At 43.9% G+C, this 126,325-nt stretch overlaps 7 protein-coding genes, 1 long non-coding RNA gene and 1 pseudogene across 13 annotated transcripts; 5 read left to right on the top strand and 4 right to left on the bottom strand.

The window, feature by feature from the left end:
• The first annotated feature begins 8,345 nt into the window (after nt 1-8,345).
• LOC113010130 (H-2 class II histocompatibility antigen, A-U alpha chain-like) lies at nt 8,346-15,412 on the top strand (annotated as a pseudogene).
• A 65-nt stretch (nt 15,413-15,477) lies between these two features.
• LOC113009959 (H-2 class II histocompatibility antigen, E-S beta chain-like) lies at nt 15,478-23,327 on the top strand. 2 transcript variants are annotated; one of them, XM_026148676.1, is made up of 6 exons: nt 15,582-16,344; nt 16,431-16,703; nt 21,992-22,205; nt 22,286-22,353; nt 22,438-22,563; nt 23,002-23,327. In XM_026148676.1, the coding sequence occupies exons 1-6, from the start codon at nt 16,296-16,298 to the stop codon at nt 23,025-23,027; spliced, it is 756 nt and encodes a 251-aa protein (XP_026004461.1). In that variant the 5' UTR covers nt 15,582-16,295; the 3' UTR covers nt 23,028-23,327. The 2 variants fall into 2 exon arrangements, with proteins under 2 accessions (XP_026004454.1, XP_026004461.1); XM_026148669.1 differs by lacking the exon at nt 23,002-23,327 and having other exon boundaries at nt 15,478-16,344; nt 22,438-22,695.
• A 1,243-nt stretch (nt 23,328-24,570) lies between these two features.
• Nucleotides 24,571-38,680, top strand: LOC113009895 (putative C-type lectin domain family 20 member A). Of its 2 annotated transcripts, XM_026148499.1 has the most exons (5): nt 24,571-24,691; nt 24,832-24,993; nt 25,182-25,553; nt 25,714-26,052; nt 37,760-38,680. In XM_026148499.1, the coding sequence occupies exons 2-5, from the start codon at nt 24,924-24,926 to the stop codon at nt 38,104-38,106; spliced, it is 1,128 nt and encodes a 375-aa protein (XP_026004284.1). In that variant the 5' UTR covers nt 24,571-24,691; nt 24,832-24,923; the 3' UTR covers nt 38,107-38,680. The 2 variants fall into 2 exon arrangements, with proteins under 2 accessions (XP_026004284.1, XP_026004295.1); XM_026148510.1 differs by lacking the exon at nt 24,571-24,691 and having other exon boundaries at nt 24,825-24,993.
• A 103-nt stretch (nt 38,681-38,783) lies between these two features.
• Nucleotides 38,784-51,153, bottom strand: LOC113014904 (E3 ubiquitin-protein ligase TRIM39-like). Its single transcript, XM_026156718.1, has 7 exons — nt 50,836-51,153; nt 50,557-50,751; nt 47,339-48,987; nt 39,759-39,925; nt 39,503-39,525; nt 39,225-39,408; nt 38,784-39,058 (listed from the first exon to the last, which is right to left on the bottom strand). Exons 3-7 carry the CDS (start codon nt 48,976-48,978, stop codon nt 38,784-38,786), a joined length of 2,289 nt encoding a protein of 762 aa, XP_026012503.1. The 5' UTR covers nt 48,979-48,987; nt 50,557-50,751; nt 50,836-51,153.
• Nucleotides 51,154-51,232: 79 nt separating this feature from the next.
• Nucleotides 51,233-53,836, top strand: LOC113009825 (zinc finger BED domain-containing protein 1-like). Its single transcript, XM_026148406.1, has 2 exons — nt 51,233-52,344; nt 52,905-53,836. Exons 1-2 carry the CDS (start codon nt 51,317-51,319, stop codon nt 53,578-53,580), a joined length of 1,704 nt encoding a protein of 567 aa, XP_026004191.1. The 5' UTR covers nt 51,233-51,316; the 3' UTR covers nt 53,581-53,836.
• Nucleotides 53,837-59,142: 5,306 nt separating this feature from the next.
• On the top strand, nt 59,143-63,797 carry LOC113009942 (uncharacterized). Its single transcript, XM_026148645.1, has 7 exons — nt 59,143-59,195; nt 59,302-59,399; nt 60,009-60,050; nt 60,125-60,376; nt 61,490-61,729; nt 62,037-62,273; nt 63,060-63,797. Exons 2-7 carry the CDS (start codon nt 59,369-59,371, stop codon nt 63,173-63,175), a joined length of 918 nt encoding a protein of 305 aa, XP_026004430.1. The 5' UTR covers nt 59,143-59,195; nt 59,302-59,368; the 3' UTR covers nt 63,176-63,797.
• Nucleotides 63,798-68,874: 5,077 nt separating this feature from the next.
• LOC113009885 (uncharacterized) lies at nt 68,875-74,746 on the bottom strand. Of its 4 annotated transcripts, XM_026148463.1 has the most exons (7): nt 74,543-74,746; nt 74,166-74,400; nt 71,862-72,205; nt 71,637-71,774; nt 71,205-71,528; nt 69,797-70,123; nt 68,875-69,469 (listed from the first exon to the last, which is right to left on the bottom strand). In XM_026148463.1, the coding sequence occupies exons 2-7, from the start codon at nt 74,237-74,239 to the stop codon at nt 69,390-69,392; spliced, it is 1,287 nt and encodes a 428-aa protein (XP_026004248.1). In that variant the 5' UTR covers nt 74,240-74,400; nt 74,543-74,746; the 3' UTR covers nt 68,875-69,389. The 4 variants fall into 4 exon arrangements, with proteins under 4 accessions (XP_026004248.1, XP_026004242.1, XP_026004269.1 ...); XM_026148457.1 differs by having other exon boundaries at nt 74,166-74,746; XM_026148484.1 differs by lacking the exons at nt 74,166-74,400; nt 74,543-74,746 and adding an exon at nt 74,099-74,119.
• A 1,007-nt stretch (nt 74,747-75,753) lies between these two features.
• On the bottom strand, nt 75,754-96,409 carry LOC113010151 (NACHT, LRR and PYD domains-containing protein 12-like). The gene is made up of 8 exons (XM_026149066.1): nt 96,266-96,409; nt 92,524-92,802; nt 92,394-92,441; nt 89,490-91,335; nt 89,023-89,196; nt 78,213-78,386; nt 77,155-77,201; nt 75,754-76,991 (listed from the first exon to the last, which is right to left on the bottom strand). Exons 2-8 carry the CDS (start codon nt 92,795-92,797, stop codon nt 76,450-76,452), a joined length of 3,105 nt encoding a protein of 1,034 aa, XP_026004851.1. The 5' UTR covers nt 92,798-92,802; nt 96,266-96,409; the 3' UTR covers nt 75,754-76,449.
• A 5,431-nt stretch (nt 96,410-101,840) lies between these two features.
• LOC113010213 (uncharacterized) lies at nt 101,841-102,907 on the bottom strand. The gene is made up of 3 exons (XR_003270301.1): nt 102,818-102,907; nt 102,488-102,548; nt 101,841-102,133 (listed from the first exon to the last, which is right to left on the bottom strand). It is a non-coding gene; the product is annotated as an uncharacterized LOC113010213 (long non-coding RNA).
• Between the last annotated feature and the right edge of the window lie 23,418 nt (nt 102,908-126,325).

Genomic DNA, 126,325 nt, shown 5'->3' with positions numbered 1-126,325 from the left:
AGGACGAGGCTTGAGTTATGCTGGAGGTCCAACCCCAAGCCTGGGGACCCGACAGTTTCTTGTCGAAGGGTCAACTCTGGTCTTTGCCCGCTGCAAGAAGTTCTCAGGAGAAGACTCCCCAGAAGTGCCGGTCGATCATCGATAACGCCCCCCGCCCACCCTCCTTGCCCTCGAGGACGATATCCTGAGGAGGTTTCGTTCCATCAATGTTCTCATCCTCCCTCCAACACGGACCCTCTCCTCCACCCTATGGACCAGCAAGTGACCTCTAATTAAAGAGACTGTACACGAAAACACATGTTCAAAACATGTGTTCGGGACATAACAGAGAGTACGCAGCTCAGCCTCAGGAGTTTGGGAAAAATCATTTCGACATCGTTGCATGCTCAAGTTAGATTCTTGCATGCGGGAGTGAGTCGTCGAACGCTAAATTCTGCTTGAGGAAGCTGTGTCTGATGCTGTTTGCCCCGAGATTTGAAGGCTTGTTGAGGCGGAACCTCACCTGAAGTCAAGGTTAGGAGATCGTAAATCTTGCACTGCCCTGGGACGCAGGGATATAAACACCTGTGGCAATGAACATTAGAGGAGCTGTCAACGCAGAGCAGCCAAGAGTTGGAGGCGACTGCACTCTCTCAGTACGCCAAAACAATTCAGCGAGCAGGAGGCGCATACCATCGGCCGATCAAGGACAATCACCTGAAAAGAACTTACCGCTCAATAGCTATAGAGGCATTTATGGTGACTTGCTCTCCCACTTCAGATCCATTTTGAAAAGTAGACAAGACAGACGTCGTTGGATAGATTTTTCACAAAAAGGCCATCAACAATCCAAACCTTCAGCGGTGAAAGGTGCCTTAAGGGGCGGAAAGCGATGTGAGAAGAGCCATATGATTAGTCAAAAAACATAAAAAGCACAAGTAAAAAATAAATGATGATAAATAGATTTTTTAAAATATCTAAGAATTAAAAAAGTTTAGTTATGTTTGAACGTCATGTACATGCAGCATATGTATGCATGCATACAGCTGACACATTGATATACACTTATTCCTCTAATTTTGATTATTTAGTATTTACCCAAATCAGATTACTTCTTAAAATACAAGCAGACATACAAAGAAAGCGAAGTTTAACTAAATTGGTAAAAATGTCTGAATGTTTTTGTTGCCGTTTCGTTTTTACTGTAGTTTTTAGAGTCAGGTGTTGGTGGGATTAAAACTTTTTGTTAATAAAAAAAGTTCTCTCTTGTCTTTAATGGCACTCCAGTGTGCGTTGCACTACCTCCTGATGTCTTAAAGCCTGATTAATCTTTGAATTAAAAAAATCAACAAACTTTGACACCTAATGGTAGCCAGTTTCCCGGGTGGTGCTGTATGTATGCATGCATACGTATGCTTCTTCAGCCTCCACCCACCTCCGCACCAAGACTCCGCTCCAGCCAGCATCTATAGCATCAAAAGGCGCGATGTTAGCTGCTCTTCGAATTTACGAAAAACCGTCGGGGAACAGATTAATTTCGTAGTCGGGGTTCCACTGCAGTGGTGTTGCTTGACGTGAGGTTCCCTCAACCAACACTCCCGCCATCTGTTGCTGTTAAAAAACAAAATATTAAAAAAACCACCATCTGTCCACCGTCACCAGTTAATCTGAGAACACCGGTGATTTTAACGCTACTCTGTGTTCATACTTTGAAGTATTAGCTGTTATTGACTTGGATACTATATTGTTTTAAGCCGTGTTGAATGTGTTGTTCATTTTAAAGTGAAAACGCAATCTGCTTGGGCCACAAAAAACTATCGAATTTGCACTCCGTTAAGTGGGATGGTTTGTCAGACATCATCTCCTCTTTGAGCCTCTCCTTTAAAGTTTTTGTGTTTCTTGAAGGCACGCGGATTTTCTGAGTGGTACACTAGGAGTGGCTTGACCTTACAGTCCCACTGGCATTAGCACACAGGGCGAGGGTGAGACGGTCCTTCATGGGCTTGTGGCCTGGCATCTTTATTTCCTCCGCGGTGATGTACGTACGCCGCGGCATCTTTTTCCAGAAGAGGCCAGTCTCGTCACAGTTGAATACCTGCTGGGGGATGTAGCCTTCTTGATTTATAAGTTCCTCAAATTTTTTAACAAATTCTTCGGCAGCCTTGTGATCGGAACTTGCTGCCTCGCCGTGACGCACAACGGAGTGGTTGCCAGTCCTCTTCTTGAACCGATAAAACCACCCATGCGATGCCCTGAACTCTGGGGAGGTTAGGGGTGCCTCCTGCGAGGACGTCGATGCCGTTGGCTGCTCATCGGAAGCTGCCTTACTTACTAAATCATTATAAATTGAGGACGCTTCTCGCAAATGACAGTCTCTGTGGGGGTATTGCCCTCTTGTCTTTAATCCAAACAAGGAGAAGCCTTTCCATCTCGTCGTGTATGGGGGTCCTCCTTTTGGACATGATGGTGGGGCCCTTTGAAGGTTTACCTGCTTTCATGACTTCTTTTTGTTTTATAATTGTTCCTATGGTCGAAGTGCAAGTACGGAAGCCAAGGGTTGTCACATGATTCAGAAGGCATTGTGGGCATTGAGCTGTTCCCGAAACATCTTAACCTGGTTCGGGAACAGCACCATGCAGGACAGACGAGCTCTACAGAGGGTTGTGCGATCAGCTGAGCGCACCATCCCGCTCCGAGCTCCCTGACCTGCACTCAATCTACAGCAGGCGGTGCTGGACCAAGGCCAGGAAGATGGTGAAGGACCTCAGCCATCCCAACAACAGACTGTTCTCTCTGTTGAGGTCAGGGAAAGCGATTCCGCTCCCTGAAGACCAACACAGAGAGACTGGGGAGGAGCTTCTTCCCGCAGGCGATACGGTCTCTCAATCACACCACACACAGTACTGACCCACACATACAGTTCTTACACACACACTGGTCATTCTGGACTTTGTTTTCAACTTCATCACTTAAATCACTGCTGCTGTTATTGTGTATATATTTATTTATACTTCTTGTGTATTTTTGTTCATACATTCTTATATAGTTCTATATTGTGTATTTTGTTGTACAGTTATTTATTTTCAATTTAATTTATATATTTTATCTTATTCTTTCCCAGTGTGTTGTACAGTTATTTCATTTTTAACCTTAATTTATATTTTATTCCTTCCTAGTTAAATTTACCCTTTTTAATTTTTCACATTTATTTCCTATCTTATTCATAGCCTTTTCCTTTTTGTTTTCTTTAGGTCACGAGCAGTTGTCCAAGCATTTCACTACATATCGTACTGTGTATGACTGTGTACGTGACAAATAAAATTTGAATTTGATTTGAAGGCTCAGCCAATCAGAGCCAGCGGATTTCGTTACGCGGGCATTTTGCCGTAACACGGGCAGAAGTATTGCCGTTCAGTGCCTTCGTAACTTGAACTTTTCGTAAGTCGGGGCTCCACTGTATTCTGCATTAGCCAAGTCAGCTAGCATTAGCATCCATCAACCTGCAGCCTAAAGCCACAGTGTACACACAATGACCCGCATCCTGATGTGCGAATGACCGAACAACATCCTGTACTGTGAGGTGCGCCGTGCACATTCATTGTAATGTTTACTAACCTGAGGCAGTGAAGCTGCTGTCAGCCTGGGTAACAAGTAGACGAAAACACAATAATCTTCTTTAAACCGTGAACACAAACGACACACATGCTGTGCTGGGGTTAGCTTCACAACAGGAAGTTCTTTCTGTGAAATTCTTCTTCTGCGCCCCAAAACACTGCTCGGTACCACCATCGCGCTCTGCGCCCTCTAGTGTCCGGATGTAGAATTGCATTTAATGCCTGAAACTCACAATCCAACAGGTTTCTGCAACGTTTTTAAATCACTGTAACGTTTGAACCGTTCGCTCAATTGAAACTAATCCAATTGTTTCTGAAAGCAGAGACTCTGCGCTTTCTCTGCATTTAACTTTAGCGTGAATATGCATGCACACTTTGTTCACCTGATAGAAAAAGTCACATATAAAATTACCCGATACTTGAAAAAACACCAAAGTTAGCAGGTTTACTCTCGCTGTAGTTTCTCCGTAGCGTTACATTCACCTGGAAGTATGTCGGTTCTCAGTCATCCAGCTCAGCATAGTGTAAGGAGCTGCTGATGGAGAGTCCCACATTTAGCCATATGGGAGAGTCCCCAAGAGGGTCATGGACCCCTAATCATCCTCTACCTAATCATATGAACCGAGGTGTGAAGATAACAAAGCCAGCAGGCAGGGTGGCACCTTTGTCTCTCATGCACGAAGAGAGACGCCTCTGAAAAGGCCTCCAGGCCTCTTTAAGTGCAGTCACACCTGACAAAAAGGGATCTTAAAACTGGATTATAGATGTTCAACGATGGTCGTTCACACAGCACAAAAGCATTGCACATCTGCCTTTCACGAGCTGCCGTCTTCCAACAAAAAGCATTTACAATTCCTCATCAGCCGTCAAAGGGTTTCCTACAGCTCGCCTCCTGCCTCTGCACAGCCAGGGAGCTTCTAACGACCTCTGACCTCCTGTAGTTTGGAGTTATCAAAGTAACCCATGACAGTAATGTTTATGCTGAGAGATGGGCTTAATATGATGGAATAAAAATCAGGTCTGATTTTATAGAAATGCTGTTGAATGCATTAGCTTTAAAATAAGTGAGGGATGTGCTTTTCTATCTCCAGTGCACCCAGGAGGCATTTCTGCTGCACACAAAGGTAACTGAATGTCATTTCTTCTTTTCAGGGTGGAAATGTGTCCAGACTCTAACATGGACCCACGGGCCCCACCCTTGGGATTTATGAGGAACAGGGAAAATGATCGGGAGAGAAGCAACAGACTGACTGAAAGAACTGGAACGAGCTCGTATAGAATCAGCTAAACAATATTGTGGATGAACAAATAGAAGCTTAAACACCTCAGACAAAACTATTATAAAACGGCCCCAAAGCTAAAGAATAACAGCACGGAAACTGTGCAAACAGTTAGAAACATTAAAAATCCACCTGCTTATTGCTGCAAACCCAAAGATACAGAAGAATCCTTTTGGTCCTCCTTCATCACTTCCCTGCTCCTCCTCTGCCTCACCTCGTGCTCTCATCCTGGGTTTGCATTGAAAGTATCCCCACCTAATCCCTTATCTATGTAATGCTGAGCTTGCTAAACCTTTTTTATACTTTTTGTTTTATTGGTGACTCCAGAACTCGTGCAGCTGTTAGTGATCACAGCAAGTTTCCCAACCCCAGTTTTAGTTTCCACTCACCCTTTATTTACAGACAGACATCAGTAACATTGTCAGCTCTGTCTTGCCTGTTGATGGTCTTGTTTTCACATTTTGGGGTTAATCCTTTTAAATAAACTATAAAAACAATCCATGTGTCAGAGCCTCGTTTGTGCTGATTAGAGTCAAGTTTCTTTATTTGTCACATGCACAGTTATACAAATACAACACGCAGTGAAATCTATCCTGACACGCTCCTGCACTGTGAAGGGGACAGAAGAACATGATGTTATATACATTAAGTATAGCAAATATACTTTGATGTATATATTATATACACTGTAGGTGTTGGAGCTGTTATCGATGAAACACTGTCCTTCTCCCTGCCGTCTCTCTTCATGAGATCCTCCACCGATGGGCCAAAGTCGGCTGTCATTCCCAGAATGGTCCAGGTCTCTATCTTACAATGAAACACAGACCGATCTCTCCTTCCTCCTCTGCCTCCTTCATCCCCTCTGAGGATCCAGAAAAGGCTTCAAAGACTCTACTCCCTGTCAAAATTAGGGCTTAAAAAGTTTTCTCCCCCAATAAAGATTAAAACCATAAGCTGGGAGGGCTGGGTTTGTTTGCTCTCACTGGTCTGATCGAGCATCCCTGACGTTTCACACTGGTTACCAGTTCTTCAGAGGGAAAAACACAGGTGGGAACAGGAGAGAAACAAGGCACAAGCCCACACTCCCCACTCTGAATGGCACATCTTGCCTGCAGTTGGCCACACCGTTCCTCTACGTGGATTAGATGCATCTATGCAGTGAGTAACACACCAGTTTCTCTGAGGGCATTTTGACCTTCCCCTCTGATTTTGCTCTCATTAAAATGTCACACAAACTGGGATTTTTCCCCCGAGAGCTTTAAAATGTAAAATCTATGCTGCAGAACGTGTGAGGCAGATGGTAACTTGTTCTGTGCAAGAAAAATACCCTCTGCTCAGCTTTCTGTTATGGCCTCTATCACTTCAAAAATACTGTGCTATCTAAGACATGAAGTTTTAAGTGGCTACTCTCATATTGGAGTTTAATTGACCAATGATGTGTATTTAAAATCTGTGTGAACTCTTTAAAAGTGTCTTCCACATGCACCCACTCACCATAGTTCCTGGTGGAGAACAGCTGCTCTAGTGCGTTTTGCTCCCTGTAGTCGTATGAATGGCAAACTACACTCACTGGCAGCAGCATGGGCACACTGAAGCTTTCTTCTGACATTTTCGCTCTCTAGTGTCATCACCATAGTCAGAATAAATAGCATTGGAGATAACGGGCACCCCTGATGAGTGATCAATAGTTAGACGTCTGTCTAATTCCTGCTTTGTGTCTTCTGTTCGTGTCGGGAACTGAAGTTCAGATGGATCGACTGATACATTCCTCTCACTCTGCATTTCCTTCATTCTCCATACCAAGATTTTTCTCGCTTTCCCTCCTTGGTCATACTAAAACTGCCACATTAGACTTTTTGCTGATGCATCAGAAGACAATTTATTATATTCAGTTCTAAAACGTAACAATTCACTTTGATGAGCTCGATGTTAAGTTGTTTTGTGGAGCGGAAAACAAACTCCCGATCTTGGAGGTTCAGGAATCAGATAAGGACACCTGTGTTGGTTTGGCTTTCGAGGTGTTAGGGTGCAACTGCTGATCCTCGGCGCCGTCCAAGAGACCAAACAGACGCAGCTTCTTGCGTCGGACGTGGTTCTCCAGGTCGTCAGTCTGATTTTCAGCTTCCTCATCACAGAAACACATGAACATTAGACCGGAGCATTCAGGGAGTGAAAGCAGTATTTCAACCTTTAAGCTGAACTAACGTTTTACCCTCCTCTTCATCGTCTCGTCTCCCTGCTGTCAGAGACACGACACCCAAATGAACCTCTAAGAGATGATGTCGTCAGTGACCAATCAAGAACGAGAATAGATGACTGACACGTGCTACAATAAGTCTTAGTTTCCCTGTCACTGTATTTTAGGAGTGTGAAGCTATAACGTTATTTTAAAAACCAAGCCGAGCCTGAGAGTCGTGGTTGTGGTGAAGCAGAGAGCTCTGACGGCCCGGACCCGCCCCACAGGTGGAGCTCTGCACAGCCTGAGCCAGCTCACACACTCAGCTACGCCTCTTAGTTTACATCAGCGTGTTGATGTTTGACTCCATCCACCAACACGAACCTGATGTAGTTTACTCTCATTTTGAGTCGATCAGCTGACTCTCAGATCACAGCACGGGAGATGTACGTCACTAGCCTGCACGATCGACACAGATGACAAGAGATGAATCCTGACCAATCCTGGCACCTGTCAAGAACAGGAAGGTGGACACAGAACGCTGCGTATTCCAGGAAAAGCTGGCAAATGATTGTTTGGTGTTGGAGTGTTGGAGACAGTATCTGTGTGCAGTGTGATGCTGAGGAGCATCAGGACATTCACAGTGCTGACAGTGAAGTAGCTGCTTGCCCTGAAGTAGACGATGAGCAGCAAAGTTTGCAGCCAGCTGAGGAACAACATCTAAACAATCTGCAGTCTGTGATCTGAACACAGCACATAATGATCGTGTGTCACAAAGCTTTGCTGAATAAAAGTGTCGTCACCTTTGTTTTCTTGCAGATTATCATCGTACACGTGAGCTCTGCTGATCTCTCCACCTTCTTCTACTTCTTGACACCTTTAAGTGACATCATCCAGGTGTGTTTGTGCTGATGCCTACAGGTGTGTGTGTGTGTGTGCAGGTAATACCCTGGAAGAGGTGAACATGATGAATGTTTCAGGCTGCTGTGATGAACATGTTCTGATCAGGCCCAGACACAGAAACCATTTTAAAAGACAAATTCATATTTTATTTCTTCTTCTAAATCTTTGTAAACAAACTGAATCAGTTTTTCAAATAAAGTTTGTTTTATTTTGAAAATCATCAGAGGGGAAACTGTTGACGATAAACATTATTGTGAAGAGTCTATAAATACTGATGATTGATTGGAGCTGTCTCCAGCTGTTTGTAGATCGTTTTCCCTTCAGCTGCCTGGATACTGATGACATCATGGGGTGTGACCTCTGTGATTGGCTACTCTGAGTTAGTGCTCAGCTGCTGCTACACTTTCAGTCGGTTCACTCACACACACACACACACATACTCACACACAGTTTAACGGTCAGAGAGCTGCTGATGAAGATGAAGGAGCTGCTCCTCTTCCTCTCCTGTGTCCTCTGTGTCTCTGCCGATGGTGAGTTTGTCTCGGTAAACTCTGGCAGGCCGGCAGCAGCTTATTGATCGGTGTTTCATTTCAGGTCTGCACGGTGACGTTCATATAAACGGCTGTTCAGACTTCGATGCAGAGGACATGTATGGACTGGATGGGGAGGAGGTTGCCTACGCAGACTTTAACAACCACACGGAAGTCTACATGCTGCCTCCTTTTGCCGATCCTATGACTTACCCCGGCGCTTATAAACAAGCTGTGACTGAGCTGAAGGTCTGCAGACACAACCTGAAGGCTCTTGGCGCGGTGATGAAGGACTACCCTTCCAATAACCGTAAATACAAACATTTAACGTGTGTCTCACCTCACCTGTGTTTACCTGAAATGATCAGTCCAATCAAACACAGCCAGTGAAACAAACTGATTAAAGGTATGAAATCATTCCACCTTAAACACATTTAGAAATTGACATGTTTCTATTTGTGTTTCTATTAAAGACCACATTTATTTTTCTTCATTAGTTTCTCTGGAGCTGAGCAGAGTTCTGTCTGTGCTCCTGTTTCTCTAGTTTCTCTCACACAGACAATGATGGCATCATCTCAGTGAATGACTGAACAAGTCATTGATGTTTATCACGATCACCTGCTGATGGGAACCAGCTGAAGCTCTGATCCTCTGCCTGATGTGTTTGTGCACAGATGCTCCTTCAGCTGTGATGATCTACACCAGAGACGAGGTGGAGTTTGGAGAGGAGAACACTCTGATCTGTCACGTGACTGGTTTCTATCCTGCTCCTGTCAACGTCTCCTGGACCAAGAACGGACAGAAGGTCACAGAAGGATCCAGCACCAACGTTCCCTATCCCAACAAAGATGGACCCTTCACCCAGATCTCCAGACTGCAGTTCACCGCACAGCTGGGAGACATCTACAGCTGCACAGTGCGACATCTGGCCCTGACTGAACCACTGACCAAGATCTATAGTAAGAAAACTTTATTTAAACAAAAGACTGAGGCCAGTGTTCATCAGAGCAGCTGGATCTGATCTGATAGTTTGACACGATGATTTTTGTCACACATTTTGGAGCCAATATGATCATCTCATCCCACCAACGATGGGAACAGAGTTTAATACACTGAATCATATGAACAGTAAGTAAGAACATACAGAGAACAGCAAGACGACACAGAGCAAAGCAAGCAAAGCAAACTGTGGGCTGTAGAGCCTTAAGTACAGACAGCAGAGCAACACAGAGACAGACAGAGCAGATGTCTCTGTGGCTTCTCTTTATAGGGGCCAGTAACTCCACCTCCTGCTGCTGCTGCAGGGTAACTTTCCACTCGTCCTCCAGCCAAAAACAGCTGGTGCTGGGTCAGGGGCTGGTCAGGGCTCTGGATCAGGGTTATCTGCAGCTGGGGGCCCTTTGATGAACTCTTTGCTTTGCATTATCACAATAGGTCAAGACACAGTCAAACGCCACATATTAATCCTGGTTGTTAAATCTCGCAACAAGCAGAATGCATCAACAGGTGCTCTGACAGCAAGTGGCATAATCTTATGATAAACATGTTAATAATAGCTGACCTAATTATACAGGTTATATACAGTAGTATTGTAATGATCGTTAAGGTGACTTTACTGTGATGTGTTCAGTATCTGTTACAACGTAACCACCTTAATAACCCACGGTGAGGGCAAAACTACTTGAAAGTTACAGTACATATGTTCACTGCACATAGATATATAGTGCATATAGTTATATAAGTATACTTTCCCAACATTCCCCTGGTCAACCAATTTAAGACAAATGAATTCCTGTTCGTTTGCAAAGCAGACGACACAACATCCCTGAAAGAATTCTCAAGAAACTTAAAACGAGACTAATTATAGGAAAATGAAAATAAGGCATGAAACATACCAGTAGACACAAATTACATACGTGGATTACATGACACCATATGTGAAATTGATATAATTAAACAATTAATTCCCAGTTTTGGATTTCATCTTGGTGCAGCTTCTTTTTCTGAACAAAGGTCTGAGTGTGAGCTGTGAAATGTCCTTTGATAGCTTCAGGGTTATTTCTGGAGTTCCACAGGGCTCAGTGCTAGGACCAGTTCTGTTTACATTACACATGCGTCCTTTAGGTAACACCACAATAGGCATAACATACCTCCGTCATGCAGATGACACCCTCTTCCATGTATCCAACACACACCAGTCAGGAATGTCTCCAGAAACCAAAGACCTGGATGACCTCGAACATTTTGCTCCTACATTTAGATAAGACTGAGTTTACTGTCCTAAAAAACCTTAGACATATATGGTATCTAACCAGATACTTAGTCTGGATTTTTAACCAGGATCTGTCCTTCAATGCACATATTGAAAACTGTTTTCTTCCATTTTTGCACCCATGCTTCTATCTCTAAAATTAGAAATATCCTGTCTCACACTTACTGAAAAATGAGTTCATGCATTTGTTACTTCCAGGCTGGACGACTGTCATTCATTATTATCAGGATGTCCTAAAAACTCCCTGAAAAGCCTTTGAGCATGAATACTGGCAGGGACTAGATGACACAGTATATCTCTGTCATCCGGTCGGGGGCAGGGATAGCTCAGTGGGTAGTGTGGACGCCCCCACTGAACGGCTACCCTGAGGTACTCCTGAGGGTCCCTGCACACTGCTCCTCGGGCGCCTGATTTTTCTGCTGCCCACTGTTACACTGAGTTACATGCAGAGAGAGTAATTTCCCCACGGAGATCAATAAAGCATACGTTATTAGCATGACAGCCTTTGTTCTTACGGTAAAGGAGCCATTGAAAAGCTAAAGCAGCTGTATTAGACTAATCATACACATTTACACAGACATGCATGAATTTCAGTTTACAATCATACAAAGTTCCCTATTGGACCTTGTTACATATTTGGGTGGTTGACTCTGAGGCAGACAGTTTACCCTATAGATTGAACTAAGACCTTACAAATTTAAGAAGCACAATGACAACATTCAACAATTAGACTTAACAACCCCATTTCCCTTAATTTGAAATAATACATGTAACTGAAATCCTTCTGGTTTGCACCGTAATATCAGCACAGACAGGAGCTCTGAGTCAGCAACACTTTAAATGAGACAGTGAGAGTGAGGAGGTCCGACAGATGTTTGAGGATGCAGCTGATGGCAACATCAATGAACTCTGTCATTGGATATATTGGAAAATGCATGGACGATATCATCACTAAAACCACCGTCTGCAAATATCCAAATCAGAAACCCTGGTAGATAAGGACATTCTTGCTAAGCTCAAAGTGCGGACCTCTGCCTTTAACTCAGGGCGTTCTGATGCATATGAAGCAGCCAGGTACGACCTCTGAAAAGGGGCCACAAAGGACTACAGGGACAAAGTGGAGTCCAGCTACCACAGCTTTGACGCCAGGCGCCTGATGAATGGACTACGCTGCATCTCTGACTACGAGAAGGAAAACACGGCACTGTCCAGCCCACAGCGTCTCTTGCAGACGAGCTCAACAACTTCTACGCTCGTTTTGTTGCAGACAACGAGGAGCCGCTGCTCTATCCTCAGGAGCACAGTGAGGCTGTAACTTTAACTCTGAAAACAGAAGCTGTGAGATGATCTTTCAAAAAGGTCAATCTTCACAAAGCTCCGGGACCGGACGGCATCTCAGGCCGGGTTCTCAGAGCATGCGCCGACCAGCTGGCAGGGTGTTCACCAACATCTTCAACCTCTCCCTGAGGCAGTCAGGGGTCCCCACATCCCTCAAAACAACCACCATCATCCCCATTCCTAAGAAATCAGAGGTCTCCTGTCTGAAATGCTACCGCCCTGTTGCACTGACATCCGTCATCATCAAGTGCCTTGAGTGGCTGGTCAAAGGTCACCTCTGCTCCTCCCTCCATGTTACATATCTGCAAAGTTTGGCATGAACGGCAACACCCCTCCAAATTTCTACAATCTAAGACCGAGAGCTTGCTGACGAGCTGCATCACAGTTTGGAACAGAAGCTGCTCTGCAGCAGCAGGAAGCCACAGAGCATCACTGGCACGAGGCTTCCTGCCACTCAGGATGTTTATCTCCAGCAGTGTCTCAAAGCACACAGCATCATCAAGGACCACAGCCACCCAGCACATCAGCTGTTCTCCTTGTTACCATCTGGCAGACGTTACTAAACCTTCAATAATATTCTAATGTAAGAGTGTTAATAATGAATATGTCTTTATGATCTCCTGTTAATGCTCACATGTGGCCTAATTCCTGTTATTTGTCTTCTTTTAGGATTATGAGTGAACTTTATTGTCATTGTTGTCATAAACATATAAATACAGAGTAATGAAATACAGTAAGACGAGGGCTGGAGCTCTGGGCTTTAATCTTAGGAGTTTGTTGGGAGGATCAGTGATGCAGCTGCTTCATGTGGTCCACTGCAGATATGATGGATAGTTAGGTGATAGTTGTTCCCCTCCTACGCCTGCCGACCCTTAGACGTCGTCCTCCGCCTGACTCCTCCACTCCACCTTTGTGCAGGCCCCATCGCTGACCCTGGCCTGCGTACTGCCGGTGTTGCTCCTCCACAGGCTCTGGTCTGCTGATCTGTGTTGTACCCTTCAGTTGGTGAGCTCCTTCATCTGTGAGCAGTTATCTGTTTTCCTCCATGTCAGGAGAGTCGTTATTGCGAGTGTGTGCAAACATCAGTTAAGTAACTGTTTTCTCGTCCTGTGAGCTCGACCTCTTCTTACTCTCCCTTTCTTTAACTTCCTTTTCCTCTCGCTTACATGTTTCCTCTTCCACAAACTGTCTAATCACACTCTCCAGTGTGTGTGTGACTTCCTGCATCTCTTACTTTCTCATTCTCAGTTCATTCCTTAAACATATAAAGTGCAATTTGCTTCTTTTGTTGAGCAGTAAAAATCCCTCTGATGTTGTGGGACTCTCAAAAACTTAGTTCCTGGTTCAAGCCTGACACTTTGGGCTTTGCAGGGTGAAGGCCTCGTGTTTTATGCTTCTCTGATGCTCTTTGAAATGTTGTTTCTATTTTAGCCATAGAAGAAGGATTGCACACAGTCTGACCAGCATCAAGGCAAGTGTTTCAGATACCACTGATCTCTTTATGATTCTCTCCAACACAACACCTAACTGTGCTCTTTCTGTCCCTCCTAAGACCCTCCCTCTCTCTCTCTTTCATGGCATTTCTAATCTCTCTTTGCTGTTTTGGCTGATTGGGACCTGATGAGGGTAGAAACAAAGAATTACCTGTTTTCTTTTTTAAACCTGATTTTTGTTTCTGAGAAAAATGAGATCCACATATGAGGACATTTGTTTTAAATGCTGATCGAGCAGTGACAGTATAATGTCTATAATGGTCCAGACAACCTAAGATGTGATGTCCACATATGTGGAGGTTAATCAGCTATTCTAGTGATTCAAATAACTTGATCAGTTCTGCATCACACAGCTGTTATTCCTGTTTTTCTTTTCCCAGACAGATATTTTTGTTCTTTGAATTTAAATGTTTCTTTTCCTCTAAAATGCTCAAGTGTAGCTACTTTGCCTTCATTCCTACTTGTTTGGGAAGAGCTGTGATCCAGCTGTTTGAGTGTATTTTAATTTCTTATATTATATTTGGAGATGTGTTGTTTCCACTTGCCCTGATCACCTCCTGTGTGTATTTAGTGTGTGTTTCATTCACTCTTTGTCAGGTCGTCTGTGTATTTCCCCTCCATGTCATGTCACAGTGCTCATAATCACCATAGTTTTTCATAGTTACCTCATTCTTGGGGCTCTTCAGGTTGTTTTGTTGCTTTAACTAATTTATTATTAACACCCATATAAGATTATGCATAAAATGAATGACTAATGTAAAAAATTGTGTTTTTTCTTTATATATGTTTGTTATGTAAATGTGCTTTTATTTATTCACTCCACATAAAATGTAAAAAATAGTTGTTTTTTGTCTGTTTACAATTCAAATTTAAACTATTTACATTTTTTTTGCTTTGGGCTCTGGGTTGGTTCGGGTGGATGTGGTGGTGTACTGCATGCTGCTGTAGATGCAGCAGCAGCAACAGTTGCAGACACACTGGCACCTTCACACTCAACTGACTGTGTTTCATCTTCCCATTGCACTGATGGGTGGACAGCTGTCAGGAGCCTGTGCAGTTTGTGGAGCGGCTCCGTATGATATCCTCTACACTCTGGCTTTGTGTTGTCAACAACATTAAAATGCTTCCAGATTTGGCTTTTCTTGGTTTCACTTAATGACCCAGGTGATTAAAAACATCTTTAAGAGTCTGCGTGAAAGTTACAGTGCACATGCTCAGTGCAGGTAGATGTAGAGTGTATATAGTTACATAGACATACATGTCATCCTGTTTCTCTCTGTGTGTCTGTGTCTCCAGATGTGGAGGCGTCTGCTCAGCCTGATCCAGGTGTTGGACCCTCTGTGTTCTGTGGAGTGGGTCTGACTCTCGGTCTGGTCGGTGTGGCTGTTGGAACCTTCTTCCTCATCAAAGGAAACGAGTGCAGCTGATTGGCTCACGGTGACGATGTCATTCTATGATGAGCTCCTAATCAGTGTGACTGTGCTGTAGGTGAGTGTGCAGAGTTCGCCTGTAATGAGCATCAGATCCTTTGTTCTGTCTGGTTCCTGTTTACCTGCCTCACCTGACGTGCTTAATAATGGAACATCTGTATGAGCTGTGCCGTCAGCCGCTGGTGTCAATAAAGTTTAACTCTGGAATTCAAAGCAAAGCTATTTTCAGGTGCTCTCGCACCACCAGCAGATTTTACCTGGACTCTGTTCCTGCCACAAAAGTGATGAGACTGAGATCAGTTTGATGTGACCTCAGTGTTCATAAACTCCTATAATGTGTCTTTGTTTACCAAACCGTGTTTCAGATTTTCATATATCAATAAAGTTTAATGACAGATTCTGTGTGTGTGTGTGTGGAGTCAGACTTTGAGCTCTAACAGAATGAACATTAATGATGTCTGAATTTGTCTTTGCAAACACAAAGATGTCAAACTAAATCCTGATGAAGACTCTGCTGATGAAAGCAGGTGAAAGAAAAATCAGTGAGTGTTTATAGAAATGAATCTAACATGTTTATATTCCAGATGTTTTAATATCTGGCATTTAAATTTACTCTGAATATGGATAAAATCTCATTCTGATTTCATTCAGTTTAATTTCTACAGCACAAAATCACAACAACAGTCAGCTGAAGCAGCTTCATATTGTGATGTAAATACTCTTCAATAACACAACATTAATACGAGCTGAAGTTCATCTGCTGCAGTCTGACTGTTAATGGTTTATAAATGTGAATCTGAATTTCTCTGCTTGAATATTTAAATGCAGATTGAGTGTAATGTTAATGTAACAGTGAAATGTGATCCAGCTGCTCTGAAGAGCTCGCCATGATGACATCACACTGTGGCGTCCACGCAGGAACATCAGCCACACACAAGTCCCACACACCCACAGAGCTGATTGTAAATCTGATCACTGTCACTGTTACAGGTTCTTCTCATTGTTACAGCAGGTCTGACTTCAGTGTTGGGTGCAGATAACTATTACACACGAATATGTTTCCATGACTGCAGACTGTGACTGAAACGTAAATGAAAGCAGGTTTTCAGTTTGCTCTGCTTTCAGAGCTTTAACGGACAGAAACACACGTGGAGGTGAAGGGTGTGAACTATGAGCTGATCCCACAGCAACAGATGATGCTGTGGTCATGTGACCTGACTTCCTGTTTCTCGAGCAGCATTCCGTCAGACTGAGTCAGTTTGTCTGCAGAACTTAGAAACATGGCTTCATCCTTCCTCTGCCTCCTCTTCATCAGCCTCAGCACAGCAGGTACCATCAACACGCTCACCAGTGATCACTAATACACTGATCGGTGACATGATTCGCCCTCGGTCTGATGTTCTGTTTGTTCTCAGATGGATTCATGACTTACAGACTGTCTCGCTGTGACTTTAACTCCACGGAGCTGAAGGACATCCGGTTCACCGACTCTTACTATTACAACATGATAGAGATCATCAGGTTTGACAGCAATGTGGGGACGTTTGTTGGATTCACTGACTTTGGAGTGAAGACCGCAGAGGCCTGGAACAATATTCCTGCAAGGCTGGCTACCATGAGGGCTCAGAAGGGGACGTACTGCAAACCAAACATTGATGTTAGATACCACAACCTTATGTCTAAATCAGGTGAGCGTGCGTGGTCTGTGTGACATCATCAGGTGTTCCTGCTGACCTCACTCTGAATCATTTATGATGGACTCACAGCTGCAGCTAATTTTGATGATTAATAACTTTAATAAATCATCGATCACGGAACATAAGACGCCAGAGAACGAATCTAACCTGCGGCGCCCCCTGCTGGTGACACAGGCAAACTGCAGCTGTTCCTCATAACACACTCATTGTGATATTATTTTTTTAAACTCTTTGAGCTGAAAAATCATCCACAATTGTTTTTTAATATTTCCATATACATATTTTAACAGCACGGAGCAGCCTGACAGGTTAATTATTTCCTTCTTTTGATCTTATTCATCTATTTTAAATATGACAAATATGAAGCACTGATGTCTGCAGTTCATTTATTGGTTGTGACCTTCACAGCTTGTTTAGCAGCTTCACACCTGCAAACATTTACAGCTCAGATCTATGACTCAGTGTAACAGTGGAGTTATTCAATATGAGGCAACACTTATAAAGTTATCATCAGAACACACACATATAAATGTGACTGCTGTTATTTAATCTGTGTGTGTTTCACTCTCTACAGCATCTTTGCAGTAAAGTGAGCTAAAATGCTGAAACAGCTGCTGTGCTGACAGGCTGACCTGACTGATCGGTGAAATGTAAACACACACAAGCTGTGACTGTGTAACATCAGAAACAGAGAGTGCAGGGGAAGCTGTCTGATAGTGCGAAGTCATCCTGTGTGTTCTGCTTTTGGGTTATAGATGGTTCGATCTACGAGTGCACCTAAACACAGCATGAATGTTGAACCACATGAGCAGGCTGTTTACAACAGTAACTTCCTCTCTGGAGTGAGACGGTGCAACCTCAGAGAAAGAAACGTGTGAGAAGTTTCCTCTCTTATCTGACCCATCTGTGTGACTGGTTACAAATATGATTAATTAAACAGGCAAAGCGCCCCCTGCAGGCCCCGGATGGTACACTCTGTGCCTTCCATCGGGGCCTCGATCACAAGCTCCTCCACCGTTGTTTGCAGCCCACAGATTTACACCATCAGCTCTTCCACTTCAGGTCCTGTCGCCTAGCAACCACCACCTAGAATGATAATGTAAAACTTTCATTAATCAGAAGCTCAGAGTTTTGACTTTAATTTTGTTAAAATTTTAAATCGAAACATATTGTAAATCAAATAAACGTATCTATCAAATATATATAACTTTGACTACAACAACCAGCAGCAGCTTTCTTTCTGTGCTGTCACCACAGCAGATTTCTGAGACATATAATCTCTCCAGTGTGTCGTGGGCAGTGTTGGGTGTAATGCGTTACTAAGTAATGCGTTACTGTAATTAAATTACTTTTCCACTGAAAAAGTAGAGTAACTGATTACTGTTCATTTTTAGGTATTTTAATTACAGTTACTTACAATGTACTTGCGTTACATTGTAAAATAATTAAACTCGCTGAATATCATTATTTAATTTCAATAATTTATCTTCTAAACGTAGAAGTAAACTCTGCTCTTTAACATGGCTGTAGTGCAGCTGCGCGTCATTTCGCGCCAGTTTGCTGCACAGTCGTTTTCTACAGCGGAAGATTTCTGACTCGGCTGAAGCGAGTTTTATGTTGATATACAATTTTTATTCGTTATCAAGAATAACATAAAACATAACAACCAAACAGAAAAGCAAAGAAAGAAAGAAGGAAAGAAAAAAAGAAAAAAAGAAAAAAATTTTTTACACATACACACAAAAAACATATTTTCACTTAATTACCCACAGATATAGAAAGAGAAAAAGATAAACTCCAAGAATGAGATGTCCTTTACACTTACTTCCTATTTAACTGAGAACATGTTAATCGCAACCACCCACCCTCAACAGTTGGGACAAATCATTTGGCAAATAAGAAAGCAAAGGGGACCAAACATTGAGAAAGAGACCCTCATTTCCTCCTAAAATAGCAGCAGTTCTTTCACGAGGAATAACTTTAAATAATTCTCTGTACCACAACATCACAGAGGGAGGTTTATCCTTAACCCAATTAATGAGAATACATTTCCTAGCTACCAGCAATAGTTTGTCACATAATTTGCGCTGCAAGTGATTCAATGTTACTTCTTTTAAGGGTAGGCCAAGAAAAAAATACCCGGGGTCCCTTTGAATCAGGTTGTTAAAAATATTACTTAGTTCTTGAGAAATGAAGCTCCAAAATCTTTTGATTAATTTACATTCCCAAAAGTAATGAAAAAAAGTGCCAGTTTCTTTTTGACATTTACTACAAAGATGGGAAATATGAGGTGCAATCTTATGCAAGACATTAGGAGCTATATAAAGGCGATGTATGATTTTGTATTGGGTTTCTCGTAAGCGGTTACAAGTAAAAGTGGAACTACTCATGTTAATGGCTCCTTTCCACTCCTCTTCAGTGTATTGATTATTAAGATCTCTCTCCCATTTATAAATAGCGCTCAGTGTGTTGCTACTAAGACTATATAGGAGAGAGTAAAAAGCTGAGATAAAATGAGTTCTGTCTTTTCGCTTAATAAGAAATGTCTCAATATCATCATATATAACTATTTCTGAAGACTGTGGAATTCTAGAATGAACGAAGTTACGAACCTGGAGAAAGCCAAAAAAATGGTCTCTAGGGATATTAAAATTTGACTGCAATTGCTCAAAGTTCATCAGTGTGTTGTTTTGATACAAATCGCCAATTACCCTTAATCCCTTTTTGTGCCACTTATCGAACATGCTACAAGACATTCCTGGAACAAAATCGTTGTTTCTTACTAAAGGAGTCAAGAATGAAGTGCAATCTTCTCTACCCAACCTTTTACGCATTTCCCCCCAGACCCTTATTGTATTATAAATGATTGGGTTGTTCTTAATCCCCATTTTTAATATTGTTTTTTTTGTCACAGACAGCTAAGCTCCAAAGGGAATAAGGTAAAGTGGACCAAGAGTCTAGGTGAGAGTAAGAATTTAGATAAGCATGTAGCCACTCCCATAAGACACGGCTATGACATGCCCAATTATAAAAAATTAAATTTGGTAGGCCTAAGCCTCCCCTATCTATAGGCAGTTGTAGAGTTCCAATCCTTAATCTAGGTTTCTTGCCACGCCAGATAAATTTTGAAAAGGCTTTTTCTATATTACAAGAAACTTTCTGAGTGATCAATAAAGGTAGCATTTGTGGGGGATATAATAAACGCGGGAGAATGCTCATTTTAATTAAGTTCACACGCCCCATAAGAGAAAGCGGCAGTTTTTGCCATCTATCTAAATCTTTTTTGATTTTTATTATAACTGGTGATAAGTTCAATTTCCATAAATCTTTAAGAACTGGTGGAATGTTTAGCCCAAGGTATGTAAAGCCGCTGGGGGACCATTGAAAGGGATTAGAGAAATCTGGCAAAGAGTTAATCTGATCACCCAGTGGCATAACTTCTGATTTCCCAAAATTAATTCTGTAACCAGAGAATGAGCTGAACTCATGTATGGTAGACATAATAGCTGGTATTGATTGTTCTGGTTTTGATAAGAACAGCAGAATATCGTCAGCGTACAATGCTATCTTATGATTTGTTCCACCCACTGTTATACCATGCACATCTTGGTGCTGGCGAATAGCCTCAGCTAGAGGTTCAAGTGCTAATGCAAAGAGGAGAGGGGACAGGGGACATATTTATGACATGGACATATTCCCGTCTCTTCACTTTTCTGAAACAAGCAGACAAGAACATTACAGTAATATGTAAAAACTATCGGCTGCTGTTAATAGCAGGAGTAATCTACTGAAGTGCCTGACACGGAGCATAGACGAACACTTCTGAGTGATCCTTGTTCATCATCTCTGTCAGTGCGCCCCAGGGCAGCTGTGGCTACAATGTAGCTTGCCATCGCCAGTGTGTGAATGTGTGTGTGAATGGGTGAATGACTGAATGTAGTGTGAAGCGCTTTGGGGTCCTTAGGGACTAGAAAAGCGCTATACAAATGCAGGCCATTTACCATTTACCATTTATCATCCATGGATAACACCGCGGCAGCTCCTGCTAAGCAGCAAAACCTGATTTTACTTCAGCAGCACAGAAAGCATCTGAAGGGGAGCTTAAAGAATGATTGCAGGAATGTGGAAGAGATGCTGCCGCTGCGTACTGTAGTCTCCGTCTTTAAAAAATATTTATTATTAAAGAGTTTAATTTCTATTGTTTGTCCACTCAAGGTTTATAGGGATTTTAAGAAGTATTTAGTTAAATTACTTATTGAGTAATTAAGTTACTTTTCTGACACAGTAATTAGATACGTATTTTAAATACAATATTGACTAAGTAATTAGTAATTAGTAATTAATTACTTTTTTAAAGTAACTTACCCAACACTGGTCGTGGGTCTGCCTTTGGGCCTCCTCCTGGTGGGATCTTATCCAGACCTCGCTCTGTCGGTCACTACCCACAGCTGGTGAACACGGGTGAGGGTGGGGCAGTAGATCGACGTAGATCGAGAGCCCTGCTTTTACACTCAGCTGTCCAATCTGTTTGTCAACCTCCTGTCACTTGTGAACAAGACCCCAAGATACTTCAACTCCTCCACTTGTGGCAAGGACTCGTCCCCAACCTGGAGTGGGCACTCCATTCTTTTTCTGAGGAGAATGGCTGCAGATTTGGAGGCGCTGATTCTCATCGGCTGTGAACCATTCCAGTGCGAGCTGGAGGCCACCTCCTCCTGACCTCCTGCCTGGTTGGGCAAACTCCCTCAATGCACCCTTGAGTATCCTTAAGAGGATGAAGAGCTGGTCCAGTGTTCCATGTATAACGGACGGACTGTCCTTTCCAGCACCCTGGCATAGACCTTCCCAGGGAGGCTGAGTAGTGTGATCCCCCTATAGTTGTAAGACATCCTCCGGTCCCCCTTCCTAAAGATGGGAACCAATCCAGAGGTACCACCCCAAACACAACCAAAACATCCCCAAAACATCCAGAGTCTTCAGGAACTCAGGCTGAACCCAGGGGCTCTGCCACCAACGAGTAGTTTAACTGCCTCAGTGACTTGACTCAGTGGACATTGGTGGGTCTTCCCCCTCAACGCCAGGCTCTGCTTCCTCCACGAAAGACGTGTCAGTGGGATTATGGAGGCCCTTGAAGTATTCCTTCCACTGCCTGACAATGTCCTCAGTCAAAGTCAGCAGCACTCCACCCGCACTATTAATATGCACTGTGCCTTTTAAATAAATGCATTCAAATTATACAGAGAACGTTAATAATAACAGAAACTCATACTGTTTTCCAGCTCCGCCCACTGTCAAACTTCACTCCACGACGCCTCTCTCCAGTCACCATCCTGCCATGTTGGTCTGCAGCATCTATGACTTCTACCCCAGTGAGATCAAAGTGAGCTGGCACAGAGACGGACAAGAAGTCACCTCTGATGTCACTTCCACTGAGGAGATGGAGGATGGGGATTGGTACTACCAGACCCACTGCTACCTGGAGTACACACCCAGGTGAGCATCATGATAATAATAGTGCTAAAGTTTAAACATTTAAAGTCCAGATCTGAGAGTCACCGATGTTTGTGTTGAAGGTCTGGAGAGAAGATCTCCTGTGTGGTGGAGCACGCCAGCCTGGAGAAACCTCTGATCACTAACTGGGGTAAATACCTGTCTGCTTGTATCTACACACCTGTACACACCTGTCTGTCTGTCCACCTGTCTGACCCTCACCTGTGTGACTCAGATCCCTCCTCATCCTCATTCATGCCTAAGACAGAGAGGGACAAGCTTGCCGTCGGCGCCTCAGGACTGCTCCTCTGTCTGATCTTGTCTCTGGCTGGGTTCATCTACTACAGACAGAGAGCTCGAGGTCAGAGAACCACTCTCACTCACAGACCAGTTCATACCAGAAACCAGTTCAGACCAGAAACCAGTTCAGACCAGACTGAAACCGTTCAGAGATACAAAATCTCAAACCACATACGATGGGTTTAAAACTGGTTTTGATCAGGTTTACATCAATATTTTTTTTAATATATTGATGTTTTAAAATGTACACTTTTGGGCAGGTTAAGGCCAGTTTCACACATTTCTAGAACAATACTGTACATTTTCAGACAAGTGTTAGTTTTTGGCTGCATTCAAACGCAGGTTTTCTACTGGTTTCAGAGAACTCTTGGTCCTTGTCCAATCCCTAAAACATGAAACTTTTCTGAATCATCAGTATTGCTCAGTTTAAAATCAGCTTCCATGAAGTGCTTTCAGAGTTTGCTGGTGACTGTGTCCTCATCTCTTCTTCTTTCTCCAGGTCGTATCCTGGTTCCCACAAACTGAGGCTGTTCCTGGTCCTGGTTTTCTCTGATGTTTTAAAGTCAGCTGCTTCCTGTGTTTAGCAGACTGATGACGGTGTAGCCAATATGTCAGCACACCAAAGAATAACTGAAACAACATCTGTGCCAAAAGAAGAAAATGTATTCAGGGTCTGACTGCAGTTTACCATCTGTGCTTAATATGTTATAGAGCAGCGGTCCCCCAACCCCGAGTCGTTTGGTGCCGGGCTGTGAGAGTTGAGGTTCGGGTGTAAAATGTATGGTTTTCAGGGTTTTTAGCGGTTTTTAGTGTTATTTTTGTTTTTGTCGTTAACTCGGTTTTTGTGGGTCTTTAAACGCGTGTTATGAATAAATCTTCTTTTTTCGTTAGTGGTACTAATTTTCTTTTGTGGTGTTTATTTGCGACACCTTAAAGGCCGTGAAAACATTGTCAGGCATAAACCGGTCTGTGGCGCAAAAAAGGTTGGGGACCGCTGCCATAGAGATTTCTGGATTGGAGCATGTCATCCTTCAGGACTCGCATCCACTTTGAAAAGAAGAGAAGCTGTTCTTTACGGGATATTTGGTGTATTACGGTAGCACAAAGCATTCACAGGCTACTGCTGTCTGAACTCTGCTTAGGTTTTACCGTCAGTGTTTTGCAATGCCGTAGCTCCTCCACCAACTGGGCTAGAGAGACATTTCAAAGACGAGCTTTACTAAACTTTACTGTGCATCATTACAGTCCAATCACAGATAAGAACTGATGATTGATTGATGATGATGCACGGAGCAGAGAGGCAGGAATGGAGAAGTGGCAACGCACAAAAAAAGAGCAGGAGATTTAAAAACTCCAGTGTGGCCCAGGCTGAAAAACCTTTTTATACATATTTTTTATATTTCATATTTAAAGTTGGTGTTGTGTTACATTTTGTTCATGTTCAATATCAGTTTCCACTTAAGTATAAAGCTGAAAAAACTGTCTGTTTTGTTTCTTTCTAAATGTCTGTATATAGTCTGGCCAACAAATACTAAAAATGAAAAGAGCTACAGTGTCTTGCAAAAGTATTCGGCCCCCTTGAACTTTCCCACATTTTGTCGCATTACAGCCACAAACATGAATCAATGTTATTGGACTTCCACATGAAAGACCAACACAAAGTGGTGCACATGTGAGAAGTGGAACGGAAATCATACATGATTCCAAACATTTGTTATAAATAAATAACTGAAAAGTGGCGTGTGTGTGATTATTCAGCTTGAACAGGATTGACTGCTGCATCAGTGCACACAAAAGTCTTTGACAGGTTTATAAGATCATGTCAGCGTCAGAGCGATCCAGCGATATTGATCAGTACAGGCAGCATTATGTTTATATTCTCAAAAATCAACAGACTCATATTCATGTTTCTGTCACAGAGTGGTGACCTGTTCAGGTGCACCTCTGCTGTCATATTTGGATATTAGAAACTTCCTCTTTCTGCTTGTTGGACAGTCCAGTGTTTCTTCTTTCCAGAGCTTAATGTAAATGAGTCCCTTTAGAACTGATATTAACAGTGTGTCTTTGAGTCAGTGGGAAAAACTCTATATTTTCATATTCAAATACTGAGTACAAAGAGCGTGTGTGTGTTAGTACAGATGGTTATTTACTGCACAGCTGTCTGCATGAACACCAGAGAAGAACCAGATGTAAGTTTCAAACCTGCAGGCTCATTTCATGTCTGTGTACAGAGGTGCTGTGTGGACCACATTTGAACTGTTGCTTTTTTCTTCTTGGACAATTTTAAACAGATGATCATTTATTAAGAACAATCATATATTTCTTACAGCAGTGTGTGACAAACTAGATATCTGTGTTTAATATAAAGTGCTGCGTGTCCATCAAACACTGAAGAGCTGCTGGATTCATTGTTTCCTCCAAATGACAGAAAAGTCATTTTCATGTGACAGAGCGACGATGCAGTGGAGTCTGTTTCTGCTTCTGCTGATGGGTGAGTGATCATTTTACCAGGACTCCTGATTGTTTCCACCTGAAATCCTTTAGTTTGATCAGGACTCATTAAACAAATGAACTCTTACTGAGACAATCAAGGATTGACCTGTAAACTGGACAGTTTGATGGGAACATGAGTTTCCTGCTTGTATCAGCAGATATTCAACAGTATTTCTTCTGTTTCAGGTCAGTGTGTCTTCATCACATGTCAGCTGTATGAGTACCACTTTATTAAAGAAGAGATGAGCTGGGATGAAGCACGGGCATACTGCAGAGAGAACTACACAGACCTGGCCAAAGTGTTTGACCTGACAGACATGAGAAGACTTCAAGACTTTGCACAGAATCAAACAGAAGCCTGGATTGGACTGTACAGCAAGCCAGGAGACAACAGGATGTGGCACTGGTCTCTGCCGGGGGTGAGATACACTGAAAATAAGACCTGTTGGGGAGATACAGAGCCAAATGATGGAGCATACCCTGAGAACTGTGTGAGGACAAGCATGGCGTGGATAGATTTCCCATGTACTCACACATTTCAGTTCATCTGCTATAACGGTGAGAATATGTGGACAGTAATATGATAATACAATATTTAATAATGTTATAATGTAGTTTATAATCTGTGTTATATCACATGTTCCTGAAAGAGGCAGTTTTAAGAATGAGACGGATTAGCTGATAAAGATGTTTTTGTGTTTTTCTGTTGACTCGACAGAAACGATGAAAAACAACAAAACCTTTCATTTGACTGAGACGTCTGTGACCTGGACTCAGGCTCAGAGCTACTACAGACAGCATCACACCGACCTGGCCAGTGGACTCAATCAGATATACAGTGAAGAGTTTAAGAAGCTGAAGAACTCTACAGCCTCGTGTATCGGCCTGTTCAGAGACAGCTGGAAGTGGTCAGATGGGAGTAACTTCTCTTTCAGATACTGGGACTCATTTAATGATGGACTAAACAACAGGACATGTGCTACGACTCTGTTAGAGAGATCAGGAAGATGGAGCTCTGCTGGATGTGACCAAAGAAAGCCTTTCTTCTGCTATGATGGTGAGTTTACACAGATTTATCTCAGCTGTTTGTCCAATAGATGAACTGCTGGAGTCACTGAGAGGATTTAGGTCAGTATGTTTCTTCAGCCACTTTTTTTTTTTTTTGGCCTGTCCCGTTTGGCTCTTTTGCATCAGAATTATTGTCTAAAGGCAAAGAAAGATGCCCAACGGATTCACTTTACCAAATTGACCATCCCAGCCTTGCCGTAATGGTCTATTTGATTCACCTTTTATTGTTTATTTTATTTATTTTTTATTTTCACTTGCTAGATATGGGACAGACTTGAATGAGGAAAAGAAAAGGGAGAAAGGAAGAGGGGGAAAAACAGCTGAGAAGAGGGACGGGGATAAAGGGCAAAAAAACAAAAAACAACTAAATAAGCAGACAACAAAAATGCATATATCAATCACCTGGATCACCTGTTGAGAAAGAAAAAAGAAAACAAGCTGAAGAAAATGAGAGCAATACAGTAAACAACATCACGATGATATATGTGAATATGACAGTAAATACTAAATATTAAACATTATTGTGCAGCACATAAGATCAACAGAACACAGTGTGCTTTGAGGTAGGAGCCAGAAAGGGTGTAGTTTGTGGGTGTGATCACCCGTGTGTACACCTGTGAGCATGGACGCGCTTGTTTTTTTTAAAAGGTTCCTTCATGTAATGATCTGCTAGAGGGTGTGGGGGGGCCACAGCCCCGTCCTCCAGGGCATGAAGCAGGTATGGAGGAGATCAAAACTCCAGACATCCAGAGGCCCCCAGAACACAAGAGACCAAGGAAGACCAACAGAGGGGCAGCCGCGCCACTGTCCCAGAAAGAGCTGAGGAGAGTCCCAGATGAGGGTTCACCCAGCAGCCGCGGAGCAGAAGCCAGGGGGGGTTGCAGTGACGCGCCCGTGGGCTCCGCCGGCAGCCAGCTGTGCCTGAGTGACCGAATCCCAGGCCGAGGGGCCGAGGGCACCCAAACCCCCGAAGTGGCCCGAGCGAGCCCCAGGCTCCAGGCCCCGATAAGCGGCCGCCAAGGAGTGAGCCGGTGTGTACCTGGACGCCCATCCCCGGACACAAAGAACCACCAACGCACCGACACCTGAGGGAGTCCGCCACTGGCAGGGGAAGTGGTGGTAGGGGGAGATAGGCCTCCAAACCTTGGAGGACCTGAGATGTCCCCAGAGAGGTGGCGTCTGATACCCAACCTGACATATAGACACAGACATACAGGCACACACATATACAAACATCCATTCCCACCCTCATGCTCTCATATGCACTTACTCCACACTCAACCGACGTGGAGACAGACATAAAGAGACGCTGTACACACAATCACACTCACCAAGCGTACTCTACGAACCAGGTCTAGGTACCCTTGCCCCTGGTGGGGGAAACTGCACCCAGACCCAGGTGGTGTTACCCTTTTCCCTGCAGTGGGGAGAGGCAGACCGCCCTGACTCTGCAGCAGCAGGGAGGCCCCACACTCCAGACCCCAGTCGGACGGCCAACTCCTCCTCCCAGACCCCCCGCTCCAGCAGGCAACAGAGAACGGGGGTGAGAGAAGACTCCAAACCTCCCTCCACCCGCTCATTGTAGTGTTGATGTTGATGTGTGTTCTAAGGTGCATTTAAAACCCAGGAGGGCATGGAGCTACCTGCCAGAGAGCAGCAGGTAAGCGCATAGTCCCTCCTGCTAGCCCTCAATGTCTACGTTTATTTAAAATTGAGAGGTGGGCAACGACGCCAGGGGTGAGGTGTACACCCCGATGGTAACTTGGACTCCGTGTAGCATGCCCACCCCCAAGATCCTATATGTATGTGTAATGAGGGTGTGAGTAATGTGAATGTCTAAGTTGTGGGATAAAATTGAGGCAGAGGCAGCCAGAAGGGGACAGAGGGGGGGGGGGGAGCCTCCTCTGCACCCTGGTGACATACCTTTACCCCAAGGCCCTGCATGTGCAGGTGGTTGTGGTGGAGCGGGAAGAGGGAGGCAGCTGGAGATGGGGAGGGAAGGAAGGGAGGGGCAAGTGACCCCTCCCTGGGGCCAGCTGTATGGGGGTCGAGCCCCCATACACCCACCCGCCCACAACCCCAGCAACATACCAACCAGGACCCAAGCCCCCGAGGCCCAGCCAGGGCCCCAGCCCAGAGACGGAGCGCCCCCAGATCCTCACGCCTGTCCCGGACCCACCCAGGGGCAGCCAGACTACCAGGTCAGTAACCCACGTCCATCAGCACAGACCCTCCCCTAGCCCCGCTGCACGCAGCCACAAGGAAACCGTCACCTAAGAGTCAACAGAGCCCTTAATAGGCCATGACCGCTACCCCGGGTTGAGCCCCCCAAGGAAGATGCTCCTAGGGAACCCCCTGATGCCCTAAGCCTGTCCCTACCCCCACACCAATCACAACAGCAAAGGTGGGACCAAACTATGACTCCCCACCCCCACTAGGTGATGGAGCTGATCAAAGGAGCCCAGAGCAATTGATCTGATGTGGTGGCAGAGGCTGTATCAAGACTAATGTAATCTAATAGATAATTTCTATATTGGTTAGAATTAAGATTATTTTTATTTTTCCAGTTCATGAGGACTGTTTTCTTGGCTATGCATAGGGCAGTGAAAACCATATGGGCGATATTCTTTTCTGAAGTGACATTATCTAAGCTGCCCAGTAAACACACTAAGGGGGAAGTTGGAATGTTACATTTCAGACACTTTGATAAGTCTTCACATATCTCGCGCCAAAACTTCTGAACTGGTGGACAGAACCAAAGAGCGTGGATATAATTGTCCAGTGAATTGGTTTGGCAGTGTGAGCAGTTGTTGGAGGATGTAAAGCCCATGTTGAACATCCGATGACCTGTATAGTGCACTCTATGTAATATTTTGTATTGAATTAATTGAAGACTGGGATTTCTAATTAGATGAAAGGTTTTTAAGCAAATCTGAGACCAGAAGTTTAGGTCTAAGTTAACTGATAAATCCGCTTCCCATTTTGCAATAGGAAGTGATATTGATTCATCTGTTTTAGAAAGCATTCTGTATATTTTGGATAGTAATTTGGGGGTTTTAAGAGTAAGAAATTGAACCACACTTGGTGGTGTTTGTAGTTCAACTTGACCCGGTTTAAATTTCTTTTTTACTATGGATTTAATTTGTTGATATTCTAAAAATCTTTTCTTGTTGATCCCATATTGTGTAACTAGTCCGTCAAATGAAATAAATTCTGTTCCTGATATATGTTCTAAATATTTGATTCCTTTGCCACTCCAATCTGAAAAGTTTATCATATTATTGTTTTATAATATGTCAGGGTTGTTCCAGATAGGTGTACGTTTGCATGGGATTAATGAAGACGCCGTCAATTTTAGAAACTCCCACCATGCTGTCAGAGAAGAGCTGATGTTGATGCTTTTAAAGCATTCATGTCGTTGGATGTTTGAGCTGATAAATGGCAGATCTGAAATCTCTAGATTATTGCAAAGTGCTTGTTCTACATCTAGCCAAGGTTCATCTAAGAGGGTGTGTTTTAGCCATCCTGAGATAAACTGAAGCCTGTTGGCTAAGAAGTAGTGCTGAAAGTTAGGCAGTTCTAGTCCTCCTTTATCCTTGGTCTTTTGTAGTGTTTTTAAGCTTATACGTGGGGGTTTATTTTTCCAAAGGAATTTGGACATACATGAATCTAGAGATCTGAACCAATCTTGTGGCGGTTTAGTTGGGATCATTGAGAATAAATAATTTATTTTTGGTAAGACCATCATTTTTATAGCGGCAACCCTTCCCATGAGTGATATGGGTAGACATTTCCATCTAGCCAGATCATCTTCTACTTTCTTCAAAAGTGGGATATGGTTTAATTTAATTAGATCTGCAAGCTTGGGAGAAACATTAATACCTAAATATTTTATATTTCCTGATTGCAGTGGTGTAGAAGAGGAATTATGGAAGGAGCAATTAATCGGTAGGACTGTAGATTTTGACCAGTTAATTGAGTAATCTTATATTCTTGCAAAAGAGTTTATCAATTCAATCACCCCAGAGATATTGGTTTGTGAATTTTGGAGAAAGAGTAACACATCATCCGCATAAAGGCTGATTTTATGTTCCGCGTTCTTGCATTTTATGCCTTTAATTACTGAATTCTGTCTAATTGCTGCTGCTAGTGGTTCAATAAAAATTGCAAACAGTGAAGGGGAGAGTGGGCATCCCTGCCTGGTGCCCCTCAAGAGACAGAAGCTGGAGGATGTCTGGTCATTTGTTCTAACACAAGCTGTTGGGGAATTATATAATATTTTTAACCAGTTAATGAAAGAGTTTCCAAAACCAAATTTGTGTAAAGTTGCAAATAGAAATTTCCAGTTAACTCTGTCAAATGCTTTTTCTGCGTCTAAAGAGAATATTGTAGTTTCTAGGTTTTTACTGTATGAGCAGTCTATCAAATTAAGTAATCTACGTGTATTTGTTGATGAGTGCCTACCTTTTATAAAACCAGTTTGGTCAGGATGAATTAAGAGGGGGGTTATTTTCTCCAGTCTCTTTGAGAGAGCTTTGCAGATTATTTTAAGGTCTACATTTATAAGGGATATTGGACGATAGCTTGAGGGATATACAGGGTCTTTGCCTGGTTTTAGCAGGAGACTAATGTTTGCAGAATTCATATTTGATGGAAGTCTGCCCTTTTCTTTAATTTCCAACAACGTTCTGTAGAAAACTGGTGCTAGAATCGACCAGAATTCTTTGTAGAATTCTGCAGGAAAGCTGTCTGGACCTGGAGCCTTATTATTGGGGCGATCGTGGCTCAAGAGTTGGGAGTTCGCCTTGTAATCAGAAGGTTGCCGGTTCAAGCCCCGGCTTGGACAGTCTTGGTTGTTGTGTCCTTGGGCAAGACACTTCACCCGTTGCCTACTGGCGGTGGTCAGAGGGCCCGGTGGCGCCAGCCTCGCCTCTGTCAGTGCGCCCCAGGGTGGCTATGGCTACAATGTAGCTTGCCATCACCAGTGTGTGAATGGGTGGATGACTTGATATGTGAAGCGCTTCGGGGTCCTTAGGGACTAGTAAAGCGCTATATAAATACAGGCCATTTACCATTTATTGGGCATACTTATCAGAGCTTCCTGGAGTTCACCTGGTGTCAGTGGTGAATCCAGTGCCATTGCTTGAGTGTCTAATAATTTTGGAAGAGTTATGTTGTCCAAAAACTGATCAATTTCCTTTTTAGACGGGTTTATTTGTGGTGAATACAACGTTTTATAGAAGTCTTCATCTTTTTTTTTTTTTTTCATGTTTAAGTAGTGATGTATTTATTAAATCTCCAGTTTTTACTTGGCGTAGTATTATTCTTGTGCATTAGTGTTAAAGATACAGGACCATGATCGCTGACAGCTATAGGATGAATCTCAGTGTCTGAAATGTCGTTCAGCAGTGAGCTGCTGACCAAAAAATAATCCAGACGAGAGTAGGAGTGATGGACATGTGAGAAAAAAGTATATTCCTTACTGGTGGGGTGAAGGGAGCGCCATGCATCGCAAAGACCAAAGTCGCTCATATACTGTTTGATTATATTTGTGGACTGCCAGTTGCCCTGAGTTCCTGCTGTATTGAGCCTATCCATGTCTTCATTTAGTCCAAGGTTGAGGTCGACTCCAAGAACAAGTGTGCCATCTAAGTGTTCAGAGAGTGCACTGAAAAAACCGTGAAAGAATGAGGGATCATCAACATTTGGACCATATACACTTGCAATACATAGCTTTTTATCAAGTATAGATAGTTTAATGATTAAGAATCTGCCCTCTGGATCTATAACTGTATCAGGTACTGTGAAATTAATTTTTTTTTATGTATTAGAATTGCTACTCCTCTTTGTCTAGAATTCTAACAAGCTGAGAACACATTGGGAAACTCAGGTGTTTTAAGTTCATTCGAACCTCTAAGAGGTCTGTGGGTCTCTTGTAAAAGGACAACATCTGCCTGTAGTTTTTTGAGTTGATTAAATATTTTTAACCTCTTTTCTCTGGAGCCAGCTCCATTTATATTCCATGTAATGAACCTCAGTGCACCCATAGATGTTTGTGTGTAACTAGGGGTGTATGCTGTGTGCGTCGCTTAGACAGGTGGAGAGAATACGTCACTTGTTCATAAATAAGGAGAAGGAGAGAGAGAAAATGTGTGGCGAGATGCTCCCTGAGTCTGACTTTGTGTATGCATAGTTACTAATATGAGTAGGCTTGGCTTAAGTGTGTGTATCCTATACGCCTGGGTGCGCTGTCTGACTGAAGTAAATGTGCTGCCGTTGAGTGCATGGTGCGTATGTGTCGAAATAAAGGATGTTGTTTGTGGATGAGTGTGGAAGCAGGTGATCGAAGCAGTGAAAGAAATAAAGAAAGAAACCAAGGACAGGGGTGAGCAGCATAAAAACAAGAGGGAGGAAAGAGAGAAAAAAAAACAAGAAGGAAAAAAACAAACAAACAAAAAAATGAAACATTCCAATCAAACCACTGATGGGGAGTGACGGTGTTAATTCTGCTATCATATCACACTTAAGATGCGATTTGATACCGGTAAGTTATACAGATGTTAATTTTAAGTTAATGCAAGTTAGTGTGAGTGGATAGGGAAAGGGTGTAGTGGATTCTTATCTGTTGTGAAGTTAATACAGCCACGGAGTGATGTTGGGGTCGCGGTGGAGCTGTCCGTCCATGTACAGCCGGTCCACAGCGATGACAGCACGGGAGCCCTTCTGGATGAAGCCGCGTCGGATTGGGAAGAGGACCCTGCGTCGTTCCAGGATCTCTTTGGGGAACTGGTCGTTCACGCTGAAGTCCGTTCCTTTTAATTCCCTGCCGCGGCTTTTCACATGTTGCTTTTGTTTGAAGTGGCCGAATTTGGCCACAATAGGACGTGGTCTCCCGGCCGTAGCCCGAATGGCGATGTACCCTATCGAAGACGATGTTCTTCACCGTGTCCTTCGGCAGCTTTCATTTCATTTCATTTTCATTTATTTATTTATTTCACACTTGGTACAACAATTCAAACAAACCAACCACACTTTCTATCAATAAAGCACTACAACCATGTGTGAAAAGGAGCAGGAAGAAGAAAATATTCTTATTAAACCCCGCCCCCTATCTACAATCCAATTTATATTACAAGTGGGCACCAAAAATCAGGGAACAAACTAACATTAACATTTATCTCCGGTCCTAACCCAAACTAAACAATAAATTTACAATCAGAATATACCACTCCACATAGTAACAAGGAGAAAAATAAAATTAAAATAAATAAAACAAAAATTATAATGGATCCTTTTTCAATGAACTCCAATTTCATTCACATTCTTCATATTGCGTTATCGTTTTAAGCATGTAACGCTTTTTAAAACAATGTAAACTTATACAATTCTTTAAATTATAATGAAGTGAGTTCCACAGTCGTATACCCCTAACCGCTGGACTCATTAATCTTTGTTGTCCTAGCTAACTGATGCTTAAAATAAAATTTCCTTTTGCTATCTTCTCCCCCTGAACACAATAAAAATACTGTCATGGTCCTGGGTCGTGCGACCCAGTGTTTTGTGTTTAGTCTATTTTGATGTTTATTGTTTGTTTAGGTTCATTAAGTTATTCCAGCTCATTTGTAATTATATTACCCTTGTATTAAGCCTCCCTTGCCCTTCATGTGTTTATGTGTGTGTGTCTTGTGTTGTCAAGTTCATGCTGTCGCTTCTGTCATCTTCTCCTGTACTCCGTCTCCCTGGTTCGTGCGTCTACCTGTCATGAGTCATGTCTGCGTGGTTATGTTTAGTTCATGTCATGTCTAATCTCCATGTTTCCTGTTTTACTTTGTAAGTCTGTATTCAATGTCAGTGTATTCAGTTTCACTTCTCCTGTCCTGTCGTTAGGTTCATGTGTTTCAGCTGTGCTCCCATGTGTGGCCACTTCCCCTGATCATTATCTCGGCAATACCTCTGAAAGATTGAAGATTGTATGTGGCGTTCCTCAAGGTTCTATTTTGGGATCTAAACTTTTAAATTTATATATTAATGATATCTGTGACATATCAAAAAGGTTAAATTCTATTTTATTTACAGATGACACAAATTTGTATTGCTCTGGAGAGAATTTGAAAGATTTGGTTGAAATTATGACTTCTGAGATGTTAAGATTAAAAAAATGGTTTGATGTAAATAAATTATCTTTGAATCTGACAAAAACGAAATTCATGATATTTGGCAATCGTGTAAAGGAAGATGAAGTCATTATGTCCATTGATGGAGAATTGATTGATAGAGTTACTGAATTTCGTTTTTTGAGTGTAATAGTAGATGAAAATTTATTAGACTAAAAAACAATGCACATTTTATATTTTTCATTGTTTTTCTCATATTTTAGTTACTGTATTGAAGTCTGGGGGAATACATATGAGAATACTATAAAACCTCTAAACTTATTACAGAAGAAAGTGATACGAATGATTCAGAATGTTAAATATAGAGAACATACAAATAAATTATTTATAAAATTGAAATTATTGAAATTAGGAGATTTAGTGAAATTACGGACACTATTAATTATGTTTAAGGCTAAAAATAATATTTTGCCCTTTAACCTCTCACACCATAATTATACACTTTAGAAATCAAAATAGAATGTTGTAACATATCAAAAGCTTTTTTTTAAATCAACAAATACCCCCACTGTATATTTATTATTATTGGTTGCAGATGAAATATCGTCAATGAAAGTCAACAATGCTAATGCCGTTGATCTATTTTTACGAAATCCAAATTGATTTTCATTTATTAGTTGATATTTTTCAATAAAACTATCAAGTCTTTGCGCAAAAAGTTTTTCGAGCACTTTTGAAAACTGTGACAAAAGAGACACTGGCCTATAGTTGTTAAAACTATGCTTATCTCCTGATTTATATAAGGGTATCACTTTTGCCACTTTCATTCGATCAGGAAATACTCCTGATTGCAACGAAAGATTAAAAATATAGCAAAGAGGAATACTTATACAATCTAAAGTCTTTTTAATTACAACCATGTCTGTACCATCACAGTCAGTAGATTTTTTATTTTTAAAGTTTTCTACAATTGCTACTATTTCTTTTATGGTAGTATCAGCTAAGAATATAGAATTAACCACTCTACTTTCTGCTTTCCAGGCTTCGTCATTTTTTCTAATTAAATTTGCTAAAGTGGGTCCAACATTTGCAAAAAGGAATTGAATTCGTTTACTACTTCAGTCTTGTCATCGACAACTTGATTATTCTTAATGAAATAATTAGGGCGATCTAAGGGTGTGTTCTTGTTACCCAATACCTCCTTAAAAATATTCCAAATGCCCTTAATATTATTCTTGTTTTCCTGAAAAAGTTTATTATAGTAGTCTTTCTTGGCTTTCCTCAATATTAATACCAACTTATTTTTATAAACTTTGTATTTCATTTCCGCATTCTTAGTTCTCTGTGTTATATAATCCCTATATAAATTTTTTTTCTTTTTACACGCATTTGCAAGACCCTTAGTTATCCAAGGTTTCATATTCATATTCTTTTTCTTATACTTAAATGATATCAATGGACAATGTTTATCATACAAGGCCAAATATGTATTTAAAAATGCTCCGTGTGCAACGTCGACCTCATTAACATAAACCTCCTTCCAGTCCACTTCCATGAGATCTTGTCTAAACTCTTTAATTGCCTCGTTATTTCTTAACCTTCTATGACTCACAAAACTAACCTCTTCCTTTCTTTTCACATTTAAATCAAAAGTAAAAAAGACTGGTAGATGATCGCTTATATCATTTATGATGAGGCCACTCATAATATTACTCTCCAAACTATTAATGAAAATATGATCAATTAGTGTTTCTGATTTATCTGTTATTCTACTCGGCTTTATAATTAAAGGATAAAATCCCTTACCAAGTAATAATTCAAAAGAATCTGACGCAGCCTTATCATTTGCCTCTTTACAAAGATCAATATTGTAATCACCACACAAACATACAGTCTCTTTTCCCTTAGCCTTACTCAATAAGTCTTCTACTGCCACTGTAAATAACTCAATCTGTGACCCCGGTTTCCTATATATACACGTTACAATTACTTCTTCTTTCTATGTCCAACTCCACTGTCACAGACTCCATTACATCGTCTATAGCCACAGACATATATTCAACTTTTTTACATTTCAAATCACAATTAACAAAAAGTGCCGTCCCTCCTGCCTTCTTCTTAGTTCTGTTTACAAAGTATAAATCGTACCCTTCCATACAGAAACCCCCTCTTCTCATCTAACCATGTTTCAGACGGAGCAATTATTTGAAACCTGCCTCTCAAACTATACAGAAAATCTTTAATCGAAGCAAAACTTCTATAAAGACTTCTGCAATTAATATGAATTAATGAAAATGTATTAACTATTTCAACTGTATCCCTGAATTGCTCCTCTGTATAATATTCACATGTGACATTAATTGTATTAAGCACATTCCTTTCAGGGTCAATACCTACTTAAATATCATATGATTTATTATCTGAGTCGTCGAGCATTATGCATAATTATTCTAAAACTATTAACCTCAAAAAGAGAAAGGGATCCTTAGCAATCGCACATTCATTTATCGACATATTTTAAAGTCCGTTGATCTTGTTTTCTTCCATGTCCAATTTACAATTTCCTTTTGTCCTTTTCCACCCGAAGTAGCATCTGTTCTTGTAAAGGATGACCTAATTGTTTTTAGGCTCATAGCCATGATTGACTATCTTCAGGTGGGTTTTGATGAAGCTTTTTACCGTGGTCTCCGCGTCCTCTCCAGCGGCTTCTGGAATACCAGAAAATACCAGATTATCACGCATGCTCTGAGCTTGTAGATCAATAACTGTTTCTTTTCTTTTCTCTATTGAGCTGGGTAACATTTTCTGTGAGACATTTCACCGACTCCCTTAGCGTGGCATTTTCAGCAGCAAGCGTTTCCACCTGCTGCTGGCTGAACTGAGGGATTCTCGCAAGCATTTAAATTCCCGGTGAAGAATCTCCACCAAGGACAGCCTTGCATTGAAACTGGACATCATTGGTCGATTGACTCCAGCATGTCAACAATATATTTGCCGGCTGGCGATGTTGTGGGGAATCTGCCGGACGAAGTCTTTTCGACGACGGCGTCTCAGGTTTGGCCGGGGAAGCTGCACACTGGGCCTTCTTCATCACGAGATCCTGGAAGCACTGATCGATGTAATCTTGGAGAGTCTCTAAACTCTCCCCGTTGTTCTCCAGGGTGTTGGAGATGATTTAGACAAATGTTGTTAGTTATAAGACAATTCATAAGTGTATTTGGTAATACTGAAGCTTAAAGGAATTTGTTCAAATCTAAACTACCATTCGCTTTAATTTTCTGCCAAAATCTCCGGCGTCTGACGTCAGTTACAACATGAGTCGCTTACCTTGTCCGTCACTTACCTCCTTACGATGAAGGAGAAGGAACCGCAGCCACTTATTTCTGCATGTATGTTGAACTTCTGTCACAGGTGAAGATGTTTAGCTGATGGTTGGAACAGAGATTTCTCTGTAGAGCTGCTGATTCGTCTGAAGAATCACTGAAATGTTTTCTTTTGTTCTTCCAGTGAAACTGGACCAAACATCCAGAGACTTGAAGTCCAGAGTTAACTGATTTCATGTTGTCTCTGATTTTATGGCAGATAAACTGATTCTGATCAGGGAAAACCAAACCTGGGAGGAAGCCTTGAATTACTGCAGACAGACACATCATGACCTGGTTTCAATCAGCAACCCTCATCAGCAGCGATGGGTCCAGGAAAGAGCCAAAAACGCCTCGACTCCTTTCGTGTGGCTGGGACTGCAGTATGGCTGTGCTGCACGTTTGTGGCTTTGGGTCACTGATTATGTAGTGTGCTATGAGAGGTGGGCTTCAGGGGGAAGGACTGAAGCCTGTGGCATGTCTGCAGCCATGACCACAGGAGGGCAGCACGAGTGGGTCAGTCAGAGGAGAAATGAGACATTTAATTTTATTTGTATAAAACACTAAAGTTTAAACCTAAAGTCACTTCTTAGCTGCACATGTAGGTTTTCTGGGGTGAACTCTGTGTTTGTGCTCAGTGTTTACAGTCTCTGGGTTTGAAAATGACCAACAGATTTTTACCTGCAGCTTAGACATTTGCAGAGAGCAGTCTGTGTTTCATGTCCTCTCCTTTACCAGAGTCAGGAGCATCTTGGTTTCTTCCTTCATTGTTGCTGGATTGGTTCATTATTAAACTGTAGCAGGATGTTTGTTGTATTTAGTTCAGATAAGGTGAAGGTTTTAATGTTTCTGCTTCATGTGCTGTAAATCTTTGTATCGCACCATTGTATCCTCAGCTTGAATTACAAAGCCTGTCACTAAAAGCAGGTAAAACCATGTTTGTGTCATGACTCCATATGAGCTCTATAATCTGATCATGTGTTCATGAAGACAAATAAACCTTCATTTAACCAAGTCTGTCACTGTTACAGCTTTCACAGGAACAAATACAAACAGCGCCACCTAAAGGTAAAACCAGGAAACTAACATGTAGCTCCATGACATTTCCACAAATGAAGATATGCAATGAAATGAGGACTGTGTGAACCAATCAGTGATCAGAGCTGCCGCCAGTTATGTTAACAGTTTTTTACCATTTTGGTAAAATGTTTTTGTCAAAGTCTTGATTAAATATAATGATGTTGTCAGGCTACTCTGCAGCTCCTCACTCCTTTGTTAAGTAACTTGTTCTGGACAAAGCAGCAGGACAGATCTCTCCCCATCTCTGTGCAACCTCTGTAAACCTGGTCCTGTTTATCTCGCTGATTTTTTCCACTCTCATTCACGTGGACCTTCATCTGTTCAGCTTCAGTGAGTCTCCAATCCACTATGACGTCCTGACAAATATCAGATTTGGTTATAAGTGGCAGCATGTCAGACTCCTCCCTCTCTGTCTCCTCCACCATCTGAACCTCAGGAACTGAGAGGAGAACATGAGACAGACAGATGTCAGTGATGGTGATCCTCCATCATCTACAGCCACTGTTGTTCGGTCATTTCCTGTTTTATTTTGATAGTTCTACTCTGAGTTCCCTGATCTTCACTCCTGTTTTCAGTCACTGTGGACAAACAGCTGTTACACTCACCTCTGACTCTGAGAGTCACTGATTTCTGTAGCAGCATGTGTCCATCCTTGTTGTAGATGGTGCAGGTGTAGACTCCACTGTCAGTGAGGTGGAGGTCTTTCAGGGTCAGACTGAGGTCTTTAGTGTTCAGTGGGTCTTTGTTCACCTCAGTGCGCCCTTGTATGTCAGGCTGACTCTGGCCTCTCTGATACGTGTGGACCGTCACATTTTCATGTCTCCACAGGCAAGTTGTCTTTGATTCTGAAGGGCAGAAGGACAGACTTTTCCCCCCGGGTCACCTCCACCATCTCCACCTGCAGAACTGACAACAGGACATGAAACAGACAGACATCAGTGAGGTTGATCCTCCATCATGTCCTCTGCTGTGTAACCAGCAGCTCCTGTTTTCAGTGTTTCTCTGACTTGGAGCTGAACTGATGTGTGTTGATGTGTGAGGCTGCACAAACAGCTGTGCAGCTTTTATTCTCACTCAGCTGGAAACAGCTGGACCCACACACAGGTTTACACATCTGGGATTCAGAATATTTTTCTCACCTGTGATATTTAGTAACAGTACTTTGTGTAGCAGGATGTATCCACCCTTGTAGACGGTGCAGGTGTAGCCACCATGGTCACTAATTTGGGGGTCTTTCAGTTTCAGACTGAAGTCTTTAGTTCTCAGAGGATCTTCATTCATCTCTGTGGTCTCTGTGATCCTGGTCCTGTAAGAGATGCTGGTGTTCATTGTTCTGATACACATGGACCGTCGTATTTCGGTGTTTCCAGTCCGCTCTGATGTCCTGAGGAACATCATCTTTGTTTTTTCCTTTGTTTGTTTTCTGTTTTCAGGGTCAGACTGAGGTCTCTGCTTCTCGTGGGTCTTTTCTGTATTTCTGCTCCTTTAACACAGCTGTTCTAACACCTCAGATACACCTGGACCAAATCTCCTCAGGTGAGTAAAGGATGCCTTTAAATGCTGTGAGCTGAAGAAACATTCTGAGCTCTTGTCTTGATGCTTGATGCTCAATCATGCAGATGAGTAAATCCCAAAAAGTGGATTCTGTTCATCTGGAGCGTTTTCAGTGGGAGGAACATTTCTTCTCTCTGATGAAATGACAAAATGTTTCTTCCACTGAAAATGTTACGTCCAGATGAACAGAATCCAGCTTTTGGGATTCTGAGATCTTCATTAACCAAAGGATCCTCCTATCACAGCTCTGCTCTATCTATATTTCAGGAAGTACAGGATTTCCTTCCCATCTTTCAAAATGGGGAAAAATGCTGTGCTTTCTTAGGCACAGGCCATGTTTTCAGGTAACTTAGCCTTGCCAAACATCCAGGGATTTTATAGGAAAGGACACTAAGGAAGAAATCTCTACAACCAGATCGAGCCAATACTGTAGCCAATTCCCTGCATTGCTATTAGGCATGCAATGTAGAGAACTGACTGGAAAGACAGCTATAGGATTTACTGCAGGTTAGTGTGGTGAAAGATAGAGATGTACAATGAGGCAAAAAGTATTTATTCAGCCAACAATTGTGCAAGTTCTCCCATTTAAAAGATGAGAGAGGCCTGTAATTTTCATCATAGGCTGGGAAGACTGAATCTGCAATAGGTAAGCAGCTTGGTGTGAAGAAATCAGCTGTGGGAGCAATTATTAGAAAATGGAAGACATAGAACATCAAACATTGTCTCCTGTAGCTGGGATAGTTGAGATGATTACAATGTTTAACTTGGGTTATATGCATTTATGTTGTCTTGGAGTTACAAGAAAACTCGTGAACATGTGGATGAAGGTACCTGCAGCTAGGCTGTCCAGCCAGACTGTTGGGGAACTTTCAGTAAGGTTGAAAGAACTGGGAACTTACACACCAATCGAGTTTAACCGCAGGCCAAGTAATCAGAGTAATCAGAAACTGATAGATGGAAAACAACAGAGCTTCAGTACTTTATGTTGTGTGCAGGGCCTGTGCTTAGGAATAGCATACCAGGAGAGCTCTATGATAACTTTGTTTTCTGTTGCAGTGCATCTGCTGTTTAAATCTAAATCCTCCACCTGTCACCTCGACCCTCTGTTATGACCCTCTGAGGCTGAAGCATCATTAACGTGCATGATCCACAAGCTTCAACTAGGATGTATAAATGTGTGCAGTGATGTGTGTGAAGCCTTTGAGGACTCACTGTGTTATTAGCTGTTAGTGAAACGCAGCTTCAGACGTTCAGTTGTACGAAGCTGTGAAGGGCTGTCAGCAGGTGATGGCTCAGGTCACAGCCCACCTGTGTGATGTCACTGAACACCTGTGTACAAGCGCTGCTTCAGCCTCTGCAGTCGTGATGTGTTTATAGGACATCAGACAATCCTGCGTCCATGGACAGAAATCAAACAGTGTTTAGTCTGGGTCACAGGTCCTCTGATGTTCACACAGTCTGAGGAAACTTTGTGTTAACATGTTTCTGTTCTTATAAAAACAGCTGATGGTTTTACAGAAACATGATGCAAACATGAGAATGAACAAATGATTGTTATTAACAGAAACTATTTATTTTTCACTTTGCATGACGTCATCAACACTGTGACACCAGGGGGCGCTCATCACCAGCTGAAGAAGTGTGCAGTGATAATGGGGGGAGTATTGTGTGTACTAGAGCTGTGCTGTGGGTACTGCAGTAATGACACCAGGAGAAACTTTCTGTTTTTCCACATAATCTATGATTATTGTTCCCACGGCAACACACACAGCATCATGACCTGAACAACATGATCCCTGATCTGATGTTATAATCCTGTATTTTACACGTGTGTCAGTTTTGGCCGGCGGTCATGTGTCCCTTCCAATAATACGACGCGAGACTGGAATAAAATCCATGGACTGGAAAACTTTATGAAAGAAGACACATGTTAACACAGCACAACACCAACTAACAGCAAAACGGCTTCACTTTTACTCTAAAAACTAAACTAATAAAAATACAGACGAGGTAATGGACCCCTCCTCTGCAGCAACCTTGGTGGGAGCCATGGTAGACATGCTTCCACGTCCCAGGAGGAGGAGGGCACCAAACTCTGAGGTCAAAGGGGAGCTGAGGTATGAATAAGTTGTTGGCCATGTTTGCAGAGCCCTTTTAAAAATATGCTTTCATGACATTATTGTGTGTGGGGTGGTGGTCAGGACTATCCAGACTGACCAGGGGGACGCTGAATGTCACCTCTCTGGTGGGGAGGGAGCCTGAGATTGAGTCTAAACTGAGGTCTGTTCTATAGCAAATGCAGAAAAATATGTTTTAATAAAGCAAATAAGTTGTTGTTCTAAAGAATTCCAGATCCTGTGTTGGCATGAAAAACAAATGTGTTGTTTGATGTAGAGACTGAACAATAAATACATTTATATTGATTATATCAGTGATATAACTGCAAAACACAGTTTCAGAATCATTAAACCTGGGACTTTGTTCCATTGTAAGATTATAACAATGATGGAAAGATAATAGTTTGTTGTTCAGCAGAACAGTGTCCAGGATGTTGGCTCGTATACTTTTTTGCATTTCAAAATAAATGTTGGGCTGATTTTGACACCATTACAGGAAGTGTTGTGATCAGGTTTCCACTAATTGCTTTTTAATTTAGTGAAACTTGAAATGTTTGTCAGTGGATACACAGACTCTGTTAGGACAACTTATTCATTGCAAGTACTAAGAATAACTTGATGTTTCTGACTGTGCAGTATAAGTTTAAGTTGTGGGAACTAATGAGGTTTTACAGTGTATGAGGTCAAAGGGACTGAATGGGGAAGATTGGCAGCAGACTGCCACGTTCATGTTGGGAGAAGAGAGCCAGAATAATCTTGTTGTCACAGTATATAAGCTGCACGACTGTTTCAGGCTGATCCTTGGTGTGAGGCAGACTATTGTCACACTGGGATCCTGTAAACTTGTCACTTCACCTGCTGAAAGAAAATCTTTTTAAATCTTTTTCTCCTGAATTCCTTCTGAAAACATTCGAACACAACAAAATCGGTGACCCGACGTGATTTTTGGGTTGGAAAGGAGAAAAGGAGGATTGGAGAGGCTCCTGACGGAGCTGCTGTCAGACGCCAGAACTGGAGGAAACTGATTCACCCTCACAAGAAGGCCTTCAAAATAAAGCAGAGCCTGTTATATCAAAAGCTGCAAAATTGGCCATAAACCAGATTAAAATGTGAGCGGTGATGGTTCAGTCACACTGATCGAGTGTTTATATGATAAGATACATGTTTAATGCATAAAGTTGGAATTACAAGTTGGTAAGAAGGTTTTTAACGAAGGTTTAATTTAAGCTTTACGTTTAAATGTGAAAGAAATTTCAAGGCTAACAAGGAAATAGGTCAAAGGTTAAGATTAAGGATTAAGATGAATCAGAAAATTATGTAATGAAATGAAAATGTGAGATAAAGGAATAAATAGGTCAAAGGTCAGGTTAAGGTAAATTTTAAGCCTTTGTCAAACTAAATAAAATAATCAGAATAAACGATTGGAGGAAAAAAGCAAAGATGTTGTGATCAAATAGTTTGTACGGCATAAAGAAAAACATGTTTCAGTATGTTGAGCTAAAACCACAGTAGACACAGTAGACTCAAATCATTGTTACTGAGGAATTCTGCCTTAAACAGTAAAGTGTTCTTTAACAGTGTGTGTGTGTGTCTGCAGCTGTTCTTTGTGTTGTTGCTGCATCGTTGCCTCAGGGGGAAAGTTGTGTGTGTGTTATGCAGACTAGCAGAGACTGCAGCTGTCAGCAGCCACACACACTTTCTATTCTTCAAATCAAATCACAGTGAAACATGTTCACTGACAGCTCAGCTTCAGCATCGTCTTCATGCTGTGACTGCAGCCGTTCAACTCTGTTTGTCTTTAACCCAAATCATCACAACATGCAAATATAATCATCAAAATGATGTGACTGGAAGGATGCAGCAGTCTGTGCTCCACCTTTCTCCTCCACACCTGCAGGTGGAGAACATGGATGCATGAATCTCTACAGAGTTCTTTGAATATTATCCGTCTCATCAGTTTTCAGTGAACAAAACTCCTCACAGAGCCAAAATAAGCAGTTTGTATCCAACATAACTCAGCTGGACTCTGATGCTCCGTATAACAGCCACACATGAGTCTGGATTCACTCAAAGCATTGAACAAACTTTATTGGAAATGAAGCTTTTGGACATTTGTTCTCTGATATTTGCTCTTCAGCTCGAGTCTCCATCAGTGGGAACATTTCCTGATTCAACTTTTCTTCTGTTCAAATCAAACTCCATGAGAATCAAAGTGTGAATCAGAGTCCTGATGATCAGATTCTATAGAAACATGGAGACTGTAGAGGATTTACACTCAATATGTTCATTTGTTCCCATCCATCCATCCATCTTCATCCGCTTATCCGAGGTCGGGTCGCGGGGGTAGCAGCCTAAGCAAAGAGGTCCAGACCTCCCTCTCCCCAGCCACCTCCTCCAGCTTGTCCGGGGGAATACCAAGGCGTTCCCAGGCCAGCCGAGAGATATAATCTCTCCAGCGTGTCCTGGGTCTGCCCCGGGGCCTCCTCCCGGTGGGACATGCCTGGAACACCTCGCCCAGGAGGCGCCCAGGGGGCATCCTTGCCAGATGCCCGAACCACCTCAGCTGGCTCCTTTCGATGTGGAGCAGCAGCTGCTCTACTCTAAGCCCCTCCCGGATGGCCGAACTTCTCACCCTATCTCTAAGGGAGAGGCCAGCCACCCTTCGGAGGAAGCTCATTTCCGCCGCTTGTATCCGCGATCTCGTTCTTTCGGTCACTACCCACAGCTCGTGGCCATAGGTGAGGGTAGGGACGTAGATCGACCGGTAAATTGAGAGCTTCGCTTTTACACTCAGCTCCCTCTTCACCACGACTGACCGGTGCAGCGTCCGCATTACTGCAGCCGCAGCCCCAATCCGTCTGTCGATCTCCAGCTCCCTTCTCCCATCACTCGCGAACAAGACCCCGAGATACTTGAACTCCTCCACTTGGGGCAGGAACTCATCCCCGACCCGGAGTGGGCACTCCACCCTTTTCCGGCTGAGAACCATGGCCTCAGATTTGGAGGTGCTGATCCTCATTCCCGCTGCGTTACACTCGGCTGCGAACCGCTCCAGTGCGAGCTGGAGGCCCTCACCCGATGAAGCCAACAGAACCACATCATCCGCAAAAATCAGAGATGAGATTCTGAGGCCACCAAAGCGAAAGCCCTCCGCCACTTGGCTGCGCCTAGAAATCCTGTCCATAAAAATTATGAACAGAACCGGAGACAAAGGGCAGCCCTGGCGGAGCCCATCACCCACCGGGAACGAGTCCGACTTATTGCCGGCAATGCGAACCAAGCTCTTGCAACGGTTGTATAGGGATTGAATGGCCCGTAGCAATGGGCCAGACACCCCATACTCGCGCAACACCTCCCACAGGACGCCCCGAGGGACACGGTCGAATGCCTTCTCCAGGTCCACAAAACACATGTAGACTGGTTGGGCAAACTCCCATGCACCCTCAAGTATCCTCGAGAGGACAAAGAGCTGGTCCAGTGTTCCGCGACCAGGACGAAAACCGCATTGTTCCTCCTGTATCCGAGGTTCGACTAGCGGACGAACCCTCCTCTCCAGCACCCTGGCATAGACTTTCCCGGGGAGGCTGAGGAGTGTGATCCCCCTGTAGTTGGAACACACCCTCCGGTCCCCCTTCTTGAAGATGGGGACCACCACCCCGGTCTGCCAGTCCACAGGTACTGCCCCTGATCTCCACGCAACATTGCAGAGACGTGTCAACCAAGACAGCCCTACAACGTCCAGAGCCTTCAGGAACTCGGGGCGGACCTCATCGACACCAGGGGCTCTGCCACCAAGGAGTTGTTTAACTACCTCAGTGACCTCGCCCCCGGAAATTGGTGGGTCACACCCCTCATCCCCAGACTCTGCTTCCTCCCCGGAAGACGTGTCAGTGGGATTAAGGAGGTCCTCGAAGTATTCCTTCCACCGCCCGACAATTTTCTCAGTCGACGTCAACAGCGCTCCGCCAGCACTATACACAGTGCAGGTAGAGCACCGCTTTCCCCTCCTGAGACGCCTGACGGTTTGCCAGAATCTCTTCGAGGCAGTCCGAAAGTCTTTTTCCATGGCCTCTCCGAACTCCTCCCACACCCGAGTTTTTGCTTCAGCCACTGCCCGAGCCGCATTCCGCTTGGCCTGTCGATACCTGTCGGCTGCCTCCGGAGTCCCACAGGCTAACCAAGCCCGATAGGCCTCCTTCTTCAGCCTGGTGGCTCCCTTCACCTCTGGTGTCCACCATTTGGTTCGGGGATTACCACCACGGCAGGCACCAACCACCTTGCGGCCGCAGCTCAATGCAGCAGCTTCGGCAATGGAGACGCTGAACATGGTCCATTCGGACTCAATGTCCCCAGTCTCCCTCGGAATGCTGTTGAAGCTCTGCCGGAGGTGTGCGTTGAAGATCTCGCGGACTGGGGCCTCTGCTAGACGTTCCCAGCACACCCTCACTACGCGTTTAGGTGCACCAGGTCTGTCCAGCGTCCTCCCCCGCCACCTGATCCAACTCACCACCAGGTGGTGATCAGTTGACAGCTCAGCCCCTCTCTTTACCCGAGTGTCCAGAACATATGGTCGCAGGTCTGGTGATACGATTACAAAATCGATCATCGACCTACGGCCTAGAGCATCCTGGTGCCACGTGCACTTATGGACACTCTTATGTTCGAACAGGGTGTTCGTTATGGCCAAACTGTGATTAGCACAGAAGTCCAATAACAAAGCACCGCTCGGGTTCAGATCAGGGAGGCCGTTCCTCCCAATCACGCCCCTCCAGGTCTCGCTGTCGTTACCCACGTGAGCATTGAAGTCTCCCAGCAGGACAACAGAGTCTCCAGGTGGAGCACCTTCCAGCACCCCCCCCAGGGACTCTAAGAAGGCTGGGTACTCCGAACTGCCACTCGGCGCATAAGCGCAGATGACAGTCAGGACCCGTTCCCCGACCCTAAGGCGCAGGGAACAAACCCTCTCGTCCACCGTTGGGGTCATTTGTTCCCTTTAATACAAATTATCATAACGACGCTCTGTACACCTGAACCAGGGAAATCTAAACCTTAATTGATTGACAGGACAGATGATCAGAGGTGCAGAGTTTTTACCACCCTGATTGATAAAGGGACAGAAGAATGGGTGGAGTTTGTGAGTGAAGGAGCAGCCAGTAAAGGAGTAGATCAGAGCTGCAGCACCTACATCATAAAAGGAGACCAGACCCTCCTCATAATCCACAAACACCCCCACCTTCTCAGGACCAGGATGGAGACAGAGACGGACTGGAGGGTCAGCATTAGCTTCGTACACATTTCCATTTCCCAGCCCTACAGTCCAGAAACCATCCTGAGGTCTCAGTGTGATTTGTCCCTTCCTGTTGATCGACTCTGTGGCCACTCCTAATTCCCACTCAGTCTTTCCGTTAACCTGAACCTCAAAGTAAAATCTGCCTGAAGAGAAACTCTGCTCTCCTAAAACACAAACACACACAGAAAATCTCTCTGGGTTGTCTGGAAGATTCTTCCTCACATCACTATGATAAACTTGTTTTCCATCATCAGACAGGATGAGTTTAGGATGAGCTGTATCAGGATCCAGAGTCACATCCACCTCATCCTGCTGCACCCTCTTCAGCTCAGCCTCAAACAGCTTCTTCTTCATGGGTTTCCAGACTGTCTCCTCCAGCTGAGCCACAGCTCTCCCCACAGTCCCCTCATATGATGGTGGATGAACTCTGACCTCTGTCCAGTCCTTGCTGGGTGGAGCTTTCAGGGAGGAGAAGCTTTGGAGGAGGTGGAGGTGGTCTTCAGAGCGTGAGAGCTGCTCCACCTCAGAGCTTCTCTCCATCAGCTCAGAGATTTCCTGTTCCAGATCTTTGATGAGACCTTCAGCCTGTTTCTCTGTAGCTTCCTGTTTGTCTTCGATCTCCTTCATGAGCTCCTTCAGGCGTCTCTCAACAGACTCCATCAGAGCCGTGAGGACCTGAACACCTTCTGCTTTCTGTCTGTCTGCAGCATCTTTACTCATCTTCACCGACTCTGTGATCTCTTGAATCTTCAGTCGTCTCTTCTGGATCATCTGCTGAATCTCAGCCTCTGTCTTCTCCAGCTCTGCCTTCTTTCCTTCATATTCTTCTCTCAGAGGAACAAACTCGTGGTTCTTGTGGTCTAAAACAGGGCAGAGCATGCAGACACATGTCTGGTCGGTCTTACAGAACAGCTGCAGAAGGTTATCGTGCTTCGTGCACATCCTGCCTTCCAGGTTCTCCACAGCATCAACCAGCTGATGTCTTTTCAGACGTTTCAGTGTCAGATGAGGCTCCAGGTGAGTCTGACAGTAGGAGGTCTGACACACCAGGCAGGACTTCAGGGCCTTCAGTCTGGTTCCAGTGCAGAAGTCACAGGGAACTTCTCCTGGTTTGGCAGCTTGTTGCTCTGAGCTGCTGCTGCTGGCTTTCTGCAGAGCTTCACGTCTGAACTGAGCAACCATCTCAGAGAACAAAGTGTTGATCTTCAGCTGAGGTCGAGTGTAGAAAGTCTCTTTACACATGGGACACTGACAGCTCTGACTCATGTCCCAGTGTTGACTGATGCAGGTTTTGCAGAAGTTGTGTCCACATGGTGTAGTGACTGGATCAGTGAACACATCCAGACAGATGGAGCACAGAAACTGATCTTCAGATCGCAGATTGCTGGCAGCAGACATGTCTGCACTCTGAGGGAGAAAGAAGAGAAACATTTGATTCAAAATTCACTTTAAATTTCATTTTACAAAGAGAGAAACAAGCGTCAGTAGTCTGAGGAGCTTGGAGAGAAAAGCGTCTGGACTTCTTTGAGTTTCTTGAAGACGTTTCATCAGAGAAGCTTCTTCAGTTCTCAGAGTAACTGGTGGAGACCCAGCAACACACTCAGACACAAACTGGTTCATCCAAACACAAACCTAACATCGTAGTGTCTGCTGTACAGTGCAGCGTCCAGATGGACAGGATCAACGTTTGGGGATGAAGATAAATACAGTCGTTACAAAGATGTGAAATTGTTTCTCTGTTTTACAGAAGGTCCAAGATTCATCCAGATCATTTGTATACTTGAATAAATCAGTTTGTTGGATATTTTCCATCAATCACTGTGAAGTAAACTTCGACCTTGTTGGTGACTGAATACTTCTTATTGTACGTCCAGATCAACGAGCCATTAATATTAAACAGTGACTGTTCCAGTAGAGCTGACAGTGAGGAGGACGATGAATCACAAACCTCAGAAATGTGTTATTAACTGTTGATCCAGTATTTTAATGGCATTGATGAGAACATGTTTATTCAGAGGTGTCTGTATATTTGGTCCATGTGTGCGTCAGTAAAAACTGTCCTGTTTTCTCTCACAGATACTGGAACATCCTCACAAACTCAGGATGTGGAAGAAGATGAACTTTTCCAGTCACTCGCTGGGATACATCATTCATGTTATTCTGGATCCTCAGAAAACATTGATTTATTTTTGTGTTTCACATATTTGTTTGTCCAAATCAAAGATTGATGTTAGTAGAGAAGAAGCCACCATGATAAAGCCTGTGTGTGAAAATGAGACCAGTGGATTTGATCAGAATCACATTTAAGAAGGAATTCTGTCCTCCAGTTTGTTTAAATAAGCTTTGGGATTAAACAGCATCATCTATGTTTGTGTCTGATGACATGTTTGATCCAGGTCAGCTTGAATATCACAGCTGATGTGTGGAACTCTGACATGTTTAAAGCCTGATTATCAGGATGATTCAAACACATCTGTCTAAATAATGAGATTCATGTTTCCACACAAAGTTATAAAGTGCAGCATCGACTGTTTTCTGAATGATTGAGGAACATCTGTGACTCTTACAGGATACACTAAGTCAGATAATCTTTGTAAAATGTGTGAATGACTTTTTGAAGTACTGACCAAAATCTGCTGGTTTACAGTGTCAAAGGCTTTATATCAATAAAGAATAAATAGGTGTTTTCACGTCTGTAATCCTTATGATCAATCAGATCCAGAATCAATCTAAGAGGAACAGGAAGTGATGAATAACCAGGAAGTGTGGAGTCAGTCTGAAGTCCAGAGCACAGCCTGAGTCCACAGTCCTGAGCAGAGCCACAGTGAGACTGAAGCAGCAGCTCGATGCTCCTACAGTGGATCTGTGGTTACATGAGCAGATTTCTATGGATCCAGTGTGACTGTGATGAGTCCTGATGAAGTGAACAGAGTGAAGATTTGTGTAGAAGCAGGAAGTGTGATCAGCTGCACTCACCACTGTTGCTGAGAGGAACCTGATGGACTCCAGTGAATCTTCTTTTAGAGACAAACAGGACTCGACTGCAGCTCTGCTGCTGCTCTCTCACACTTTCACTTCTGCAAAATGACGTTGAGCTTCTTGTTTTTCAGCTGTTGCTCCGCCTCTTCCTGCCTCTCCCTTTACAGGAATCAGCCGGTCTGTACTCAGTGACTGTGTGCAGCGGGTGGGAGGAGTGAGGAGTGGTGTGTGGGTTCACACAGTAATGACGGCCTCCGGTGATCAGGAGAAACTCACCTGGATTTCCTTTTTCCACAGCAGACTGAGAGCTTCAGGTGGACCCTGAAGGAGGTCTCAGACACAGGTGGTAAAAGTACACACAGTGTGTACTGAAGTAGAAGTACTACTGTTAAAAATACTCCAAGTACTAATTCAACTTCTTTACTCAAGTAAAAGTAAAAAGTACTGGCTGTGAAATGAGAGTAAAAAGAGCTGATTGAAGAACATTTCTAACACGTGTTTATACAAAGCTAACTGAACCATGTGCTGCATCAACGTGATAATAAAATAATATTATTCACTTTGTTTCTAATAAATATTCCCAGCTTGAATCAGACAAGTTGAACACGAGCAGAGAAAAAGAAGCAAATCCAAATATTCCTGTGTTCAGCAGCTCTGCATTAGGGGGCAGCACTGTGCTATGCTGGCCTTTGGCCTGCCGGAAATGATTAGAAGAAGAAGAAGCGTTGCCATGCTACTGTAGCTAACAGGCGCGAGCATGGAGAAGGACGGACCTTTGGGCGGAAAGTTTTACTTTAAGAAGTTGCCGAACGGCGTGTTGGACAAAACGAGAGTAACGTGCACGATTTGCGAAGCTGAATTCAGGTACCACAGAAGCAATTCGTCTCTGGGGTATCACCTGAGAGCGAAGCACCCGGCTGAATCGCAGGACTATCGTGGGCTAAAAACAGAAGAAGTGAGTGAAAAGTTAACCAGCGCCTTGGTTGTTTGGATAGCTAAAAGCTGCCGACCAGCGAGCATGGTAGAAGATGACGGACTGAAAGAAGTCCTTCGCGCTGCATCGGGAGACATGTGCTACAATCCGCCCTCCACAGAAACCATTGTGTCGAGACTGCGCGCTGTGTATGAGGACCAGAGGGCTCAGCGGCACACCACGCTCCTGGGAGCAATGAACGTCGCCCTCACCGGAGACCACTGGACGTCGGTGGACAGCGATAACTACTGCGCCGTCACAGCGCACTTTATTGATAACGACTGGGCTCTACAGTCGTTTGCACTAGCGGTGAGTAAAACTGAAGAGAGACACTATGCTGACCATTTTCTGAGTGTTGCAAACGAGTGGAAAATCGGGGACAAGCTAACCACGCTCGGCACCGACAGTGCGTGGCTGTATGGCAACATGGTCGATGTGGCCAGCCTGCTTCCATTTGAACACATGCCCTGCACGGCCCACATTCTGCAGAGTGCCATCACAGTTGCTCTGAACGACAGCGGCTTTGAAAGAGTTCTGGCCAAATGTCGCGAGATTGTTGGACATTTTGAGGATAGTCCGGCGAACGCTCAGGAATTAAATGCACAGCAAGCTGCACATGGACATAACACGGAAGCACTGGTTCAGGATGCTCAGACTAGATGGAACTCCACCCTGGAGATGATCAAGCAGATCCAGAGAAACAAATCCGTGCTCACCTCCATCCTGGCTCAGCAAAACAGCACGGTGACCATGCTGACTGAGCAGGAGCTCGACAGACTGCAGAAGCTGGAGGAACTGCTCGAACCTTGCAGGTAAATCATCCTGTTTCTCGTTTGTGCGCGTCTACGTTCCAGCTCTGTCTTCAAGAACACTCCTGTGTGTTTTCACGTGTTTGTCTCTGTGCGGTTGTGTCTTAGCATAGTTAGTGTTTGGGCTGAGATCAGGTGGTGCAGTGGTTAGAGCTGTTTCCTCACTGAATGAAGCTTCGGGATTCAAACTTCCTGGTTGGGATTCTGTGCAGTTTGTATTTTCTCCCACAATTCAAATGTATGCTTGTGATCTTAATGAAATGATGTTGATTGACACAGTTAATGTGATGTTGATAGGTGATTATAGATGGGGTTTTAAAGGGGAATGGTTTTCTGTCTCCGTGTTAGCCTACAACACACGGGAAAGCTTTGCAGGGTGAAGCTCTCTCCCCTCCCACCCCAGCTCTTGCTTCTATTTTCCAACCCACAGCACACAGTGCTAACAGTGAGTGAGATAACTGCAATACTTTTCAATTAGAGGATCACTTACTGACATATTGTGGTATTTGTGTTCGTCTCTGTGCGATTAGTAGAAAAATACACACTTGTTCTTTCTGTTGCAGATATGTGACCGAACTGCTGGGGGGAGAGCGCTATGTCTCCTGTTCCATGGTGCTGCCAGCCTTGCGTCATTTGTTCTGGGTCATGGAGCCCTTGGATGATGACCCAGTCTACGTTGTGACGTTTAAGATGGTTTTTACCACAGACCTAGCTCAGCGGAGGGCCAGCAGCAATCTCACATGGCTGAAGATCGCTACTGCCCTTGATCCCAGGTTTAAAGACCTCAAGTGTCTTCCCAAAGATGAAAGACGAGAGGTGTGGACTCTGGTACATGACCTTCTGATGGCAGAGACACAAGCACAACAACCATCTGTCCAGATAAAAGAGGAACCGTCACCAAAGAAGAGCAAGATGTCCATCTTCCTCCTGGGTTCTTCAGATTCAGATACAGAGGAGGAGGAAGACTCCATCGGCCGCTGTCTGGATCGGTACAAAGCAGAGCCCAAAGCGGGCGCAGGGGAGTGTCCTCTACAGTGGTGGTTAAAGAGAGAAGGGGCGCATGCCAGGCTGGCATCTATTGCACGCAAGTACCTGTCAACCCCTGCAACCACAGTGCCCTGTGAGAGCTTATTCTCACTCTCAGGTGACGTCACTGAGAAGAAGCGTGCGTCTTTGTCCTCAGAAGAGGTAAACAGGATAGTCTGCCTCAGTAACTGGCTGAGCGCACAGAAGGACTGAGCCGGGTCTTTGGAGGGAGAAACGTTCAACACTTGCAGGTTTTAAATATTGACTTTCGTCCCTTTTTGACATTCAGCTGGCATTAAGATGTTACACATTTTGTCTTCTACATTTCTGTGATAGTTGGATCATTGTTAGGCCTGGTTTCAGTATTATTTCCTATCAGCAGATGCTAGAAAGATGTCTTTAATCTGAGTCGTGCTGATCCTGAACACTATTAAACTTCTCTGAATTTAAGCATTCTTTGTGTTTATTCTGTATTAACTTCATTAACTCAGCATTAAAGGGTTGAGCCTTTCATCCTTGTTCAGAAGCAGGATGGAGGATTTTTAATCGTTTATATTACAGCCAGGAAATCATCCTAATATTTCTATTTGTTGCATGAATTTTGGTGTGCTGACAGACAGCCTAGTCAGAAAAGGTCAGGTCATCATCTTACAGGGCGAGACACCAAATAGGTCAGTTATTACTGTTATCGTCAGAATAACTAGCATAGGAGATGGCTAATGTGACGGGTTTAGAAAGTATTGTTTGTTACAAAGGTTGAACCCCTCTGAGAAAATGATTTCCAAATCCTAACTTGGGAGAACGTTACATAAATCTGAGCGGTCTATCCTGTCCGAGGCCTGGCGAGCCTACATTCAGAACCCTTCTTATGTTGTGAAACCCTTGATGCTTTCGTACAACGCTAACTAAATGTGCGATCCAAGGGTGTAATAGAAGTATTTTAGTGTCCACCCCCATCAGAGTCATTGGTCTGAGTGATGAGCGCTCTGCAGGAGGTTTACCAGGTAAACAAGTACTCATTGCCGTCTCAGTGGGTGGAGAGCCTCACTTTGATATGCTTCTTCATGCATGTTAAAAAGTGAAATTATTCATTTTTCTTGGACAGTTTTGTAAAATTCAATCAGAAGGCCTCCGGCCCGGGTGCTCTTACCACTGTTAATGCTTGGATAGCCTGAAGTACCTCAGTGTCTATGACTGAATGTGAGCTAAGGTTCCTGTTCTGAAGCATGTTCCGATTTATAAACATTTTCATAAAATTCTCTAAAACTGTCATAAATTTCAGATGGGTATACTGTTACATTCCCTGAAGAGGTCTTTGTGCTATTAAAGACTGCATTTCCTTAACTCCATGCCGAGGGCCTTCCCACTTTCTCCCACTGATCATAATAAGATCGCCACAGACTTTGTTGCTGTATCAGAAGATAATTGATTACATTCACTTCTCAAACGTAACAGTTTGATTCATCGCTAATATTTAAGTCTAATTCCAAAGATTTAATTAGTTTATTCCATTTTTTTGCTGTTTGCACTCATAAAGCCGAGGACTTCACCTCTAATATATGCTTTGAATCCTTCCATCTCACCGAGGCGCAGGTTTGATCTTTAACTCAGTCATTTTCTGTTTTCTCCTCTATGAATTTAACCAATTTTAGATTTTCTAGCCATCTTGTTTGAAACTGCCAGTTTGGGTTGTTATGGATAAACGTTGTTATCATACTGACCTGAATGACAACATTCGGTTTTATCGGGGTTTTGTTGATATAAACTGAGTGATTAATTGTCCGGTTTTGGCTTCATATCTGAGCCTGTTGATCCAGACTCAGGTTTAGAGCACAGTTAGAGTCCATGTATATGAAGCCCTTGCAAAGTGGATAACTGATTTTAAAAATGTAGGTTTATTTGAATTTGGGCTGTACAAACTCACTAAGTTCACAAATACGTTTTGAATAGAGTAAAAACAATAAATGGAGAAAGGAAACCACGTTACCAAGCAGCCGTATCTTCCCATAGTGGAGGATCGTGATCGAAGCTATAAAGTGATTAATTTTCAAATGTAACCTGAATTGTTTTGAATAAACAGACTGGGGGTCGTGGTCGAGCTCCGACGGCCCGACTTCACCCCTCCAGTGGACACAGCCACACAGAACCAGCTCGTATTAAATCAACCACCAACACTAACCTGATCTAGTTTACTCACATCCAGCTGATTCTCAGATCACAGCTGGCGACTCACAACAGCTGCCCTGCTGTAGCCACAGTTTCACTCCTGGTCTCCAGCTCCCTCTAGTGATCACTCAGTGGTGCTGAATGATGCCAGAACACTGACGATTTCCACAGCCAGGCATAAAACCACAATGACCTGGTGCATGCACGTCACCATGATCCACTAGAGGGCTGCAGAAAGCCCTGTGATGATCATTATATAAATAAATACACATTTAAATACTTCATTCATCACTTATGTATATCACAGTTGTTCCTCAGTGCTGCTGTGCTGTTTCCGTGTGTTCTGATGATCCATGGAGCGTCCTGAATGCTTCCATCAAACACAAATATCCTGGAAGCTTCGTGTGGGTCAAAGGTCAAAGCTGCCGACTGTCAGGAAACAGAGCTTTAGAGAAGATCGGCTTTTTAAACAAACAGCAGAGAAGAACATTTTGATCGTGCCTGTTTCTACGTGTGTGCTGAACTGTAATGCTGCATTACAACTCACCTTAATCTACCTGTTTATTATTTATTGATCAGGTACTGTAGAGATTTAAAATGATTACATAAACATGTGAACAGGAAGTGATGTGTAATCAGAGAGTGAAGGCGGGGCTTCAGATGAAGCTCCTCCTTGTTGGCGCTCCTACATCGTGGGTGCAGCTTCACCTATGGATGCAGACCTGCCTTCACCTGTCCCCTTGACAGATATTATTGATAGAGCTATTGTTTCTTTGACCTTGCTCTGGTTCACGCCCACATTCCTGCACAATCATGAATCTGTAACTTTTCTATTTTGATCATTCTGAGTGCGGTTAACCACTACAGTGATCTACAGTCAATTACAGTCTCCGCACTATTTGCTGGCACTGGATTTGTAAACCAAACTTTTGTAGTCTTCACAGTAAGCATCATGGTTTCTTTGGACCTTGACATGGTGTGGATGCTTACAGGAACATCTTCTGTGAATAAGACTGAGACCTTAAACTGTTCTTGAGTCTGTGGGTACTGATGCACCTGTGGGCAGCAGGTTGAACAGGTCAAAACCAGGGTGCAGCTGTTCTTGATGATGTTTGTTGCTCTGCTGAGGCAGCGGGAGGAATAAATGTCCATCAGGGAGGGGAGAGGGCAGCCCATGGTCTTCTGTGCTGGCTTGACTTCTGTTTGAAGCCTCGCTCTATCAAGTATCTGATGGATCCGAGCACAGACACTGTTGGCTTGTGTTCTCCAGCTGAGATCCAGATGAACTCCCAGGTATTTGAAGTTAACTTGCCGGATGTCTTGGCCGTGTGTTATCTTCTTTTCTCCTCCCTGTTTAGGATTTGTGTGACTGCAGTAAAAGTGCCTCCATCCGTCACTGATCCAGCTGAATATGAAGCATCACCAACCACCATCAACGGCCCCGTGATCAGACTGAGCAGTCGAGGCATCGAGGCTGCAGGATCGCATCAGAACAGGGCCTGTGGGTGTGGTCTGGACATCAGACCGTCCTACCCGGGTAATCCCACAGTTTGACCCCAGAGCGGCAGGATGGAGGAGACCATCAAGGTGTTTCAAAATAAAACCATTCAATGTGACCTGCATGAAAACTGTAAACTGCCATATGGACGCACCTCCCAGCAGCAGCAGCAGGACTTTAAGGGGATGAAGAATTTTGGAGTGATGATCTGCAGCTTTCAAAAACAGAACACGCACACTTCTAATAACCCATCGCTGTGAGGTCTAAGTCTTTATGTGCAACATGAAAACTGTCCAAAACTTTAAGTCAACACTTCCTGTGTCCACTGAGTGTCTCTGTGATTGTTAACAAACTGAAACTGCAAAAACACAAAACTAAAAGAGCTGAACTGACTGTGAGCGACTTATGACGCCACACTGAGTCAGGCCTCGTGTTTCTATAAGGGACGTATCATCTGTAGTACCACTGAATGACCACTAGGTGGGAGAAAGAGACAGAAATGAAGCCTGTTCAGTCTGAGAATCAGCTGCTGCTGAAGATGATGCTGAGGGTTGGCATTTGATGGAAGACTGAGACATCGACAGTTATTTGTACAGGCCGATGGTGAAGTGAACGTGAGCTTCATCAGCTCTCGTACTCTGAGCTGTGTCCACTCCACTTAAAGTTGTAGGATCCCGTTAAAGTGGAAACAACACTCTTAAATGTAGAAAGGCTCATTTCCATCACTGAGCCCTGCTCTCAAAAACTGATGTAACTGTGAAGCTGGATTTAACAAATAAGAGCTTAAAGTTTTAAAAACGTGTAGCGCCATCTTGTGTCAGTACGGAGCATGACATAATGTGGTTGGTTGAATGGCTGCAAATGACAGACTTAGTTTATGTTAGCTAACTAGCGACAGGCTCAATAACAGAGGAAAATAAGCAGAAGTACAGATACTACTGTTCAACTGAACCTCGTGTCATATTAATATAATAACATCAGTAGATGGAATTACAAACTTCGTTTCAGTCTAAATTATATTTCCAATAAAGATTCTCAGCTTTACTCAGGTAAGTTAAACATGAGCAGAGAAGGAAAATGTAAAAATATATCTGTCCTGTTTCTTACATTGAGGAGGCTGACTTTGCCTCGAAACAGGAAATGGGCAGAGAAGAGGTTGGAGTGGTGGAGGAAGCTTTAAACCAATCACAGTGCAGCAAACTAACCTGCAGACGACTTTCATGCAGACTTTAAACAACACAGTCAGTCTGCCTCAGTTTGTTTAGCAGCAGGTTTCACAGTGTGAACAAACATAACGTAATTTAAACACGAGGACTTACATCAAAGCTTTAAATGAGCATCCTCCCCTTTAAATCCAAGCTCTCTTCTTCCTCTCCTTTCTTTCTTTCTTTCTTTCTTTCTTTCTTTCTTTCTTTCTTTCTTTCTTTCTTTCTTTCTTCCTAGCATCGATTTTCTGAGCGTGTAATAAAACATCTTCTCTGGCTTCATCTTTTATTTTATAATAAATAATAATGCCCCGGCTAACGTGTCCTCCTGAGCCCACAGTGAGTCAGTGTGGGTGAGCTGTGGGCAGGACAAACCCACAGTTATCACCCACAGGGCCCCTGCAGTTTCACACATAAAGGCCTATAGGTTTAGTAAAATGTAGGTGGGATCACGTGGACTAACTGTGGGTTTGTCCTGGCCACAGCTCACCCACACTGACTCACTGTGAGCTTGTTTTACTTCTTATTTCCGACCACCTGCATTAGAACGTCACTCCGGCGCATTTCACATATCTCCTGTCCAACACGAGCCACTGAGAGTTAAAAACACTCGTGTCTGGACACGAGACCCACTTTAGAGGTCCAGTAGAAGAGCTGGAGGTCAGATTCAAACCAGTCACTGCTGGTCAGACGTGGTCTGCAGCTCTGTGTGTGCATCCAAACAGAAGCCTCTGAACTCACAGGCAGGTGATGTGAGCGGGTGAGGAGCTTCTGTGCTGCAGGAACTCATTAGCTCAGAGGTGGCGACGCTGCCGTCATGTGACTGTGGTGCAGTTTGTTTATAGACTAACAATCTCAGCTGTTACTTTAGTCGTACTTGTGTTTTCTTCAGACTGACTGAAGGACCTCTGATAGACTCACACAGCTCGCGAAGGATTTCTAAACTGCAGCGTTTGCAGGTCAGTTTTAAGAAGGCCGTGCTTGAACGTGATTGGCTGAGAGCTCAGACCTTTGCTCCTGTTTCCCCTCCTTATACTGAGGCTTCCGTCTTTAATGTGGTAACAGGCGGCTGTGAAAGAGCTGAAGTGAAAGTCTGCAGCTCACACTGACCCTCGATGCTCATCCAGACACCATGAAGACTGCACCTGTGGCTCTGCTCCCCGGTGAGTCACACACAGCAATCCTACACCCACTCACCCACCCACTCACCCACTCAGTGAGTCCAGCTCCAGGTAAAGGACGGACACTGGATGAATCCTGAGAGTTTACTCCGTGTTGTCGGGGGAGAAAACAGGAAGTCTGCTCCTTTCTGTTCTGTGTAAATCCAGAAAATAATCCAATCAGAAATGTTTAATGTTCAGCAGGGTCTGTAGTTTAGAGTCAGGGTCTCTGTAAAAGATGTGCTTGTTTTTTAAATGTTTATTCTTAATATAGACACAAACAACAAAGGACACAATAAATATTACAAATGAGGAAAGAAAACCAGCAACTGGGAGTCTGGAAGGTTTTTGAAACCTTTAAAGTTTTTATATTTTGTCCCGTATGAGGAAACTTACACAATGATCTAAAAGCTGAAAACAATTAGGCTGTGATGATTCAGCAGTACTTCAGGTGCTTTATAGTGAGGAATGTGGAACCAAGAAAATATCGGTCTTTTGTCCCGGATGGTCCAATCTTCTTCCTGATCTGTGGACGTCTGCCACAGTCTGTTAGTGTGCACCTCTGAGGACGTGAGAAAAAGCTCAAGTCTGTGGATTTTCCTCCTGTTGCAGGTGTGTGTGTGCTGCTGCTGTCTGCACCGACTGTTTCTGCAGGTGAGTAGATGAAGTGAAAACGATCAGTGAGACTCCAACAAGAACACAAATACACTTACACATGTGTCCTCCAGTGTCTCTGTCTGTCAGTCCAAACCTTCAGCAGGTCTTCAGCGGATCCTCTCCAGTGTCTCTGAGCTGTGATGATGGATGGACGGTGAGGAGGACCAGAGGAAACCAGACTGATGAGTGTGGAGCAGCAGCAGACTTCACTAGACTTGATGAGTCCTTGTGTGTTCAGGACTTTAAAACAACCTTCACAGCGATTTACTGGTGTGAAACCAGTTCTGGGCAGAAGAGTGATGACGTCACCATCAGTGTTTCAGGTAAAGTAAGTTGTTTCTTTTCTTCTTTTTTTTCACAGTTGCTCTGAACATTTAAGGGCATTACAGCATCAGGACCACCTGTGACAGGTGAAGTACAACCATATATTTATTTTTATATATATGCAGGTGCAAGTGCATTTAGCACAAAGCACCTTGAATGTGTGAATAACAGCTTGATCCATAGATCAACAATGTGGAGATGAGCCGTAAGAATCCAGTTTATACTTCAAATGACACGTTGTCTGAATTTTACTTTCATATTGTTTTAATATATGTTTCAATTAATGTCTCAGATTTTTGTTCATATTGTTTTGGATTTTTTAGGCTAGAAAACATTGATATACTTAAAATACTTGTAATTAGGAGACACTTAAGTACTTAGAACTCACTGCTACACTAAACTAGATGGTGTTAAATCTGCTGCACTGTGGTACAGAACAGCCATCGACCTGCGGGGCTGAAAGTTCCTGCAGTTCCCGTAATGTCCACCAGAGGCTCCAGCAGGGCGTTAGCCCTCACAGGCTCTCATGTTAAAATATCTAATAAATAAATAAGTGAATCTAATTTTGCCCTTTATAACAATAAAAGGGCAAAATACTGGGAGAGAATGTTTTTGTTACTCGCCTGTTTAAACCGTATTAAAGTTTCATCGGTGGGGGCGTGGCCTCTTTCAGTGACGGGGCTTTGACAGGCAGCTGTGGTTACTGGCAAAGTTACCTCTGGACCGTGTTTATGCTTTTGGACCAATAGGATGGCTGCTGGTTAGTTAATTGTAATAACAGAATACCTCAGAAGTTTGTGCTGCACTTCAGTGAAATGCCCGTTTTAATTTGGACGATATGTAGCACTGATTAGCAAACATCAGTATGGTCTATGGAAGCAGCTTGACAGCTACGCTAGCTATCTGTTCTTCTCCATCATAGCAAGAAGAAAATGCCTCTGAGTGATCATTATAAAAGCAGAGGGTCAGACTGCAGTGGCCACACCATCATTTATAGTCTGTGATGATGAACGTTCATGAACTCAGTCCTATGGCGTCATCATTTGACCTCCTGCATGCTGTCTCCAGAAGCTTCCAGTCTACATGTGTGTACTTTTGTCTCTCTTACCCAGAAAAAGGAGTGATCCTGGAGATCCCGGCACTTCCTGTGACAAAAGGAAGTAATCTCACTCTGCGTTGCAGGCTCAGCACTGGTGAAACAGTGGCAGCTTACTTCTTCTACAGTGGACGTCTTCTTGGACCTAGAAATAAAGAGCACACCATCTCCAACGTGCAGCAGTCTAATGAGGGTTTCTACTGGTGTGCTACTGATCTGAGTGGATCATCTGCTCATAGCTACCTGAGGGTCAGAGGTCAGAACACTGACATCTTTTGCTGTCATCATAAATTGGGCCTCTTTTGTGTTTTTCTAATGTCCTTGACCTCGATGGAGAGCACGTGGAGCAAAGACAGAGAATTCATCACTCTGAGATTTGACTGTGGTTATAATCACGATCAATAATGATGCAATAACTAGCATGCTCCTCTTCAGCATCTATTACTAATAGATGGAGATGAAAGCCTGTGTTTGTGGTGTAGCCTCGCTGCACCGCTCCCATTGAGCCTTTCTATCGAACCCTGAGTGAATGAACTGAGGACGCCTCCTTATCTCTCCTGCAGATCCCCCGACGACCTCCGTCAGATCATCTGTCCATTCTCGTGAAACCATGTCCCCCTTCCCCTCTCTTCCCCCTCCTCCTCCTCCCACCAACTGTTCCTCACCTCATCCTCCTGCTCCTTCTTCTTGTGTGCCTGTGTTGAGACTCCTCTCCCACCTGCTGGCCTTTTGTATTTACTCCATCACCACCGGCCTGCTGCTGTCCATCTGCTTGGACCGGCTGGCCACCAGGCGCTCAGGTAGATACCTGCACACAGGTGCATCACTGCTGCTGTCCTGCTGGCAGCTCTGACTGTAAAATCACAAACGTCTGCACTGCCTTTTTAATTATTACAGTAACCGGACTGCTAAAGCCAAACCATAGCTTTAATCTGATATTTCACCGCTCTTAACCAGGGTCAGGCTCACATGCTAACCTTTATACACCCAAATAACAGCAGACAAGAACCAAAGGTAACAGCTTCTAGTGTCTGAAACTATTTTAAGAAGTTGGAACCTGATTGTGATCGATTCAACTGTGACCTGGCGCAGTAAAAGGTGTACACGCCTGATCTGTAGCTGCACAGACCTCCAGAGCTGCACGGTTTAAAGCAGAGATCTACAACTCCAGTCTTTGAGAGCTACTGTCCTGTAGCTTTAATGCAGAGAAACGGCTGAATCAAATGGTTGAATTACCTCTTCAGCTTTTCATCGAGTTAGGGAAAGGCCTGGTAACAAGCCATTCATTTGATTCAGGTGTGTCGGAACAAGGATGCATCTAAAAGCTGCAGGACGGTAGCTCTGAGGACTGGAGTTGGAGACCCCAAAGCTGAAAGACATGATGGAGACAAGACTAAAAGACTAAAACCCATTGTCCTGTATCATCGGTAATGAGTCACAGCCCTACAGTTCACCCACAGCTGCCCACTGTGGGCCTGCTGTGGGCCAACTTGGACATACGATGGTGCCCGCGGTGCAGCATGTCTCACTGAGGACTGTATGTATATGTGTGGAGACTAACATTCACCCCGATGCTTTGCCCACAGCAAACAGACTTCCTGTCTCCGTGGAGATGACCCAGTGCATTGAAGAAAACTACGAGGCGGTGGTTGACCTCACGGCTGAGTGCGCGCTCTTCGAGGACTCTGAATACTCTGAATGAGTCTGCTGCTCTGACTCCGCTGACGTTTCATCACACATGAGCAGAGGGAAGCGTCCATCGTGTGGGAAGCTCCAGCTTCTCATTTCTCAGACTGCACATGTGATACTGGTTTCTTCCCGCTCCTCAAAGTCACTTCCTGAAAGATTTGTTACTGAAACCTGTCACGGACTGTGGACACGCCTTTGTTCAGGGTCCAGGGTTTTCTCCCTGCTCTCCGCTCGCTCTCCTGCTGACTCTTTGAATCCCAGCTTTTGTGTATCGGCTCACAGATGAACGTCTGATGTTGGAGGTTAAACTGCTGTAACAGTGAAGCCCAGAGAGGGTTTCCCACTTTTACTAATAACATAACGTTTCAATCTGTATATGTTTAACTTTACACCTTGTAACAGTTTAATGTTGGAACTATTTTCTCTGTACTGTCTACATCCGCCAGCCATATAACAGCTGGAGGATGTTACAGCTCAGCTGATGGGGAAGCTTCCTGTGGTGTTGTCATGTCATGTTCTCAGGAGTCACACAGCCACAGGGTGGAAACTAAAACTCAAGACTAAAACCAGCTGTGAAGAAAGTATTCTCATCACATGATGTAAAATTAACTAAACTAAAACAACTGAAACAATATTGGAAAAAAATAAAATGATATATTAAAATAATCCTAGACTTTTGTTGAGTTTTTTTTCTACAGAATTATTCAGAGGAGGCTTTAGTTTAGTTGAGCTTTGATGTAATTATGAGTCACGGTTTTGTCTTCATGCATTTTCTAAATTCCTAAATGCGCCCCAGACGAGTACCCTAATATTAGAGTTAGCCTGCTTTTATTAGTGGACACATATCAGCTGAATAACACAATCTGTTATTTAACACTTTTTTAACTTCGTCATGGTTTTTAACTCCTATTATGCGTGAAACTGCCCACAGACCGGAGGGTGAGCTGTAACCTAACCGACTCAGAGACAAGCGCAAACAAGTATAACTCTTCAAAGCTCAGTTACGATACAGTTATGATGTTGTTATTCTCTTTGAGCATCATTTTGATCTTCTTACATTCTCACACTTTATCATGTTTCCAGCCCGAGTCTCTTACACTCCTGCAGTTCACTCTGTTCACTGTTACTACGGTGAAAACCCAGCAGAGCTTCAGTCTGACACTAATTTTAAACCATCGCCGCCCACAATGACCCAGAAACTTTAGTTTTCTATGTAATTTTATAAAATGCTCCATTTAAAGGAAACATTTACTGGATTGACAAACATTCAGTTTAACACATTTGAACACATTTTCATTAATTATTTAAACAAATAATTTAAAAAACCTACATTTTAGTTGCATTTTTTTCTAAATGTTTGCTTCATGCTTTTTAGACGCACCTGACTCGGAGAGCTCACAGATAAACCACGTGCAGCACTTTATAATAAAGTTACACCATTAAACATTAGTGAGTATTCGCTTCCTTGCTGAGTCACTCATAAATACAGACATGTTACTGTTAGAGTTGCTGATATCAGCTGTTACTGCTGCTGATAATCATGATCACAGTCATAACAACACATCTGTGTTTATAAAGGTAAACTAAGGAGCAGCAATGGTATATAGAAGATTGATAAGACATGCACTGAGCTGTATTTATACACATTTATAAAACACAGAGTACTACTTATAAACTTTGTAAACAAACGTCTGTGGTTTTTAACACTTGGTTTGTGTTTTTGTGTCTCGTCTGACCAGAATCCTGAACCGAGATCAGTAAATAAAGCTTGTTTCCTCTTATCCACTTCTCTGGGCAGTGTCTCAGTTTCACTATCGGTCATTGTCACATCTTCTTTGCTTCAGCATTAATGGTCATGTCTGATAACCTGCAGTACAAACATGAGCTGCAACTGTGAATGTGCAGAAAGAGGAAAGCGTGTTTTCAGTGTGAGCGGTGAGTGAGGTGTACTCACAGCTCTAAATAAATGTGCACTGAGACCGGGAATAAATGCACAATAAAGAAAAGTTAACCTATGTAAAACAGCTGCGCACGAGTCAGCCCTACATCATTAATTAGCTTAATGAGTCTCCTTTGTGGGTACACAATAAATTCAGGTATAAGGACCAGTTTAAACTACAGCATGGATCTGTATGTAATTACAACCACACACACATCACAGTTATAAAACTACAACAGCCTATCCCAGCTTTCCATGACCTTGATGATCTCATCAAGGTCATGGAAAGCTGGTTTGGAGGATTACTGTCATGGCTACTGAACGGACCCACGTGCAGACAGTTCTTTCAAGGAAACAAAAAGGGGATTTATTTACAATAGGGATCACCTTAGTGCAAAATATATGTACAGTGAATTGGGAGGGGGTCCAGGGCTCCAGGGAGAGAAGGGGGGGGGGGGGGGGGGGGGAATCCACACACACGCTTCCTCTTCCACTCAGTCACCGCCACCGCTCCTCCGCACACACTCTTCAGCCGCACTCGCTCCAACACTCCACACACTGCCCCACTTGGACAGGTCCGGTGATTCGGTCCAGAATCTACAGACAGAAGGTCAAAGGTTAGTTCCACAACATAAAACACGTGTAAGCGATTCTTCTTTGAATATGCCGCGAGCACGAACTCAGGTGGTTCGACGTTCCAGCGGTGAGCTGCTCTGTGCCACTGCCTTAAATAGCAGCTGGGGAAATCAGCCGGATCAGCCGCAGGTGGACACCATCCACAGGGGTGCGTGGGCCAAGAGTGAGAGCCCGTAATGAGCTCCACCCAGGCAGAGAGGAGGAGGAGAGACAAAAAAACCAAAACTAACAACAACAAAACCTGTAGCGAGCGTGGGCCAACCAGAGAGACACGGGGACCGTGACAATTACAAAGGAACAGCTTTCATTGATGATGAATGCTCAAACTACAGTGTTCAGAGATGGACGCCACCTCAACCTGCTCTGATGTTTTTATGGAGCTCATATAAACAAGCTTTCTTCATTACACGTGTTTGAAGCTTAAAGAAGAACATTAAGGGTCAGATTCACTGCAGCACGAAGACTTCTTTACACATGGAGACCTTGGAGGTTTATTACAGAGGCTCAGAGTCAGCGACAGCCGTGAACAGGAGCAAACACATCTCAGGAGTTTGATAGACACTCCTGAGATTTATAGTTAACCTCACATGTGTTAATGTCATGAAAGAGTCACTTAAAAACATCCAGCTGTGAATGTTTCACACCACCTTAGGGGTTCTTAGGGAGCTTCTTCTCTCTGAAGCTTCAGAGCTGCTCTGAGGAGTTTGCAGCTCTGAGCAGAGGAGACAAACCGGAGACAGTCTCAGCTCAGAGACCACGACTCTACCTGCAATGAATCATACTGATTAATCTCTGTCTCTCTTCCACAGCATGTCTTTATCCTGTCTTCCCTCTCTCGCCCCAACCGGTTGTTGTGATTTGGCGCTTTATAAATAAAATTGAACTGAACGGAAGTGACCACGCTGAACCACATGACCACAGTGGTTAATACAGAAAACACCAGCTTTTAAAAGAAATGTGTGGTATCAGTCTGACATCTGCCCAGTTTCACTTTCAGTGTCAGAGTAAATGTGTGCTGTCGGACGGGGAACGAAAGCTGAGATCAGCAATCTTTAAGACCCAAAGAGCCACGTGGACCTGGTTTCCACGCAACGACAAATACAAATACTTTCTGACATCTAACATGAAGATAACACTTTGTTATTTACCTTTATGCTTTGTGTGAACAACTAGGGTGTGTTGCTTATGAAATCCATGAAGTGCTACAGAGAAAATTACATTTTATTTATGTAATTAAAGGAAAGCTGAACTAAAAACTGCTGTGAGCCACTCTTATATCGCCTTTGGGCTTTTGGAGCCTTGACCTGACTTTTAAAAAAAATATTGGGAAAAAAGCTGTATGCTGCTGAAAAAAAAAAATAGATTTTTGCAAAATTCTGCCTAAATATGTATTTACCTGGTTAATGTGTGTGGCGGGGCGTGGTCTGCAGCGCTGCAGGGGAGGTGGACGCACCTGAGCGGCACCTGCAATCACGCCTCGCCGCCTTAACGTCTCTGCTGTTGTGTCGGTCTGTGAGCTTTAACACCGGCTGTGTGCGCACAGCAACCGTGTGTGAAAAGTGGTCAATAAAGAGATGCTGAAAAGCGCGTTCATGCGAACATCGTCGGGTCTGCCGTGATATGTTTACAACGGGACTTCTGCTCCTGAACCTCTGCGCACAGCGTCTGTACGAAGGCACTTCATCTTTACGCAGGACTGTAAGCTGTCGTCTGTGAGGCGTGAGCGCTGTTTGTTTTTAACACAGTTCACGGTGGAGCTGCTGACATAATGTGGATCCGAAGATCCATAACTGGCCTACCTGGGGTTGAAAGTCTCGATAAATGCAGGCGCTTCGGCGGCTAGACCGGCTTCCGCGAGTGTGACGCTTATTTTGAGCGATGAAAGAATAATAGAATATAATTTTATTTTTATATTTCAATATCACAATAATCTTCCAATTTAGAACTGCAAGTTAAAAAGGAGCTAACATAAACATATATACACACAAACACTTCAGCTAAATACTTCTCATTTATTTTCCCAAACCACGCGGAGCCGCACTGAGGACTAAAGAGCCGCAGGTTGCCGACCAGGCTTAGACGATTTCTCAACAGATTGTGACAGAGCGCTTCTAGTTTGTGTCACTCATCTTCCCATCATGCACTGCTTCTCAATTACCTCGGTGATGTGTTTACTGACCTCTGACAAAGTCAGTTTTCTGTCTCTCTCTGTCTAAGGATGCAGACGCCACTGTGGTCAGACTGAGGTCTGTGGTTGTCAGTGGCTCTTCTTTCATCTCAGTGGGGCCTCGATGTTGACTTCACAGATTCTCCCTCTGTGTTCTCTCTCGTCTGTAAAACCAAACATATCAGACACTCGTCTCCTGTGACTGTGGGTTCACACACAGGGCCACTTTATTAGGTACACAAGCACAGAGCGGCTGCCGTGCATCGGAACAGGTGTGCCTAATAAAGTGGCCATGAGTGTGTGCAGTGACACGTCTCTGTGACAATAAATGATCAGACGGCTCCCCCTGCTGGAGACACTTGAGATGGAGACGTCGCGCAGAGGCATTCTCGATGGCCACTTTATTAGGTACACCGTGCCGGCACCCTGGTCCCTTGCTTGTTAATGACACGGACTCATCACAGTCCTGGAAACATCCTCAGAGGTTTGGGTCCATGCTAATGTGATGTCATCACACACAGGCTGCACAGGCTATGATGTCACTCTACCAAAGATGCTCTGCTGCACTGAGATCTGTGACTGTGGAGGCGTCTGTGTGCAGTGAACTCATCGTTATGCCTGATCTGAGCTTTGTTTTCCTGCTGGACACATCACAGGATGGTACACTGAGGTCATTATGGGATGGACACGGTCAGCAGCGCCGTGCAGGAGTTCATGCAGCGTTAGCTGTTAGCCAGCAGTCTCAGAAGGTTAGACATTATCAGCCAGTGTGAGCTCAACATCCACACCCACAGCATATTCTGAATCCACAGGTAACCTGACACACCTGTCTTCAGACTGTCTGAACATGAACGCCACACCTTGGTTGGAACGACTGGTTATCTGAGCCACTGCTTCCTCCACACTTTGAGGTGTTGTGAGGAGTGAACCAAAGTGATTAACTGTGTAAAGAATAACAAATGTCCATACATCAGACAGAGACAGATGATGGACTTTATTTCTTTTCTCTTCAGCAGCATTTTACAGAAACATTTTGTTCTTTTTCGTCGTACACTTCGTTAGCTACATGTATGTTAAAGTGTTAGTTGTCTTATATTTCGTGCAGTTTTACAGACACAGCCGACACTAAAGCCTCACACATGTAGGAGCTCTGAGACCGTGCAGACATGAGGTCCAAACATCAACTAAACAGCACCCAGGTCACAGCTGAGACCTGAACAGCAAGGCATTATGGGTAAGTAAAATATAAATGTGTAAGTAAAAAATGAGTGTTGTTTGTGCTAATGTGGTAACAAATCAAACAGCTGCTGCTGCATGAGTGCGCCGAGCTACAGCCACTGCAGGGTTCAGCTGTGTGAACAGAAAGCATCCTCACAGAACGTGGAGGAACTCAGCATCGTCCCCTCTTCATCCCCTTCAGCCCATTACTGGTGTTTTCCCTCTGACTCACAGACCAGTCAGATCCATGATCAGAGCCCAGTCAGATCAAGCTGGTTGCTGGTCCATCAGAGGAGCCATTTCAATAGCCTTGTTGTCCTCGGCTGGATCCTGGACCTGATCTGTCCCTGCAGAGGAAACACAAGAAGTCACAAACAACACTCGGAGCTAAACTAACACTTTGATGTTTTAATTGCTGACCTTTGACCCGGAAGCATTGCAGACTAAAACGGTGTACTGAAATCTTTGGCTTCTATAAGCTGTGTGTGTCTGACTTAGTGAAACTATGTAGCATCATTGTGACGTCGTAGGGCATGAAAACAAAAGGTGTGTTGCACAGCTCTCTCCATGTCCTTTCTTATGACTTGAAATGCTTTTTTAAAGTTAACTGACAAACAGACAGAACTGATGTAAAGATAGGACAGTACGACACATTCACACCGATTACAACTCACCTTTGACTGTGAGCCACACCCTCTTGTATCTCCAGGCCTCCTTGCTGTTGACCTCACAGGCGTATCTCCCAGCATCCTTCACTGTGGGCTGTCTCAGGGTCAGACCGAGGTCTCCGGTGGTCAGCAGGTCAGTGTTCATCTCAGTGCGACCTCTGTAATGGTCGTCCTGTTTGTCGGGCCGGTCAGAGCCGTTCTCATACACACAGACCTTCATGTATTCGGGTTCATGGCGTTTCCACTCCACATCGCTGTCCCCGGGCAGGTTTTCTGTGGTTTTGAAGGGCAGCAGGACAGACTCCGCCCCCTCCACCACCTCCACCTGGCACTCTGAGAGGAGAACAGCACAACATGAGCTGTACGAAGACACGGCATTCATGTTTGTCAATTAATTTTAATTTATGCAGCATTTGAAACACGTGTTCATCACGAAGCCACAGAAGCATCACATCAGCAGCAACATCACTAAGTCACCAGCTTCATCTCGATGCTGGTCCCAGTCAGTCATTTGAAGACGAGGGCCTGAAGATGTCTGATCAATGAAACGCAGTTACACTGTTACTAAGAAGCCATGTTTGCAGTTCATCTACACACTCATTGAAGAGGTCTGTCCAACACCAGGTTTGCTACAAGCTTTATCGTTCTTCTTCACACAAACGCACTGAACTGTTCTATAAACAGGGTTGATTTTATAACTTCATAAAGATTTGGACATCAGCAGAAACGCAGCACCAACATGCTGAAAAGGCCCTGCTGTACATACATGGGAGTGTGATTACGTCTTTCACTCTAAACAATGAAGAATCCTGACAAATGGAAATGATACTGTTATCCAGTTGTTTTTAAATCTATCTGATTAGAGTCCTGGTGCCTCACTTGGCCTTTATATAACTCACCGTCATTATTTATGTACTGATTTGTTTCTAATTGCTTTCACAGTGAACACTACACATGTTTAAGATTCAGAGTAGAGTGCAGTCCTGCTTTGTACCACATGAAGGCAGGAGCGTCCAGTATCAGCTGTTCCTGCTTTCCTCTCATATCAGTAGCAGACTCTGGTTTCCATCGCTGATAGAACTCATCAGACAAATGACAGAAAGCAGCATCGTGTTCCTCAAAGACTCACTGCTGTTCCTCTGAGAACACGACAACGCTCCCCTGAACTCACATCTGTTCAGCAGCTGTTCAAGCCTGCACCGTAACATCCCATCAAAGTCCACTGCTGCTCATATTTCTAACAGAGAGCAAACAGGAAGACCTAATGAAGTCTGACAGGAACTACAAAGATGGCCTCTGTGTTCGTCAGAATAACAGAGCTGCTGCACAGCAGGTGTGTGACAGACAAAGACACGCACTGTGACAAAATAGCTGTCAATAACAATATCCAAGCCTCTGTATCTGCAGCACTGACCTTTGATTTTCAGCTCCACCTGTTTCTCCAGCAGTTCTTTCCCCTCCCTGCTGTAGACGGTGCAGGTGTAGGTGTCCCTGTCGGTGTTTGTGGGGTGTTTCAGGGTCACGCTGAGGTCTCCGGTCCTCAGCGGCTCTTTCTTCATCTCTGTTCGGTTTCTGTAACGTCTGTGCTGTTTTTCAGGCTGCTCAGAGTCTTTCTGACATACGTGCACCTTCCTCTCATTCCTGTCCTTCCACACCACTTTAGCACCATCGGGCTGAACGGTGCTTCTGCAGGTCAGCACGACCGACTCATCACCTGGTTCTGCTGTGACCTGAACGACTGAGAAGAGAACGAAGCAGCACATGAGCTCCATGCTCATGTGGTAAATGCTGTATGTCATCATAAACACTGACTGATGTCCGTGGAGCGCTCTGATAACACACATACCTTCTTTGTTCTTTAACCTTTTATATCTAAAGTACATGAAGACCCCAAAGCCGACAGCCAGGAGAACCACAGGAACCAGGACACCCGAGAGAACTTTGGGCCAGACTGGAGGAGGAGTGGGACCAGGAGGAGGACGTTCTGCCCACACAAACACAAACAACCTGAAGATCACCCAGCACATTCTCAGAGTATGACTGACCTCTGACCTTTATCGACAGCACTGACCTGCCACCCTCAGTTGCAAATGGGTCTTGCTCTGATCTTGTCCATATCTTCGGGTGGTGCAGGTGTAGGTGCCGGTGTCATTGACTACGGGCTTCCTCAGAGTGAGGCTGAGGTCTCCGGTCTGCAGAGCGTCGGCTCTCATCGATGTTCGGTTGAAGTAAATAACGTTCTGTTTCGTGAGATCGTCCCCGCTCTGCAGACGCAGATGGACTGTCGGGCTGCTGAGGTCCTTGCGGCCCCAAACCACTGCTGTGGCGTCCCGGTAAACGTCCTCTGGTACCTGACAGGGCAGCATGACAGACTCCGCCCCCTCATACACCTCCAGCCCGAGGCATGCTTGAAAACTGAGAGGAGAAACAGGAAACAGGTGAGAGCGGTGATGCTTTTAAGGCCCGTGAGACAGAGAATGACTGCAAACACTTTACTAATGTAAAGATGAGCACCAGTGAGCGATCGAGCTCAGCAGGCAAAACCAAAAGAACCAGAGCAGGAAAAACTGGGAATAACAGTGATCCACCAACCGTCACCCACACTCTGGTTTTAAGCTGGAAAACAGTTATTTCTTCTTTTATTGCACAAGCTCTTAAATACTGTTTATCTCTAATATCAATGACTTCATGTTCACCATGTTCACCAAAGCTGTTTCTAGTCAAGGGTTCGTCTGGCCGGCTGAATAACTACAGCCAAATAAGAAAACAACCCAGGAACTTACAAAGACCGAGCCCAGTCCTCATGCTGCTGCTTCTCTGCCTTAAAAAGCACCAGGCGGAGAGAAACCCTGACAGATGTTTGAAACTGACCCACAGACATGGGACTTCAAACAACTCAAGCCAGCTGAAAAAAGTGTAGGAGCTTTGGCTTAGTGCACCCTTTTTACTCATCAGCCATAAAAGACTGACGGTCCAGTCGTAGGATTCCAAACTGATACCATGGTGCAGCTTCATCTTGGATCAGTTTGAAAATCAGGGACCATCATTGTCCATCCCAAGGTCAGAGGTCACCTTAGGATTTTGCCATTTGTACGATAGATGCATCTACTGGGAAGCTGAGGGGTGCCAGTACTTTACATACAGCAGATTTTAAAGGGTAACACGTGTAACAGCAGACTGCAGTATTAACCACACATTATACCTTTACGACAGCCCAGTGCAGCAGAGGGGCTTTAATAGGCTGCTGGGTCCCTTTGCCTCTCCTGGGAAGAACTGGCTGTCCTGAGCCGGCTGTGAGCACACCAGGACTCTGGACTCAAAACTAACAAACTGAGGAATTTAGGAAGCGAATACAAAGTAAGAAGTACTGTGGCTAGGATCAGAGAGCACACAGCACACAGGGAAGACACCACAACAAGGTAACGTAACATACTGGACCAGGGACTTTCAAAATAAAACAGGAAACACAGCTCAGAGACAGAGACTTCAGGCATATAAACCTGACACTGGACAAGGCGAACAACCACAGAGACGAAGCGCAGAGCGAGAGGGGACACATGGGGACAGAGAGTGGACGGACCTCCACAGGAGACGCTGAGGACAAAGAGACAGGAAACATCGAGACACTGGAATGACCTAAAAGCACAAAGGTCATCATGAATCCAGGACAAACCTCACAACACAAAGACACAAAGTCACAACAAAGTGTACTTTAAATAGTCTGACGCTGATAACAACCTCAGAGCTGGTATCATCACGAGCAGGGACGTGTTTCTTAGGTTTCACAGCAGAAACATCTGTTATCACCTGACGTCACGCCCTGCTTTACCCACACATGCCACAAACACGAACAACCTGTCTCACCGGGACTTGTAAGCGTCATCACAGCCTCACGTCACTAATGAAGCCACAGCAACCGTTTGTAAAACCTTTATTAGAAACAGCCAAACCGCACAAGCTGCTAGCATTGCTAACTCCATGCTACATTCATCCATCAATGAAGCCTCCCCACATGAAGGGCTCCTCCTCCGTCAGGGATGTCTCGTGGGCTCAGAGACGTGTCTGTGTTTCGGGTTTTCGCGTGTGTCACGGGGAGCTGACTGTATCCGCGGGATCCGCCGGCATGAAGGCCGCACAGGGAGCTGCGGACGGCACAAATCACTGCACCGCGGTCTGTAACCCGTCTGTACCCACTGTGTGTGTGTCAGGAGGCTCCTGCACAGACAGACACGACAGGCCAGTCTGTGGGCGGCTGTGTGTGCTGCCGTGGGCCGGTTAGCTAGAGCGTTTTCCTGTCGGCTTTCTCACCTTTGAACTTTTTAGTTACGCCGGTCTTCGCGCGTGCGCACAAAGAGGATAAGAGTGGGTTTCTTACCGTGGGGCTTCTTTATCCTCCATGAAGACTCCCGCAAACACAGAAAAGCACAGCAAAACACCGACAGCTCTCATAGCGGTGCTTCGTCACGCCACGCCCACTGTGACGTGGTTTACTTTCGGTTTCAGGGGAGTTCTCGGGGGATCACGCGTGTGTGGTGGAATGTGCCTGGGGCAGGAGTTCCAGGTATGCGGGGTGGAGGAAAGGTGGGGCTGATTTAGACTGTAGAGGACTTCTGTGGTGGATTCGTTTCCATAAAGTGGAAACAAAATAAAAGATATAATCACACTGAAGCAGCTCACACGTAGCAAAACACACCTCAAAGATCACGAGTGGTAATATTGTGTCAGATATGAGGGAGTAGAAGCAGGAAGTACCAGAGCATGGTAACATTACATGTAATCCCTCAGAGTCAGTGGACTGAGTTATCCTGTGCGTGGGTTAGTGACTAATTAAAATCCCTCAAACAACGGAGCTTCAGGAGAAACAAAGAAGAAGAGGAGCAGAGTGAAGGATGAAGGTCGTCCATCAGACCCAGTGTGTCCTCAGCTTCCTGTTCAGAGACAAACATCACTGATGTCAGCTCTTAGCTGTTCACCTCTGACCTTTATTAATACCTCACAACGATGTCAATGCACAACACCTGGATCAGCTGACTGCTCTGAAACAGAAGGTCAGAGTGGTCACAGCCAGGCTGGTCCTGGATCAGATTCTGTCGGCATATAAACCCGTCTGCATGTGTTTCCAGGCTGATTTCGCTCTGCTGATGGGGGACGACGGCGCCGACGCCAAACACAAGCACTTCAACTACGATAAGATCATGGAGCGGCAGAACCTGAGCAAGAAGAAGAGGAAGAAGCTGATGAAGAAAGAGGAGGAGACCTTCAGGTGAAAAGCCTCCACGCTGGTGAGCAGTGAACATCTGATCTCACATATAAGCCAGTGATCCAGCGTTCGTTTCTGGCTCACCGTTAGCCCACAATAGAGTAGAATAGAGTCATCTTTATTGTTTTCATACAGCAACAACAAAAATTATACTCTCTCATTTTACAAATAGGAAAAAAAAGACCTTTACACTTTATTATTATTATCACTGCAAGTTATCCTCCTGCATGTGACATGTGGAGCTAGCTGGTTCTGATTGGTTCTGATTTGTCCGTACGCAACAGGATCATTTTATGTGACATCGTCTGATTGATAAGCAAACGGGTTTTCCTGTTTAGGCTCAGATCGTTTTGATGTTTAGAGGCTCGCAGTGACATGAAACAACCCAAATGTATTAAAGCAAAAGTAAGGAGCCTGTTTTGAAAATGTAAGCAGAAAGTACACTTAAAGTGCTTAAAATAAGGGAGAAAGAATTACTCAGGTACCTGAAAATTCTACTTAAATACAGTAAGAAAGTATTTGCACTTTGTTACTTCCCACCTCTGCAGACCACTAAAATCCACATCTTTGAAATGATGTAATAAAATATGCAGGAGTTTAGCCCTGCTGCCTCTTAGCAAGAAGGTTTGAATCCAGTCTAGGTTCTATATTGGCTGTGAGTGTGAAACATGGAAACAGTCATGGGAGAGGAGAGACACAGAGAGACACGTTAAGAGGGACATGACGGGCTGGGGAGAACATACTTGATACACGTGTGTTTCATGGAGTGAGGGAACATGTAAGCAAAAAGGGGAGACCAAACACGAAGGCATGACTGGGACCCAGGGAACAAGGAAGTGAGAGACACAGATGTAACAGCGGCACTTCGTCTCCGTTTCACCGCCTTCAGGACTCAGTCCAGCAACAAGCTTTGGAAGCACAAGCAAGACCATGGAACTTTCCTTTCAACAAAGATCTTTAATGAGACTCCATGCCTATCTGACTCCCCACATGTAATTACCATATACCAAAAAGCACATCAGAACTTCACATTTCCATATCTTATGTTTTTACCATAGCGGTATTTGGAAATTATATATTTAACAATAAAAATGTATATTTCTCATTTTACCAGTACCAAGAAACCAGCCTTTAATTGGCTCTTACAACAGATGACACAACAAACTGGAAACACAGGAGAGACCAAAACATCACGAGAGCCTAACACACAAAACAGTAAACAGGGAACAACGAACTCAGAATCACCTCAAGACTAACTAATGAACCTAAAATCATTATACATAACAATCACCAAAACAAAAGAAAGTCAGAGTCCTGGGTCAAATGACCCACACCCATCAGGTTTACTGATTGTTGAGTACCACCCTGAGCTGAAGCGGTTCTGTGGAGGCTTCCCCCGCTACAGAGAGCAAAGAGACACCGAAGAACCGTATGACAATAACCAGAACCCAGGATAAAGAGGTTCAGTGAATGTGGTGTTGAAGGTGTGGAGGTGGATCAGAGTGTCAGAGGAGACTCTGTAGAAGGACAGAGTGCCAGCAGGACAGTCCACATACACTGCTGCTCTGTTAGAGACAGAGGAGGAGGAGGAGGAGGAGAGGTCTGTTCTCCTGTTATTGTGACACACAGAGTACTGATCAGCATCGGAGCACCTCAAACTCCACGACTGACTGTTTGCTCCAAACCTGCCGTCATTGCTGCCTCCTCTCCCCGCGACTCCTCTGTAAGTCACTGAAACGTGAACCTCTCCGCTCCACTCGACCTCCCAGTAACAGCGACCAGTCAGACCATTTGTACACAGCAGCTGAAGCCAGTACTCAAACCTCTCTGGGTGATCAGGATAAGGCTGCTCCTCTGTTACTGCCGTCACTCTTCTGTTGTTGTCGGACAGTTTAAGTTTTCTGTGCACTGAGTTTGTGTCCAGTTTAAGATCACAGGAATCTGATGGAGAGAAGAAGAAACAACAAGACTTCATCTGCTGCCTTATCCACAGACTGATGGAGACAGCTTCACAGTGATTCATCCTCTAGAATCTTTAGTGTGATTTAAACTAGTGTAATGCGTGCTGTCTTATTTTCATAAATCAAAGTGAGCACACACTCACACTTCCTCAGACCAGGTTTCAGCCTCTGCTCTCCACCATGGTCCAGCCTGGAAGAAGAAACATATCTAAATTCATCTTTAAAGCAGAGACAGAGACACATGGACATAAAAGAAAGACATGAAAGGCCTTAAAATGCTTCTACTCATTTAAAAGACTTTCAAATTGCAATTCTGCTGTGTGGTACCAACAGCCATGGGTAACCCTGGATCCAACAGAGACGCTGAGACAGGAACATGGAAACTAGTTAGTGGTATGAAAATATATGAAACATCCAGAATATCAATACATGTTTCTGATCCTCTAACATCATGGAAAATCAAGATCAATGAGCTCCTGGCCTCTGCTCTATGGGAGCTTTCTTTCTGTCCGGAGCTTGTGTTAGCACGCCGATGTTACACTTTAACAGGTAGTTCCACTGACACCAGAACAGCACGGAGTAAATGAAAAATTGGAATGATGAAGGGGGAGGCTGAGGTTTCCCGGTTCACCAAGAAACTGGACTGAAGTGCAGGAGATTGGAAAAAAGATTCACAGCTTTTTATTTCAAACAGGCTCAGAGTCAAGTGGTTCAGAGGGCAGAGGGGCTGTTTGAGTTGGCAGAAGAAAACGCAGGAATTTTTCAGGTGATCTCACTGGAAAGGAGGGCTGATCTTCTGAGACAGCAGAGAGGAATGTCCACAGGGCGAGGTGAGGAAAGTACAAAGAACCAGGGGAACATGTGACCCATCTAACAAACGAGGTGAATTGCTATTTTGTTGGCGATGGTTTAGATTAGAGCATTTTTGTCAGATAAATACTCCTCCCTGAAGTCGGATTGATTGATGATCAGATTAATGTTTCAGGTGAGATTTACCCACAACAAATATTGTAACTGCTACTGTGTTAAGAGAATACTGCTGTTAAAAAGCACGCTATTTGTTTAAAAGCTTTAAAACTGAATATTACACTTCTCATACAGCAGCACTTTTAAAATAAACATGTAATAAACTAATATAATAGTACATGTAACAATGTGATTAATTGATGACCAGCATTAATAAATACTGAAACTATCATACCTAAGAGTGTTCAGTCTCCAGCGTGGATCATCTAGTAAGCTAGACAGCAGCTTCATGCCTGAGTCACCTGGATGATTGTAGCTCAGGTCTAGCTCTCTCAAATGGGAGGGGTTGGAGTTCAGAGCTAATACCAGAGAAGTACAACCATCCTGAGTGATCAGACAGCCCGAGAGCCTGAGGGCAAACACAAAGATGTAAAACATAAAGCAAAGAGAATTATGTATATAATTTTATTTTATTTTGATATATATCTTTAAGCTTGGTTCCAAAAAAATATGCTTTTATTTTTTCAGAGATACTGATTCACTCTATGGCACATGGATTCTTTACTGAACCATTGTCTCCAGAAGATGTATTGAATCCCACAGATCTATAATACTTGAGGAAGCTGGATTTGAGAGCACTGTAAATACAACATGCTTCTATTACAGTGTAGATTCACTGTTTGCGTGATTTGTTTCAGGGTTGAAAAGTGTAGCAACGGCATGTTTCCAGCATCGTACAAATTAGCATTGCTCTCTAGAAACAGTTTTCCCCTTTGTTTCAGGTGTAAAGGGACAGGAGAAGGGACTAAGACTGAGCTAAGATTTAAAGTTTTAAATGATCAAGGACATCCCTGTTGCTAGCCATTTGTTTAGTTGTGACTCAGCTGACATATTTGTGCTTTTTGTAGCACTTTAAATGTGTTTATCTAAAGTCCGTGATCATGCCTTTTTTATGGTGATGTGTGTTAGTGCTATGGCTTGTGTGTACTCCAGTTTAGCTGTTTTTCTGTTTGTTTTGGTTTCCATGTTGAGGTCCAGCGTACTATGTGTATAATCTTTCGGTATCATTAATCTCTGGCTCTCTTCCACAGCATGTCTTTGTCCTATCTTCAATCTATTATGTTAAGTCTTTACCTTACAATATGAAGTGCCTTGAGTCAACTATTGTTGTGATTTGGCACTAAAGTTGAATGAAAAAATAAGTAGCACTGAATATTGTCACATCCCACTACCTGCTAAGGGATGCAAAGGGAGATAGGACTTCTGCTCTGCGACAGCCTGCTAGCTGGCCTAGCAACCCACCGGACTCGCCTGCTACCCCTCCCCAGGCAAGGAGGCGTCGAAAGCGGTGTGCTAGGACAAGGAAGCGGGGCAAGCGTGGAGGTGTCCGAGTCAGGCTTGAGGCTAAGCCAACTCGCCCAGCTATACCATCGATCCTCTTGGCCAACGTACGATCTCTGGACAATAAAATGGACAACATACGACTTCTGAGATCAGTGAATCGCAAAGTAAGTGACTGTTGTGTGCTAGTTTTCACTGAGACATGGCTTAATGACAACATTCCGGACTTGGCCATACAACTGGAGCAGTTAGCATGCTACAGAGCCGACAGGGCTCTCGTAGACGGAGGCAAGACCCGAGGTGGCGGGGTCTGTGTTTACATCCGTGACGAGTGGTGTCATGATGCCACTGTAGTACGCAAACACTGCTCATCACTGGCGGAGTACATGATCGTGATCCCTTTCTATTTGCCCAGGGAGGTAAGTTCGATCTTGTTGGTCGCTACTTATATACCTCCATCTAGCAACAACAGCGATAGAAATGCGGCGCTGAACGAACTGTATCAGGCCATCAGTGAGCAAAAAACAGCACACCCAGACGGTTTCATCATCCTCGCAGGAGACTTTAATCATGCTGATCTTAAAACTGCTCTCCCAAAGTTTCATCAGCATGTTCATTTTCCAACAAGGGGAGACAACATATTGGACTTGGTCTACACACAGGAAAATGGAGCATACAAAGCCATCCCCCTCCCCCATATCGGCACCTCTGATCACCTCACTGTTATGCTAATGTCAGCATACAGACAGAGAGTGAAGGTCATCAAACCTGTTATGAAAGAGGTAAGAGTGTGGCCACAGGAGGCCACCTCTGCTCTTCAAGACTGCTTTGGGTCAACTGATTGGGACATATTCAAGGAAGCAGCCACCTACAGTAACATCATAGACATCGAGGAGTACACAGATACGGTGAGCTCATACATCACCAAATGCATTGATGATGTAACACAAGTGAAAAGTATTACAACTCGAGCCAACCGGAAGCCATGGCTAACAGGAGATGTCCACAGGCTGCTGAAGGCCAGAGACAAGGCCTTCAGAGCTGGGGATGAAATAGGCCTGAGAACAGCGAGAGCCAACCTGTCCCGTGGCATCAGGAAAGCGAAACAGGACTACACACACAAGATAACCTCCCACTTCAATGATAGCAAGGACGCAAGAAGCCTATGGCAGTGCATCCAGGCTATTACAGACTACAAGCCTGTAGCGCGTAGCTGTGAGAGCGACACCACTCTGCTCAACAACCTGAACAGCTTCTTTGCACGATTTGAAGCACAGAACAACACACGCCCACAGAAAACACCACCACCTCCACACGACCAGCCTCTGTGCCCGTCTGCTGCCAGCGTGAAGAGGACACTCATCACCATCAATGCCCGGAAAGCAGCGGGTCCAGATAACATCCCTGGTAGTGTGTTGAAAGACTGCGCAGAGGAGCTGAAAAATGTCTTCACAGACATCTTTAACACCTCCCTGAGGCAAGCCACTGTCCCATCATGCTTCAAGACTGCCACCATCATACCTGTGCCAAAGAAACCATCCCCAGCCTGTTTCAATGACTACCGCCCCGTGGCACTGACACCCATTATTATGAAGTGCTTTGAACGACTAGTCATGTCACACATCAAATCCACCCTACCTCCCACCCTGGACCCACACCAGTTCGCATACAGAGCGAAACGATCCACAGAGGATGCAATCTGCTCTGCCCTCCACCCAGCCCTAACTCATCTGGACAAGAAAGACTCATATGTGAGAATGCTGTTCATAGACTTTAGCTCAGCATTCAACACCATAATACCACAACAACTCATCTGCAAACTGGACAGACTGGGCCTCAGCACCTCCCTCTGCAACTGGCTGCTGGATTTCCTCAGCCAGAGGCCTCAAGCGGTGCGTGTGGGCAATAAGGTCTCAAACAGCATCACCCTGAGCACGGGGGCTCCACAAGGCTGTGTGCTCAGTCCTCTGCTCTTCACCCTGATGACACATGACTGCACACCAACCTACAGCTCCAACCACTTTGTGAAGTTTGCGGACGACACAACGCTAGTGGGGCTCATCACTGAGGGCGATGAGATCCACTACAGGAGGGAGGTTGAGCTCCTGACCACGTGGTGCAGAGACAACAACCTCCTGCTAAATGTTAGTAAGACCAAGAAGATTATTGTCAACTTCCAGAGAGGCCACACCTGTCACCCCCCATTGACCATCGACGGCGCTGCGGTGGAGAGGGTGAGCAGCACCAAGTTCCTGTGTCACGGCGGGGTGCGCCGATGTGTGCGGAAACAGGACCCAAAAGCAGATGATGACGAGGAATAGTAATGATTAACAGAAAAGTGACCCTTTATTGTGATGACGGCAGGAAATGAACCAAGAGACCAAAGCAAACAGGCAAAACACTAAGAAACAAAACACCAAGCTGGCAAAACACTAAAGGTACTAAGACCAAAAACTATAACTATGACTGAGGTGGAAAATAAACAGGCTAAGACTATGACTATGACTATGACTGTAACTCTGGTGAGATAAACAGACGAACTGACAATGGCATGAAGAAAACAAAAGGCTTAAATACAGACATGAGGTGATCAGGGGAAGTGGCGACACATGGGGGAAAACAACTGACAGACATAAACCTAATGACAGGACCAGAAGAGGAAAGCTAAATACAATGAACAAAGAACACATGACATTGTCAGAATAAAACAGGAAATGACAACACAACTTAACAGACCTAATACGTGATGAAATAAATAGAAAACCCCAAAACATAGAAAACCCAGGAACAATAACTGCCTAAACTAAAGGCAAATAGGAAATAACACAAACTAATAACATATCAAAAAATACAAAGAAAACTCAGAGTGCTGGGTCGGAGACCCAGCCTGTGACATCCTGGGGGTGCACATCAGTGAGGACCTCTCCTGGACCACCAACACAGCATCACTGGCCAAGAAAGCACAACAGCGCCTCTACTTCCTGCGCAAACTCAAGCGGGCAAGTGCTTCACCACCCATCCTGACCACATTCTACAGAGGAACTATTGAAAGTATCCTCTCCAGCTGCATCACTGTGTGGGGCGGTAGCTGCACTGACTATAACAGGAAAGCTCTACAACGCATTGTGAGAACAGCTGAGAGGATAGTTGGTGTACCACTCCCCTCCCTGCAAGACATTTACACCACTCGCCTCACCCGCAAAGCCATCACAATTGTCAACGATGCAACCCACCCCGCGCACTGTCTGTTCAGCCTTCTGCCCTCTGGAAAGAGATACAGAAGTCTCCGCTCCCGCACTACCAGGCTCACCAACAGCTTCATCCACCAGGCTGAGACTGCTGAACTCTCTTCCCTCCCGGCTCCCAGCCAGCAGAATCACCAGATTGGCAGAAGTATAGGAAGACAGACTGGACTCTACCCCTCCCACCCCCACCCCCCATTCACGCACACTCTCCAACAAGGAAACACTCTCTGAACCAAGAACTGGAAAACATTCCTGACTGGAAGCAACTACCTCTGCATTGCAATTGCACACACCTGCTGCTATATATTTTTAGTATTTCTTTTAGCACTATTTATATTATTATATTACTATTACTGCTGCTATAGTCTTATGCTGCATTAAAACAAAATACCCCTATCAACCACAACCTGGGACTACCTCAAGTAGACTAGTATACTATTTTCCAGGGAACACTGTTGGAACACTTTATTTTATTTATTTTTTGTCTATCCTGTTACCTATTTAATATTACCTTATTGTTAGGGCTGTTTTTGTTTGACAACAATAAAGTGCATCTGCACTTTATTGTTGTCAATGTCTACGCATGGGACAGTGTGAAACGTAATTTCAATTCCTTTGTATGGCAAGTACATTTGAAGAAATTAACAAATAAAGTTTTCTATTCTATTCTATTCTCACCAGAGCCAGGCATATCATAAAAGGCTCCTCACACTTTGGCCGTAAACACTTCCTGTTGCTATCAACAGTCACTGACCCACTAAGTCCTTTTTGACAACCTTGACATTACAGTGCACTTTATACAATTCTGTTTAACAGGTTCTCATTTTATATGGTTAGTTATATATACACAAGGGCGTAGATTTGGTTTTGGCATTGGTGGGGACTAGGGCTGGGCGATATATCGAGTTTTTTTAAAAATATCGATATATTTTCATACGAGATATAAGATGTGACAATATCGTTTATATCAATATAGTCTATGTTACGTTATAATTATACTTGTGGAGCCGCAGGTTTGCCTCTCTTTCGTCCAGTTTTGTCTCTACGCAACGTTACTCGGCCTCGCCTCTCCTTCACTGAACACAACTCCCCCTCCCCCATAGCTTCACCTGCAGGCAATGACAAAATGAAAGCGGAAAATCTCCGTTAGCGAGTTACCGCGGATCGCCCCGTGTGTGGGGCTGGACGGCGTCAACGTGTTAGCGAGCTAACCGCCCTAACGACATGCAGCCCGGAGGGGCTGCACGGCCTAAAATCCTTTCATTTTCTCAAAACTCGACAGTGAGCCTTATGTATGAATTCTGGTTGTGCTTACTGACTGCGAACCGATTTTATGTGGTACACAGCGCTCAGCAATCTGTCAAAAAATGTTTTAATATGACTTTGCTAAGCTACAGAGCTGCACCGCTTGATGGATTGTCGGAGGATTACGGCTACCGGGGAGGAGCCTCGTGGAGTGATACGTACTGTGCTTCAATGTAATATTACCGTACTGTGTGTATAAGGACCACAAATGGCACCTGTTCAGAGACGTGGTGCAGCTGTGAAATCTGTCTCTTTGTTATTATGCTCAGCGTCTATTAGTTTACATTTTGACTGCACAATTGTGAGCTTTTTGTTATGCACAAAAACAACATTTTCTTTTATTTATGGACCATGATTGTTTAATAAATGCTGATAATTTATTTTTGAGTAATTTCTTCATGTACATCTACGCTGTATGTAAATAAAAGTGCCCGTGTGACATCTGGGACACAGTGTGACTAAGAACTCTCTTTTTGTTCTTAACTTATGGCTTTAAAAAAAAAAAAAAAAAAAAAAAAAAAATCGAGATATGAATTTTGGGTCATATCGCCCAGCCCTAGTGGGGACGGATGATTCAACCACCAAACCATGCCCTATTTCTTATTTTTTTCCTTTTTGTCTTTGCTTCTTGATTAAAAGAAAGAAATATACTTGCCTACATATGCTATTCTGCATGCTTTTAAACCATTTAAAATTACAATTAATAGTTTTATATGTGAATTATATAATTTTAAATTACTATTAAACAAGTGACTGACTAAAGTATTTTAGGCTTTAGTTTACTTAAGCCATAATCCATATAAATCTGGTATCATACAAACATAAAAATAGCTTCAAATACAGTCATGACAATAACAGAATATGACTTTAAGGACTTAACAACATTACTTCAGTTACACCAACATCTCTTATACATTAGCACTAAGGGAACACTGAATGACCTGGTGGTTTTTCTACATAAAACTAATCTAAGATTACCACAAAGTAGAGATGGCACGATACCACTTTTTTATGTCCGATACCAATACCGATATCATAAATTTGGATATCTGCCGATACCGATATGAATCCGATATAGTGTTTTTTAATAAACAAAACTGTTTTTTTAAAATATCTTGCTGCATTTTGCAAGTCTGCAAGTTCATACTCAAGTTTAAAACAACAACAACAACTACACTAAAGCTATTCTGTTATATCTGTATACAAAAAAGATATTTCATAGTTCAGCAATACTGATCAATCTAATAAACTTAGACCTACACCATCCTCCCTATTCTGGTATTTTAAAGAGTACTTAGCGTAAATATTAAGCAACCTAACTAATAGGGTTCCAACTCCCAGCAACAACAAAAATAAATAAATAAAAAATAGGGAACCACCCCTCATGCGCCACCTCATGATGCTTAATAGACGTAATCAACCTTAATTTGATGCAGTGTGAAAAAAAAATGCACAGAAATCAATTATTTTTCAAGAAATATTAAATAGATTCAACATCTTTCTTCAACAAAATTGCAGACTGCACAGATGGTACCTTCCCAAAGGAAAAAGTACTATAGCTTACTAGGGTATATATATTAGACTTAATAGTCACTATATACAGTAATTGACTTCTATTCATGTTACATCAAATTAAAACTTTGGGTGTCAGATAATTATTTATTAAAAGCTCGACATTTTAAATGAGAATAAGAAAGAAAAGTATGTCTTTGTGCCCCCTTTTCCCTGTTTATGCCCTATCGGCCCCCCTGGCTAAACTTTGCTAGATCCGCCCCTGCACAGTTACCAGCCGTCAGCTACGTAGAAAAAGATCCTCGAGTAGAAAGTAATAATAAATAAATTCTAACAACAGCTTATCAAGCTTAAACGTGCTGCTGTTGTTCAGCCGCTGGTTTGCTCTTTCTGGCGCAAAGTGGGCCAAAAACAAACAAGAGAGACGGACTCGCGACAGAAAAGCCGATCAGCTGATCATTTAAGCAGTTTCATGATTGAAGTAGCAGCCGGAGAGCGAGAGGCAGTCGCTCGTTAAGCTTAATGTGGGAATACTTTACAAACATTCAGAGATGGACTTACACACTTGCTTTACTTCTCTCGGGGATAACTTTGTCGGAGATGAAATGCCGGGTTGCTAGCGAAGCTCCACATGCTATCCAGACCACCGACAGGTCCCGCATGCCACAGCCGCTCTATCACGTGATGCATACTGCTCCGACATGCTAACGTTCTGAGGCGAGTTACGGCGTGTTGCAAGTTTTGTGAGGTGCTTTCGTGATATTTAATGGATCGGATTACATTTTTTATTTTTCTCCGATATCCGATCCAGTAATTTAGGTCAGTATCGGACCGATACCGATACGTAATATCGGATCGGTCCATTTCTACCACAAAGTGAAAGATCTGTCAGCAAAATTATGCAACATTTTAGGCACATATTGACCCAATCAGTTCAGTGAGCTGGGATTGTTTATTCTAAACATGAACTACTGTTACAGCAACAGACATGGACTACTGGTGCCCCCACACAAAAACTCAATGTACACTATGTGAAGGAGCCAAACACATGCCTTCTCCTCTCGTTAATCTATAGCACCAAATCATCAGTCAGTCACCTGTGACCTCGCCTCTTCACCTCTGAGCTACAACATGGCAGAGCTGCCTCTGTCACCTGATAAATAACAGTGAGACATTCCACATACATGCAGTCACACATGTGCTTCAAATACAACAATGAACCAACAAGTCATCCTCCAATTCCACCTGTGACCTTGTGTCACCATTGCTCTCTGAGCGTTGTGTTGGTTCTGTCACCTGACAAATAGGACATACATGAGAATAAGAATAAAATGTGCAGCTGCTTCAGTGTTTCTGTCACTTTGTGCAGATCGTGACTCATCAGTAATGTTTGTAGGCTGAGTGCATTTTTAAAACAATTTGTGCAAACTGCACTACAAGGTGGAATATTTGCAAAATCATGACTACCTCATGATATTTTGTCTCTAAAATTTACCCTATGAATATGTCAGTGCCATTAGGATGAAATTATTGTGTCACCAACATTTTAACGTTAGACATATAATTCTAACAGCCTCTGTAAACTAATATCCTGGCTGCTCAAAGCTGCCGTTTTCTCTGACAGTTTCAATCAAAATTAGAAATGCTGCTCTGAGAGCATGAGGGTGGGAATGGATGTTTGTGTCTGTGTGTGCCTGTATGTCTGTGTCTATATGTCAGGTTGGGTATCAGACGCCACCTCTCTGGGGACATCTCAGGCCCTCCAAGGTTTGGAGGCCTATCTCCACCCACCACCACTTCCCCTGCCGGTGGCGGACTCCCTCAGGTGTCGGTGTGTTGGTGGTTCTTTGTGTCTGGGGGTGGGCGTCCGGGTACACACCGGCTCACTCCTTGGCGGCCGCTTGTCGGGGCCTGGGGCCTGGGGCTCGCTCGGGCCCCTTTGGAGGTGGGGTGCCCCCGGCCTCTCGGCCTAGGGCTTGGTCACTCAGGCGCAGCTGGGGGCCGGCGGAGCTCACGGGCGCGTCACTGCAACTCCCCCTGACTTCTGCTCCGCGGCTGCTGGGCGAGCCCTCATCTGGGACTCTCCTCAGCTCTTACTGGGACAGTGGCGCGGCTGCCCCTCTGTTGGTCTTCCTTGGTCTCTTGTGTTCTGGGGGCCTCTGGATGTCTGGAGTTTTGATCTCCTCCATACCCGCTTCACACCCTGGAGGACGGGGCTGTGGCCCCCCCACACTCCCTAGCAGATCATTACATGGAGAAACCTTTGGAATGCAAGCATGCTGATCCACACAGGTATGCACACATGGGTATTCACAGACGCGGACTAAAGCTTTCTTGGCTGCTGCCTCAAAGCACACTGTGCGCTGTCTATCTTGCGTGCTGCACAATATCGTTTATTACTTAGTAAATACTGATATCTATGACTAGCTAGTTTATTGTGATGGTGCTTTGTTTTCTCTATTATTATGTTGCTCTTTGTTGTTTGCTGTCTCCTCTGTTTGTTTTTGTTTGTTTTGTTTTTTTTTTTTTGTTTTTTTTCTCCATACAGGTGACCCAGGAGTTCTTTTTTTTTTCTCTCTCTTCCCCCCCTTCTCACCGTCTCTTCTCCCCTTTGGTTTTCTTTCTTTCTCTCCCCCTCTCTCTCTCATTCATTCCCCCTGTCCTATTTATTAAAGCTCTGAGACTGAGAGAACTAATAGTGCTGCCTGTTGTGCAGTTTACAAAACACGTTATTCATGGTTACATACAAATTGAGACTGATGTGGGCCAAAGCCTAGCATAGCCTGTAAAGTTATTATGACGGACACATTTTATGTGTTAACTTGGCTTTAAGTGACTGACAGGTTTCTTTGAAAAATACTTTCTTATATCCAGGTTCTTCCTTCTTGCTGCCATCCTCCTCCTTTCAGGTCCTCACAGCGCAGGCTTGCCGCTGCTAAAACTAAACAGAGCTCCCCGAAAGCCATAGCCAATCACATTTGCCATAATTGTCACATGACGTAGGACTCCAGTAGAGAACTTTCTGCACCGCTGGGTGAATGAGACGTTGACAGATCGGTTTTTTTCCTCCATCGGGTTTGTTTTTCTTCACTTGAAGAGATCAAATTATTGGTGGGGACAATTCAATAATGTCTGGATATTGGTGGGGACATGTCCCTTTTGTCCATGCCAAATCTACGCCCTTCTATATACATATATTTTAGTCATCTTGTGTGAATGTGTGTGATTGTGACTTTTTAAATGCACCTGATAGTGGAGCAAATTTCCTGATTTAATTGTAAGTCAATGACAATAAAGGCACATTACTTTTTTGGTAGTAAAATGAAAATATTATTTAACATATTTGCAATAATTAGTGGATATCTGTATTTGTACCTTGCATCTATACATTGTATGAATGTGCCTTGTTGGCATGCCCAAAATGCAAACCGCAAAGGTTCATAATTCTGCACCACAAACCAATGATTGACATCAATGTGGCTATGAATTTTATATACCATTTATCTAAATACCCAAATAAAAGAGGGCTTATTATGGCTGCATCATCAAATACCGCTTAAGTAGTTAATTAATGTGTATATAAAGCTACATATCAAGAAAATCATCTGCTGGTCATCCACTAAAGATAAGCCAAACCCTAACCTCAGAGCCTCCAGTGTACAGTGTAGACTCTCCAATCCCACAGACAGCAGCTTCACTCCAGAATCCCACAGGTCATTGTTACTCAGGTCCAGTTCTCTTAGATTAGTCGACCGTGAGCTGATGACTGATAACATAGCTCCACAACTTCTTTCCGACAGATTGCAGCCACTTAGCCTGGAGAACAGATAAAGACACACAGTGAAACAGATTCTATGATAGACAGTGTAAAACGCTGTTAGGTTATTTCAGTTAAAGTTTTCATGAGGAAAAAAAAGATGGTAGTTGAGTAGTGGTTTTATGTTGCTTTTTCACAGGATAATCTCAGCTATAATTCAAATATTAAACTTAAAGTAAGCTTTATACTAAATCTAAAGCCATAATTAATGTTAGCATGTAGTTATATGAAGATCTGCTGACTGAGAATTACTAGTTGATAACAGCCCTGTGTCAGTTATTCGTGCACTCACAGAGCTCTGTGGGAGGCTTTTACAACTGGCAACAGCCTCAGAAGAGCCTCCTCTGAAGCAGAGTATTTCTTCAGGTCAAACACATCCAGATCTTTTTCTGATGACAGTAAGATGAAGACCAGAGCTGACCACTGAGCAGGAGACAGTTTATCTGTGGAGAGACTTCCTGAACTCAGGGACTGTTGGATCTCCTCCACCAGAGAACAATCATTTAGCTCATTCAGACAGTGGAACAGATTGATGCATCTGTCCGGAGACAGATTCTCACTGAGCTTCTTCTTGATGTATTGGACTGTTTTCTGATTGGTCTTTGTGCCACTGTCTTTCTTCATTAGAAGGTCCTGCAGTTTATCCTGATTGGTCTGCAGTGATAGACCCAGGAGGAAGCGAAGGAATAAGTCCAGGTGTCCATTTGGACTCTGCAAGGCCCTGTCAATGGAAATCATGTGGATCTTCTTTGAAGATGTCTTCCTTAAAAGCAGTCGAAGGTTTTTCAGTGATGGTTGTGGTAAAGGCATGACATTTATGTTGCTGTTACTAAGTGACATCCTTACATAAAGAGCAGCCAGAAACTCCTGAACACTCAGATGGACAAAGCTGAACATCCCGTCTTTCCCTTTCCTTCCTCGCTCTTCTTTGAAGATCTCTGTGAACACTCCTGAGCATACAGAGGCTTCACTAACATCAGTGCTGCTCTCTCTCAGATCTTTTTCATAGAAGATCAGGTTGCCCTTGTCCAGTTGCTGAAAGGCCAGTTTTGCTAATGACTTAATGTATTCAATGCTTTTCTGTGGGCCATACTTTTCTTTTGTCCGATCAATCTGAAACACCAGGAACTCTGCGTACATCTCAGTCAGGGTCTTGGGCAGCTGTCCTCCTCTTGTTTTCAGCACATCTTCTAGAACTGTAGCATTGATCCAGCAGAAGACTGGGATATGGCACATGATGTGGAGGCTTCCTGTTGTCTTGATGTGGGAGATGATTTTGTCAGCTTGCTCCTTACCTTTGAATCTCTTCCTGAAGTACTCATCTTTCTGTGGGTCAGTGAACCCTCTGACCTCTGTTGTACTGCTGATAAACTCTCGAGGGATCTGATTGGCTGCTGCAGGCCGTGTGGTTATCCAGATGCGAGCAGACCGTAGCAATTTTCCATTGATGAGTTTTTTCAACAAGACATCTGTTTTAGTTGACTTTGTTACATCGACAGAGCGAATATCTTCAGAATGAAAGTCGAGATGAAGGCGGCTCTCATCCAGCCCATCAAGCACAAACAGAAGTTTGAATTTACTTTTGTCATAGTTGGTAATTCCCGATGACTGAATATCTTTAAAGATGTAATTAAGAGCCTCCTCTGTGATGCCTACAGTTTCTGGGATACATTCATGAATGAGCTCTGCCAAACTGAATTTTTTTCCCTTCAGTGGATTCAGCTGACGGAAGGTGAAGGGGAAAACCAGATGCACATCTTGATTGGATCTTTGTTCAGCCCAGTCCAACACAAACTTGTGAACAAGGAATGTTTTTCCAATTCCTGCGATTCCATTGGTCATCACTGTTTTAATGGGTCTGTATTCTCCAGAAGGATGTTTGAATATGTCTGTGGGTTTAACGGCTTTCTCTGTTTCTTCCGGCTTCCATGCCTTTTCAATCTGCCGGACCTCATGCTGTATGTTGATATGTATGTCATACCCAGCTGTGATGTATAGTTCTGTGTAGATATCAGCCAGACGCTGTTTATCTTCTGCCCACCCTTCTTGTGCACACATAAACTTGTCCTGGAAGTTTGATCGAAGCATCTGTTGGTAATGAGTGATGGGTTGAGGCTCTGGTACTGGAACCATCACATCTGTGTCAAACAGGGTGATAAACATATTGTGTGTAACTCATATTGCTGTCATGTCATTCTCTAAAATGCCACACTACGACTGTACGACTGGACATGTATTGGCTATCTGCAGCTGACCATTTTTTCTGGAGTGATTTTATGCACGTCTATTAGCTGTCTGCATCTTTTGAACTCAAATGAGTAAATGTGAACAGTAGGAATCTCGCTTGATCATCATGAACTTGAGGGATCACAATGTCTAGCGAGCCATTGTCATTATCAGCTGCTTGGTGAACTGGAGAAAGAAAAGGACAACCCCTGAAAATGGGAAGCATTTAGCACAGGCGTATGGCACTCCAGACCTCGAGGGCTGGTGTCCTGCAGGTGTTGGATGTATCCTTGATTCAACACAGCTGATTTAATTAGCTTGAAGTTCTCCATAGGCCTACTGATGAATTAATCATTTGATTGACCCAGGGTGTTATCTAAAACCTGCAGGACACTGGCCCTTGAGGCCTGGAGTTCAACACCCCTGATTTAGCATGTGATGGCCATAGAGCATATCCTCCCTCTCTGATCTTTTAATAGTTTTGGTTTTTGCTGTTCCTTGCCATTGCTAGCATGAGATGGTAACTGCAATCCATTCAGGATGCACAGGGAATCTGGCCTGTCGCATATCAGTACATGTAGACAGGTTTGCTGTGTCTGCCAGGACATTTTCAAGAATGTGATGGAGATCACAGGAGAGAAGCTATCGTTAAAGAACTGAACTAACTGAGGCTGTAATAGTATACTGTAGTAACCTAAATAATTATAAGGATAATAGGAACACTGAAAAAAAATTTTTTTAAGCAAACTCTGAGGATACCAGGTCTAGAGCTGTGAACCTCAAAGGGCTAACACAGGAATTTTGTATAAGTTCCTTTACAGTGGAGTTCAACATTATAAGTGACTATAAAACAACCAAGAATTATGGGTAAAACCAGGTGACAGTTCAATGTCATGCTCACAGTTACTTCACATTGAGATATTTGGAGTAAAGAAGCCTGGAATGTATGGAAAACAAAGCAGTGACTTACCTTCAGTCTGAGGAAGAGGAGCCTGAGAGGTCAAATCACTGACATTCACTGACAAACAGATGTTGAAAGTGTTAAAGCTCTATGTAACTTTCTCAGACTGACTTCCTGTTTATGTCTTCCTGTGACTCACCTTCTGGTCTGGACCTGCTGGCAGACAAACTGAGCAGCAGGTCATTCCTGCTGATCCGCTCTAAAACCTTCCTGGTCACCTTCACAGCTCCAGGAAGTCTGTAGGTCTGCACCATCAGGTCCACAGTGTCCCACCTGTTTGTTGTCTCCAGTCGGCTCTTCTTGATGGTCATGGGGCCTTGAATGACGTCGGTCTGCTGTAGGAACCACTTGAATTTATTAAACTCTTCATCTCCCAGATCTTCCAGAGTGTTTAGAAGGTCCTCCGACATCATCACAGCTGAAGGAAGATAGATTAGCTGTTAAGTTAAGCAAGCAAGTACGGAACAGCCAGACAGATCTGACTTTTCCGCCCTTCTATATATTATTAGTAAAAAACTAATACTTAAAATGTTAAAATTATAACTCTGTAATTGACATAATTTCTGGTTGTAATAGAGCAGGGGTGCCCAATCCCGGTCCTCGAGAGCTACCGTCCTGCAGCTTTTAGATGCATCCCTACTCCAACACAGCTGAATCAAATGGTTTGATCTCTTCAGCATGCCATCATGTTTGGCAAAGGCCTGATAACAAGCCATTCATTTGATTCAGGTGTGTGGGAACAAGGATGCATCTAAAAGCTGCAGGACGGTAGCTCTCGAGGACCGGGATTGGGCACCCCTGTAACATCACCCCTGAGTGATGTTAACAATCATAATAACAATGACTATTGTTGCATGGCCCAGTGGAGCCACAGTTATGTTGAGCTAAGTACAATACTTAATTCTTGATGTTGGTGTTCTGTATTGTTCACTGGTACTGTATTTATGTTTTAATATCTATATGTTTTCTGTCATGGTCTGTGTGCAGGCATGCTGGAAGAGAACCCAAGTGCAGGACTTATGGAGGCAAAAGTGAACTTAACAGAACCACAGCTTTATTGCTGGCCGAAATACAAAACTGAAATAACATAAGAACAGAACAAACAGGCAGAAATGATGGTATGATGCGGCAACAAGCACCAAAGGACACGCACTATAAATACACAGACAGGAATGGGCAGTGGCGGTCCCAGCCTGTTTGGCGCCCTGGGCGAACACTCCCTCTGGCGGCCCCCCCCCCGACCCCACCCACCCACACACACACACACACACCCACACCCACACACACACACACACAAAGAGAGAGTATACATTGTATGCAAACGGCTACCAAACAGCCATCATAATTCGTCATACAATGAGAACAGGACAAATCAACAACTGACAATGACTAATTAACATTAAAATCTGTAACATAATATATTGTTTGGAGTTTAGTTTGTTACTGTTGCTATTTTTACCATTTCTTCTTGGAGCAACTGTAACTCACATAATTTCCTTAGGGATTAATAAAGTATTCTGATTCTGATTGTTTCAGGATGAGCTGCCATCATCCGATCACACTGTATCTTTTGCTTGTTTCTCCTCCTCTTTTCTCTTTTTTCTAAACTGAGCACCTGATGGCTTTGAACTTTTCTTGTCCATCTTCCGTTGCTTTTAATTTTACACTCCAGTATGAACACCCATCCCTCAACCCAAGGATCACCACAATATGATCTAACACACCTACACCTTAGTTCACAGATTCACTTTGTCTAGGGTTTATTTCTGAGGTTTCACACAACCCAGGATTCAAATCATGAATACATAATGGGCTTGGATTTACAACATTATAAATGAAATGTGCTCTATTTGGAAGCAGCAGGCCCCTCCCCTTTCGACAGGTTGTGTGTGAGACTTTAAATCATCCATCCATCCGCTTCCTCTCATCCTTTTCAGGGTCGCGGGGGGCACTGGAGCCTATCCCAGCAGTCATAGGGCGAGAGGCGGGGTACACCCTGGACAGGTCGCCAGTCTGTCGCAGGGCCAACACACAGGGACAGACAACCATTCACACTCACATTCACACCTAGTGACAATTTGGATTATCCAATTAACCTATCCCCACAAGCTGCATGTCTTTGGACGGTGGGAGGAAGCCGGAGTACCCAGAGAGAACCCACGCAAACACGGGGAGAACATGCAAACTCCACACAGAAAGACCCCGGCCTGATGGTGGAATTGAACTCAGGACCTTCTTGCTGTGCGGCAACAGTGCTAACCACCGTGCCACCGTGCTGCCCTTTAAATCATCAAACTGTAAATTTTAAATTGTTATTGATCCCTTTACCCCTGGTCATAAGGTGTATATTTATTTTCTTACTCTTCTTATACATATTGTTTGTTTACTTGCACTGCTGTAACTGGAGCCTCGTCGTCTCCTCTCTCTATATACTGGACTGTCTGTAGCGGAGATGACAATAAAGTTTACTTTGACTTCAGCAGCGAGCAGGCGCACCGAGGGCTCTCGCGCTCACTTTTCGCATATAGAATTTCGAAAAACATCTGTGCAAATCATAAGTCTGTATCATGATGTCTGATGTTTCCGTGTTTGTTGGTTTGTTTTTATTTTGCAAGTTGGTTATTAGATGTCGCTCCAGCTGGTCAGAAAATCCCCCGCCCTCTCCTCCCTGGGCGCACCTCGCAAACGGAGGGTGCCCTTACTCCCAGCAAATGGGCGATAGAAAACCGATCGGTGCCTATGCCATTCCCCATATGCGCTGGCTGACGTCGGGGCAGCATGAGTTAGAGCATTTTTTTTTTTTTTTTGCCGATGTCCGTGATGCTGCCCCGCACCACGATGTCGCCCCTGCTACTGGGAACGGGGGAGAACGAGGAACAGGTGAAATAACAGCTGGAACCAATTGGGCAAATTGAGACCAGGTGCAGAAAACAGAATACACCAACAGAAGACACAGACTTTGAAAATGGAAAAAACAGGAAATCCGTAGACAAATCACAGAGGCACAGAACTAAACTTATATTAAACACTACAGATAACAAATTACAATAACAATACACTCAGTCACTGACCCAGGACCGTGACTGTTTTGCTGTATAAATAAAGTTAGCTTGGCTTTATTCAATTCAATTCAACTTTATTTATATTGCCCCAATTTACAACAACAGTTCTCTCAGTAAAATAAACCTTACAGTAACAAACAGTATATTAGCACAGTCTGTAGAATAGTTTATTAGCAAAATAGTTCAATAGCATCAATCTAACTCAGATTCGCCAATTCTCTGTCGAATAATAGATTTTAATCTGAAACAACTTCATGGTTGAAAAATACAATATGAAAAAACCAACAGGGTGTTCTAGACCTTTTAAAGCTAATGTTGCTCACTGTAAGCTAATCATGTCACCATAAATACAGCATCAATAATAATGTAATCACCTTTAAATATAAACGGTTCTAAGTGTATATATATGATTAATTTATTGAGTATATATATATATATACACACACACACTGATAAATAGAAGAGAGGACTTCTCCCTTTCACTGTGCTGCTCTGAGGTTACAGCTGAAGGGAACTTTCTGGACTTGTGAAATTTCCTGTTTATTCTCATATTTCTTTACAGTAAATCTCAGGAAGTGTGTTTAATTCCCCATAAAAGCAGATAAATCAGATAAAAAGTGGTACACGAGTCGGTGATCGTTCATGTATGACTGTGGCAGAAAATAACCAAGAAGTCCCTCTGTTTGTTCAGACAGCACTGACCCTGTAAAACTCAAACACTGATACTACAAATTAGTAACTACTGCTACTACCTAGAATAAGCTGTCGTCAAGTCAGTTAAAGCTGTGAGCAGAAGGTGGGAATGTGTTTCAGACTTACAGAAACAGGAGCGCTGATGATACTTTGGAGGGTTTCTGATCCGAGCAGCTGTGAAAGACGGCAGGAAGAGGAAGATTGAGTAATATGAGGCAAGTATGAAATGTGGTCACACCTCTGCTGACTATTACACGTGAAGCTTTAAAACAGTCCTGACGTCTCAAAGCACATCAGGACTTTAACAGGCTTAATTTTTCAGTGTGAACACGAACAGAGGAAAAGAGCAGGACTTTCTGTCCTAAACCATAAGAACATAATCTGACTCGTATGTGAGGGTTTGCTGCCCCCTTGAGGACAGAGCAGTGTGAAAATTCAGGAATCAGCATTTTAATCTGCTGTTTAAAATACTGCGTAGTCTGAAGCAAAAAACAAACAAACAGCAAAAACATGCTCACCAGCGTGGAACTCCATAATTAACCTAAAACTGGTCAATGATAGCCCATAATTATTTAAGACAGCTGACTGAAAAGGTAGTCTGTCAGGTCCTTTTTGATCCCTGGGTCATCTGCAGGAATCACACTGTGATCCACATCCAGTTTAGGCCATTCCCCCTCTTCTTGTAGGGAAATTCTGGACTATTTAACCATCCCCACATTTGAGGAAACCTTTCATACTTATGGATGGATCATCTCTGCAAGGTTCTCCTTGGAGGAAACATCTCTCCACTGATTCACATCTGTTGCTTCTCGAATGACAGAAATTCTGTTTGCAGCAAAGATACTAAATGTTCGGTTTTCATTGGAGATGCATTGTATTATATTAGTCCAGAAAAATGATTTGTCCAACCTTATCTGCAACTCTTTTTGCAGAAGCATGTTCACTGGAACTGCAAGAGCTGCAGCAGTGAATTCCAGCCTGGGAATTGTAGTTTTCTTAAGGGGAGCAACCCTAGCTTTTCCCAGGATAAAGTCAACATGTGATGTTATTCTTTTTCAGTTTTAAATATGACACTGTTCCATAACTATCTTGACTTGCATCAGAAGAATGATGAAGTTGTGCCTTATCTGGTCTTCCATAGAAACTCAGTTTAATGCAGCGTTTCACTTTTAAATCAGCTGGAGATCTTCCAGATGATGTAGGGAGACAAGATTCCCAACGGTCCATACAATGAGCTGACCACAAACTAAATGTGCCTTCTGGTTGGTGGATTGTCCTGCACAAAGGTGAACTCATCTGTTTCCATGCACCACTCTAAACCCACTGCTCTCTCACTTGGAAGTTGATCTGTGTCCAAATCCAGATCCTTGATTTTCTTTGCCCTCCTTTCCTGTGGGATTGACATGAGCACTGTGCGACTATTGCTGATCCATTAGTACAAATATCAGTCAGGCTCTCCACCATATGTACTTTTTCTTCTTATGAAGCAATAGATTGTAAACACTCATAAACATAAAAAATATTTTTGACTCTATTCACCACTTCAGCTGGAAACTGTTGTGCATTATCATTTGCAGTTCTCTGCAGAGCATAATTTGGACAGTTTGGTGAAGATACTCCTCCCAAATTAAAAAAAGAAAAGAAAAGAAAAAAAAAAAAGCACTTTCATCCTATACTCTTGTGCAGGCCTTGTAGTGTCACCATGTTGCCACCACAGGAAAGAGACACTTGACATGTTTCTCTAATATGTAAACTTGGTGAAGCATGGCATCGGTCAGCCATTAGTGCAACAGGCTCTTGTCTAAATCGGATGAGAACTCGTACGATCTGCAGACACAAATTCAGCATATCCTTCCAGCATGTTGGTTACACAAGCGGTGTATTCGTCTTCATAGTGTGTATCCTTTGTAGCCCACCATATCCCAGAATTCATAGCGCGGCTCTGCCAATTCCAGTTTCCAGCAATGGCGGCAGCTATGGAGGTGGTAGACACAGCGGTTGAGGACAACTACATTTTTAAATGTAAGTTAAGACGTTGATTTTTAAGTTAATAAGGCAGTTCAATGGAAGTAATTTTTACAGTCGTTAAACTTATGACATGTACATAGGTCACGTAGACGTACAGTTCTGCTCATTTTTAACATTAAAAGGTTAGTTAATATTACTCAGTGTCACAATATAAACTTAACATATTTTCAGGCAAGAATGTATCTGTGTAAACTTCAAATATATACTCCATTTATCAAGACATCACATAATTGCAAAAGTGCGCTGACGTTTTCAGAGACGTCTGTTACCCACCCGCTCGATAGCTAGCCGGAGCCGGCGAGAACACTGGCTAGTTGTCGGTTTTCCGACCCTGCACTATCTTTCGCTACAATTTTAAACGTGATAAATAAGTCACTTAAATAACTTCTAAGTGACTTCACATAATGTCAAGAGATTTATTCTAAAAGACACTTCTTCAGCTAAGAGTCAGAGGGTAGAAACACACGCTGCAGTTTTTACTTGCAAGGGCATTCACAGAGCGCTCACATGAGAGTGGGGGCCCTGTGATGTGCGCTCTCTTCTTGCACTTGTCTCTATTTATATACAAAAGTAATACAACAGTGAATACAGTGGGGCAAAAAAGTATTTAGTCAGCCACCGATTGTGCAAGTTCCCCCACTTAAAATGATGACACTTAAAATGATGACTAAATACTTTTTTGCCCCACTGTACGTCTGTTCATAGACAGGAATGTTGGTGCGTATGCATGTGCGTGCATGTCATTCTGAAGGATGCAGCCCCTCTTCTTGTTAAGGAGCGCAGAGTGTACAGCTCTCCTCTTCCTGGTTGAAAGTTAGCAGCCATCCAGCTCTTTGTCTTTAGGACATTCTTGCAGTTTAACTAATTGGTGTGTGTTATGTGGCTTGGCTTCATGGATAGATAGAGTTGGGTGCATAGCAGTGAAAATGTATACCATGCCATGTTGTTGCTTTTCTTTAAAACAGTAAGAATAAACTTACGCCTGATAGGTTCGTAGCTTGAACCTATTCGCTGGAACGTTGAAGACAATATAATTACACAGCAAGCAAGACACGAGTAGGCAAAGTTCTTCAAGTTTCTCGTGCACGGGAGAGAACCGGACAGACGCCGTTCCTTCGCTTGACCCCAGTTGCTCTCGTCCATTCTCCCGTAACACTGTTCTTTTATTGAGGTTACATGAATATGCATAGGTTCATTAACATACGACGTCTACATACAAACAAAGAGTACCTTGTGTGTGTGTGTGTGTGTGTGGGGTCAGTGTGACCCCATAAATGACTTCCCTAAACCTGCTGGTCTGGAAGTCCAGCGGTTCATCTAAACAAAAGGCACATAGCCTAAAACAAACACAGCCACGTTAATCCTACCATAAAACAATAAAACAAGGTACGACCTCCCTCGTGCTCCCAGAGTGCTCTCTAATACACTCGAAGTTTGCAGACTATCACTACACAATTGATTATACACCTCTAAGCATATATGGTTAAATATTTCTAAGCATAAATGACAATCAACAATACAAAACCTAACAACGCCCAATATTATCAAGGTATAATGGGGAGTGCCGGTGAAATAACAAACAGGGTTTTCTCACATGCACGTCCAGGCGATCTTATACAATTAGAGTTGATAGGGCAACAGTTACAAAATGTTTCAGTCATTTTGTGTGATAATCATGATTTGAGGAAGTGACGAGTAAGGTGAGCGACCCATGTTGTAGGTGACGTCAGACGCCGGAGAATTGGCGGATTAAAAAAAAAAAAAAAAAAAAAAAGCAAATGGTAGCATAGAGTTTAACAAAGGTTTTTCAAGCTTCAGTATTACCAAATATACTAATCGATTGTCATATAACTAACAACATCTGTCCTATCATCTCTAACACCCTGGAGGACAACGGGGAGAGTTTAGACGCTCTCCAAGATTACATCGACCGCTGTTTTCAAGATTTAGTAATGAAGAAGGCCCAGAGTACATCCTCCCCGACCAAAATTGAGACGCCGTCATCGAAGAGATATCGCCCGGCAGACTCCCCTGGTACAACATCGCCTGCCGGTGTTCTGACAAAACGTCCTACCCATCAAGCTGCCCTACTTGTTGTTACTGCGCATGCGCACAATTCAAAACGGCTATGTTTCCGGTGTAAATAGTACACGCCTATTATTTCATCCTACCCCGATCTTGTGCCGATCTCGTTGCTTTCGAAAAAAGGTTTGTATTATAAGTTTTACTTCTTTATTACAGATGATAATTGTTTACCTTAAGCTGCTCACTCGAAGTCATATTCCAAGCGTTTATTTTGTGCTTTTCAACTTCTGCAAACCTTCTCAATGTATTTTAGTCCTCCTGCAGTTACTGGACACCATGCTCCGTTGTTATGTTGAATAAACGCTCCGTTGTTATGTCGAAGAAAGTACTACTGCACCACATACTTGTTAATTGCGTGATAACGTCGTGTAGTCGTTTTATTTACTGTATGGATTCCGAAGCCATGTTGAAATTGTCCGATTTTTTCCTTAGTTATGGAGAACAAATACAAGGAACTGCTCATGTTTCTGTCTGCTGGGTCCTACCCATCGGAATACGATATGTCCCAGAGGCAAACCCTTAGGAGATACGCCGCAAAATTCAGACTGAAGGGTCAGTATTGTAATGTAAATAAACAACCAAATGTAATTATTGGTTAAATACATGTTATAATTAATTTACATTTTTTTTTAAATATAGGCGGAGTGCTCTTGTTTGGAAACAGGAGAGTGATAAAAACAAAAGAAGAAGCCATGGGACTATTTCAAGAGTTTCATTCAAGTCCCATCGGTGGACACACTGGTGTACTCAAGACTCGAACTGCAATTTGTTCCAGATTTTACTGGTATGGCATGTCGGTTGACATTGGGAATTGGGTATGTATTTTTAAAGTTGTTATTTATATATAGTATGTTAATAGTGCACCAATAGAATGCATAGTTATCCTGAAGACACGTACCAGATTTCAGGATGATGTACAGTAATTAACACTGTTTCGCCACTTGATCGAGTATTTTTATAGAACATTTGCAATTCTGTTGTTTAATTAATTGCGATTGTTGGGTAATATAAAGATCATTCAATATGTTTAAGGTCCTGGCTTGTGACCAGTGTCAAAAAATGGGAAAACCATTGGCTGCTGTGCAACCACTGCAGTGTATAAAGGTAAATATCAGTAGCATTTTAGTAGAAAATAGTAATGTTATAATGTACATTACATATTAATGTGATTCTTCTATCATTGACAGGTGTCACATGTCTGGGAGCTAATCGGAATAGATCTAACTGGACCTCTTCCAAAAACGTCTAGTGGCTTCCAGTACATTATGACTGCAACAGACTATTTTTCAAAATGGGTTGAGGCTTTTCCATTAAAAAGCAAAAGTGCTGCTGAGGTAGCTCATCAGTTGTGCTCACTCATATATAGACATGGCTGCCCAAAACGAATTTTATCCGACCAAGGAAGAGAATTTGTTAACGAGGTAAGTGTTAAGTTTACTTTTCCATACCTCTTTAGGTAAATACTTGGCCACAGTGTGCCAAGTAGCTGCCAGGCCAAAGGTTTTGTGTGATTGTTTTTAAAAAAACAATTTTCTTTTTTCTTTGAAGCTCAACTCAAGACTTTGCAGCTTAATGAAAATAGAAAGAAGCGTCACAGCAGCATATCACCCTCAGACAAATGGCCTAGACGAAAAGACAAATGACAACATAAAAAGGTATGTTTTATTTGTATGTAACATTTCATTTGCTTTTAAGACACTGTCACTATTGTGTTTTTTTTATGTCCACATGTAGAGCCCTGAGAAAATTAGTCAACAGTCAACAGAATGACTGGGATGTGTATCTGGATGCTACACTGTTTTCTTTGAGGTCCAAGTGTAACACTTCCAGCTCTTCAAGAATCACAGACGCTCAGAAGGGTTGGCTTTTCACAGTTTACTTCTGCAGAAGACATAAAACACATTCAACAGGTGTCTTCTGGTGGTACCGGCAATTGTAGCTCCCTCACAGTGCAAGCGCGCGCTGTGTTAACAGACTTACAATTAACTTTTTAATAAAGAAAAGGTGGAAAATAATAATTTCTCCCATTTTACAGTCTGTCATACTGAGCTTGTATACAAAAGAAATCTTATGACTAATAAAATACATTCCACAATCGTATAAAACAAAATAACAGGATAAACATAAATACCACCGACTAAACATTTCCCTCTAGTGGACAAATTAACAATAGCGCATTACATCTTCACTTGCTTGTGCTTTACAGACAAAATGGCTGTTAACAAGCTCACATACCTGCAGAAGACATAAAACACATTCAACAGGTGTCTTCTGGTGGTACCGGCAATTGTAGCTCCTACAATGTAAAGCAACATCACAAAAAGCACAGAAAAACGGTAAATCCAAACACATTTCCTGCTATGCGCAGCAACCACTAGGGGGCTGACAAAGACTAACTGCCAAAGAGCATAAATACGGCAGAAACACTATTTAACAGCAACCCGCCTTTGTTTCAGTTACACAGAAACTTTCTAATATCAATATGAACCTATATACATCGACATATATAACTTATGTAACAACATTCACACCAGAAACCATAAAAATGCCAGAGCCTTTCATTACCGGACTTACCCTCACAGTGCAAGCGCGCGCTGTGAGGAGCGGAAGCCTTAGCAGCTTCTAAACGTTAGGGTGAGATCCGGTTTCTGGGTTTTCAAAATAAAATAAAATTTAAAAAAATGATAAAATTCACACTTAAAATGATAATTAAGAACAGGTAAGTGCATGTTTTTCATATGTATTATTAACTCTGTTACACTCACCCCCACTGAATTTTATCAAATTTGAGCCCCAGGTACCCACACTAGTATGCACCAACCAACCAGAGGTCAAAAATCACAAACACCAACTAAACGTATCCCTAAGGATGAAGTGGGGTGGGAGCAGCGCCAAACTCCCAACCCAGCAACTGGCAGCAGGGTGCCCGAAATACACCCTACTAATAACCCCTTACAAGGTGTGTACCATGGCTCAACAGAAAGAAAAAAAAATGTAGAGTACATAACAGCAAGTACAAATCCCATCATTCAGGTAGGCATATAAACAGAACATTTAGTTAGAGAAGGACGGGATCAAGGACTTACAAACTGACTTCACGTCAAACCTGTCACGAACCACGACTTGATTTGACATTGTCTGGATCAGTCTATTCACAGGTTTGACAAGTCGCCCAAGTCTGGTTCTGATCTGGGAACCATTCCCGGTTTGGCTATAGTCAACCATTGGGGACTGAGCAGCAATGGCAGGAGCAACTACATCCACCACTACGTCAGGTGTAGCAGAGCATACTTGTACACCCTCCCCACAGCTCGTAGCAATATTGACCTCCTGGGACGCCATGCTAGAACCGGTTTGGTCAAAGTTCACTTCAACAGACAAGGCCGATGCGGCTGGCAAGACTGAATCCACGCTTGAAACATCAGTAACATCTCCCTGAGACCGGCTGGACTCCGTCAACTGCGACACCCATGCAACTGTCCTCTCTCCAGGGTCCAGAGGTTCAGAGATAACCTCCAGGTCAGCTGTCCCACCCATGGCATTGGGTGAGCGGTTACCATGAGCACCAACACAGCTCACAGCAGGGGCATTCAAATCCCCCTCCCCAGACGCAGCCCCATCATCATCTTCAGGCGCCGTGTTTACATCCCACGTAGAGGAGACGTGATCCGAGGTTCCAGCATCATCCTCCAGGGGCAGGAAATTCGCCACCAACAGCAGATTCCGGTGGACCACTCTCTCTCGTCCGGAAACAGAATCACGGATCTTGAAAGTGTGAGTATCATGGTTCACATCGATCACGGTGTAGACCGTTGACTCCCACCGATCAGCAACCTTCTTTCCCCTCTCTTTCTTGTTAGCAACCAGGACTCTGTCACCAACCTCAATCCTGGAACCCTTCACTCTCCTGTTATAGAGTTGCGAGTGACGACGCTTCTCCTGCGTAGCTCGGGTGCGTGCAATGACCATTGCTTCCTTCACATCTTCCCTGAGGGAAACCACATACCTGTCATAACAGGTAACAGCAGGATCGCTCAGGACAGAGCGGAACAGAATGTCAACAGGCAACCGGGGCGTGCGACCAAACATTAGGTAAAAGGGTGCGAATCCAGTTGTCTCATGTGCGGTGCAGTTGTACATGAACGTCAGAGTCTGTAGCCGACGTGGCCAGTCCACTTTCGAGTCTGGTGGTAGGGCACGAATCATTCCACCCAGAGTCCGGTTGAAGCGCTCCACACTGCCGTTCCCCATCGGGTGGTAAGGTGTCGTGTGTGTCTTCTTCACACCAGAGACTCTGAGGAGCTCACTTATCAATTGGCTCTCAAAATTAGCACCCTGGTCGCTGTGTATCCTTTCCGGAAACCCGAACACACAGAAGTACCTGTCCCAGAGAAGCCTTGCAACCTGTTTGGCCGACTGGTCCTTGCATGGGAAGGCCTGCGCCCAGCCAGTGAAGTGGTCTGTGATGACCAAGACGTCGACGGACTTGTTGTGTGAGGCCTCAGCCGACCAAAAGTCGATGCAGACCAACTCCAACGGTCTGGACGAGGACACGCTGACCAAAGGAGCACGTCCCTCCGGTTCGATAGTTTTACTGACTACACAGCGCTGGCATCCCCATACATGGTCTCTCACATCACGCCCAAGGTTCAACCAGAAAAATCTCTTTCTAGCCAGGTCTAAACTCCTGAACTGGCCCTGGTGACCGGCATCATCATGGATTCCTCGGAGGACCTCAGCCTTCAACGAGTCAGGAACCACGAACTGCAGTCGTCTGTTACCTGATATCTGGTCTCTGGAAACTCTGTACAACACGCCGTTGTTGAGGACCAGCTTCTCCCAGTGGCTCAGGTATCTTTTAACAAGGATTAGGTCCCCTACCCGCTCTCTCCTCGAGGGTCTCCTGTGTCTCTCAACGTAGAAGACGACGCGGGAAAGCACTGCATCCTGCAGCTGTGCGTCCCTAAGTTCTCTCTCTGAATGGGCAGGTAAGGCCTCCAGACCGGGGGACACCATCTGTGGCAGGTGATGTAAAGCCTCTATTGCTCTCCCTCTTGGGCCGACATCCCACTCGACATGTGACTGCAAAACAGCTGTGACAGCATCTTCAGCCAGAACCAAGGGATGCAGACTCTGCGTGCCTTGGGACATGATGGAAGCTCCACCACCGGATCCACCATTCACCTTGCAGTCGGTGGACCACCGAAACGCCCCCTGGATTGATGCATGTGAAACATCTTTTGCCTCATTAAGGAAGTCTGCATATCTCTCAGCCAGCAGTCTGTCACTTACATTATCCTTCACAAAAGGCAATCGGCTCAGGGCATCTGCCACAATGTTCTGACGGCCTGGGACATATTTAATGTCAAAGTCATAGCTTGCAAGTTTAGCCACCCAGCGTTGCTCACAACAGTCCAGCTTTGGCTTGGTTAAAATGTGGGTCAAGGGGTTGTTATCAGTCCAGACGGTGAACTTGTGACCTTTGAGCCAATGACTGAACTTGTCGCAGACCGACCACTTTAACGCCAGAAACTCCAACCTGTGTGCTGGATAGTTTCTTTGAGACTGAGACAGGGATTTGCTGGCAAAAGCAATCGGTCTGGGCTTGGTTCCACCGTCCTGGATTTGAGCCAACACTGCTCCAATGCCATCCAGTGATGCGTCTGTCGAAAGCAAGAAGGGGCGAGAGAAGTCTGGGTGAGCCAAAACGACTGTATTTAACATCAAGCTCTTGAGCTTCTCAAAAGCCTCCTCTTCTCTGGATGTCCAATCCGAAGCACTCAACTTCCTGCATGGCCGCCTCACCTTAGTTGTTCCCTTGCCCTTCTTCACAGCACCTCTCAGGAGCTCAAACAGAGGTCTGGCAACAGCAGAGTACATGGGGACAAAGTGTTGGTAGTAATTAATCATCCCCAAAAATGATCTGACCTTTCGTTGGGAAGGAGTCACTCCATCAGTGTCCATGAGGTCCACGCTCCTCATGTTTGCGATAACTTCGACTTTGGATGGGTCTGTTGATACCCCATTTTGATCGATGATGTGACCGAGGAACTTCACGGATTTCCTCAGGAAGAAGCACTTTCTGGGGGCCAGCTTCAAGTTATGCCCGCGCAGCCTCTCAAACACCATTTCCAGGCGCTGCAAGGCAGTGTCCTCGTCTGGAGCAAACACCAGGAGATCGTCCAGGTAACACAACAGACTCAAATAATTCTGGTCACCAAAGATGCTGGTCATCATGCGCATGAAGCTTGCAGGGCTGTTGCACAGACCCTGCGGCAGCCGATTATACTCATATAGACCCATGGGCGTGGTGAAGGCAGAATATTTCCTATCATCTTCATGCAGCGTCATGTTGTAGAAGCCAGATGTCAAGTCCATGGTACTGAACAGGCTGTTTCCCCCCAAAGCAGCCAGACAATCTGCTTGATGTGGAAGAGGATGGGCATCCTTCAGGGTTCTCTTGTTGAGCCACCAGAAATCGTTGCAAATGCGTAGATCGCCATTCTTCTTCCACACGAGCACCAATGGTGATGCATACTCACTGGTCGATTTCCTGATGATATCCCTCTCCTCCATCTCAGTCAACACTTGTCTCAGCTTCTGGTACTGGCTTGGGGGCACACGCCTGTAGGGAAGTCTGAAAGGTCTGTTATCTGAGAGGCGGATGCGATGCACAAAGTTTTTGGCTTCCCCACAGTCGAGATGATGGCGGGAAAAGACATCCTCGTACTGCAAAACCAGGTCAGCCATCCTCTCTTTACACTGTCCCGATGTCTCACAGGACTCTGTCAACATCACCAAGCCCAACAAGTTTGAGTTTCTCCGTCATGGAGGTGGGCGTGACTTGTGGCGACATGGCCGACTGATGGCTGCTAGCCAGAGTTGTCTCCTGGAACGCTGAAGCATCAAAGTCCTCGAGCGCCACACAGGAGTACACATCTGCTAGTTTGGCGTTACGTCGCAGATGTACAGGCTGCTCAGACATATTGATCAGTTTCAATGGGACCCATCTATCACCCCACAAGGGAGTAACCAATCTAGCAACCAAAATCCCTCTGGGTGCTGAGCGGGATGACGAGGGCTCTGTCATCACTGTACTGCCAGGGGAGACATTGATGTTCTTTGGTAGTTTTCCCCATACCAGATATTCGCGACCCGGTTCAAGGGACACAGCTGAGTTACACCTAACCGTGCCCACTTTGTCCGGGACGTCCGAATCTTTCCATGGGGTCAAACCAGAAAGCATAGACAGAAAGTTTTCAGTCTCAAGGTTGGTCTTAGAGCAATTACTGAAGACCGTGTTCCAGTAGGGCTCACAACGTTTAGACTGGTGTAATATGTGCTTAATGACGTTCGTCCCCAGTATCAGGTCATCAAGCTGCCCTTGAACCACCAGGATGGGAACTATCATTCTGCAGCCATACACCTCCATCTCCACATTGAGGGCATACTTAGGCTTCACACGTAGTCCTCCACACCCAACAAGGGTCACATCCACTTTGATAACATCTTGATCAGATATCAGTCCAGACTCACGCAGAGTCACCTCGGCTGCTTCATTCATGCTGCAGGCCATGGATCCACTGTCCAGCATACCACCCATTTTCAAAAGCCCACCGAAAGTGACGGGAGTGTAGAAAAGACTGTCACTATTGCCAACTTTGTGAACGTTTTGGAAGATAACTTCAGAATCTTTGCATTTTTGTCTTGCCTCCTCATACACCGACTCCGCATCACAGGTATCAGCAGTTTGGGAGTTTCCTGTAAGACCTGCACTGCCTCCCACCGAATACAGGTCGGTTAGTTTCCCTCCGGCTGGACCTGGGTAGACGTACTAGCCGGGCAAGACAACCGAACATGGCCAGGAGCAAAGCATGAAAAGCACAGTTTGTCAGATAGGCAGTGTGATACTGTGGTATGTCTTGGATCACTGCAGACTTTGCAGGCATCCTCCCTCCTCCGTCTATTTCGCGAGAACTGATTAAACGCCCCTCTCCTTGGTGTCTGAGTGTTGTGGTGCTGCATTCTCTCCATCATGGCCTGAAACATATCCACCATCTGACCCATGAGCCTTTCCTCTGACTGTTGAAGATTTTGACTCACCGCAGTCGAAGGGGAGAAACTCAGACTTCCGACGAGGGGATCTCGTGTTGCAGTGGTGGAGGGGAACGAGTCCACTAACCCCTGAAAACCTGAGGATGGGGGCGAGAAGCTTCGGGAGCGTCCCTCCGGCACAGCAGCTGCAGGTGAGGCGTTCGGGTGTACGGTGGTGATCGTAGAATTATAGCCCTTCAACTGTGCAGCGCCGCTGGCTCTACCTCCCTTTGATAATCATCAATCCTTTGTTGTACGTCTCGAGCAGTCCACTCATGGACAGGCTTGCACTTGAAGACATAAGACAACTCGGGGTCAGGACAATGTTTCACAAACATACATGCTACTTCATGAGTTAAAGGGGTCGCTGTCTGCCCCTGTCTGCGTAGCCCCTCTATGGCTAGTTCAGCAGCCTTGTTCAGTCTTATCCAATAATCTACCGGGTTTTCACCCCTGGTAGGGAGCGTTGCATAAAAGTCAGCAAGAGGGAGGCACGATGAAGAATCACTGAAGTAATGGCGAAGGACACCAAAGACCAGATCAGGTTTCTGTTTGACATCAAGACCTGGGTCACTACGAAGAGCCACTCTGACCACATCTCTGGCCTTCCCCATTAAGTGGCTAATAATTTCGTCAGCCTGGCCATGAATGGGGACCTCTTGCTTCCACAGGTAGGTTGTTGCCATGTCAATCCAGTCCTGAACAGAACATCTGTCTGTGCCATCACCCCTAAAAATTTGAAGCTCCCTATTGGGCTTAACATGGACAGTTACATGTGGTACATCTCGAGCGGTACTGTTACATTGCTCAGTTTGAGTCTTAGAGTCACCAATCAGGTTCACAACGCCAGCTGACAACAGTTTAGTAACAATGGATTCACCAATCTGGGCTCCTATTTGCTCAACCATGTCAGTAAAACTGTGTACAGTATCACTGTCTCTAATTGGAGTGGAAACCTGGGGCATATCACCCACACCCCTACCGATGGGAATAAAACTCGGGCTTTGGCCTAGCCCAGTGTCACTGCTCACAGGACCAAACTGTGTGACATTACTGGCGTCAACTGCATGAACTAGTCCGGCACCTCTACCCTTAGGTAGTACTGGAGTGACAAATTTATCCATCGTCAAATCACACACTTAAGATAATAACTGCATGTGCACTCCGTTAGGGAGAGAAAAACAAACAAACCCAGAGATAAAAATAAGAAAAATAACAGTATAACAGTAGCAAAACGAGGGAAAGAAAAAAAAATTATAATAATAATGTCCAAATAATTTGAGTGTATAACCACACGTTGTATATCAAAACACAGACACTTTCACCCTTGTCTTATTTCAGTCACACCCCTCACCTTTTTGTTTGTTTTTTTTTTGGGGGGGGGGGGTTTCGCTTGTTTGGGTTTTTCTTTTGTCTAAACTCACTTGGTTACAACAACCCACATTCAACTTGTGAACAGCAGGGGAGCAGAACAGCAGCCACGGCGATGAGCATCAAGCTGATCTGAAGATCCGAATGGTCACGGCACCAGTGTAACACTTCCAGCTCTTCAAGAATCACAGACGCTCAGAAGGGTTGGCTTTTCACAGTTTACTTCTGCAGAAGACATAAAACACATTCAACAGGTGTCTTCTGGTGGTACCGGCAATTGTAGCTCCCTCACAGTGCAAGCGCGCGCTGTGAGGAGCGGAAGCCTTAGCAGCTTCTAAACGTTAGGGTGAGATCCGGTTTCTGGGTTTTCAAAATAAAATACAATTTTAAAAAAAATGATAAAATTCACACTTAAAATGATAATTAAGAACAGGTAAGTGCATGTTTTTCATATGTATTATTAACTCTGTTACACAAGGTCCACACCACAACCAAATACACACCATTCCGTTTAATGTATGGGAGAGAAGCTACATATCCTTCTGAAGTTCCTGTTGAAGTCCCAGTAAGTGTTATTAAGGAATTCTATTTATGCAACAACTATGATAATGCATAAATTAAATGTGTACAGCACTCAAGCAGTTACTTCAGAACTTGTTGCTGCTGGTGTATAAACTCTGACTTTTCAAAACAGGTCATTGATGCATACCTGCACCGTGTCACTGAGAGACGAAAGGTAAGTAAGAAATGTTCTTTGCCCACTTATATTGAAATACAAAAAAATGTATTTACTGTTCTGTAACATTTTTGTATACTTCTACAGAATGCTGTACACCTGCTCTGTTCAGTAGTTGCAAGCTCATTGTTTTCTGGGCAGTTCAGATGCCTCAACAAGGTATGTTAAAAGTTCAAAAGTGGTCCAAACAGTTGACTCATTTCTATTTCTGAGGACAGAATTCAGTTCCTTTAAAAAAAATACTATATTTGAAAACACCCTGAGATGCATGGTACCTAAGTTAATCAAAATTACTCTGCTCTTCCAATCCCACAGATGAAGTTCCCAGTTGAAGACATGTGGTTGTACCCTGTGAACTTTGGTACGCACTGGATTCTTGTGGTATGTGTTCATTTAGTTATTAATTTGTTGTGAATCAATTTCTTGCTCAAAGTGTTATTCTTAAATAGGTTTTCAGTGGCAAAACCTATAGTAATTTTTTCAAAGGAGCTTGCAAAGAGCTTGCAAAGAAAAGCGTCTGGACTTCTTTAAGTTAACTTAAAAAAGTCCAGACGCTTTTCTTTGCAAGCTCCTTTGACTACGATGACCTGGATGACTGAGAACCTTCACAGACATATAGTAATTTTTAATTTATTAACTTTTTCTTTAGATTGTCAACATTTCTGCACAGAAAATACTGCTCATAGACCCCATGGGGAATGAAGGTGTTTATGACAGGAAAATTCTGCGCAACTGGAGGTATGCATGATACTGAGGTATTATTCTTAGATAAAACATTTCTTGTTTCATTACAAACATATTTGTTCAACTAGGAATTTTCTGAGGATGAGAGGGCATGAAGACACCATGGAGTGGCAGTTACAGATTATGCAACACAACAAGCAACAGGATTCCAGCAGTTGCGGAGTTTTGCTGTTAAAGGTAACCCTTATTCAAATGATTCCATTTATTGTTAGCTACAATTAGGACTTTACATTATAATAATGAGAAATCTCACAGTTTGCAGAACACTACCTTGCTTTTGGAGAGGTCAGTGAAGTATTAACCACTACAGAAGCAGTTGTGCTGGAGCGAATGCAGATAGCTTGCACCCTACTTGAACATCGAGGTAAGTCCAGTAAAGTCCTTATCACGGTAGAGTGTGTACTTCCAATTTAAATACTGCTTTTCAAACACTTTCAGATAAGACCCTTCTTTAAGTCTAATTAAAAAAATTCAAGGGACTAATTTGCCATGAAGTATTTGTGGAACAAATTTACTATTATTTTTTAATTAATCAATAAATAATGTTTGATTAAAACCTAAAAATGAATGTGTTTCAGGGAACGCTGAGGATTACTGCATTGTTTGCTCTATGTTAGATGCTGACGCTGACCGCAGCATGATTGAAATGGTAAAACAAAACAAAACAAAAGAAACACATAAGTCTTAGTATCATTACTTGCTAATCATGTTTAAAATGTTGACTAATAGTATTCACCAAACATAATGAGCTATTTATTTTTTCCTTTCCAGGTGCAGTGTGAATCTTGCCAAAGATGGGCACATTTTGCATGTGCAAAATATAAAGAAAGCAACCAAGAATATAAATGCAAAAAATGTTAGGAAAACACATAACAACTTCAAATAAAAACAGCTGTCTTTTCCCCTCCATGTGTGTTTGTATTCTTTGTCAACATTAGATGATTGTGTGCAGGAAGCATGTTTTGATAGTGTGATTTGGCCATCTGAACATGCTACCTAAATAAAACTACGCAGGAAGCATGTTTTGATAGTGTGATTTGGCCATCTGAACATGCTACCTATACGACGGAGACATTAACTACGTAAGGTAGCATATTCTGATAAGGTAGCACGGATTGATAGACAAGACCATAAATCTACGCTACGGTAGGATGTTTTGACAAAGTAGGACGTTTTGTCAGAACACCGGCAAAGACATCGCAGACATCCTGGAGTCAATCGACAAGCGATTGTCCAGTTTCGATGCGAGGCTGTCCCTGGTGGAGATTTTACACCGGGAATTTAAATCTCTGAGAGAATCCCTGGAATTCAGCCAGCAGCAGGTGGAAACGCTTGCTGCTGAAAATGCCACGCTACGGGAGTCGGTCAAATCTCTCACCGATAACGTGACCCAGCTAAACATTGAAAATAAAAAAATAAAAGAGTCCGTTATCGATCTACAAGCCCGTAGCATGAGAGATAATCTTGTGTTTTCTGGTATTCCAGAAACTGCCGGAGAGGACGCAGAGGCAACAGTGAAAAGCTTCATCAAAATCCACCTGAAGCTGCCGGAGGACACCGTAAAGAACATCGACTTCGATAGAGTACATCGCTTGGGGGGCGTGAGGTCGCGGACCGGGAGACCACGGCCTATTGTGGCCAAATTCAGTCAATTCAAACAGAAGGAACAGGTGAAGAGTCGCGGCAGAGAGCTGAAAGGAACGGACTTCAGCGTGAACGACCAGTTCCCCAAAGAGATCCTGGAACGACGCAAGGTCCTGTTCCCAGTTCGACGTAGCTTTATCCAGAAAGGCTCCCGTGCTGTCATCGCTGTGGACCGGCTCTACGTGGACGGACAGCTGTACCGCGACCCCGGCACCACACCGTGGTTATACTGACTGCACTCCAGATAAGAAACCGCTACACTCTTTTCTTATTCATTCACACTTTCTCCTTTAACATGGGTTTAACCTAGTAATATCAATATGATGTCATAGCAGATATAACACCGTCACCCTCCGTCATTGCTTTAATTGGAATGTTTCCGTTTCGTTTCTTTTTTGTTGTTGTTGCTCACAGTTCATGTGGTTTCTTTCTTTCTCTTGTCTTTCACTGCTGTGGTCACCTACTTCCCCACTCACCTACAAACAACACCCTCTATTTCTCCATATTTTCACAACACGATCACGCAAACACATCAGCTCAACGGCAGCACATTCACAACAGCCTCACAGCACGCACAGACTTGCAGGACACATAAGCAAGCCACGCTTGTTCATATTAGTGAATATTCACACACATAGTCAGAGTCATGGAGCCTCTCACCACACTTTTTTTTCCCTCTCTCTCTCTTTCTATTTACAAACAAGGGATGTTTCCACACTCTCTCCACCTGTCTAAACGAAACACCCAGCGTACATCATTAGACATACACACACAATTATGGGCATTCTGAGGCTTGTCAAATGGAATGTAAATGGAGCTGGCACCAGAGGAAAGAGGTTAAAGATATTTAACCAGCCTAAAAAACTACAGGCAGATGTTGTTTTATTAGAAGAAACTCACAAACCTGTCACAGGTTTAAACGAACTTAAAACACCTGAGTTTCCTAACGCGTTTGCAGCCTGTTATAATTCTAGACAACGGGGAGTAGCAATTTTAATACATAAAAATGTTAATTTTACAGTACTCGATACAGTTATAGATCCAGAGGGTAGATTTCTAATTATTAAACTATCAATATTGAACAAAAAACTATGTATTGTTAGTATATATGGTCCAAATGTTGATGAACCCTCATTCTTCCACGGTTTTTTTAGTGCACTCTCTGAACACCTTGATTGCACACTCATTCTTGGCGGTGACCTCAACCTTGGACTAAATGAAGAAATGGATAGGCTCAACACAACAGGAACTCAGCGTAATTGGCAGTCCACAAATATAATCAAACAGTATATGAGCGACTTTGGTCTTTGCGATGCATGGCGCTCCCTTCACCCCACCAGTAAGGAATATACTTTTTTCTCGCATGTTCATCACTCTTACTCTCGTCTAGATTATTTTTTGGTCAGCAGCTCACTGCTGAGTAACATTTCAGACACTGAGATTCACCCTATAGCTGTCAGTGATCATGCTCCTGTATCTTTAACACTAATGCACAAGAATAATACTACGCCAAGTAAAAACTGGAGATTTAATACATCACTGCTTAAAGATGAAGACTTTATTAAATATTTTAAAAAGGAATGGACTTCATATTTAGACTTTAATGACACTCCCGGAATATCTGCTTCTGTTCTATGGGAAGCAGGGAAAGCTGTGATGAGAGGTAAAATAATTTCTTTCTCATCACACAAAAAGAAAGAAGAAAACAAAAATATTCAGGAATTAGAAAAAAAACATCAAATCACTAGAAGAAGCCTACGCGTGCGACCAAGATCAGGAAACATTGAACAAAATATGCAAAACAAAACTAGAATTAGATAAAACTATTAATAAAAAAAACACAATTCCTTATACAAAGACTTCGCTTGCAGAATTTTGAACACAGTAACAAATCAGGTCGATTTCTAGCCAACCAGTTAAAAATAAATAAAGAAAAAACAACTATATGTGCTGCTAAAGATTTATCTGGGAACACAATATATGACCCTGGAAGAATAAACAACATTTTTAGGGATTTCTATGAAACTTTATACTCACCACAAATAAACCCATCTAAAAATGAAATTGATCTGTTTCTTGACAACGTAACTCTTCCAAAATTACTAGACAGTCAAGCAATGGAACTGGATTCACCACTGACGCCAAGTGAATTCCAGGAAGCCCTGATAAGTATGCCCAATAATAAGGCTCCAGGTCCAGACGGCTTCCCTGCAGAATTCTACAAAGAATTCTGGACAATTTTGGCACCAGTATTCCACAGCATGTTGCAGGAAATCGAGGAAAATGGCAGACTACCACCAAATATGAACTCTGCCAACATTAGTCTCCTGCTAAAACCAGGCAAAGACCCTGTATATCCCTCAAGCTATCGTCCAATTTCTCTTTTAAATGTAGACCTTAAAATAATCTGCAAAGCTCTCTCAAAGAGATTAGAGAAAATAACCCCCCTCTTAATTCATCCTGACCAAACTGGTTTCATAAAAGGTCGGCACTCCTCAACAAACACTCGTAGATTACTTAATTTAATAGACTACTCATACAATAAAAACATCGAAACCATAATATTATCTCTAGATGCAGAAAAAGCATTTGACAGAGTTAACTGGAAATTTTTATTCGCAACTTTACACAAATTTGGTTTCGGAAACTCTTTTATAAACTGGATAAGAATATTATACAATTCCCCAACGGCTCGTATCAGAACAAATGACCAGACATCCTCCAGCTTCTGTCTCCTGAGGGGCACCAGGCAGGGATGCCCACTCTCCCCTTCACTTTTTGCAATTTTTATCGAACCTCTAGCAGCAGCATTTAGACAGGCTACAACAATTAAGGGCATAAAATGTAAGAACATAGAACATAAAATCAGTCTCTATGCGGATGATGTGTTGCTTTTTCTGCAAAACACACAAACCAACCTCTCTGAGGTAATTACTTTAATAAACTGGTTTTCAAGAGTTTCAGATTATTCAATTAACTGGCCAAAATCTACAGTTCTCCCCATTAACTGCTCCTTCCATAATTCTTCCTCTGCCCCACTGCAATCCGGAAATATTAAATATTTAGGTATTAATGTTTCTCCTAAGCTTTCAGACTTAACTAAATTAAACCACGTCCCACTTCTAAAGAAAGTAGAAGGTGATCTGACTAGATGGAAATCTTTACCCATATCACTCATGGGAAGGGTCGCCACTATAAAAATGATGATCTTGCCAAAAATAAATTACTTATTTTTGATGATCCCTAACAAACCATCACAAGATTGGTTCAGATCTCTGGATTCATATATTTCTAAATTCCTTTGGAAAGATAAACCCCTGCGTATCAGCTTAAAAAACGCTACAAAGAACCAAGGATAGAGGAGGATTAGATCTGCCTAATTTTCACCAATACTTCTTAGCCAACAGGCTTCAGTTCATCTCAGAATGGTCAAAACATACCTTCTTAGTTGAGCCCTGGCTAGATGTTGAACAGGCACTATGCAAGGATCTAGAGATTTCAGACCTACCATTTATTAGCTCAAACATCAAAAGACATGAATGCTTTAAAAGTATCAACATCAGCTCTTCTCTAACAGCATGGTGGGAGTATCTAAAAATAACGGAGTCTTCCCTAATTCCATGCAAACGTACACCTATCTGGAATAACCCTGACATATTACAAAACAATAATATGATTAATTTCCCAGAATGGAGTTGTAAAGGAATTAAATACTTAGAACATATATTAGAGGGAACAGAATTTATTCCATTTGACAGACTAGTTGCACAATATGGGATCAACAAGAAAATTTTTTTAGAATATCAACAAATTAAATCCATAGTAAAAAAGAAATTTAACCTCAGTCAAGTTGAATTACAAACACCACCAAGTGCGGCACATTTCCTTACTCTTAAATCCCCCAAATTATTATCTAAAATATACAGAACACTTTCTAAATTAGATGAATCAATATCCCTTCCTATTGCAAAGTGGGAAGCAGATTTATCAGTCAGTTTAGACCAAAACTTCTGGTCTCAGGTATGCTTAAAAACTTTTAAATTGATTAAAAATCCCAGTCTGCAATTAATCCAATACAAAATACTACATAGAGTGCACTATACAGGTCATCGGATGTTCAAGATGGGCTTTACATCTTCCAACAACTGCTCACACTGTCAAGGCAATACACCAGACAATTACATCCACGCTCTTTGGTTCTGTCCACCAGTGCAAAAGTTTTGGCGCGAGATATGTGAAGACTTATCAAAGTGTCTGAAATGTAACATTCCAACTTCCCCCTTAGTGTGTTTGTTGGGCAGCTTAGATAATGTCACTACAGAAAAGAATATCGCCCATATGGTTTTCACTGCCCTATGCATAGCCAAGAAAACTGTCCTCATGAACTGGAAAAATAAAAATAATCTTAATTCTAACCAATATAGAAATTATCTATTAGATTACATTAGTCTTGATACAGCCTCTGCCACCACATCAGATCAATTGCTCTGGGCTCCTTTGATCAGCTCCATCACCTAGTGGGGGTGGGGTCATAGTTTGGTCCCGCCTTCACTGTTGTGATTGGTGTGGGGGCAGGGACAGGCTTAGGGCGTCAGGGGGTTCCCCGGAGGCATCTTCCTTGGGGGGCTCAACTCGGGGTAGCAGTCATGTCCGGTTGGGGGCTCTTTTCTGACTGTTTCCACGTGGCTGCGTGCAGCGGGGCTAGGGGAGGATCTGTGCTGATGGACGTGGGTTACTGACCTGGTAGCCTGGCTGCCCCTGGGTGGGTCCGGGATGGGCGTGAGGTTCTGGGGGCGCTCCGTCTCTGGGCTGGGGCCCTGGTCGGGCCTCGGGGCCTTGGGTCCTGGTTGGTGTGTTGCCGGGGTTGTGGGCGGGTGGGTGCATGGGGGCCCATCCCTGGCGCATGGTGCCGCCGGTGTGTCGAGCCACCTGGGGGGCTCTTCAACTGGTGGGGGAGATTGTCACACCTTGCAGGAGCTTTCCTCTCCTCAGGAACTCTCTGCAGGAGGGGGAGATACAGGAGAGGTGGAGGAAGATCTCAGCCTGGGCGTCTATCGTCTCATGTAATCTGGAAGATGAGTGGATGGGGGGGTGGGTGCAGTTTTCTCTGTGGTGGGGTTGGGTGGAGTGTCCCGGGCTCTGTGGGGCCGGGGGGCGCTGCTGCGCTGGGCCCCGGTCTGGATGGGCCTGGGCCCCCTTTCCCTGGCGGGTCGCAGAGTATGGGAGTGCCTACTGGGGTCAGCGGGGGAGCTGGCCCCAAGGAGGGGTCACTTGCCCCTCCCTTCCTTCCCTCCCCATCTCCAGCTGCCTCCCTCACCCCGCTCCACCACAACCACCCACACATGCAGGGCCTTGGAGTAGGGGTATGTCACCAGGGTGCAGAGGAGGCTGCTACCCCCCCCCCCCCCTCTGTCTTCTTCTGGCTGCCTCTGCCTCAATTTTATCCCACAACTTAGACATTCACATTACTCACACCCTCATTACACATACATATAGGATCTTGGAGGTGGGCACGATACACGGAGTCCAAGTTACCATCAGGGTGTACACCCCACCCCTGGCGTCGTTGCCCACCTCTCAATTTTAAATACACGTAGACATTGAGGGCTAACAGGAGGGACTATGCGCTTACCTGCTGCTCTCTGGCAGGTAGCTCCATGCCCTCCTGGGTTTTAATTGCACCTTAGAACACACATGCATCAACACTACAATGAGTGGGTGGAGGGAGGTTTGGAGTCTTCTCTCACCCCCGTTCTCTGCGGCCTGCTGGAGCGGGGGGGCTAGGAGGAGTTGGCCGTCCGGCTGCGGTCTGGGGTGTGGGGCCTCCCTGCTGCTGCAGAGTCGGGGCGGTCTGCCTCCCCCCACCGCAGGGAAAAGGGTAACACCACCTGGGTCTGGGTGCAGTTCCCCCCTCCAGGGGCAGGGGTACCTAGACCCGGTTTGTAGAGTACGCTTGGGGAGTGTGATCGTGTGTACAGCGTCTCTTTATGTCTGTCTCCACGTTGGTTGAGTGTGGAGTAAGTGCATATGAGAGCATGAGGGGGGGAATGGATGTTTGTATCTGTGTGTGCCTGTATGTCTGTGTCTATATGTCAGGTTGGGTATCAGACACCACCTCTCTGGGGACATCTCAGGCCTCCAAACCTTGGAGGGCCTATCTCCACCCACCACCACTTCCCCTGCCGGTGGCGGACTCCCTCAGGTGTCGGTGCGTTGGTGGTTCTTTGTGTCCGGGGGTGGGCGTCCAGGTACACACCGGCTCACTCCTTGGCGGCCGCTTATCGGGGCCTGGAGCCTGGGGCTCACTCGGGCCACTTCGGAGGTGGGGTGCCCCCGGCCTCTCGGCCTGGGGCTCGGTCACTCAGGCACAGCTGGCTGCCGGCGGAGCCCACGGGCGCGTCACTGCAACTCCCCCTGGCTTCTGCTCCGCGGCTGCTGAATGAGCCCTCATCTGGGACTCTCCTCAGCTCTCACTGGGACAGTGGCGCGGCTGCCCCTCTGTGGGTCTTCCTTGGTCTCTTGTGTTCTGGGGGCCTCTGGATGTCTGGAGTTTTGATCTCCTCCATACCTGCTTGATACCCTGGAGGACAGGGCTGTGGCCCCCCCACACTCCCTAGCAGATCATTACATGGAGAAACCTTTGGAATGCAAGCATGCTGATCCACACAGGTATGCACACAGGTGTACACACGGGTATTCACAGACGTGGACTACAGCTTTCTTGGCTGCTGCCTCAAAGCACATTGTGCGCTGTCTATCTTGCGTGTTGCACAATATCGTTTATTATTTAGTATCTACTGATATCTACTGCTAGCTAGTTTATTTTGATGGTGCTTTTTTTTTTTCTTATTATGTTGCTCTTTGTTGTTTGCCGTCTCTTCTGTTTTTTTTTTCTCCATACAGGTGACCCAGGTGTTTTGTTTTTTTTGTTTGTGTTGTGATATTTTGATACCATGGTAGCATTTACAGGATATTGTTTTATAGTGATATCATACATGAAACTGTTACTCAATAAGGCCCATTTACTAGTTGTTTTTCTCTTTCTCTCTGACCCAAGAATTAATGTGTAAGACTCACAGGCTGGTACCCCAAGGTCGAAAACACCACAGAGACGAGACCACTTCCTTACTCCCATCCTCCCTTCTTTATCTCTTAGAAAAAGGCTCGTTAAAGGCTAGGTGGTTTGTTTCAGAATTCACTAATGAAAGAACTCTGTATTCTATGTCTAGGAGTGTATTTTGCTGGGATGATCATAAATTGTAACTGAAGAGATAAACTACACACAGGATACTTCTTTGCTCACAAGGCAGGAAGACGTTTCCTTATTTGGTCTGTACCGGAACTTGCTGACACACGAACCTTTTTTTCCCCTATATAAGCTGTTATGTACTTAATAAACCTTTGAGTCGATTGGGAAGGCAACCTAAAGCAGTCTCTGTTTCCTTGTTCTCCCAAGCTGCTCCCGAGCTCGTACTAACACGCTGAATGGCATACCTGAGTGTTACTTTAAATAATTAGGAATCTTAGAAGGACAGGACAGAACTCTGCTTATCGCTCGTGCCTTGGAGGGAAAACCGGGATGGACATTTTTTTCCTTCAGTTTGTGTGTTTTTTTTTCCTTTCTCTCTTCCCCCCCTTCTCACTGTCTCTTCTCCCCTTTGGTTTTCTTTCTCTCCCTCTTTCTTTCATTCTTTCTCCCTGTCCTATCCCACAGTCATGTCTGTCCCGTTTGTAGCAACTGAAAATAAAATAAATTCATAATTATAATAAAAGGTCAATCAAATGGACCAATATGGCAAGGCCACGATGATCCACTTGGTAAAATAAATCCGCTTGGCATCTTTCTTGGCCTTAAGACAACAATTCTGATGGCTATAGATCCAAACGGGACACAAAAAAAAAAAGAAAAAAAAAAGACATCACTTATCATTGGTGATTCAAATGTGGCCACACTCCCATCCTTTTCAATGCAACACATACAAACAGTTTTCCCGGGGCAAAATGGTGCCATGCACAGGCCCTGCTGGGAAAAGCAACCTGCGATGAAGACGTGGAAACACTGGTGTTATCTTTCGACCTGAACAACAGGTCACAAAGGGACAAGAACACACCAGTCAGAGCTGAAAAAGGTGTTGAAGACAGCCAGGAAAAATGTCCTGAGGCTGACATCTACATCCCAGTTGTTAACTTTTCCTTAGCTCTGCCCCAGAAGGAGCAGGAAACACTGCTGCACTTGAACACTTATTGCAGGTCTGGACAATCACATCCCTGTTCTTCCTGCCTCAATGTTCAACACAGAGAAGGACAATATCCACTGGACTGATAAGACAGCAAAGTGTATGTTGGAGCACTGGAGTGACTGTGTAAATGTGGCGTCCCCATAAGCCCAGCGAAAAGGGAGGGGGTGAGTAGTGGTGTTATTAATCTGTCAAAACTTTCAGCCTTCCACTGCTCAGCGGACCCTTTTGAACAGGGGCCTAGATTTTATTCCCACAAAGGGTTATAATAAAAACTTCCTGTTGAAATGCAAATATGATATCCAACAATACCACAGAAGAGTCAAATTGGCCATGCATTATGGGGACAAGTCTGACACAGAACCCCAGCCTTTCACTCCCAAATCTGACTGGTCTCCTCCCATAGGTCAGCTTCCACCTGAGGTATCCACCTAGGTGAAAGCTGATTATGAATATTTTCAAAATCATTTCCACATTGACCGCATCAAACCCAATTTGAAGGGAGAAGAAACCAAAGCTCTAAAAGAACTAAGAGAAAACAAACATAATTATGAAACCGGCATATTAAGGGAGTGCTCTGGTCATCCTGGACAGAGATCAGTATTTACAGGAGGGCTACAGACAACTAAATGACACAACGTATTATTCAAAATTAAATAAACCCATTTATTTGGACACACTGCCTATTGTGGAGGAAATAATCAATAACTTATATCAAAAGAAATTAATATGAAACAAAAACAATTTATTAGGCTCATCTGAGCCAAGAGGAAGGCTGTTTTATCTGCGGCCCAAAATCCACAAAGACCCGGCAAAGGGTCCGTACCATTCCAGGTGCCCCCCCCCCGGGCGTCCCATCGTGTCTGACTGTGAAAGTGAAACTTACCGCACAGCAGAATATTTGGACTTTTTCTTAAATCCCTTGTCCACAAAGCATGACAGCTACATTAAAGACACCTATGACTTTGTTGAAAAGGTGAAACGAATAGAAGTACCCGCTGAATCATTTCTCTTCTCTACTGACATTGACAGCCTGTACACCAATATTGATATTAAGGAGGGAATTAACTCCATTAGGAATATTTTCCATAAATATCAGGACAAGAAAAGGCCAGAAAAAGAATTACTACAATTATTTGAAATTAATCTCACGAGAAATGACTTTGAATTCAACGGGGACTCCTTTTTGCAAATAAAAGGGACGGCCATGTCAAGAAGTTTGCCCCAGCATATGCCAACATATTCATGGCTGAATGGGAGACTGCAGCAAAATGTGTTAAACCACTGTATTACTACAGGTTTCTTGATGACATCTGGGGAGTATGGCCTCGTTCTCAACAAGATTTTGAAACGTTTCTAAGCACTCTGAATGATCACAATGACTCAATTAAACTCAAATCCACAATTAGCAAAACCACAACTCACTTTTTGGACACAACCACCTTTAAAGGCACAAATTTTTCACACACCCACAAATTGTACATTAAAGTATTTTTCAAACCCACGGACACATATGCACTGTTGTTTAAAACAAGCTTCCACCCGAAACATACGTTTGCTGGTTTAATTAAGTCCCAGTTGCTAAGATTCCATAGAATTTGTACCCAGCAGACCGACTTCAGAGCAGCGACCAAAATCCTATTTTCAGCTCTCACCACTAGAGGGTACTGTCGCTCTTTCCTTAGGAAATGCTTTAAATCATTCCTACAGACCAAACCCATTGATTTAACTCCTTTTTTGCCAGTGGTTGTGACATATGCCCCATCAACGTGCAAATTGATCAGAGTGATTAAGAACCACTTTCAAGATCTTGTCCAGAAAACCCAATTGCTGGGTGATTATAAGGTGTGTAAACTGTCTATTTGATTACTTGCAGTAAATGTGGCATCCAATATATTGGTGAGACAGGCAACACACTCCTGACCAGATTCATCCAGCACAGATACAATGTGTTAAGAAAAACACACACACACACACACACACACACACACACACACACATGGCTGGGAATCTGTCAGGGCCACAGTGACAGAGGCTAATCCCAGATGGACAGCTCAGCAGAGGAGGAAGGCTGAGAGAGTCTGGATTGCCAAATTAGACACTGTACACCCTAAGGGGCTAAATGAAATAAAGTTTTTGAAGTTTTTATTGTTGCTTTGATTGTTGTTGCCTTGATTCTGCCTGTCTGTATATATTTGATGTAGCGTCCTGACCCTGAGGTTTATCCTAAAACTAACCAGTTTTAACCCCGTGCTGGGATGACCCTAGACCCCAAACTCAACCGCCCCCCCTCTCTCCCTCCCTCCCCCATCCGGAAGCCTCATACTCAGGATGCTAAAATAATCCCTTTTTCAGGGCACCAAGTGAGGGACATGGTTCCTTGAGCCAGGAGGAAGGATGGCCTGCGCATTGGTGCCCCCCCATCTTATTTTCTCCCGACCTGTCCAGCGATATTACCAGGACAACAGCTTTGCGCTTTCTTGGAAAAGTAAAGCAAACCAAACCAAGAAATAAGCAAGCCCCACCCCAGTTTAGTTTCTTTCATATAAAAAAAGACAGAATGTGTAAATTTGCAGACTTACAAGTTATGTAAAAAAAAAACAAACCCTCAGTAATAATCAAGCAAAACTTGTCTTTTTGAATTAATCTTGAGAATTGAATCGTTACATGCATAAGCGATCAGCGTCGTTGTGCGAGGCAGCGGGACTTTGAAGCGCATCTCAAGTCCCAAGATGCCATTTATTATCGGTGATAACGCTTGGCTGTCATCTGAAGGATTCATATTGAACACAAGCAGAGTATATCCTTGTTCAAACTCCTGTTTGTGCACAAGGACAGATGTTTCAGGTTTCTCCCGGTAGCAGTGTACAGGCTGTAAAACTTTGACGCGCCATAAGGCTAAAAGCGTCGCTGGCTCTCGTGAGCTTAACCCTCAAATCCACATTGAACAATAATCTTTCACAGGGCCGTTATTGACAACATGAGTCATGGGCGCCTGCAGCATCTTTGTAAAAAAGACCTGCATTAAATAATTTTTAAGACTGTCTTCAGAGTTATTTAAATATGTCTCGATTATGGCCCTATATCTGTCAGTTGAGCTGGCTTGAGAAATCAACTTGTCACCCAGAGTCATGTCACATTGTGAGAAAATGGTATTTAAAGGGTAATTTATAATTCCAACATTAGCGTCTGCAGCAATATTACTGCCATCGGTGTTTGTTATTTTCCAGCCTTAAACTCAGCAATGTGTCATTTAAATCCAGGTAATGCAACCCATTTCCAGGCACATCATTCCAGAGGGCCCCCATCAATGAGCGCTGTTACTGGTAACATTTTTTTTTTCCATTTGTTTTCGATTGAAAACTAAGTCAGTGGTGCTGTAAAAAGAACCAATTCACTCAACCTACACCCCACTCGATCGTTCCTAAGTAAAGACATTCTTGCTTGTTCTTAGAAAATATCTTGCTCACACTTGTGTCCTGTATGTGTAACGGTTTTACCTGCTTGTCTCCTTCTGCCACTTTTTTTTTTTTTACTCTGCCAGTCTTTGGCCCGCGGGACTTCAACCCTCTAGGGTCGTCTGACGCGCTGGCGCATCAAAATCACATGACCAACTTAAGATGACACTGTTACAAGATGCAGCTAAAGTCGAAAGGGTCGAAAGTGCGGACTTCAAACTATATACCAGCTTCTGAATTTGGTTTTACGTGGCCCATTGACACGTGAAACCAGAGTTATGATACAAAATACACAATGTTTTTTTCCTGAACAAAACAGTGGTGTTTACAGCGGGAAGGACGTTAAAAACAGCGTTTCTATGGTTAGCGCTAACAAGTACTCTCCGCTTGAGATTTAAAAAAAACAAAAAACGCAAAAAAACCCACCCAACCCTTTCCCTATTGGTGTTGGAGTTTACCATGTCAGCCACATTAAAAAAAAAAAAAAAAGAAAAAAAAAAAGTGATATGGCAACGTGTTGCACTTGGTTGGTTAGAAGGGGAAGTACGCTTGGGGAGTGTGATCATGTGTACAGCGTCTCTTTATGTCTGTCTCCACGTTGGTTGAGTGTGGAGTAAGTGCACATGAGAGCATGAGGGTGGGAATGGATGTTTGTGTCTGTGTGTGCCTGTATGTCTGTGTCTATATGTCAGGTTGGGTATCAGACGCCACCTCTCTGGGGACATCTCAGGCCCTCCAAGGTTTGGAGGCCTATCTCCACCCACCACCACTTCCCCTGCCGGTGGCGGACTCCCTCAGACATCGGTGCGTTGGTGGTTCTTTGTGTCCGGGGATGGGCGTCCAGGTACACACCGGCTCACTCCTTGGCGGCCGCTTGTCGGGGCCTGGAGCTCGCTCGGGCCACTTCGGAGGTGGGGTGCCCCCGGCCTCTCGGCCTGGGGCTCGGTCACTCAGGCGCAGCTGGCTGCCGGCGGAGCTCACGGGTGCGTCACTGCAACCCCCCCTGACTTCTGCTCCGCGGCTGCTGAATGAGCCCTCATCTGGGACTCTCCTCAGCTCTTACTGGGACAGTGGCGCAGCTGCCCCTCTGTGGGTCTTCCTTGGTCTCTTGTGTTCTGGGGGCCTCTGGATGTCTGGAGTTTTGATCTCCTCCATACCTGCTTCATGCCCTGGAGGACAGGGCTGTGGCCCCCCCACACCCTCTAGCAGATCATTACATGAAGGAACCTTTTAAAAACAAGCGCGTCCATGCTCACAGGTGTACACACGGGTGATCACACCCACAAACTACACCCTTTTTGGCTCCTACCTCAAAGCACACTGTGTTCTGTTGATCTTATGTGCTGCACAATAATGTTTAACATTTAGTATTTACTGTCATATTCCCATATATCATTGTGATGTTGTTTATTCTATTACTCTTGTTCTCTTCTGCTTGTTTTCTTTTTTCTTTCTCAGCAGGTGATCCAGGTGATCGATATATGCATTTTTCTTCTTTTTTCTGCCCATTCTGTTGGTTTTTGTCTTTTGCCCTTCTCCCCCGTCCCTCTTCTCAGCTCTTTCTCTTTCCATCTTTCTTTCTCCCCTTCTTTCCCCCAGTCAAGTCTGTCCCGTATTCAGCAAGTGAAAATAAAATAAACAATAAAAGGTGAATCAAATGGACCATTACGGCAAGGCTGGGATGGTCAGTTTGGTAAAGTAAATCCGTTGGGCATCTTTCTTTGCCTTTAGACATTAATTCTGATGCAAAAGAGCCAAACGGGACAGGCAGAAAAGAAACGTTTTAGGA

This window comes from Astatotilapia calliptera, chromosome 3, assembly GCF_900246225.1.
Source record: "Astatotilapia calliptera chromosome 3, fAstCal1.2, whole genome shotgun sequence".
In the NCBI taxonomy this organism is placed as follows: Eukaryota; Metazoa; Chordata; class Actinopteri; order Cichliformes; family Cichlidae; genus Astatotilapia; species Astatotilapia calliptera.
The sequence above is the reverse complement of the archived record's forward strand: the minus strand, read 5'-3'. Positions and strand labels throughout refer to the sequence as shown.

Excerpts from the sequence above, each read along its gene's own strand:
- LOC113009942 (XM_026148645.1), top strand. The coding sequence starts at position 59,369 with ATGAAGACTGCACCTGTGGCTCTGCTCCCCG. Across the intron at positions 59,400-60,008 it reads ACCTGTGGCTCTGCTCCCCG|GTGTGTGTGTGCTGCTGCTG; the intron begins GTGAGTCACACA and ends CTCCTGTTGCAG. Across the intron at positions 62,274-63,059 it reads GCTGGCCACCAGGCGCTCAG|CAAACAGACTTCCTGTCTCC; the intron begins GTAGATACCTGC and ends CTTTGCCCACAG.
- LOC113009895 (XM_026148499.1), top strand. The coding sequence starts at position 24,924 with ATGACAGAAAAGTCATTTTCATGTGACAGAGCGACGATGCAGTGGAGT. Across the intron at positions 25,554-25,713 it reads TCAGTTCATCTGCTATAACG|AAACGATGAAAAACAACAAA; the intron begins GTGAGAATATGT and ends TTGACTCGACAG. Across the intron at positions 26,053-37,759 it reads GCCTTTCTTCTGCTATGATG|ATAAACTGATTCTGATCAGG; the intron begins GTGAGTTTACAC and ends ATTTTATGGCAG.
- LOC113014904 (XM_026156718.1), bottom strand. The coding sequence starts at position 48,978 with ATGTCTGCTGCCAGCAATCTGCGATCTGAAGATCAGTTTCTGTGCTCC. Across the intron at positions 39,526-39,758 it reads ACTGTTACTAAATATCACAG|TTCTGCAGGTGGAGATGGTG; the intron begins GTGAGAAAAATA and ends TCCTGTTGTCAG. Across the intron at positions 39,409-39,502 it reads TGCAGGTGGAGATGGTGGAG|AGAGGCCAGAGTCAGCCTGA; the intron begins GTGACCCGGGGG and ends CACACGTATCAG.
- LOC113009885 (XM_026148457.1), bottom strand. The coding sequence starts at position 74,239 with ATGAGAGCTGTCGGTGTTTTGCTGTGCTTTTCTGTGTTTGCGGGAGTC. Across the intron at positions 71,775-71,861 it reads TTTGCAACTGAGGGTGGCAG|AACGTCCTCCTCCTGGTCCC; the intron begins GTCAGTGCTGTC and ends TTGTGTGGGCAG. Across the intron at positions 70,124-71,204 it reads GGTGGAGCTGAAAATCAAAG|AGTGCCAGGTGGAGGTGGTG; the intron begins GTCAGTGCTGCA and ends TTCTCCTCTCAG.
- LOC113009825 (XM_026148406.1), top strand. The coding sequence starts at position 51,317 with ATGGAGAAGGACGGACCTTTGGGCGGAAAGTTTTACTTTAAGAAGTTG. Across the intron at positions 52,345-52,904 it reads GAACTGCTCGAACCTTGCAG|ATATGTGACCGAACTGCTGG; the intron begins GTAAATCATCCT and ends TTTCTGTTGCAG.
- LOC113009959 (XM_026148669.1), top strand. The coding sequence starts at position 16,296 with ATGGCTTCATCCTTCCTCTGCCTCCTCTTCATCAGCCTCAGCACAGCA. Across the intron at positions 16,345-16,430 it reads CATCAGCCTCAGCACAGCAG|ATGGATTCATGACTTACAGA; the intron begins GTACCATCAACA and ends GTTTGTTCTCAG. Across the intron at positions 22,206-22,285 it reads TACCTGGAGTACACACCCAG|GTCTGGAGAGAAGATCTCCT; the intron begins GTGAGCATCATG and ends TTTGTGTTGAAG.
- LOC113010151 (XM_026149066.1), bottom strand. The coding sequence starts at position 92,797 with ATGATGTCGGAGGACCTTCTAAACACTCTGGAAGATCTGGGAGATGAA. Across the intron at positions 91,336-92,393 it reads TCCTCTTCCTCAGACTGAAG|ATGTGATGGTTCCAGTACCA; the intron begins GTAAGTCACTGC and ends TGTTTGACACAG. Across the intron at positions 89,197-89,489 it reads AAAGCCTCCCACAGAGCTCT|GCTAAGTGGCTGCAATCTGT; the intron begins GTGAGTGCACGA and ends TCTGTTCTCCAG.